Raw genomic sequence first — 136624 nt, forward strand, 5'->3', positions numbered from 1 at the left:
CCTAGAAAATCTTTCCACGTTATTGCTGTTTCCTTTACTCACCACATTTGCAGTCATCACTTGTGAATTCAAGTAAAGAATTCGTGAGGAGTCTGGATGGCATAATAATACAATCTTGTATTCTATCACAGCTACCACCCGGCAATCCCAGGATGCTTAACCAGCGCAAGTGGACTAATCCTTGCAGTGCTCTTCTGCTGCGTGGGGAGGCAGTGAAAGTCCCTTCAGGCAGAAGAGAAACCCTTCAGAGCACCATATTTTTGGGTCCCTGGGTCAGAAATGTACATTGCCTGTTTGGTACCAGCCCAACGCCTCCAGGAAGTGTCAGATCTGCTCTGCATGCACTGCGCAGACAGCCTGCACGTGTTCAGTAACTCTGCCCTGCTGGGATGTGCCTGGCTGCCAGCACACAGCACACACGCAGGGTATTTCATGCAGAAATGCGTAGTATGTTCACTGCTTCTACACAGTGGTCAGTTGCTCAGGACATGTGCATTAAGTCCACCCAGTACATCTAAAAGGCATTAGAACAGCTGATGTTGTGAGCAGTTTGTGCAAGATAGAGCAAGGACTGTCATCCTTTGCTGTATATGTTCACAGAGGAATAGAACCATACAAAATTAGCCCCAGAAATGTTCGACTCCTTTGCTCACATGTTATGCAGCAGATCTATGGATGTGTTTCAAAAGTGTCCAGGGGATTCAGATGTCTGGCATCTTGCTCAGATTCCTAAGCATTGAAAGAATCTGCAAAAACCTAGATGCATGCTAGCTGTAATCAGAGCACAGAGAAGCAAAAGCATAGCAGAAAATTGTTAACCTGTTCCCCATGAAACACTTCATAATACAGCTTTGTTATTATAAATCTGCACAACTTTACTGATAGCATATGAATCAACACAATAAAACTACTTTTTTTTTATGGAAGGACTAGCAAAATGCTTTGTCTTACTCTCAGGTAGCACTAAACCCAGGTTAGTAAGGATATCTACTATTCTAAGCACTTCAACAGCTCACTACCTCCAAGACAACCAGCCATATTTTTTAATATTTTGCTGCAGTTGAACATAGTTCACAAAGCAGAACCTGTTACAACCAGAAATATACTGTATTTCCTCCACATTCTGAATTGGGAAGTAACAGACTGATTTCTACCGTACCCTATTCCTCCACCATTGACACACCTAGATCTCTGCTGAAGTGTAAATGATCACCGAACTGCTGAAAAAGTTAATTGTTGAAAAGTGTTCATTTTAACAGGAGACACACAAATTCCTGCAAAAACAACAGATCAATCATAAGTGGGTAGATAAAGAAAGGTATTTTTGTTTCAGTGATCTGTGTGCCGTGATCTGGAGTGGACTCCAATTTTGAAAGGAATTAAATCGTGTTTTGCACCTGGTCGGGAAATGGAAACCCGTTTGCAGAATTTCTAAAAAATCACAGACATTGTTCCAGCATTACAGTGTGTGTGTGGGGGAATCAACAGATTCTTGAAACTAATCAGGATTAGTTAGAAAGAAGGTGGGTTTTGATAGTTCTCAAAGCTTTACCTGAAATATCAAACATGCACATCCAGCCATCATAAAAACCACAAATGTCATGAATCTGTTTACTACTGAGAAGGATTAGCTGAAACCTCTTACAGAGCCAGACAAAATGCACTAAATTCTTTCCACAAAGGAGCTGTGTATAGCTCCATCCTACAGTGCCCCCATGTTTGCTTAGAAAAGAAGAAATAGAAAATTTGCTTCTTTAGCCAAAATTCTGTTTAGGGAGTGAAGGTTTAGGGGAGATGGACAAAGAATTAACCGGTTCCATTCAGCCATCCATCTTTGCTGCTTCCAACTTAGCAGAAGCTGATCTATTCCGGTTCCACAGCAATATCCTCCTCTGTCAGCCCACAGGAATGTCACGGAGGGAGATAATGCTCACAGGGTCTTTATATTTTCGGTGTCAAACAAGAGCAGGAGCTGGTGGTTGGCTGGAGAACAGAAACAGGAGCCAGGGTGCCCAGAAGTGTGGGCAACCAAGGGAAACTAAAGCACTGTTTCTCTGCACAGACTTCCTGAGATCAGCAATTAAATGCACAGGATTAGGGAGAAGTTTATGTCTGTCACATTACACTATATGGGTTCCAACGCAGCTAGGTGTCGACTATGCTATGTCTCTGATGCTGGTAAAGCGAATAGTTAAAGTACACCCTTGGAATATTTTCTGTGATGCTGACCACTAGAAAGGATAGCCAGCCTGGAACACTGAGGTGAAAAGCAGCTTTTGCAATGGTGTTTATTGTCTTGAACATTGTCATGGATGTAATGCAATATTATACAGCTAACTGTACAGTTTTATTAAAGAAGCATTCATTGCTTTGATCCTTTCTGAAGAAGATCGATGCATTTGAAGACCAGAATATTCTGCCGATGAGGAATTTTTTTCTCTTGGCAGAAATCCAAGCATTAAAATGTAGGCTTTTGTAGCTGTGGTGAGTAATCTGTCAGCAGGGAAACCATGACAGCCTAGAGAAGAAAAGAAAAAATCCAATCGCATTGGAAACAGATACTCCATAAAAATAAATAAGGGGGAAATATTTTCCTTCTCTAAAGTCTTATGTTGAAAATTATTGTCCTGACAAAAACTGCCCACTTCGATTTATTTGCTAGAATTTCTGATGATGAATCAGGAAAGAGCTGAAAATCAGTTATGATGTTCTGTATTGCAGCTGATAGGTTTTCTTAGTGTGGACAAAATATACAGCCTAGGACAAATTCAGACAAAGCATTTAGATCAGACACTGAGGCCTTTTTTTGGTGTGCTATATGCCATCCCCTGCTACTGCTAGAAAACTCTGTAGGAGCCCAAAGAGCATGTGGGCTTGCCTGTGGATTTCAGCAGAACTTCCATTAGCATCCATGACAGCCATACTAGAACAAGGACTTTGAAATTTATCCCAGTTTAGCTATACTTTCTGAGTTATAACATGGAAAATCCTCACTGAGGTTAATAGTGTGTCATCTACCCCTCCTGCCCTCCTCTAGTACTACAACAAAAAGGTATGGCTGTGAAATGAGAATATTTGGAATGTCAGCTAAATAACACACAGTGTTGCAGCAGCTCTGCTGGCCTTCCCACACCTGTATACACAACAACCTCATGCTTGATTTTTGACAAGATATTACCAGGTTCACACTGCTGTGATTTCACAGTGATATCTGACTGCAGACTGTTATTTTGGTCCAGAACTTGATTTACAAAGGTTCAGGGGTTGTGGTCTTGTTGCCTTTCCCTTCAGCACTGCTCAGTGTGAGAGGAAGTCCCAGGCACACAGTGGGGACTGAATATCCAGCTGTGCAGCCTCTTGCTGCTACCCATGTCGTACCTCCACTCAGCCCTGTTTGGGACTACAGCTGAGCAAATAATTTGTGTCCCATTTTGATGCCTGAGCTGAAAGTGATAGAACATAACAGATACACAAAACCGAGGCATTCATTATTTTTACAGCTTGATAAAACACAAATATGACGTTTTTCTCACCCTAAAAAAAATGTGCGCTGGAAAAAATGTACAGTAAAGGGTTTATTTTCTTTTTGAAAAAATAATATTTAGGGCAATTAGAAACACTGAAAATTTAAAATAAAAAATGTTATCACTTTTTTTGAATTCTAAAACTATGAATTTAACACAAATTTCTTAATACATTGGACCGTGTAAAATCTGAGGGTTTAGTAAATACCATACTCAACTACTTATTCACTAAGAGCACACCTAGAGTTTATCTGAGAGTTATGACAATGCCATTTCTGGTGAGGTTTTTTTTCACCTCTGAAAGTTTTCACTAGCTTTTGTCAACATGGTTCTAAAGCCAACAACAAATAACAGGCTCCTGAGATCTGGCAGTAATTTGCTGAAATTCTAGGAATGCTGAGACGGGAGTTATGGTTTATGTTAAATGCCAATGTCCTCTCACGGTTCCCATGGATCACACAGTATTACCCACACCATAACTTTTCAAGGCCCTTTAAAGCTTTGTTCTTGCATCACTTTCTCAGGGAAAGTTCCCATTGGTGTCAGTAGCAGCTTTTCCTGAGAGAAAACTGCAGAAGCTTTAAGTGTTTGGGAAATTGGAGTTTCTAACACCAGTCCCTGGGGCCCCAGCATTTGACATGTATTAAAATTGAGCAGCTGAGTTAATCATTAGAGTAAACCCAGTGATTTAAATACCAAAAAATTAAAGTTTATATTGTAGATTTCACTTAGTGATAAAAAATAGGTCAAACAACAGCAGATTAAAATCAAAATACACCACATTTGTGTCTAGGAGTATTTCTGCTACATATATATCTTGCCTGTAGTCAAAACTGTGATGTACTATGGGGTGCATTTGAAGTATATGTATTAATATTCACTATTTATTGAGGAAATAAGCTGAATCAAGCCTGTAGTGTAAGGTAAAACAGAAGCTGACCCTAACTTCTAACTACTGTTATCCTTTTTCCTTACCATAATTGTCCATTTTCTGTTTTCAGCCTCCTGGAAAACCAATGACCGTGGAGAATAAAATACTTCATCATCAACTTCTTCAGGTTTTCTGGGTAAACAGTGTAAAAAAGTCCAGTTGGAAGCAGCAGATTTCGCAGTCTGTAGATCAAAAAGCATATAAAAATAAATACATAAATAAAAACATGTGAGGACATAAATAAAACCTTTAACTAGTAAAAAGGTTAAAAAATTCCTTATTAGCTCCCACTTGGGTTACTTCTCTGATGAACTCAGAAGGATTCCACTGACTGTAAAAGAATTCCTCATTTGTGAAAAAGATGGGAATATCCCCATGAAAGTCAGTACGAGGTCAGTGCTGACTTCACAGAAGTTAGATATTTACTCCTGTTCTTCTGGCTTTAGTAGGGGAGTAAAACTCCAGGGACCTAGTGGATCAATAAATTGCAGTCTTTATTTGAATGCCACACACTAATATAATCTATCAATAATTGTAACAAGAACATAATAAACCATGATTTAAAAGGCTATATTTTTTCTCTTTTTATATTGTCATTCATAATATATTGATCTAATACCAACAAACAATGAATTTAAGCATTTTAGGGCAGTTCAGAGACATCAATAACCATCAATAGTATTTTGTGAATTTGTGTTAAAATACAGTCAATAAAACCAGTAATTCTATCAGCAAGGAAGATGTCCTTTTTATCTTATGCAATTAATAGTTTATGATTCTGTGTATCCTCTAACTGATTTTGTGCTGATAAGCATTTCAACTGGACGATTTTAAAGAGATATATTTGATGATTTATTCATTGACAGACATACACAAAATTGCCCCAAATGCTGCCCAGGCATTAAAGAATTTATCTGTGAGCTGCTCATTCTAAATAAAACATAAAGGATCATTTCTGGTATCAAAGAGGAAATGCAAAGGTAGAAATAGCTTTTAGGTCATAAAGAAGTGAAGGATTAACACTCCTGCCCATGTTCTGGAGTTAGGCCTCATTGGGAAGCTCTGCAAGAGGCCAAGCCATGTGAAGTGTATAAGATAACTCAAACTTTGTTACTTTTGTGAGTTTTTCAAGCTGGATGGAGGCTTGAATGTGGTTGTTCCATAGCCCCAACTCAAAAAGATAACAAACCCATGCTTTGCTGATGTTGATTCTCATAAATGCAAACTGTAAAAACATCCAGAAAACTAAACCACAAAACTAAATCTCAATTTTTTACCTGCATTGTAATTTGATAACCTTGAAATGCCTTTAGTCTTTCTTTCTTTTCCTCTTCTTGCCCCATACTTATCCATGTATCTGTAACTAAGACATTGGCACCATCTGCAGCCTCCAAAGGGTCTGTTGTGAGGAGTAACTTGGTACCATACTAATGTGAATAAAGAAGACAAGAAACATCAACTTTGTTTATAACAAAAATAAACTCTATTCAATCTGTTCTACTAGCCTATTTCTTAGGTTCCTACCTCACTGGAGAACTGCTCAGTTATTTTAGTTATCTTGAGGTCTGGTTCAAAGCCCTGCCGAAAAAGGCAATAGGTTTACATACAAGATTTAATTGATTTTTTTTACATACAAGATTTAATTGATTATTAACACTGGTTAGAAAAATACTGATTGAACCATTTGCCATGGGAAAAAGAATGTCTTTCAGAGTGGTAAAACTAGTGGAAATTATGTTAATTTTGTTGAAAGTTTATTTTGGAAATAAAATGGTGAAAGATGTTCTGATAAGGTAAGAAAAAATAAGTTTGAACAGTTACAGAATGAAAAGACTATATATAGGAGGGTTTTTTTACCTAAACTTTTTGCTTTATTTTTTATATTGTACTACATTGCATCATCATCACTGTGAACCAACCAAGATGCAACAATTCCACAAATCTGAAACCATTTTTGTAGTGTTTTGTGGGGAGAGTGGATTGGATGACTTTATAACACTTTTACAAGTGGAACTATCATCTTCCATGATTTATACTGCAGTCACAAATTCCCCTCAACCCTTCTGAAGTTGGACTCAGTAGAATTACTTCTGCTTTGCATCAAGATAACTGAATCAGGATTCTGAACCTTGGTTCTGAAAGCTGGCATGCAAGATACATGCAAACAACACTAGCTGAGGCCCTTGGTAACTGTCCATGTGGCTGAGACAAGAATGGGCAGTTTGCCTTCTTTACTCCATGTGGATGGCTTTCCTACCATGGGAGTTGCAATACGCAGGTGAATTCCCAGCTTTGCAGCACTTGTCATGATGGAGTGAAGAACGTTGTTTCCATCCCCAATCCAGGTGATTGTAAGCCCATTCAGCCCACCATAGTGCTCCTGTCAAATGAATCAGATAGCCCTCGTTATGTTCCAGGAAGCTGATGCCCTAGGTAGGAGGGGTTAATCAGACAGGTCTGCTGCAAAGAAGGCTGGCTACTTCAAATGCTAGCTGCATGGAACCATACTTCTTAATTAAACTTAATGCAGCTACAAGATGGCCAGAGAGGAAAAATCCTCCCATGTCTTACATGAAGGGTCAAGTACTGCAGCTTTCTCACCTGAAGGACACATTGACATGTATGACATATTGGGAAGCTGAGGCTGAGACACAGTAATGTACAGCTGTGGGTTGGTGCTCATAAATATTAGTGAATGGTAGAAATTCTTTATTTAGAGGCAATGCTGTCACCTAGCATAGCACTCATTCCAGCTTTCCCCCAAATTGTGAAAATATCCCTATTGAGGATGGCCTTGGAGTGCATTTTAACTGTCACAGCTGTACAGGACAGCAAAAAAAGCAATACTTTGAAAGGAGCTGTGCAGCTCATGCGCTCATGGTTTGCTCTGCCTTGCTCAGCCTAAGAGTGATTCTTTTAGAGTGTGGATTGTATGAACTTGAAACAGCATTTCAGCATTGACTGTAGCTTTGCTCGCTGGCACTTACAGCCTGTACATGTACAGCTACTCTGGCCCTCAGCTCCCAGCAGATAAGGTCTAAGGAGGAACAACAGTAATATGATTTTTGTATTTCAAAAACAGGAAATATGGCCTTTTTAGCCATATTGTTTTGAATATGCATGGTTATAGGTACTTAAGTTGATACCAGAAAGTTTGTAAAGACATAACCAAATGCTTCTATATGCCTGATCTGTACAACTCCACCTCGTGACTCAAAAGGCTAAAGACATGATGGAGAGCCTTTTATTCTTAGTTCAAAACTGGGCCAGGCTACAATTGTATTGTAGTAGCTGGAAGCCAGACAGTGTTTCAACACTTTGTGTGACATGATTCAATGCTTGTCAGAGAGGATAAGCATCCACACTGCAGAGCTGTCCTAACTGGCAACTTTGCAGGCAAAGATGCCAAAAGACTGAATAGGGAAAGGGCTGGGATTACCCCCTTCTCTCCTGGCAGCAGTTTCTTCTAACAAATAGTTATGAAGTTGTTCCAGAACAAAGTTAATGGCATTTCTGCCAATGACCACAATTGAAGGTCAAAAATAGTAGCTTTTGAAATATTGAATGACATTAAAATACCATTGAAAACTAAAAATAATGGAGTCTGAGGCTGCCTACAGTTTAAGGGCTAAAACTAGGATACTGCAAAACTATCGCTTTTTCAGTTGATGTTTGCTAGCAGCAGGCTTATTGGCAGAGGTTTGATGCAAGGGTATTTACAGGAGAGCAAATCAGAACTTTGCTGGCATGGAAGTTATTTCAGTGAAACAGTTTTGCAGGTCTCTTAAGGATCTTTCAAAGTCCTTCCACATCTCCTAGCAGTGGTACTTCTAAGAGAAGCCCAGACTAAAGCATTTATTTAAGGGCTTGTTTCCAGCTAGTGCTTAGTGATAGCTGAGACATGAACCCACAGCCATGAGCAAATGAGACAGCCCTGAGATCTTTTGATCTTACGGTTTAAAAATAGGCATTGTAGCCTTAATGCTCAAAGCACTCACTAGTGAGTCACAAATATACGGCTGTGTTAAATAACTTCCACCTTATTACCAGCTGCTACTCTGCATTAAAAGAAGCACAGTGCCTACTAAATACTTTTCTCTGCTCCCAAGCTACTAGCTGACACAGATAAAATACAAAGTACTGGAGATGTCTGTATAATGACCCGCAATGTGCACTGCAAATTGCAAAGCTACATCTGCAGTGACTACTGTACAGAGTGGACATAGCTGAGCTAATCTTAGTAAAGACATTTAGCTAATGGAAAATGTTGTAGACAAGGCAGAATCAAGTGGTGTGTGTGCTAGTGGAGCCTATTTTGTATCCTGTGCTAAGCTTTATGTTGTCACTGGTACGCTGCGTATCTCAAACCCCTTCATCTAAAGCCAGCTTACCATGGCTGTGACTGCACTGCTTACACACATACATCCTGAGCTTCCAAGAAAGATGAGATGATTGTGTTGGTCGGAACCAGAAAGCTTTGAGGGAATACGAAAGCTACCACAAATGAGATTATTTATTGTTTGTTTGTTTTATAGTATGTGCCTATACAATTGCTCAGAGGAAATCCTGTTAAAGGTGTTTTGCCACAAATTAACACTTTAGGCTAAACCAGAACCTTTACAATACATGCTGATCACATGAGCTTCTGAAGCTACACATCCCTCCCCAATTTTTTCCAAACTCTATTATATTGATATAGACTTTTTACCTGCTTGGGTGTTCTTCAGTTTCTCTTTACACTTCAAAATACTTATTCCCCTAGTAAAGCCATACAAAAAATAACATATTTAGAAAGTCTAGAGCCCTTCTCCCTGATGAATGCCTCTTTGGCTGCTGTAGTGCCACAAAACTTGGCTTTGCTATTGTCATGAAAAATCCCTGCTAAATAATTAATGTCGCTTTTACAGTCAACTTTCTCACCCTCATGCTGTTTTTACAATGCTTCCTTCTGTTCTTAGCTGTGGTTGCAGTGTATCAGTGTATCAAACCCTGGGAAATAATAAACACGCTCAGTGATTTAGCACCGTTCTATGTTCAGAAAAGACTGGTTTAGCTAATTAGGGATATTCGTGTCTGCCTCTGCCTGGACTTGCTTCCAGCAAGACTGAAACTCTGACACCATTATAGATTACTTCTGAAATGTTTGACCACAACAGTCAGAACAGCCCTCAATTAAAATAAGCTTTTGAATACTGAATCAATAATCTGTCAAAATTTAAAATGGAAGCCCTTTGGGAGGCAGTGCAATCCAGTAAATCAGAAACTGGGCAAAATTGGATCTACTGACTCTCAAGCTGACCTAAAGGCAGATGCTGGTCCATTTATCTTTCTTACTCCCACACTGGGTTTTGTCTTGTTTATTGAAACAGTATATTCTAAAGGATCAGACCAGATCTTAGTTGGGATTTCAAATTGTTACAGTAATGATGGTGATGATGACGATGATAGTGGTGGTGGTGGCGGTGAATCTGAAGACTATAAAAATTTGAGCTCTTTGGGTGACAGACTGAAGAGAAGTTCAGGTGTATGGCAGCCCTCTTCAAGCTGGGCAACACTGTAATTAGTTACACTTCTTAAAAAGAAATCACTGATGTATTTCTTATGCCAACCACTTCTTTCTGAAAAAGGCATTCCCCATCAGACCAGTGACATAAAAAGCTAGTGGCATATGGACCCGCTCTAATTACCAGTCTGGCCATCCTGCAGTCAACTACAAGTTAGCTGATATGGCCAATGACATTACTATCAGTTGAATCAATGTCAGTTCCCTGCTTGTCCCTGAAATACAAATTGTGTGATGCTGCCCTCCAGCCAAGCTTCACAGAGCAGAAGCTGTGAGCCACAGCTTCTGCCTAGGAAACTGAGAGGTACCGGGTGAGCTCAGCAAGGGGCTGTTACATGCTTTCAGCACAGAGAAGTGGCTCTGCATGTGCACAGTACCAGCACTCGTGGTCTCTAAAGGCCAAATCCCCAAACCCTCAAAATCACGTTGCATAATGTTTACAACTGTTTCTAGTGGGTTATAGATCAAGAGCAAACTCAGATCAACACAACTTTTAAGAAAGAGGGTAGCACATATGCTACATCCCTCTTAGCATAACACAGGGCATTAAACCTGACCACAGTATTAAAGGGCAGAGTCAGCTTAGATGTCAAACATGTGGGGGGCTCCAAGTTGCTCAAGAAGAAGGCACTGGGCAAGAGGATGTTGAACCTGAAGAATCTCGCTCCAGTATTCATGACAAAGCACACTTTCTGATATGACAAGAACAGCCTGAACACAGAACGTGAACTGATAACCCTGAAAATAAACCAGCCACATTGTTTGGGGAATGCAAGAGACTATAATAAAATAACCACACTAAAAAGCACCTGTGAAAAGGGAATTAGAAGTCACAAGAAAGAATACATTTTAACAAAATAAACCAGAAAATTAGGCAGTTTCAGATCAAAGAGAAGATGCTTGAAGAGGATTCAAGAAGGCGTGTGATAAAATGAATAGGATTTAGAAAATGGAAGAATAAAAATGTGCTAAGCATGAAGAGGGCCAGAGTGCATGCAGTCCTCCACTGGCAATGCAGCAGGAGGGAAAAAAAGAGAGAGAAAAGAAAGTAAATTTTAGTTATGTACTGACAGGAGGAAGGAGCAAATACAGGCAGGAAAATATTTACAGAGATAAGGAAGAGACATTTTTAAAGATAAATAAGCTGTGCATAATCTGTAGTTACATTTATATATAAGGCTAGCAGTCTGTGCCACTATTGTATTTTGCATGTGTGTATGAGCCAAATATATTGCCTTTGCATAGCAGAAAGGCAGTGAAATGTCATATATGAACTTTCAATTAATTTAGAGAATCAGAGGTACTATTCAACATCCCCATATTAACCTTACTGCAGGTGGTTCTTGGGTAACATTTTTTTACCCTGCTGAAAATCTCATGAGAAGTTTGATCTTGGTAAGTAACAACTAGACCCTGTGGCTCACACTTCTTTAAGTGTTATTCCTACTTCTGTGACCTCTTAAAGTTTATTATAAGATTAAAATGCCATTTTATTACATGCTACTGGCTTAAGACCAGTCTTCTTCACTTCAGTGTACATACAGTGCACAGGGGAAAAAAGGCAGTGGGCAGGCAGGTCAGAAAAGGAAAGAACAGGCAGTGTCAACATCCACAGTGCTCTGAGGGTAACCGAGAGTTCCCCCCTGCCTGAACCTCTCTCCTGGGTGAGAAAGGAAGAATGGACAGTGGGTCAGAAACCGGTGGTGCAGCATGCCCTTGGTAAAGTGGCAGCCACCAGCTGCCCTCTAAAGACCTCCTGGCAAACTCTGGGCTGAGGAACATGCTGGAAAGCCTAGGAGAGAGTTGGACACAGATGGAGGAAACAGCTCTGCTTATTAGGCTGACTGGGAAAGTGCTGTAAATTTTAAAAAGCTTCCATGACTGTCCAAAAGCTGAGCCATTCCTTGAGGTCTCTGTAAGTGCTCACTTGGTAATGATACATATGCACATCAAACGTGTCTTTGTTTGAGCGCAAAGTGATGTGGTTGTGTTTCCTCATAACGTATCATAATGTAAAGTAAGCAGCGACACTCTTTCCAAAGATGTCCTCCCCAGTGCTTGATGAAACAAGGACAACCATCTGCTGTTGCCCAAGGTGTTCAACCCAAAGAAAAGTCCACCCTGTGGGCTCATGTTCACTTGGAGATGTCTGCCCTGTACAAGGACACAATGGAGGTGGAGCAGAGGGTGATCAACAGAGCATGCACTGATTCTGCTCATCTCCATAGGTTTCCCCGTAGTATCAATGGAGAAAGAGATGCATCTCTAGAGTGTGGTTTTGATGCTCAGTGGTCTCTCTTCATTGCCTGGAGATGGAGAACAGGGCAACAGCACCCTGAACCGTGGTGCTACGGTCAGCGACCTGGATAAAATCAAGTTTAGGGGCAGAGATACCAATAGTTGTGTAGGCTGAGTCACAGATTATTCCTGAAGCTTGTTATTCACAAGTGATAAAATGCTAATAAGCTGTTTGCAAGACAGAAGCCTCTATATAACACAACTACAAGATTCACCTGGTTTACACTTGCACACAGTGTTTAAATGAACTTCTGACATATAAAGATTGATGATGGTCTCATTACAGCATACTGTTTTATGTAATTTGAACAGTTCATTAAGGCTGGCACAATGTGATCTCCCAAACGAACCTTATCCTGGGGTATGTGGAGCATTTTAGTCTCAAATTCACCAGTTTTTGCTGGTGTCTTCAAGTATTGAAAATTTTACAAAAAAATACTAATCCAAGCAACGAAAAAGCAATTTTCACTAAACACATGAGTCTTCCAGTATTTAAAGTTTAAGGCATGAATAATTTATTATTACTCTCTAGATCTTTTTCACAGACTGAATGTCCCTTATCAAAGTCTTCAACAGCTGAGAAACACAGCTGAATAGATCAGGAAATTGTTCTGCCCTCTCTTTTTCAAGCACTGTGATTTTTATTCATTCAGAAAGTAAACAAGGTCAGAGAAGTTCATCATAGTTGTCAACCAGCATTGCAGTATAATAATCTTTTTTTTTATAAGCCAGTTCTTCAATTGATTGTAAAACAGCATAGTCCTTTTGTTCACAGATAAACATCTGGTATTCTATGTGTGAAACATTATCCTGCTGTCAAATCAACTACTGCATTAGATTAAACTACAAAATATGTTGTTTTTTTTTTTAACTATTACTTGAAGTGAGCAAAGTTTAAATAGGTTTAAGTGGCTGAACTTTAGGTGTTTGCACTGGTAGCATTAAGTGGCTTTTAGAAACAAATTTCTTTAACCAGTTTCCTAATACAGGATAGTGATTCCTTTTAAACTATTCATAGGTTAGGGAGGAATCAAGAGTGAACCACTGATTTTTTTTTTTTTTAAGTCAGTGGAAAATCTTCCACTGGCTTTGACTGAGCCAAAAAGTATTACATTACTTTTATGTAATATGCAAAGCTCCTTGCCCATTTTCTGAATTGCAGCCTAATTCCAATGAAGTACTTAATTTCATGTTTCATCTCAGTCCCTTCAGTCCCACTACAGCTGGTAGGACCAGGTAGTTGTTTTAAATAAAAAAGTTTCTTAATTATATTGCTGGATCAGTATCTCTTCAAATAACAAGTGCCATATAACTGCCACCTAAAAAAAAACCCTGAGAATAAATGCTTTTGAACCTGACTTCCCAAAATACTTACTAAGACTTGGAGAAAAAGAAAATTATTATTAAAGGGGGACTATATTGTTACCTGAAGAGTTAGGTAATCAGCTAAAATCTGGAGAGGATGGTGTAAATCGGACAATCCATTGATTATTGGGATAGTGGCTTGTTTCGTCATTAGGTGCAGATCGTTATGCTTATAAACTCGAGCCAAGATTGCATTTGTCATGCTGGAAAGCACCCTGGAGGATGGCAGAAAATACCCAAGTCAAATATAGTAAGTACAGCCCTGCTGCACTCTTCAGCGTGCAACACATCAATATTAATGAGAAGTGGCAATGAATCACTTTTTTTTTCAGCTATCTGAATAATTTATCATGTCTGCATAACAAACTTAAATGCAGACATTTAATAAACTTCTAATAGGTAAGCAGGTCTACTTATTAACAAACTATAGCAAGTAAATGAAAACTGCCACTGTATTTTATGTTTTCTTCTCTTTGGTGTTTGATTGTAGCTACAGACAGAACATCAATAAATATTAAGGTATCCAAACTAAGATAAGCGATTGTGTGACACTGTAACATTTGAAGAATTTGGTAGCTTCAGAAGAGACAAAGTATAAGATTTCTTGAGACTTTTAGCAAAGAGCAAATGTATCATTGACTGACTATTACAGTGTCCGTGTATGGTAGCCTGACCTTTGTGAGGATCAGAAACACAGATAAGTCTTAGATTACCTCAATTATTTACTGACCCTAATGAACATAGAAACAGGAGGCTAATAACACTGGCGTGTTCTTTCTCCTACTTAAAAACTTCTGTGTTGAAACACATGATATCAGTGTTAAAGTAATGCCCAAATTTGAAATTCGGTATATGGATAGGGGCACGCAGGAGTCACTGTGCCACTCTGGCTTTAACCTCATTTTGCCAAAGTGTGAAAGATTGAGAGATTAGCATAGTATATGCGGTGTGCTCTGAATTCTTTAAAGAAATTAAATATGGATTGGAGCTCTGCCTTTCTCTGCATTTCTGCATTTTAATCAGGCCCTGAAGCCTGACTTTGAAGTAGTATTTTGTGTGTTTTCATGTTATTTCTAATAGGACCTTAAAATAAAACAAGGAAGAGACTGAATAGAAGAGTATGCAAAATCCTTGTGGTATCTATCTATCTTCCTGATTAGCCATCAAGAATTCGGGCATCTTCTCTTGTGGAAATGCAGCTGTTAATGCTGTTGCCTTTACACAGACAAATCTCTTGATGAAGTCAGTAACAAATATTTTCTACTGACACTGGACATTCCTCACACAAGCAAAACTCTAATAAAATATTACAAGGTTCCCTCTTGGGAAGCTCTCTTGGAAGAAAAGACTGCCAATAGTAGCTATAAGTGAGAAGGAGGAATCGAACAAGGTATTTACTGATTGCAAGGTATTGAAACAGCTGCTGTTTGTGTCATTATTTCTTTTTAGCTCATCAGTTTCTTTTTCTCTGAATGTTTATTCTAGCTTGAAGCATGCAACTGTGGAAAATCTGTTCTGCTCTTAACTAGTCATCAGGAACGGCATGCATGGCTCCTTTTGTTAGCCATCTAACAGGTGCCCACTCTAAGCAATACATAGCCAGTCCTACCAGCAATCACAATGGAAAATAGCCCATTTTTCTTAGACTCCACTTTTTTATTTATTTTTTTTTTTTAGGATGGCAGTACAACTGATTCTAACCTGACATGAGTGAGAAGATGGTCCCTTTAGAGGATATGCCAGCAGAGGAAATTCAGTCCTAATCAATTACCAACTAGTGAAAACTGGTGAATTTTCTTTCTGTTGAAAAAAAATTTCTATCTGCTTTTGAAAGCAGATACTAGACTTTATTAGACACAGTGGCAAGACTCCAGGCAGTCCTTCTGCCAGCATTTCTACATATCATATCTTACAGTAGGAAACTCAGGAGGAAACCAGGTTTATTCTTTGTGAAATCAAAACCAAATTGAACTCAGGAAAAAAAAAAAAAAGAACCAACAACAACCAAACACCAAAACAAAGCAAAGCAAAACAAAACAAAACTTGTCTCAGGAGATGAAGAAGTCTGTAATCAACTCAAAGGAAACCATATGAGGCTGGAATTGCACCGGAAAACAGACCTGGCTGGATGAGAGTCTTTAGTAAAGACAAAGTTTTGGAAGGTGATGGGGAGTAAACACAGGTTCATCAGGTGACTTTTGGTTTAAGGTTCCTGTATTATCACCAACTACAAGGTCCTTCTCTCTTTTCATTCTGTTTGCAAAACTGTGATCCTATCAATTTCAAAATTCTAAAGCTTGGAAATATATAAGTGTATTAGAATGCTGCATGTCTATCGTTTCAAAATAACTTTTATTTCTACAGAGGAAAGCTGGAAATTTTTAATGAAGTGTATCCTCTGAGGAATCCAAAATTAAACACAAGTAAAAGTATTCTTTTTTGGTGTGGCTGATTTCTGAATTTGCAAATGGGACATTTGCATATATTTCAAGTAGAATATTGCTATCCAAGGTAGTTTTGGTTTTCTTGTGAAAGCACACAGGTTTTAATTTCTGACAAGACTACTTCATTGTCATTCGTAGTCTTACAGGAGCACATGGTGGATGTGTTCTCAGTAAGCAGTGAGAAGTAAACCCCATTCCCCATAGATGCAGAGATCCATCCCCTAATAATGCCAGTGGACTGGTAAAATCATCCTAAGAGTTCTTCGCTGCTGTCACTGAACGTTATGGCCCCTGAGCTATAGTGGTGCACAGTGGGTCTGCTCTATAGTGGAAAATATAGTACTTATATTTCATTTCATGTAATATATCAGACATGCTAAACAGCACTGAAAGGCTTAGAGCTCTTTTATGGGCGGTGACTTTTGCTACTGTGTCAGCATAAATGTAAATGTCTTGTGAAGCATGGAAGAACTGATTTATAAGCAGGTTATAAATCACTAAAGGTGTGTTCACAGCAGAAATTCTTTCAACCATTACCTGCAGCAATTATAATAAAAACTGTGACTTTTATAGATCTGTGCCCCTTTGCTTTAAGTTTCAATTTCAAATACTTCTAATGCCTTCAGAGCCCTAAACACATGGCTCTAAATATTTGAAATACCCTCTGGACCTACTACAGGCATTCTTTTTGTTTATTCTTCCATTAACTGAATGAATTAAGATGGGATCTTACCCTTCAATCACAAGAAATGCCAAGGAATTAACACTCAGGTTGTTCTTTTGATTGTGTAAAGTCAATAATAATTCTGCCAATGAGAGCAGAAGTGAAGCAGAACACGTGGGGCTCTGTAAGATCTTGGGGGAGCCCTCAATCCACAGAGGCGAGTGATATGACTCAGCAGAGCAAAATCCCCAGGTCAGGGTCATAGAAAGGGACTTGCCCTGGAAGAGCAAGCAGTGACAGAGAAAAGTGGGGCTGAAGGCTTGCATGGGAAGTGGGAATTGTGGGAGCTTCCTCCACAGAATGGAGACTTCTCTGGATGGAAGATTTTCTTACTTCTACTTCTTGCCTTATTTCTTGTAGCTTACTGTGTTTCTGATCCAGTGAGAATGGAAGCAAGACACTTGGTGAATAATACTTATTTACATCATTGGGGGGGATTTACCTTTGATAGGTTTCCCATTCACCTTCACTATGACATAGTAAGCTAAGTATGTTTGACTTGAAAAATCCTCCAGCTCTCAAGCCAGTAGAGCTGTAGCTGGAATGCATATGCTCTGAAGCATTTAAATAGCACACTTTGATGAAGCTATAGCTTCCCTGCTTAAACTGTGGGTATGTCCCATGATGTATGAAGAATGCTTTTGAGGGGATGTATTTGAATTCCATGGCAGTGTCTGAGCAATGCTGAACTGGACAGAGTGGCCACTGGACACAGTAGCCTAAAGTACCTCAGATTTGGCTGTTAAGTCTCAGATTAATCTGTTCCCTTTGTAGGTCCATGAGTCTATACATTGTTTGAATCTTTTAAACTTGTAGTTACTAAAGCAAAGCAGTGGGACACACTTTTCTTGAAACATCTGAGCCCTATCACTGCAGCTTATATTGATACTGGCAGAGTTATATATCCAGCAGGGAGTGGAAGCTAAGTACTTTCAAACCTCAAGAGACAGAAATTTTTACTTCCTACTGTCAACACCCATATGTATTCCACTTCAATAGTTAAAAGCAAGAAAGGAAACTTTAAAATGTTCAAACGTTTGGTCTTTTCTTTATGTTTTCCTTGGATTTCACCACAGGGAGAACAGCAACAGAGTTCTCAGACAACCTCTTCCACTGACTGTGAAAACTGTAGTATACAGCAAAGGCAATGGAACCTCATCTGGCTGATTAGATATTTTGAATTGTGCCTGACAAGCTTGACACTGTATGTCTTTCACAAGAATAAAAAGGACCTTTCTGAGACAACTAACCTTTCAGCAACAAGCCTGACTCAGGCTGCAAAAGGCTGCCTAGAAAGCCGCACAATAATGAGGATGGATGAGTCTTTAATACATGGGAGTGTTATGTTCTGCCTACTTTCTGCAACACCGGAGAGAATACACCAGATAAAAAAGCCTGAGCTCAGTTCTTCCCTGTTATGGCGATGAGGATAGTTTGCTAGCTACCCATCCTTACATGCATGTGGGAATGGGCATGAATAAGATCTTCTAAGGGTCCCTATAGAACAATGCCATAGCCCAGCCTCCAGTCCTGACAGTGGGTACAGCTGTGGAAGAGGGCACATGAAATCATAAATTGCCTGCAAAGTGTTGATGCTGCTGAAACAGGGGGATGAGAGTGGCCTTCAGTGCAGCCTGTCACAGCAGATAGGGTAAGACCCATCAGCAGCTGCCCTAACTAGGATAAATAAAGTCCTTGCTTCTTGATTTTGCTTTTTTATTTGCCAGTGAGCTGTACTTCTAGTTCCATGAGGAGCAACAGAACTAGAAGGTTCTAGTCTTGTTTGAATATATGTGCTGTCATCAGTGGAACTGTACTACTGAGGAACATAAAATGTTTCTGTTTGTGTGACTGTCACTCTCATTAGCACTCTATATGCCGAATTTGATAAAAATATTTCTCATTTTGGAGAGCTGAAGTGGCTGTAAGGGTACTGAGCTACACATTTTGTGAACTGATCTGTAAAAATTTAAGAAATGTGAAGTGCCTTCTGACATTATCCAGAATGAAAATACTAGCTTCCAAATTCTATAAGACAGGTTTCAGCCTGATAAACTACCAAATGCATCGTCATTAATCAAGTGATGTTTTACCAACCTTGCTGTATCTGTGAAACTCTCATTAGTGCCCAGATGTATGTCTTGTGTTGTAAGGAAGGCAGGATGTCCTCCAAGTAGAGCAAATCCTACAGTGAGGACAAATAAAAAAAGAAATTAAATACCAGAACATCTTATTTACATCCAAGATCCAAAAAATCTTTTTCATGTAAAAGACATTTACAGCAATAAAAGTAAAACTCAGCAGGGTATCCAGATGTTTCAAACACTTGAAGACTGACAACAAGACACAAATAAATGCATTTTGGAATAAAACCACACAAATGTGATGCTTTGCTGAAATCCTAAGGCATGAGTTCTGATCTGTGTTCACAGGAACAGTCATTCAAGCTGAAAGGCTACGTATTGCCAGAAGCATCACTGTGGGTCCCTGTTAAGAGCTAGGTAATCCATTCATCATGCTGAATTTCTACTTCAAGGGGCTTAGCATTCTAGAAGGGCCATCTGAGTCACTAGGTGTAATCCCACATCCTTGCAAGAAGCTTCAAGTACTGTCACTCAGATAGAAAATCTGAAGTTCCTTTATATACTGTAACAAACCTTTACAAGGTGAGCCAAGTAACTGGATGGATAAGGTCTGAAGAATTGTCCTGAACAGGAAGCCATGGAAAGACCTGCGCATCATTTAAGAATATAAAACACTTCTGGGGAAATTAAAAGGTGTCTGGACAGTATTTTGGATAAAGACAAATTACATGCTAAGGGCAGCTCTCAGGCTCTCTTCTTCCTCATTTCCATTGCACTACCATTAGAAAGCTACCACAAGCAACCAGCTGACAGAGACGGCTTTTCCTTCAGCAGCACTGGAGTCTCCCTGCTTTTCCTTGGGTTAAGTCTAAAGCCTCTGTCCACTGAATCTCAGTGTAAAGTCCATCATGGCTACTTAGAGGATGGTGCTTGAAGGGGGGGGCTGTTTTATGAACTGTATCATATGATTTAGCATAAACCTAGCACTGGACATGGGTCCTACAACTGGGGACATACAAAGTGTCGGGTTTGAACTGGGTTGTAGGCATCCCTGTGAGGCATTTTCTGCACACTGGGTAAGATGTTCTGCATAAGAACAACTCCCTTCTAGTAGAGAAATTGTCAGGGAGATCTTGCTGTGTCACTAACATCCATGGTGGAGGAAATTTCCAGAGAATCTCGGTATGGATAAACCAACCTTTTTGAGACAACGTGATGGGGGAGTATTTTATTGCGACAAAAATCCAGAAGGAAGCCCATCCTTTTTTCATTGCCAGGAAGAAAAAGGCTGCATATAGCACAGAAGAGCAAAGACACACACACCCTTCTATCAAAGTATGATCTCTTGGACGTGGTTGTAGCCATTAGATGGCACTGCAGACATCTCCAGTACTGCAGCTTTAAGATGAGGTTTGTGCAGGTCTGTCAAAGAGTAAAAAGTTGATCCTACAGCTACTCTTCAAATAAGGATTAAACCAGGAGTGAATACTGAAACCTTTCATGGATAAAACCAAGCAACTAGGTTCAGGTGGCAGGATGGGGCCCCACAACTGGGCCCCTGACAGAGGGCAGCCCTTATTAACTTCCATTCCATGTGGGCAGCAGGGTTGAAGTGGGGTTTTCCACTGGCATCAGTTCAGCAAGTCTCCAAAATGCAATAGGTAAAAATAATGCCGGCAAATCATTGGCTTTTTTTCTCCCTCCATTTCCTTAAAAGTCAGATTAAAATTGATGGTGTTCCAGCCCCGACCTGAAGGGCAAATCTCTGCTCTATCCAGCCAGTGTATACCCATTTTATTGAATGGGGATGATTTTACTTTCCCTTTGTCAAAATTAAGGATTGCTCCAAATCTTAACAAGATCAGAGTCAGACACAACAAACTTTTTAAGAATGAAGCATCATTTCTTCTATTTTTTTTTCTGTTAGAAAAAAACGTTTCCTGGTTGCTTTGCCCTCACTGATTATTCAGAACCTTTTTTGTAGTAAGGCAAAAAAAAGTTTAGGTTTCCTCAAATAGTTTCTCTGCCTCTCTGCAGCTCAGAAACAAGCACTGTATTTATAGGAATCCATGTGCAAACTGTCGCCTAGACATGACAGCCTATCTATGCTGTGCAAACTGTCGCCTAGACATGACAGCCTATCTATGCAGTGCAAGTTTTTAAGGAATCCTTTTAAGGATTTCCTCCTCAAGGATGAAATCTGGTTTGTCAGAACTTTTTCCATCCATCTTCTTGTGAGTTTTTTTGAAGCCATATACAATTATGTCAGTGATTTATCTCCCCAGGATACACACAATACAACAGCTCTGCATTTTAGGCTTCTAAATACATATATTTGGTAGATGTTTCACAGTACAGGCAGGCTCCCATGGACATGTTCTGTTTTCTATAAATGATGCTCAGGTAGAAGAGGAATCTGGTCATTTATTCAGAACTGCCAGACGTCAGGCAGCCCAGTCAGAGCCACCACCTGGAGCCTGTGTATATAGCACAGTCTTAATGTGTTGGGCTTTTTGCTTTTGAACTGGCCATCTGTGCAGGGCCTGGGATCGTATTTCCATCCAAAACTTTCCATATGGAAATACAGGAGCTCTGTGCTCTAGCTTTGTATATAGTTGCAGAGACAGAATCTTTGCTTCAGATTCTTTCATCTGACTATCGGTAGAAAGAAAAAAAAGTGATGACTTTTGAAGATATGCAGGCACCCATTCAGCAAATACACACATGCTGGAGCGCTGTGTTAAAGTGGAGGATCTAATCCTCCCTGTTGTCACAAGCTGGTCATATCCAAAGCCACATGCTAAGTGTTTATATGAATATTGATATCCTCAACAAACTCTATTAAATGTTCATACTGCAGAGCCAGAATAGTTTATTATCTCATGACCAGACTTCTCACGACTGTTAGTTTTCAAAAAAGGACAGTTTTATGTCTCAGGCTGTGGCACATTGTTGAGTCCACTCTTTCACACAGGATACAAGTGCTGTACAGACATAAGTTAAATCTTCATTCCAAGCCATCCCTGCTACACTGTGGGGCCAAAGTGAATCCTCCAGTGCACACACTGGATACACAGTAGAGGGGCTGCCGCACCTTCACCAGAAGACATTCACAGCCATCTTCTCAAACTCAAGGAAGGATCCTTTTTTATATTGCAAGGCATCTGAATTTGTTAGTTTCCTCACTGCCTGCCAGGACTTACAATTTCTCGTATGTTCCAGTGCACAGCAAAAGAAGGCATACAGAGCTTTTCTCCCTGTATTGCTTCCTCTCCATTTCTACTCTGTGACATATTGTCTTCATTCAGCACCTGTGAAATGTTTCGATTTGTTTATGATTTGTTCACTAAAACATAACTGCAACTGTATATTTTAAGAGTAACAGTGACAATCAGAACACTTTACACTAAAGTTATAACAAAACCAGGGCATTCAACTTTATGCCATGCCCAAGGATGTTTATTTTACAAGTAATATATGACCATGTGCAATACCTTTGTTTTAAAAAGTACACAAGATTTTATGCAGAATGGGTATGGGATTCTGACTGCAAACAGATGACATTTTCTACTACAATAGCAAAGATGTCACATTTTCCTATATAATAGCCAGTGATAGCAATAAATCTAGTAGGCTCCACAAAACCGGATTTACTTTGCCAAATACTCTACGGAAGTTACTTGTGTTCCTCATTAAACTCACAACACCTTTACACTTGGAAATAGTAAAACAATATGGTTTTCAGAAACATGTATTAGAACAAGATTGTATCTGTTCAAGAGAGTAAAGGGGTAATGAATTATACCACAAGAAGCTGCACGTTATTCAGTACAGTTGCAATGTCATCAGGATAAACATTTTGGAGCATAGTATGTTGGAAAAGCTGCAAACATCAACTATTCTCTTACAATGCATTCCAAATTCATGTTTTTATACTCTTTGATCAATCTTGGCTACTGGGAGAAGTGCTCAAAGACTGGAAAAAAGCAAATGTCACCCCTATCTTCAAGAAGGCAAGAAGGGGGACCCAGAGTATTACAGGTCAGTCAGCCTCACCTTGATTCCTGGAAAGACAATGAAGCAGCCAATCCTGAACACCACTTCCAGGCAGATTAGGGACAAGAAAATCATTGGGAGTAATCAGCATGTCTTCACCAAGGGGGAGTCATGCTTGACCTACCTGATAAACTTCTATGATGAAATGACTGGCCAGGTAGATTAGAGGAGAGCAGTGGGTATTATCTTCATGAACTTTGTTATGGCCCTTGACACTGCCTCCCATAACAATCTCTTGGACACTGCACAGAGCAGATTTTGTAATCAGTGCTTTCCAAGTCTCTAATCCTTCAAAATGAAACCCACTGATTTGCATGTAGTTGTTCCTGAGAGTTGCAAAGTTTGTTTAGATTAATCTCATCACCAGAACCTTGTCCCATAAGTGACCTCTTTCAAGATGCTGAAGGTGCAATGGGTGGGAAATGCTATTTGAGAAGACTCAGGTATCATAAATAAGCACTTCAATGTCCACTTTCACTGGATGTTAGAAAATTGGTATTAAATTAGCTTACTTTGCTAAAAGAAATACATGTGGTCCTATATTTGTTTTGAGGTAGAAATTCCAAGGGAGAAGTCATGTATGTTAAAAAGCAGCTGAAATGTATAGAGGTTCTATGGACAGAAAAAACTTGAGTCTGCCTTTGAAACAAAGTCTTAGGCTTAGGGGACTTACGACCAATTAACTGAAGGTGTGAAGTTCACGCACAGAATTTAAACTGCTCTAAACTCCCTTGTGAAAGCTCAGAAATAAATTTGGGTTATTTCACTGGAGCTTAATCCCTCTTGAATGAATTTATGTGCATTAACTCCCATCCTTAAGATAATTCATTTGAACCTTCCTGAGCTTCCCCATTGCGTAAGCCTTCGAAAGGCAAGGACTAAACTGTGCTTCCCTCTGAATACAGAAGCATGAGGGATAAACAGATTCAGAGAATTTGTCATTACTTGCCCATGTACCACTATGGTAGGCAACTAGAAACTGAACTAAATCCTCTGGAATCAAAAAGGGGGTGGTCTTCATAGACAGGGAATGAACAAGAAAAACCCATTCATAAATCCTGCTTATCTGGAAAAAACAGAAAGCAACGTAAAGAGCAGGATCAGCAGGTAAATGGCTGTGCCAAGGGATATAAAGGCAAATTCAGAAATGCTTGCAGTTAACAGATCTGCTTCTTCCTTCCATTATTTTTATCTTCTCACTCACACCTGGTAAAGAAATGTGAATATTCAACAAGTTCCCTGCCCCCTTGCTAGGGAGAAGTCAGCCTAAAGGATGCTGGGTCAATTAAGATGAGAGAAGGGCAAGCTTTTCCTTCCTTCTTCTGTCACCAGTTCATAGCTATTCCTTGCTAACATGTAAGCACATGAATGATTTCTTTCAGTGGTTCCATTGATTTCAGAGCAACTACCATGTAAATAAAGCTATGTATGTGTTTCAGTGTTCACAGGACTGTATGCTAAAAGAATAATGTTCCAGTGCCTGATCCTATTAGGGTAGTACCCCGGAGTCTCTATTTATTAGAGCCTGCAAAGAATTAAATTTGTGATGCTTACAAAAATAAATGTTAGGAAATGTACATCTTGCCACTACAACTAGGAGCTTATTCCAGAAATGCTTACTTCTGCCTGTTAAATTATTTCTCATCTATCATGTTTTGGAATGATTTGGTGAAATTTCAGTGACTTAAGCAATGCGCCTGTTACATTAATATGCAAGGTGAAACAAAATTAGCTACCATTCTTTTCCTATTTTTGTTTTCAAACTTTGGGTTTCTCCTGAGTGTAAACTGCTAAGTACAAAATTATGCAGTGTTTTCAGTACATACTCACAGTATACCATTTCATATAAAATCTGACTGTGCCAATACTCAGATATACCTGTTTCTGCAGATAATCTTGTTCTTGTACTTCTCTTCTCAAAAATCATGGCCAAAGATTTTCCTTGCATCAAAGGCAAATACTGAAACATGAAAATTGAATGCATTTCAATTTTATAGTTATATACAATTTACAGTGTGAAATACTTCTTTCTTTTTTTTTATTTCAGCATAGAAAAGTTACACAGAGGGTTTTTTCCAACCATAGCTATGTTTTCTTGCCCTTCAAGAAACTTATTATCAGTAGAAAGGTTAAAGGGAAAGAAGTAATTCTAGGGGCAAAAGCAATTGCATTTTGGCACTCAGTTTGAACCAGCATTAAGGAGAACTCTGATACTAATTTAATCCCTTGCAGCGAAGTGTCTTCCATTTCTTACGTTTAGTTCTGCATGTACACCATGTGCTGATGGACAGGGTTAGCCAATAACAGGGAGTTAGCTGTGCAAAGCTGTTTAACCTTTTCACTTGCCAAGTCCTCTGAATATTTAAAGAATATTTCTGAACACTTTACACGAAGGGTTTTTGATTTTTTTAATTGATTTACAGTTAATTAAAGCATTTTACCTCTCCTTTGCACTTTATCCTTTGCTTCAAATCTGCAGCCACCCACAGCAAATACTTCAGCTCATCTGCTGTGTAGTTCTGCAGAGTAAGGAGGTCACGACCTTTCAGATGAACATTCATTTGAGCTGGTGGCCCATACCTGTCTCAAAAGAGCAAAAAATGCACACTTTTTGTCATTCAATACAGACTTGCACTCATGCTAAAGCGAATGAGCAAGAAGATGAAATATCTCCCAGTCCCTTCATTTGAACACTTCATTTCTGAAGTGGAGGAGGTGGCTGGTCTCTTCTCACAAGTAACAAGTGATAGAACAAGAGGAAATGGCATCAAGCTGCACCAGGGGAGGTTTAGACTGGATATTAGGAAAAATTTCTTCACCAAAAGGGTGGTCAGGCATTGGAACAGGCTGCCCAGGGAAGTGGTAGAATCACTGTCCCTGGAAGTGCCCTCAGTGCCATGGTTTAGCGGTGGACTTGGCAGTCCTGGGGTAACGGTTGGACTTGATGACCTTAAAGATCTTTTCTGATCTAGTTGATTCTATGATTCTATGACCCAGCTGGATCAGCCTGATGGACTGTGTTAGTTTAAGTAACTTTTATTGTCAGACTGACACATGATGCCACTATGCACTATATTGATCAGCACCATAACGGAGTCTGAAATAGTATTATAAACTGTACATTAGATGTAGTTTCTTTTGCCTTCTGATATGCAGATGACTTGACTGCGTGCTGCCTGTCAAATAAACCCGAATGCACAAAGACATTCAAGGCATGGTGAAACAGCTTATGTATAGACTGCAAAGTTGCTCTTTGGGGTCACAGGATATGAGGCACAGATCTTGGTGCTCTTTCTCCCTCCTTCCTTAGTGCTTTGTAGATGAGCAGGCACTTGCTATGTTCCATCCTCACCAATACATTTCTATAAATGTGTATGAAATCTCTTCATTACACTGGGGAAGAAAGTAAAAAAAAAATCAACAAAATGGCCATGTGCTCTAGTCCTTACCACACAAGAGAAGTTCTGGCCATGTGCACTGTGTTTATTCAGTGTATTCTGGCTGCCAGCCAGATTTAGGACTTCAGAATCACATGGCATTTGATTTTGATAATCACCCATAGAAGTTACAAGATCAAATTTCCTCTAGCTTAGACATGATGTGTTAATGAAAGTCACATCCAAGCCCTGTCTGTTCAGTGGTCTTTGCTCTACTGAGAAGTGGACTGAGAAATATCCACTACTAATTTCTGCACTGGCAGATAGTGAAGCAGTAAAATTGGTTACCCAGAGAGGATTTGGAATTACAATCCGTGGAGATTTTCAAGACAGGAGTAAGAAAATATATATAGCAGAAAGCAGGACTAGAGGTCTGCTCCTGACCACTGAGTTCCCATGATGATTCTGTTTTATTGCTATGACCTTCAAGAAATGCATTCCCTTCCCTGTTACCCACATCCTCTGAAAGGGGGCAGAAGTCGACAAATTCCAGAGAAGGAGCATGAGACAACATACCAAAGTTAAAATGTAACAGGCAGAACTGAAAAGTCAAGCAGTTGGCTTACTCCTTTCTTAGCAGGGACAGCAATTACTTTGGACTATTAAAACAGGCTGATAGATCCTAGGTTATCCTGCAGTATCAGCCACAGTGTGCTGAACTTGTAATACTCATAGACAGTGGTGATAGCTTATGCCGACATTATGATACAATGCTAAAACCCCCTAAAAATAACAAACAACATTATGTGAGGAGCTTAACAAATCGGATGAGTTTATTGGAAAACCAGATTTACTGCAATTGTTTTACAAACTTGCTTTTCTATCACTTCTGCTTACCAGAGAAAGTTCCCATCGATTGCCAGCAGTGAAAATCCAAAATCCATTAAAAAATTATTACCCAGGTTTCAGGACCACTTTAAAACTGTTGCAAATAAATCACAGAACTCAGAAAACATTTGTTTTTCTTCTGATGCAATGTAGAAATGATAAATAAAAATGACTTACTGCATATTAGGATTCCTGTGATTATGAAATTCACACGTACTGTTTTCTAGCACTAATAATTTGTTACATAATGCTGTTAATGTTCTTACTGACACTGACATGAAAACACAGGGAGATGTGGAATTAAGTTTAACCTGATTCTGGAGATGTGACAAGCATGAGAAGCAGCTCACTGAAACACTGTGATACATTTGCTCTTCTTCAGGCACAGGGGATAGGCAGCTGAAGAAGGAACCAGAAGTCAGGTCACAGAGCCAGGTCTGCATGGTTAACTGTGAACCTCATCTCACGTCATGCTTTTCCTGCAGGTCTCCAGTGTATACAGAGACAAGAAAAAAAAAAAACAAAACCAAAGCAGAGATTCACCTTGCAGCTCCAAGGAGAGAGCTTCCCTCCCAGTACTGACCATGACAACTGTCTAAATGCATAAGAATATCCTGTATACTTTATTTGGATAGTTATTTATTGATTACAGTACCTGCAGAGTAGATAGAAATTAGCAGTATTTCACAAACAATAAAAGGGAAAATCCATCTCCTGAACATGTAGAGCTTGTTGCCTTGAGAAGCAAAAGGGCACTAAAAATGCAGAAAAAAAACATGGCTTTTTCTGAAAATCTCACTCCTTCATAAGATTCATCTGGTTTTGTCTCCAGGTTTCTGACTAAATATCACTGGACACCAGACAAAACTAAAGGATAAACTTACCAAAACTGTCGCAGCCACTGCCTGCTGGTCATTGTTAGTTTTGCAGCACTGAATAAGTTCTTCACACTGAACAGCATCTTCTGTTCGTGTTAGACTTCTCTCAGTCCCACAGATAAAGTTAAGAGAAGCAAAGGCGTTTGAAACAGAGAGCAAGCTGCACTGCTGTGCAGACAAGACAAAATCAAGAACCAAAGTCTTTGCTTTTCTTGACCCAGCCAGGGCTGGTGGGGGCTGACACTGAACCTTTTCCTTGGTCAAACTCTACAGATAAAGACTTCTCACAGACCCGCAGTCTGTGCTCTTTTCAGTGGGCCCATCATATCATACCTGTGTCAACACCATTTCAAGGCAATTTCATGTTTGCTAAATATTTGTACAGGAGCACGTGCTAGTGCAAAAAATGCAGCGTGCAGCACAAGCAGGGTGGCTCACTTGGGGATGGGACCATGACCATGGAGGCTCCCTGGCCCTAATATGGCTTGTGCAGGGACTGATGGACCTGCACTGAGCCAAAACTGGGGTCCTGGGCCCATGGGTGTGGGGCTGGGGAGGGCCATTAAGGCTTATTTGTGTCTGTAGGGCCCTGACAAAGTGGAGACAGGCTAAATTAAAACTGTGTGTTTTCCTGGGGTGTTTTTTGGACCAAGTTTTCAGTTGTGCTGTAGTAGCATTAAACAGCCTTCAGTAAGGTCCAGAAACTTAAATATGGCAACCTGCATACCTTTTTACTTTAAATTGCCTGCTATATAATCTGATGTTGGTCAAGTGCTAAATACTAAAGTGAGTTCATTTAAGTTTCTACCTTCAAATAGAATTGTCAGATGAGATTTTATGCCACCTGCACTGTAGATAGTTTGAAATATGGCCATTTCTTTCTCATAGTAATGAGGAAGTATAAGGACTTCTGTGTAAGGAAAGGCATACTTGTGTAAATCAAGGTGGTGGCACATCTGTCAGAGAAGGCGATATGTTGAAATTGCAATATGAAGATCATATAATTAAAACACGGAGTCTCTCTTCCCCAGAGAAACTGCTGTGAAAAAGTCATTCAGGGTGATAACTCTTGGTGGGATTTGTTCAGGACCCCTGACCGCTCATGCCAAACCAACTCTGAGATGCTTGAAAAAGGCAGCACTTGCCAGCCTTTCTCATTCAGACTCCACTGAGTGGTGTCCAATAAAGACTTCCATGAGCTCAGCATCTAGCCATTTGCAGACACTGCTGGTAACTCTGTCCTTTCCCATTCATTCCTTGTTCAAGGATCTCCTTACCAGGTCAGCCACCATACCAGCGGAGATCTGTCCCACTTTGTGAGGTGGCTCCCATCTCTCAGACAGATATTGATCCTCAAGAAGGATTCAACAGACAGAAACCCGAATCCTGCTGCAGACACCTTCCCATCAGTCTTCCTAATCGCTTTGTAACTCATTTATATTCTTGGCAACCACAGTGTCTGGTAGCTACAATCTCAGTCATCACTTCGTAGAACAATGTTGAGTTTTACTTTGAACAGCTTTTGCTGGATATCTTCTCACTCCAGACTTAGGAAAAACAGGTAAGAAAGCTTCAGAGGGGTATTGGGGTTCAAAGAGACTAAAGGACACCTCATCTTGTGCACCAATAACTGTATTGATTAAACTCTACATAAACAAGGCTTAAATCAGTTGTCCAGGGTGCCAGCTGCAGCCTCTGTTGCAGTACATCATCTTGAAAGCAAGACCTTCTTCTGTCAGCATATCTGAAACGCACAGAAATAGCAAGAAATTAAATCCATAACTAACCATGGAGATTTCGGGGGGGGGGGGGAACGACACACAACAGAAAACCTCAGTTGGCAGTTTGGGACTGCACATTAAATATAGACTCATAGAATGGTTTAGGTTGAAAGGAGCCTTAAAGCTCACTCAGTTCCAACCCCCTGCCACGGGGCAAGGACACCTCCCACTAGACCAGGGAGTTAAAAGGCTACAAAGCCCCTGGACCTGTGTCGGTGGGGTCTGCAGAACTGCCATTACCAAAGCGCCCCTGGATGGGTGGATGATTGAATGTCTTCTTGTGCACCCGATCAGAAGACTGACATCCCGGTGAGATACCATCAAACAGAGGGAACTTGTCTTTTAGGACAGAAGGCTCCCTGTGGTGACAAAATGAAGTTTCCAATCTACGTTCTGTTCACCCGGCTGAGGCAGGGCAGCCCCTCCACACCCAGCAGAGAAAGCAGAGGAATGGCTTGGCAGAGCTCCAGTGCGAGAAGGGTGTTCGAGAGTCAGAGGTAGGGACAGGCTACAGAGGAGGGACACGGGAACGATGCTCAGGTACGCAGGGAAGGTGCTCGGGAAGGAAAGCTGGAGGTACGACTCCAGGTAATTCCTCCCCCGTCAGCCGCCGTGAGCCCCGCCTGGCGTGCTGCGGCCGATTCCGTACGTGCAGGGAACAGGGGCAAGCTAGAGCCGCCCCTGTGGAACGTAAGATGTTGGGAGCATCAGGCTCCCGGCGACAGCCCCATCGCTGGCCGCTAGGGGGCAATCACGACAACCCCGGCCGGGCTGCCTCCCCATGGCAGCTCTCTATGGCCGTTGCCTGTGGCACGGCGTCTGTTTACTTCCGGCAGCCGCCGTGCATGGGGCGCCTGCCGCCTGCTGCTATGGCCGAGCTCGTTGAGGAGGACGAGCTGCCGGTGCCCGGTGAGTGCTGCCGGGGCCTCACAGGGACGGAGCTGCGGGCAGGGGTGTGGCGGTCCCCTCCTGCTTACTCCACCGCTGCGGCGATGGGCGCCATGAGCGGCCGCTTCTCTACCCCGGCGTGCGGCCCCGGCCCCTGGTCGCGGTGCTCTGTCCTTCGCAGCCGCTCCCCTCTCCCTCCGTTCTGCGAGCGCCGGTCCAGAGTGTTCCGTACTCTGTCGTGAGAGACTGGAAGGCAGCCTTGCTGGCGTCAGCGGCAGGGTGTAGCGGTGCGGTGTGAAGCAAACGGGGCTTTTCCAGTTAGTAAGTTATGGTCCGTGGCTGGACAACCAGTAATTGTTAAATGTTTGCTCGGTGCCGAGACTGCAAAACCCTCATTTACCATAGAGCCGCAGAATGGGCTGGGTTGGAAAGGACCTTAAGGTCATCCAGTTCCAGCCCCACTGCCCCGGGCAGGGGCACCTCACCCTAGACCAGGTTGCTCAAAGCCCCGTTCTGTGGGATTTATGAATTGGTAGGATTTAATTTCCCAACTGACTGCTTAAGCTTCAGTTATGAAATGAATGAGAGATGAAGTATGTTTGTGAGTTGTCTGCTCTTTGTATACACTAAACTAATAGTACATAAATATTTTCATGCTAGTTCTGCTGAAAGAAAAATAAATTGACCAGAGAGCTCTGCTTTGGCGTGAGTGCTCTGAAATCTAGTACATTTAGAGAGTACTAAACACAATTTTATACGTCTGCTGAACCTGATGCATAAAAGAACATCTTACTTGCAAATACGGGGAGCTTTTGCATTAAAGAATCATTTCAAAGTAAGCATCAAAATCACAGTTTCTCTCTCTTAAGAGAGGGCTTTCTTGGAGCTGGGACGCACACTATTGATGAGATTTGTATTGAAAGTAAATATGCAAAGATGTTTCAATGTTACTATGTGATTTCATATAAGCAGTCTAGTGTTACTGTGCATATTTGTGTTAACATAACTTCACGTTAACAAAAAGTATACAAGGAAAAGGTTTGGGTTTTTTGTTTTATTTTCCTAAAAACTATTCTATGCTTGAAGCACAAGGTTTGACATTTTAAAGTAGGAGGTCTAATTGGGCTTTGCCTCATTTTCTGCCTGGTTTTGGGAAAGTTATTTAACTTATAAATTCATTCATTATCGTCTAGAATTAGTATTTTCTGTGTTGAGCCACATGATTGACCAAAAGGTGAATGAATATTTAACATTCTGTGTTTTGAAACAACATCGCTGACGCTGAGAAAACTGGGCAGATTAGAAGGGCAAAAGAGGGCAAAAGAGCTGTATTTTGGGGTGGTTTTGTTTGGATGTTTTAGATCATGGTCTTATGATCAAAGGCAGTTATGCCAACCCATGTTTTGAAGGCAGAGAGTTTTGATTTTAGGGGGCCGTTTTTAGAGCAAATGTGTCTCTTCAGGTGGATGATGAAGAGTGGTCAGTTTGGAGCCTGTCACGTCTTTACAGTGTGTGTGTGTGTCTGTCTGTCTCTCTCCCTCTCTTTCCCCTCCAATTTGAAAAACCTGTGTGAATTCAAGTATAAATGTGAGACCTCTTTGCCTTGACCAGCTTTCAGGATGAGAGTTTTATTTTACTTTCTGAGGGCAGTTATCCTCTTTCCTCTTTCGTTTTTCTTTCTTTTACAAACCTGTAGTTTTTCTTAGAGGGTAGTGATAAAGTGCATGAGTGGATGTTAAATTATTGAACGCAATATACCAGCAACACTATCTATTCTATTAGGAAATTTATGAAGACTAAGAAGTATCAGAAGGAGTAAAAGGTGAGCCTGAAAATGAAGTAAAATGAAGTAGTCTTGATAAAATGGAATAGAATAAAACACTTCAGCAGGATTTTTTTTTTTTTGTCTCATGGTTTAAGTCCTGACAGTAACTCGGAACCACGCAGCTGCAGGCTCACTTCCCTCACTTTCTTCCTTCCCCCCTGATCCCGGAGGGATGGGGAGGAAAATCGAAAGAATGTAACTCCCACGGGTTGAGATAGGAGCAGTCCAGTAACTAAGGTATAACACAAACCCAGTACTGCTGCCACCAATAATAATAATGATAAGGGAAATAACAAGGGAAGAGAATACAACTGCTCACCACCCGCTGACCGATACCCAGCCACACCCAAGCTGTGCTTCTGGGTAACTGCCCCCAGTTTATATACTGGGCATGACATGCTGTGGTATGGAATACCTCTTTGGCTAATTTGGGTCAAGTGTCCTGTTTCTGCTTCCTCCTGGCTTCCCCTCCTCCCTGGCAGAGCAGGAGACTCACAAAGTCCTTGGTCAGACCAAACATTACTGAGCAGCAACTAAAAACATCAGTGTTATCAGCGCTGTTCCCAGGCTGAAAGTCAAAAACACAGCACTGCACCAGCTACCAAGAAGGAGAAAAATGACTGCTGCTGCTGAACCCAGGACAAAAGTACATTTTGTAAAAATAAAAAGATAGGAAACTAAAATTAATTGAATTAATAGGAAATTACCATTTCAAAATGTATGAGGCAAAATTTGTTTTCACTAAAACTGACATTATCTTTTTGTGGTTTAGAATCAGGTGCTGTTTTCACATTTGGAAAAAGCAAATTTGCAGAAGATATTCCCAGCAAGTTCTGGTTCAAAAATGACAAGCCTGTACTTATATCATGTGGAGATGAACATACCGCTATTGTTACAGGTCAGTATTGAAAATGGAGTGTATGATGAAAGGTTATATAGGTTATATATTTGTACAGCTGGGAAAGTTATGATTCTTCTTTGAATCATGAAGTAATACATCAAATGAGATTGTTGAGAGGAGAGATGACTTCTCTGTGGGAACTGTCGAATGCTTTTGAAGTTAGATTGAGATCACTGAAGGTTTTCAGAAGACATGCCCAAGACCTGTCATGAGGGAAGCTGTAGTAACTGAGTGTATCTCACAGCATTTAAAGGAAGCATGAATTTGTTCAGTTTGAATATTTCTTGTGAATCTGATAGTGTTTAGTAGGCAATCATAAATATAAGGGTTTGTGTTGTGGTAGTAAGCAGTGTTGAACACAGTCAACAAGTTCACTAGGAATCTGCCTGAAACAATAGATATTGTTGTATTTCTGAAATGAATATTATTAACTGTCAACTGAAAATAACCCTTGAAAGAGCAACTTAAAAAAAAAAGCAACTTAAGAAAATCCTACTAAAATCAGAAATAAACTGCAAAAGCATTCAGAGAAGCTCAGATGCAACACAGGGAGCAGTATTAATGTTTATTTTTATTTCTTTGAAATGTTAAAGTTTATTTTATGTGGATGAAAATACTCTTTTGTTGATGAAATGTGTGTCGATTGTACTGACAATCAACTGCTAACAGATAAGATTTCTTATGAAATGTGTATGCATATTTTCAGGACTATTTTAAAGAAATCTATTTATTCCTCATCAATGTCCAACTGGTCACTGCTTATTAAATAATTTCTTAAGGGTTTCTTGCTAAGTTCCCAAGCAAAGTTGAAGATGCTGGATTTTTAGAATGAACTCTTTCAGGTATGATTAAAAAAGAGTACAGATTTCAGTAACTGCAGAACATCTTGAGGTGAAATGATACAATTAATTTTTCAAGCCTAACTTCATAGAAGATGAATTATCCATGAATAGTTTATTTTGAACAAAACTACATTTTTCTTGGTTTGAACCAGTTCTAGTAAACTGCCTGTTGCATAAAATTAATCATAATGTAACCTGGAGCACTGTGAAATATTCCTTTTGATTTTTTTTTTATCCTTTTATCCTTTCATATGCCCACACCCAGTTTGAAATAACGCTGCTATAATTCTCAGTTTAGACTAGACAATCTAAACTGCCTCTTGAGTTTCCCCAGCATGTGCCTGTGCCAGCACTGTTACCCTGATCAGCCACAAGCCCCTGATTCCCATGTCATTGTAATTGTGGCCACTTACATAAAGCTTTTTAAGAAGTCAACTTGCATAGGTTTGCATTCAGCACCATTTCTCTGTCTTCCTTTGTCCCTGTTATTTTAATATATGCAGCATGTTTCCAAAATATCTCTAGCTGGCCTTTGCTGAGGTAGTGTGCACATGTCACCAGGGAAACTTCTAGATAATCAGATCTTTATTTTCTGAAAGCTTTTGAGGAGAAGGAACTGTAGAAGCACAAGTACAAAATTTCCTTGGTACTGAAAGATTTTCTGGGACATTGCAACGTAGAGGCAAAGTTGAGGGTAAAATACTGATCAACGATGAATGAAGGTGGAGAAACTGCAGAAGTCATACAAAAAAGTGAAGAAGGAAAATAGAAAATCTTTATCCCTCATTTGTTCTTCACACCTGTGCATGACCGTGTGCACCTCGCATTTCTGCTGTTAGATGGAGTTGGATGATACAGTGGAATTACAGTCCTTGGTGAATGACATTGGAATGCAGTTGCCTGGAATAAAAGCTTCAGAAGTGCATGCCAGTAATGAGTTTACTGAGAAGGGTACAGACCTTGTGGGAAACCAGGAGCTTCTTGAAATCCACCTGAACCTGACATGGAAGAGGTAAAAGACAAGCATTACTGAAGAAGAAAAATTATCTGAAGCAGGTGTGTGTTAATGCATGCTTCATTGTATTTTCAGTCTTTGTTTGCAGGTCACAAAATTCCCCCCTTCATTTTTTTTTTTTTTTCCCAGAGATAGTGGGATCTACATATGCAGAGAACCATGGAAATACAAGGTAGTTTCAAATCTAATAGAAAAATACCAGATTTGCACTAATGTCTCAATGATTGTAAGTAAAACAATCACTCAAACGGATACAAAATGTTATTAGAGCTGGTTTGGGGCAGGAGAAACAGATACATCTAGCACTGAATCTTGACTGAATTCAAATAAAGGTAATATATAGGAACTAATATTTAGCATTTAAACAAAATATTCATAGATTTTTAGATACTTCTTTCATTTTACCCAGCACCAGTATTCCCATATGACTTTTAGAAATAAAAGTGTAGAGTAAATATAAAACACTATAGCTTTCTAGGTCAAGACTTAAGAGTTCAAAATTCTATTTACATACTGTGGCTGTATGTTGGAATAGAGAAGACCATTGAGTTACTTGCTGACTTGGAGTTGGCTTGCTGAGTTAGTTGGAAAACCATTTCCTTCTCCAATTTTGGTGTTTAGGATTGAAATTTGTGTTTGCTTATTTATCTGCTCTCTACCATTAGCACAATCATCATTAAAATGTTCAAGCAGGATTTTTTTTTAAGCAGTTGCCTTCTTTATTTCTTTAACATAGTCATGAGCAGTATATCTTCCAACATCACCTGGAATTTGTAATAATGTTTCTTCCCCCATTTGTATGTTTTTTTGGCCCAAGAATACTGACAGTCCACTTCCTGCATCTTCTATAACTCAAAGCTTTGGAAAGCAATTCATTCTATTGAGAGTTGGTGTGAAATAAGTGATGTTGCACATATTTTTAAGAATCTACTCCCAGTACCTTTCTGTTAATTTTCTTTTCTTGATTAGAATATCCTAGGCAGCTTACCCACATTTGATGAGAGAGACTAATCCTACTCAAAAGGGGGAAAATGGCAACGACAGAAGACATTTTCTGGGCTCAGAGCTCTGGAGAGAATTGAAGCCCCAGCGCAAGAGGGTAGAAGGAAAGAAACAAGTATAAAGTTTTAAAGTAGGAATGAAAAGAGGTGCATATGTAACCACAACAAGATAGTATGCTTATAATTTCACATTTTGTAAGGCATTAAATATTCAGTAATTTACACCAAAGAGACATTGAAATCTTTCCAGGTCTTTGGACAGCAGATTCCTTCTATTCTTTCTGCTTACCAACCAGCCGTCAGAGCATCTTTTACATCAACTGTGAGGGGAGAATGAGAAAGATTAGTACACTTTTGTGTTCATCTTTGATATGTGTAGGAGCGAGCAACATGCTTCAGTGTTTTTGTTTGTGTGATTCTAGACGTCCTAGGTGTGACTTTTTATTGCTCAATAAAGCTTTTGAGAATATCACAACTTGCCTAACAAATCTGATGTCAGTCTTGTTTTCATGAGTTGTATTTGAATTGCATATGAATTTCAAATGAAATGTTAACATATTTTATTGCGAAAATAGCATAAATAAATAAATTATGGTTCCTGGCATTTGATACTCTGTCCAAAATATTACCTCTTACATTTTCTTTAGATACAGCTTTTCAATAGAATCTTGTACTAAGTGCTCAAAGTCTGTATATTGTCTCCCCTTTTATTTCACTTCAACTCTAATATAATTTAGAAAGCAGGGTGGGGGAATCTGTAGAATGTACCTTTAAACATGGGTAGTAGGAGTACTTGGCTGCCTGCTATTATCATACCCTACTGTGATACATGGAAACCCCATCTGTCATGCTCCCCTGGTTTATGAAGCACTACTAAAGGCATTCATTCAGTAGCTGGGAAATACCAGCTGAAATCCTCAGCATGCACTGCCTGGGAATTTAAAAACTGGTGGAAAAAACAGCAGGTTATAGGATGGAAGGCATGACTTGTTAGAATTTTGAATGGATAAAATAGAATATGCTTGAGTTACAGCAGCTTGGCACCATATTCCTACAGGAGTACTACTGTCCTATAAAGGCAGTTAAACGGTATAAACCAAGGATACAAGGAACCATACACTAGTATAGAATGCCATTTGCTAATAAAAATTCTTTCTGTTATGGTGTGTTTTGCTGTCAATGACAAACAGCTCTGCATGTGTTTTGATGTGATTGCATTATCGAAATAGTACAACCCTGTGAGCGTAGACTTGACCTCATACTTTCTTCCCTTCCAACCTTCTTGGAAAAACATAATATTGACATATAGTGCCATGTTCCAAAAATTGTCAAATCTAAAAATTTTGTTGGGACTTTAGATATAAGTGACTGTCAGTTGGTGGTGGTCTGTGTTTTTATTGGGTTTTTTGGTTTTGTCGGTTTGTTTGGTTGTTTTTTTTTTTAACTGTATGGATATAATTAAGAAAATAAAAGGATTTTTTTTTAAACAGAAGAAATATTTTTGTTATATTTTAAACATTTCAATATCATATTTCAAAGTTTCCATAACTCACATTTGCTGGGAATTTTCACTGGGAGCCTACACTACTGAAGCACTAACAGCCATAGTATTTTGACATTGTTATGTGGAGTTGCTGTTATGTCTTGTGATCATGTGGTAATTATTGCTAGGTTGACAAAGTTTATTTGTGTGTCAGCCTTGTAATGGAGTCTAGCTCACAAAGCTCTGCAGACCTTCATCAAAAGAAAACAAACTCCTTTTAGCACTGTTAAAAGTATCGCGGATTTCATTTGTTGGGTTTTGTTTGTTTGTTTGTCTTTTGACAAATCAGTTTCATTTTGCATAGATTTCTGTTGGAGCAAGGGTTTTATCTTTGGGTGTGAACTTCAGCTTTACAAAAGATAATAGTTTAAAAAATGAAATGAAAATAATTTTAAGGTATTGTCAGTAGTCAGTTTTGGCTATCTAATTTGCATGCCTGATGATAGAAGTTTCATCTATTCATATACCATCCTGTTAACCACTGGTTGTTTGGAATTATGACAGTTGATTGAAATAGGCTTCTAGCATTGATCCTGCTGAAGATTTGTAATCTAATGTTTGCATTTAGGTTTTCAAAATTCCCTGACTGCATGGTGGTTTTATGTATTCCTTCTTTATATGCAGAGTAACAAATTAATACAATTTGTGAGCACAGTTGAAAATTTATCAGAAACTGTGTTCTGTCGAGGTGCAAATTTGTAAATCATTTTGAGGGAAGTCATTTAATAGTAAAAGAAATAGCCCACAGTCAGCAAAATAAGCTGAATATTACAAATTTCTGTTTGTATTAATAATGTAGCTTTATTATTCATTCCTGCCTTTGGGAAAGAAGATGTGGGTGCTAAGTTAAATGTGCTGTTATTTTATAAGTAGGCCTATAGATACTGTGGTTTCTGATCTGCAGGGTGTGACCGAACGTACAGCATTTTATTTTCTGAAGAGCACTTTATCTGTATTGCAATTGAAGAAGAGAATGTTTGTTCTGCTTTTTGTCCCTTTTTCTGGCTGAGGATTTCTTGCTTAAACAATGCAATTACTGCTTTCATGCTGAAAAATCACAAGGACATTAACTACTGAATAGTAATCTTTAACCTTAATTTAAAAAAGAAGTAATATATAGCATAGTGTGTGGATGCCCATCTGGTCTTGAGTGAGGTATTCAGATATTAGTATGGATTCTGACTGCGCTTTTTTTCTTTTTTTTCAGGGAATGGTAAACTATACATGTTTGGTAGTAACAACTGGGGACAGTTAGGACTAGGATCAAAGAGCACTGTCAGCAAACCAACATGTGTTAAAGGTTTGTTTAATTTTTCAAATTTTTTTATTTTCTTTTTGCCTTTTTGAAAGAAGACCCTTGTGAAAAGGTACTTTGTAAGACGCAGTTCCAAAATAACTGATTCTGCCTTCTTTATTCATCACATGTAGCGTATTACTGCACAAGCTCATAAAGGGAGCTTTAAGGGATCCCAGACTGATTTTCCATTAGTTCCAGATTGTGGGACCTTTTTCATCTGAAGATTACTTCAGATAGATAGAATCCATTTATTTTTTGAGGGCTCTGATTTTATGTAATACCTGTCTTTTCTAACAAACCACATCTGTATTGTGACTGCGACATTAATCAACACTGATCTCTTCACTGTTGTCTATATGTTAGAAATGAGAGTTCCAACAGCGTTGTATAACCTTGGTATCACTTTTGTCTTATTACCATTATAAATGAAAAAAAAAATCTATAAGGAACTTTCTGGAAGTATTGCTGCATTTTTAGTAAGTATAAGAAGCACCCAAGTGGGCATAAAAGTTAATATATTTGTATGAAGCAGTAAAATAAGTGCCCATATTCTTTCATGTGGTGTAAAATATGTTCTCATTGTACTGTTATCTTATTCATATTTCCTAGCTAGTTTTATCTTATCAAACAAAACTAAGTCAGTACTTTTTCTCTATCCCCTTACTTATGTCAAATCATATCTATCCTATTAACACAGTTCTTTCACTGCTGTTTATCATCATCTTTTCTGACAGCAGATTGATCTGTCATCTCATTGTTGAAAACAAATTACCCTTCTTCTTCAAACTCTTTTCTTCCTGATTTAGTTTATTCTACTGTCCTTTATCTGCTTCTCTCTCTATTTTACTTCAGATGTAGAATGCAGTTACTCTCAGGTTCACATCTTCTGTCAGCCATGTGAGAGATTGGTTCTTACTTTGGCTTAAATGGATTGGGTGTCAACTTTTGTTTTTACTGTCAAATGGCAATGGAGAATAAAAGACAAAGAGAAGATGACAGCAATTCAAACCAGAACTGGCATCCATTGAAAAAAGCCATAAGGGGGGGTATTTTTCTTCTTGTGGCAGTAGGCAGCAGGAAAAAGACCTGAAGCTTTTCTTGCCAGCTTTCAGTCATCACCTTTGGCTTTGGGAATGCGGTTGCAAGGACACATTTCAGTTTCTGCCTGGGGCCAAATGGTTGTGCCTGCATGTTTTGGAGAAAGTATCTTTTGGGACTTGACTAGATATTAATGAAATTTGTTATGAAAAACTACAAGCAACATTATAAATATAGCATGGCTCATCAAATACAGTTGATTAGCCTAAGTGGGAAGAAGGTTAGGGAGCACAAGCTTCTCAAGAGCAGATTGGGATCATCTCTGAAGTTGGAGGCAGAGTTTTGGGATAGAAAGCAGAAAATTAAGATGGAAGTGCTATGGCTCCAGCCTGGTGGTAGTGGTAGGTATAGGTAGTGGTAGGTATAGGATGGGATAGACAGAAACCTGCATTTGGGCAATTTTTGTTTGGTCTGTGTGATAAACCAGAGACAGTTCATGCTTAAGTAGATAGATTTATTTGCTAGAAGAGACTTATAATCTAATGATCTAATGTTGTGGAGATGATGAAAGTTGTTTAGGAGGGCTGAAAAAGGGATGGGAAAGGGCTGATGGTTGTTGGCTTTGTCATGAACTCATATATTGGAAAAACAGATATATTATGTGAAAGTAATGCTGTTTTAAAAGCATTGTATAGGGCACATGAACATAGCTGAGAGAAGATAAACTGTTGGCAACAATCAGTAACTGGGGAGAGAATGGAAAAGTTGGTGAGATTTTTCTCTTCTGTTTCTGAGGGGCTCCTGGAGTACACTTGCCGTAGGAGAAAAGGCACCTTTGTATTCTTTCTTTTTTACCAAAATAGTTTTTGATTCTTCTCACATACATTCCCAGTCTTTCACACTGACCAGACTCCAAAGAAGCACATGCGGTGGGTGGGTGGTCACTGAGCTGAAATTGAGACAGTATGGTACATCCAAAAATTTTAGGCACTAACCCAGATAGGACTGTCTTTAGCAATTGAGTTTAGTGATCAATAGGAGGGCAGTGCAGAGCATAAATCTAGCAAAAAAAGGTAGCTGTCCATAACAAAGGGATGGTAAGACAAAAGAATGGTATGATTTTAAAGATTTCAGGTAGTGGGAAAAGTGTAAGAGGAAGTTAAGTATAGTACTGTTAATGGAAACTGAAGACAGCTTTGATGATGCATTTTGTCCTGCAACTTGATGAGTTCTTTGAGGCGTATCCCACAAATGGTAAATTCTGGGGAATGTGTCCCTGGGATGAAGTAGCCATCACGAAGTTTAACCTGAGTGTCTGCTAGAAGTTTTTAAAGTCTGTATCTGTTTTCTTGTCTTGGGGAAGCCTGATGTAGTAAGTCATGTGCTACATTCAGATGGGCAATGAATCTTGTAATCATTCTGTTGGTAAAAATATGAAAAAAATCAGACCTCCTTCTAGAGCGTAGAAATTCTGTGTTGAACCAACTGTCATCTTGTTTATAACTTCTCTCTCCCTTTTTGACTTTAATTCATAGCATTAAAACCAGAAAAAACAAAACTTGCCGTTTGTGGAAGAAACCACACTTTAGTTTACACAGGTATGTAACCTATATTATATACATATTAAAGGTAGATTTAAGATAGATTTTTTCCTTTGCTTTCATGCAAAATTATATTAGGAACTCCACGATTGTTGGGGAAGAAAAAGAAATTAAAATGGGACTGTTAAAACTTGGTGTTTTGGTATCCAGTTCTTTGAATGTTTGATTTAGTCTGAGATTATAAAATGATATTGTATAGGAGTTTGCTAGCAATAGACAGGTGAAAAAAATGCCTTGCTGGCATTTGAGGTGTGGTTAGCAATTACCAATATTTAATTTAAGCCTTGTAAAAGTATATTAACACTTTTTATGGGTCTGTACTCAAATTTATCTTTGACAAGTAATTTATTTTTATTAGTGTGATATACTTAAGTAAATATAGTAGAACTGAATGTTTTCAACTCTTCATATCTTGTTGCATTTTGATTAGATAAGGTAGTTTGCTATTTCAATGACATGTTGATTTATTAATCTACAAATAAATAGACTAAATTTAAACTAAAAGGTAATTTTTTAGAGAGTATGCAGAGAACGGATGCAAATTCTTGTCATGCTTCTAAAATTTATGTAATGGAATAGCCAGCTTTGTGGTTGTGATCATTTAGCTTGCAATAATGTTACGAAGAGGATTGTTTGATTATTGGGAGGTTTGTATATGTGGAGACCTTGAGCACTGTAAATAAGATTATTATAATAAAACAGAACATTTTAATAACAGTTGAGTGTGCAAGACTGCAGAGGGTAAATATTAGTCACTTTTAGTGTACATGCTGGCTAGATAATTTGTGGCCATTTATATAGCAAGGACCATTTATACAATGTATGTCAGTTGCTTATCACATTTGTGTTTGGATTTGGGTTATTGATGGGCCTTATCTTTTTCATCATAGATGAGCACTTTAGATGTGAAACATACTAAAAGTATAAATCTTAAAGTAATGTTAAGTTAAAGATATTAATCATCACCTTTAACTTAAATTTTAAGATTCTAAAACAAAAGGAAGACCTAGTTAATTAAAAACAATTTCAATATTAAAATGAGTAATATATTGCTAATAAAAACCTAAGCAATAATATTCTTCATTCACAGTACTTAAAGGTATCAAGTTATGCATCTGTTTAATTTATGTACTGGTATGACTTCAGTTATCTTGCCTGTGACATCACTCACAATTTTCCTCCTGCTGTGTCTTAAAATATGCATTATTTGGGGATGGAGCTTCTGGCTGCCAGGCCTAGTAAGCATTTTTTCAGAGCTCTTGCAGAGCTTCAGATTATATTTACTTTTTAGATCAGTCTCCAGAATGGAGAGAGATGCATGTATATGGCTGTTAGAAAGTTCTGATCCAAGCATGTTCAGGAAAGCCTCTTTGCTAGCTAGAACAGAAATTGCTAATGTCAGCTTGGGAATGTTTCAGGGCACTAGACCCCAACTATTCTGTAATATTTTTTTAAATGAGTTACTCCAGTTTCTCTGTCTTTTTACCACTGATGGGAATGTCTTCATTCTGTGTATTACATGTGCTTTTCTGTATGCAGAAAAAGGAAATGTGTATGCTGCTGGAGGTAACAGTGAAGGTCAGTTGGGATTAGGTGACACAGAAGAAAGGACCACATTTCATTTAATTAGATTTTTTACCAACCAGCACAAGATCAAACAGCTAGCAGCTGGATCATACACCTCAGCAGCAGTAACTGGTAAGAGCAACCACTAATAACATCTATTTATGTGTGTCCGGCCTGGTGTTCCAGGATAATATTCATTCAGCATTCTTTCTGCATATGTGGTTGTATTTTCTATGCCTCCTTGACTTCTTTCCCTATTAACAATAGTCATTTTTTGATAGCAAATGGCTTATTTCAACACAGTCAGGTAAGGGATGGCAGTCCCATTAACTTCCTACAGTTTTTGTGAAAGTACACCTTTTCCATGAGCAGCGGCCTGCAATGGAAGCTCAACCCGTGCTACTTTAGTGCTCAAAATGACAAAAATCTTTAGTTAATTTCCAGGGAAGCCAGCTACAAACATGAATCTTATGAAAGCTAAGCGTCTCTAATTCCAGTTCTTAAAGCAACTATTTTGATCTACCGGTACAGGCTACACAGCTGTGTCTTTACTAATTCCAAGAGGCTTAACCTGTGACCTATTTCACTGGTGGCAAAATTATACAATTGTGAAGTTGAAGTCTGCACAGAATACTTTTAACCATCGGATGTGTAGTCCTTTGTTACCTTACAATATAATTTCTCAAGTTTTAGTATAAAGCAGCTCTTCTGCACATATTTAGGATGAGTTACTGAGGCTGTTATTTCAGAATGTGACAGCATAAGAATGTATGAGAGACACACTAGCCTGCTTGTTTGTTAGTTTTGTGACAATTGCTAACATTCTCCAGAGATTTGTAAGTCAACTTTGAATGATTTTAGTTCCCAACAGCATCTCAGTAGCACTGTAGATGGTACATTTTTTAATTCACAATTTCCCACCAATAATAACTGCTGCCGTAAGTCTTTGTGTCAAAAGCTGATCTTAATAAACCTGGAACAATGAGAAAGTGGTGACTTGCTACTAGAAATAAGATAATCTCTTAAATCCACCATAGTATTTTCATACTGACCCCTGGCAACTTAGTTGTTTTATACATTCAATCTTCCTCTTTTTGAAAGGATGTTTTTGCATAGTACTTTTCCTGTTTGTGATCTAACATCCATGATGACTCTGTGTTCTGTGTCAATTTTGAAAGGCTTAAGGGATACCCTCTTACTTCAGACTGTTTTGTTGCATTGCGCTAAACACCATTTATGTCCCTTAGGACATAACATTTAGTATGATCATGCTAATACCACGTTTATGAAATGCTCTTAAATAGGTATATTAACTTTTTACTAATTTTGATTTAAAATCTGTTAACTCTTCATTTTAGAGGATGGGCAGCTTTTTGTGTGGGGTGACAATTCAGAAGGTCAGATTGGCTTGGCTGATGAAGCCTGTGTCAGCATCCCATGTCAAGTGGATGTTGGAAAACCTGTTTCTTCTGTATCCTGTGGATATTATCACTCTGCCTTGATAACAGGTAAGAGAATGGGAATAGTGGTTAGTGGAGAGAAGTCAGTGGTTCTTAAATTGTTGTCTTTGTAAAGGTAGCTAATTAGGCATTCTGTACTTTTGAAACTATATGCGCCATAGTTGTTGAACACTGCAATGTGGCAGAAAGTCATTTATATAGTTTTGTATCACATTGGGAGTTTTTACCAGACAGGTTCTCTAAAATGTGGTCCTCATTGATTTATTTAGGAACTTGTATGTAATATATTATGTATTTATTTATTATTTTTTATTCTATATTTGTTTATTATTATGGTGGTTGGAATTAGATGATACTAAGGTTCTTTCGAACCCGATTTTCTGATTCTATAATTATTTTTGAATTAACAATACTGTGAGAAAGAAAATGCAGTTAATTTTCTGCATTTGCACATCATTGTGTGAAAGTATATGAAAAAGAATAGCCATCTTACCACAATTTATTTTCATGAAAGTTATGACAAATATGGTTTAATGCTGTGGTTTCAATAGTCGGTCTTTTTTTGAGGTTATTCTTTCTTCTGTCATGATCAAATAATCATTTTCATTTTCTCTAGAAATGTAAATATTGAATACACTTACTGTGCTTTGAGCAAAAAATGATCTTATTTGCTAGCAGTGCAAGATTATTGTCAAAGCTTGATTTATGTCTTAAAATTTAAGTTTTTAAGTCAGTTAAACAGGCAGCATACAATCTGAGGAGAGGCATATGTGACAGTAAACTGATATGTCCAAACCAACACATCTCTTATTTGCTTTCCGCCTCTCTCTTCCCATCTCTCTTGGTTTCCAAAGTGATGATGCCACCAATTTTTTAATAATGTATGGGTGAATTTATTAGCCACTATTGGTGGTATTACATATAAGCATCCATGAATTCTATAGATTTATATTATTGAGCTTTACCATTTAGTCCCCTCAGAGTAATTAAAGATTTTAAAGGATCAGTAGTTTTGATTGTAAAGCTTTTAATGGTTACCCAGGAACTGTTCCATCAGGTACTTTTCTCAGGTTACTTGAGAGATGTTATTTTTCCGCATGATAGCTATATAGCTCTTTGAGAACATGCTGTTACATGAACTTCCTATGGTGGACAAATATTGTTATGCTAGTTTTGTGCAACTTTTATTGCAGATGTTTTATTATAGTAAATGAATGAGGTGCCTTTGTTTGATCAGGAGCTATTATGAAATCTACAACTTCCTGAACTTGAAATAAACATGCGGCAAAAGTGGGGGGGATATCGTTACTTCAGTGTTATAGTAAGAAGGTGTGTAATTCTGCTCTGGATCCAAAAGCCAAAGCTCTGATGGGACTGCAGTAGGATGTGACAAAAGCTGTCCTTAGAAGAAAGGTTGAGGACAAATGACTAAGAGCTAGGAGAGAATGGTGTGCGCCAAATCTTTAAGGAAGTAGAAACCTTTAATGGAAAGGGATGAGAAAAAAGGATTAGAGTAGCAGCTGTGAAAGAAAAGTGGAGCCTCTTTAAGATATTAATAGGAAGATGAAATGGTTATCACCTGTGAAAATGGTGACTTGTTGAACTGTTACTGTTTAAACAGTCCTAGGTGTGGGATGGAAAACCTTAATTTTCAGCTTTAGTATCTGCAAATCCTGCACAAAATTGGCTTCAGTCTATCTTGCTGACACTACTGACACACAGATGGCCTCTTTTGGGGGGAAAGGATATTTTTTTTATTTATTATTTTCCTTTGGGCCCTTGCTGACAGTTTTATTTGACTGATACCATAGAAACTACCATAGAAACATACTACATAGAACTGCCATAGAAATTTAGTGCTGGACATCCAGGTACTTTTACTGAATTGATCTTCCGTTCCCTGGCAGTGTTCAAGGCCAGGTTGGATGAGGCCTTGGGTGATATGATTTAGCATAAGGTGTCCCTGCCCATGGCAGGGGGATTGGAACTCGATGATCTTAAGGTCCTTTCCAACCCTAACGATTCTATGATTCTATGATTCTGTTGCACTAGTGGCTATGTATATCCAGACAGTGTTTAAAAACAAATCTTGTGCATTTAATATACATGTACTGTAGTTAAACATTATTTTAGCTGTGAAGTTAACCATTAAATTATGAATTTTGAAGTTCTGCAGTGTGTTTAAGAACAAATGTAGTTACCTTACTGTTCTTACAGCCTAGTTAGGGAGGAAGTCAAGGCACTATGCTGTTAGAAGATTTTGATTTAAAAAAGGTGATTCTCTTAGAATTATTAGGATTCCTTTTTCACTTACGGAAAACACTTGCCTGTAGGACTTGCTAGACTGGCTCAGAATAATGCTTCACATCCTTAGTATTCTGTCTCTGCTTGTTGTGGTGGTAGAACATAGCAAACTAGATAACTATGAAGTTATCAGAATATTCATATTACGTGGATAGGGTTTTTTCCTCTGAATTGCCATAAGTTACTGAATTATTCCTTGAAGTATGTTTAAAGTTTGCCTGTCACTAGTAGTTTTCCATGTATTATTATGGTATGGTTTTGTTTTGCTAGATATAGCAAGATGTAAGATATAGCAAATACTAGTTACAGTAAAATACTATAGAGTGATTAGCATTATTTTTAGTAGAAATTTTGGAGGAAATATCTGGAAAATAAAGTGATTCTGTATTTCTGTATGGTTTGGTTTGGAGAGGACCTTAAAATTCATCTAGTTCCAGCCTCACTGCCACAGGGAGGAACACCTTCCACTAGACCAGGTTGCTCAAAGCCCCATCCAACCTTGTCCATGAACACTGCCAGGGATGGGGTGGCCACAGCTTCTCTGGGTAATCTGTGCCAGTGCTTCACCACCCTCATAGTAGAGAATTTCTTCCTAATCTAAATCTACCCTTTTTCAGTTTAAAGCCATTCCCCTTTGTCCTCGTAAAAAGTCCCTCTTCAGCTTTCTTGGAGGCCCCCTTTAGGTACTGCAAGGCTGCCCTAAGGTCTCCCTGGGGTTTTCTCTTCTCTGAGATAAGCAAGCTCAACTCTCACTATCTTTAAGAATAAAACATAGTGGCAGGATGTAGGACTTGATACATGTTGTCAGGCTGGGCTGATTATCGTGGCACCATATGGTTCCCTTTCTTAATATATTTGTGTTTGACAGAAGCTGTATACTGGCTAAGCAAACTGTTATGATTACAGACATTTCTGGGTTAAAACTGAAAGGTAGCTAATGAGGGTCCTAGAATACATAGTGTGGTCACAGAGTGCCCTCTCTAGGGCAGCGTGTTCATTAATAAGAAACTATTGAGAAAAAAAAGTGTTAAAGTATGGATTCCAGCTTTTTTTTTTTTTTTCTTAAAAAAGCTTTTTTAGTAGGCATGTTTAACTACTATAAAGCCAAGTGCAGTGTCTCTTATCTGGTAGTTCCAAAAGGATGACTTGTTACTTTTTTTACTTCTGCTTTTTAGAATGCCTTCTTTGCAGACAGTAATCAGTCACCTGTATTCTACCATGTACATATGAACCCCACTGATGCCAAAAGCAGTGGTAGAAGATCAGAATATATCCTGAATTATTTTTAATAAAAAACACTTCTGAAATTAAACTAGGCACAAGCAAAGGCAATGGCTTGTCATTTCCATATGCAAAATAGGAAGCTGGTAGGGTTACTCACTTCATGTTCGAAAGGTGAAAGCTCCTTTTCTTCTCACTTAGCATTCTTCCACTGAATTCTTTTCTTCCACTTAGCATTTCAGTTCCACTGAAATGAAGTTTTTAGTTTACTGTTTTCAGCCCTCTTTAGGATTTTTCCCAGCATCTGTTTACTTTCCTTTCTTTTTGCAGGCGGGGGACGTTAGGTCTCTACGTCAGAGGTGTGTCTTCTTCCTGGATTCAGCTGTAACAGTTCATTTTGTCCTTCTTAGTAGCTAGTGCAGTGCAACAGAGAAAGAAAGAGCTGAAAGAATGTAGCAAGGATTTTGAATCCATGTGCAGAGCTGTACTTGGCTAGTCTGGCCACACTCACTCCAGAGTTTTTCAGAAATCATTAAGCTTAGCAAGCTATATAGCTCATTTGTCCACTGGAGGAGATGGAGAGCAGGAGAAGCCAATGTACCTAACCACTACCCTGACGTCTACAGCAGAATTAGATTCATGGAGCCAGAAAGGAGTTGAATATATTAGACCTATTCTGGTGCTTCCCCTGCCTGAACTGTTACTGTAAGCAAGGACAAAGTCAAGATAGATTCTCACTGAGAAGATGTCTTTTCATAAAGAGCTTTGAATTCCCTTTTTTAATGTATTTTGTCATTATTTTTAAGGGCCATTTTTAAAAATCATCCATTCACAAACACTTTCATGCTCAGAATTTCAGTGTTTGAGATGGTGTCAACCAATTTGGTCTTGAACCAACACTTTATTTTTTATTTTTTTATTTATTTTAATCTCTTCATTTATTCAAGGGATCATAGAATGCTGCCCTTATCTGCCACTAGTCAGGTCTCATATCTTGTATCATGTGCAGTCTGCACATCTGCCTTTGAGGGGCAAGATAGTTTCCCATTCTCTTGCCCATTTTGTTGATGTGCTCTTGTGTCCTAAAGTTTAGTGATACAGAAAATGTGCCACACTAGGAAAGTTCATCACATGAGACCCATATGACCCATATGGAGGAGAAAATGAAATAACCAGGTTCCATGGTGAACAGAACATCCTTAAAATGCAATATACTGCACACAGTACATCAAGTCTTTAAAATATAGATGTGCTGCACACATGCTGTACTCAAAATTTACCTGGGTTTGATTGGATTCTTCTTATGCTTGATAGCCAGTTTTTTGTAGGTTTTAGACTACTGTTTGCTTTAAAGAGATGCATAATGTATTAAAACATTGCTTTAATAAATACATTTATCTTCTATTAAGTTGAAAAAATGTGATAAACTTGATTAGTTTGGGAAGTCAATGGAAGCTTGGCCATTTGGATTTCTAATCCTATTAATTAGATTGTGATTAGATGAATATTTGCAGTGCAGTATTATTTAAAAAGAAGTGCTGGTCTCTCCAAAGAGAACTGCAAAGAGAACTGCACAAGTAGTTAACTCCCAAGTGCTTTGGGGGGGTTATCAGCTTGTTTCTAGAAATATGTGGCAGATCCAAGGTATTAAACCAATATTTACCTTACAAAAAAACTGGGTTCTTTTGTTTTGTTTTTATATTTTTTTTCTTTCTCTTCACTTAGAATCCCAAATAAAATACCCTTTTGTCAATAGACTATTTTGGCTACAGTAAACCTCACATAGACTTGATTTTTTTGTTGTTGTTGTTCATTGGGTTACAGTTTTAGAACAGAAAATTGCCGCTACTGCAAATAACTGCATAGTATCAGCCTGTTCAGAGTATTTCTGTACGTAGGTATAAGAATAAAGATCAGAACTGAAACAGAAAATCAAACTGAACAGAGAAACCTAAGCACAGTCTGTAGGTTAGAAATGAAATGAAATTTTCTGCAGCTGAGGTGATTTGCCATTTCTTAAAAAATATAGACGGGTTGAAATGACTGCAAGCACCTCTTAGAAGTGTAGAAGAATACAAAAATGGTATTTCTGCACAGATACATGCAGGTAAATGAAGTGTTCTTATTGGGATAGTTTTTGTGTGCAGGAAAGAGAATGTCAAAATGATAGAAAAGAATAAAGAGGTAGCAGGATGAGGTTACATCTCTGATGATGATAGTTGGGAGATACTGCTGCTATCCTGTTTCATTGTGTTGCTGAAGAGAAGGTAGTTCTGTGAATAGATTGTGAGTGGCTACTTTTAATAGCCTGAGCCCTGTGAAACCCTGCAGGAAGCTTGACATTCAGTAAGACTGTATTACTGTCGTTTCCTAATAGCCTTTCTGTGCAGTTAGGGTACTCAGTAGAAAAAATAAGTTCAGTTGCTAACCTGGGTGGGCAAGAGCATGGTACTTGAAGACTGTACCATTGTGAGAGGCAGAAGTGAACTTGGAAAATACAGAAACCATGTAAAATTATCTGGGGCAGCAGATAAATGTCTTAAGTCTTATAAGCTTGTCAAATAAATATTGTGCCATTGAAGGTAGGTTCTCAGTCTTTGATTCTCTCAGATACTTGTTCATCATGTGGTAGTAGTGCCTCTAAATGCTGTAAAAGTAAATACGTGAGCACTTAAAGTATCCTTCTGAAAGAAAACGTACAGTTTGTACTGAAGTACAAATCTGCATGTTTCCAAAAATAATAATGGAGTGTACGCCTGGGGTTTGTTACTACATTGATTATGTAATGGTAGCTATCTTTTAGGATTTGCTTTAGCAGGCAGCTCCTACACTAGTTTAAACCTTTCTTTATCTTGGACTAGCTCCGTGTGAGAGTTTTGTTTGTCCTTGTGCTTTCTTATATCCAACTGGGATTAAACCCCAAATTTTTTCTTACATAGTAGTGTATGATGATTATTTTGGTAATTAATTGCAACTTCAAATTGTGGGCCGCAATTTGCTATGCGGACACTACCCCACAGATAATCTTTTTCAGGAGTGGAAAACACTTGGCTATTAACTTGATGCTTTCCTGGGAATAAGGAAATGTTTTTTATGTAACCCTCATTCTGACCTATTAGAATAGCTGGGAACCCTTAGGACAGAAAATCAGAAATTTAGATAAATGTGTAACATATAGATAAAGTACATAAATTGTAAATATAGCAATGATATGACATGCTGAAACTCCGAGATCAAGAGCAACCATTTTGAGAGCCAATAAATCAGCATTGTGACAAGTGACTATTAATCCAAAACAATAAATGCTTATCACAAATACACTTAGACACACTCCAGTCAGATCTATCATTATGTCAACCCTTCATGCCCCACGTTGGGTGCCAAAAAGAACTGTCATGGTTTAAGCCCAGCCGGCAACACAGAACCACACAGCTGCTTGCTCACCCCCCCCCGCCTTCCTCCCCCCACTCCTGAAATGTAACTCCCATGGGTTGAGATAAGAACAGTCCAGTAACTAAGGTATAACACAAATCACTACTGCTTCCACCAATAATAATAATGATAAGGGAAATAACAAGGGAAGAGAATATAACCACTCACCACCTGCCAACTGCTACCCAGCCTGACCGAGCAGTGATCTAACCCTTCTGGGTAACTGTGCCCAGTTTATATAGTGGGCATGACGTGCTGTGGTATGGAATACCTCTTTGGCTAGTTTGGGTCAGGTGTCCTGTCTCTGCTTCCTCCCAGCTTCCCCTCCTCCCTGGCAGAGCATGAGATTCAGAAAGTCCTTGGTCAGAGTAAACATTACTGAGCAGCAACTAAAAACATCAGTGTTATCAGCGCTGTTCCCAGGCTGAAAGTCAAAAACACAGCACTGCACCAGCTACCAAGAAGGAGAAAAATGACTGCTGCTGCTGAACCCAGGACAAAAGTACATTTTCCAGTTTTAAGTATGGTAGAAGGATATATACAATGCTGTCCTGAATAGTAATTCAGACTTACATAGCAGACTAGATTGCTTGCAGGTAGATATTGCGGTTCTCATCTTGGATGGGGATAAAATTTAGCCCCTTGTCCCATCAAAGCAGACTGCTTTGCACAGCTGTTTGGAAATTATACAAGTAATGCTCAATTATCCCTTAATGTTCATACACTTCTCTATCGTACTGATGTGTATCTGCAGCGGTCTTTTGCATCCTTGCTTCTGAGTCCATGCTGGAAACCCTGCTCTGTTTTGTATTTTCACAGGAGATGGTGAGCTGTATACTTTTGGAGAACCTGAGAATGGGAAACTGGGATTAATGCCTGAACAACTGAAGAACAATAGAGTCCCACAGCCTGTAATGGGAATTGTGGAAAAGGTTAATAAGGTTGCTTGTGGTGGAGAACATACTGTGGTGCTTACAGGTATGCAATTTAGCTGTCTTTTTTTACAGCACTATAACTTAAGCAGTAAACTCAATTCACTTAAAAGAATTTAAATCCCACTGAAATGTAAGATGTGATCTTAAATGTTAAGTGATCCTAACTGGAAGACCACTGTACATCAAAGAGGTAGAAATCCATGTAACAGTTAACCTAAGTGCAGGCCTATACTGTGCTGCACATGTAGTTTGATGTTCATGCCTGTGTTGCGCATATCCTTTGTCTGCTAGATAAACTTAGCCAGCTAATTGTAGGAGGAGCTTACTCCACCAAGCAGTACAGTACCAAGTAGGTAGCAGCAACGACTACTTGTGTGTCCTTGCCTTTATCTAAAATTTCAGCAGCAAGTTCCCGTGTGAATGTCCTTTTTATTTGACAGTATAAGTGATGAGTAGAGTTAGTTTGCTTGTAAGAAAATCCTGTAAGAGCTCAAATGACCAAAATGGGGTAACCTTCCATGGATGGGATCTGTGCCTGGCAGGAGGCCTGTTCAGTTGCACACAGCTCAGGATTCCGGGCATCTGAATGGATATAAGATTATTGATAACATTTTCTTTTTCTTTATATTTTTAGCTCCAATAAATTGCATTTTAAGAGATACTTTACAGAGTCTGAGTTACTGGAATTGTAACAAGCCAGCATCTCCTAGTGCATCAAGGATGATTGATGTTCCTTTCCTCTAAGGAGTTTTGAAAGTGGTATCGGTGTGAAGAGGAAAATTTTAGAAGAAAGCTTACATTCTCTAGTAAATTTTAATGACCCTGACTATTTAGGAAGTCACTTGTCAAATAGTTAATAGTGTTGGAGATGCACAATCAGTTAGATTCCTAAATGGATTAAGTTATCTCATGATACAGAATTTACCCATGACTTTGAGCAGAATCTTTAGCATGCATGCAAACTAGGACAGATATAGACATTGGTGATTTTTATAACTTGTATATATACATTTAAATACAACTGTTGCATATTAGTTCACAGTGTAGTATGTATAATACTTGGAAGAGGTTGTATATTATTGTACTATTAAATGGTTGTGTGTCAATGGAAAAATAACTTTTCAAAGAGATATGTGGAGTATTGATAGCTATTTATTTCCACAAATTCTGTCCTGAACTACAGTAGTATAGAAGCAGGAAAGGGAAGTTTGACTTTGGCTTGTAATGAATTCCACGGCTGTATGATATGTCTGTAATTAATCTCCTACAAAATGCAAAAGCTATATAAACAAGGAGAATGTATAGATACCAGTCCTCAAATCTATATTTTGAAAATGCTAAATAGTCATCTTTTGGCAATCTGGTGGTGTGACTTCAAGGTAATGTAACCAGTATTTCTAAAATATAAACTGAAAATCCAAATGAGGGAGATTGTAAGTAATATTATGTGGTATTGTACTGTAAGCCACTGGAAAGAGTAAAGGTGGAAGTGATGTGCTGGGAAAGTGTATGTGTAACAGTGACTCAAGTTGCAAGACTCTGTGTAGGTTAAAACTCCTTTGAGAAAACTACAGTAGCCAATCCAGCAAATAATGAAAACATTTGTCTACATTTCAATGCCTTTGTCTCTCTTCCACCTATATACAGTCTTACCCTGGCAGTATTCTATGTCATAAAATGAATTTCTTTACATAAAATCACATTATCATTATTAGGAAAAAAAAAACATAAATTTGGGGCCAGAAAATGTATAAAGCATAGCATTATTTCATGGGTTATAAAGTGAAATTCTGCAGAAATAATTTGATTATAATTATTGATTATTTTATTAACCATAAATCTGCAGCCAACTACGAGATGTTTTGTTTTAATATGTTTTCTTGAGATAAAATTTCATTATAACAAATGACTGTTGCAGAGATTTATTATGAAGATGTAGACCTGGATGACATCATTATTATAGTGAAACATGTACAAGAGCTAAACCAAAAAGGCAAAATATTAATGTCAAGAAACAAATACAGTGAAGAACGAAACATAGTGTCTTGGGTTTAAACCGTGACAGTAAGTCAGTGTCTTAGTATGCAAGGTTTACTTGCCTATGGAAATAGATTTGTAATAGAAGACAAGTCCAGTGCTGGCTTAGCTGGTAGTTGGTGATCAAAGCATTGAGTGCCAGAAGATCCAGTTGAGTCCAGAGGAGAGGAAAACAATATCCTCCAACAACATACATTTTCCTAATGATTAATAGTTGTTGTGATAAAAGGTCAGATAAACGTGTTTTTTTAGTGTGATTCAGCTATTATTAAATAGGCTACAGCTGTGAACTTCTACCTAAGACACTTTGAACAGAAAATGGAAATACTGCCTCAAGTAAAAGATACTTCGTAAGAAATGTTGCCGTACAGAAAATTTTCTGACTCAAAATTTTGGGGAAAATATTTGGAAAAAATATGCATTTGGACACTGCAATAACTGAAAAAGTGAGTGTAGCATATGTGCATTACAGGCTTTGCACCAGAAACTTAACTTGAAATCAGTACTGAAGTGTATATTGCATCTTGAGATTAAATGATGTGACCACAAATTCAGAATTCTGATGAGGGAATATAGCTTTAAAGAGGAGCAGAAATATTTATGCCTCTTTGAAGCTCATTTTCCTAAATTAGGAAAGTACTGCAATTTTGAAAAAATTCTGAACTTTGTGTATCATCTTCCATGAAAATGGGTGCTGTTTGGCTTTAGTAACATGGTATATACAGATGCGGCTTTCATTTTTTTCAGGGACTTTCAATTTTTTCAGGATGTGTCATTTTTATTTTAAAAAATTAGAAGTGAGTGTCTGACTACTGTATGTTCCCCTGTTTTATCTATCTCATTTAACACTGGAAAAGGTTAGGAGAAAATGTCATATGGAGAAACTGTTGCGCATCTTGGCTCATTTCTTGTCATCAGTTCTACTTCGGGTTTATCGAATTAGAAGAAAGCATAATGCAGTTATCTTACTGAGTATGAGGCAAGTTTCTTCCTGACTCTCATACGTAATTAGTCTATTCCAAAGCACTTCATTTGACTTCTCTTTTATGGCTGTCTTATCTATTCTGTTGGCAATTTTGTATGGTCAGAACCACTGACCATTTGGGTTATTAAATCAAGCTACTGTTTGGAATCTCTCCAGCAAGTAACAGAATAAATGGTAGAAAGTATGTATTAATTTATTTATTTTATTTTTTTTTTTCCTGAGATTCCAAAATGGGAAACTCAATCTTTTTTCAGAGAGAACAAAAAAATTAAACTGTTGAGAGTAAAGATTTGGAAAAAACCTTTCTAAAGATACAAGGTTTTAAAAATGTTGAATATGGTATTGGAAACCATCTTCTTTACAAGTCTTATTTGTCCTTCTGCCTTTAGTATTTGCAGTTTTTTTCTAGAGAATAAGCAGAATTACAGTTAAAAATCCTATTGTGTAAAAGCTTTCTCTCCCTGTAGCTGCACAAACATTCATTTCAGAGCAGTCTATCAGTTCAAGAAGATCATATCTTCATCCCAGGTGACTTCTCTCAGAGACTGAAAAGAAAATGCATCCACCTCCCGCAACATTTGTAAATGCTTCCTACTGAAAATGGAAGCTGTTGGCATTGTCACTTTCAAAAAAAAAAATATGACAGAGCAGCAATCTCAGTTTGCAAACTTTTTCAGTAAAGCTTTTTAGAAGGTACAATAATAATAATTTGTGAATCTAGAAATTTGAGAAGCAGCAGCAGATGATTGGGAGTGGGCTTAGTATCTTCCAGGTTTTTTCAGATGATGGCAGATCCTCTGGGAATAAGCCTGTCTATAAAAGGATATATTACGTCCTTTTATCCTTTGAAAGGAGGGAAAGCAGAGATATCTCTTCAAACGAAAAAGAGAAGCAGTCCTTCAAGAATAGATCATTTGACATACCGATACAGCACATTTGTGTGTTAGTATGTAAAATGTTGGATTTTTCATCTTCTTTCTCCATGTCTTTTAAAAAGTCAAGATACCCTTTTGAAAGAGGATGAAAAGGATGAAAAAGCTCCTCCTTTTCATGATAGAACTGTTCAAACCATATAGGATTATCTAGATTTTTCAAACCATTCTTAAGTCTATATACTGTTTATACCGAAATCCCCAAATCCAGTTACTAACTCTGGTAAAACAGAGTATTGTGTTGACAATGGATTTTTACAGTAACTTTTTTCAGCTGTTTAAAAATAAAACTATTGTAAGAGTGAATAGCCCATTGGCAGAATAAAAAAAAATTCATGGAGATTAGAAAACTGTTAAGTACTTCAGAAGATACCTGCAAAGGTGGAAGATATACAGTTAGAGGGAAATATCCCTGTTCTTCCAAAAGAGAAAATGTAGGAAGTAAAGGAGAAGCAGTCGTAGCACTCAAGTGCTGGAGGTCACTTGGAACTATGAAGCCACTGGCTTCTGTACAAGCTCTGAACCATTTTTCTGTTCTTCAAGGGTCCTTCTCATGCTGTGGAGACAGCAGTTCCTGCCTGGAGGCTAAGATGGGACTTCTGCTTTTTCTTCTGGATGCTGCTAATACAGCTGAGCCTTCCTTGTGATGCATTGGAGGCAGTGCTGCTTCCCGTGTGCTGATGTGGCCAGAAGTCTTTCCTCTCCCCTTGTACCACTGTGGCACTGCCTCCTTGACCATTCCATAGTTTCCTATGGCAAACTCCCCCCAAACCTGGCTTGCTGAGCTGGCTTACCGCAAAGCCAAGTGGACAGCAGAGGCAGGGCAAGGGGAGACTGAGGAGAGGCATTTTATCACCTAGTTTGTAAGACTGCTTTGCCATAGACTTCTCTTCTTAGGCATTTATAAAGACAAGTTGGAGGAAATGTGTAATTTCTGCTAAATGAGATGATTACTGAAGTTTGGCCTCACTTCTTCACAGAGAGGTGAATCATTTAAGAAATGTGCAAAGTTTTTGTCTTCTTGTGCCGTGAGGACTGATCAATAAGCAAATTAAAGAGGAGCAAAATTTAGGTGCCTCTAACCTGGTTTTGGGTTGGCCCATTCTCATTGTCAGTAGAAACAGAGGAGAGAAAATAGTTTCCTGTACTTTTCAAGTTAGCATTTGAGAGCAGCTCACTCTAACACAAGTTCAGAAGGCATTGTTTCAAGGTAGGACTACAGATAATGTGGGAAAAGAACCCCACTTTTTATTTTCCCTGAAAATAATTATGTTAATCAGGTAAAGCCATACAGTTTGAAAATGGCCAGTTTCCGTAGAAATCTTAAGGCAAACACAGTACTCCAAAAAGAATTTAAGGGATCAGCCATCCTGAGAAAGTAATTTACTAAAATGAATATGAGACTTTGGTTTGCTTAAAGAAAGCTCCTGTCTTTCAGGTGTAGTTTCTTGATTCTTATGCAGAAGTCTAAATGTTACATAAAATTTCTTCTTGTTTTACTAAGATCCTGAGGAGTTGCTTTCTTGCACTGAAAGCACTGAAACTGCCAGCAGAGGGAGCTTTACTGTTGTATTTAGTTAGAAAAAGTCATCCGCAATCACTTTTGTGTGAAACCGTTGTTTTGTTTTTTTTTATGGTGTGAATTCATGGCATGTTAATGTGGAACAACTTAAAGGGGGCAGAAAAGGCAAACTCTTTCCTAGAAGGAATATTTCCATATCTACTGTTACAATATTTCGTCATGGTTCCTTTGAAAGTTTAGTAAGTGTGTAATGGGATATGGAATCTGGTCTGTTCTCTGCTTTCCCTTTCCCTGACAGTGCTGAAGGATTAGTTTGAAGGAATGGTAACATAATTTGTTTTTAATTTTTCTCCACTCTGTGGCTGCTCTGAGAATTTGGTCACACGGTATAAATTACTTTTGTGGCACTGAAACTTACTTTGCTATTCCAGTGGCTTTGTTTCCTTGATATAAAGAAGTTCTTAAAAAGCAGATTCTCTGCCAGTTGTTGTTCCGCACATTCCACTGTGAATGGCCATTCCTCGCTTTTGTACATGGTGAGATTTTTGACCTGGTGGTGTCTGTGCAGCAGGAGCAGGCATGCTCTGCACTATGTTCATAACAATGATGTAATGACACATTGTTCCCAGGTCTCAGTTCTTTTTGCTTGAAGTAGAATATTTTTTGTTCTTCCCAGTTTTCTCAGGTTTTAATAATAATTTTTCAAGTACCTTAAGTAGTACTTCTCCAGCTTTTCTTGCTGCCTACCTGCAGAAAAGAAGGGGGCAGGAAATACAGTTCTAGGAGAAACTTTTCCTTTTCCCAAAAAATCTTGGTGTCTGAATTTATCTTTTCAAGCGTGACCTCATCAAGACTTCCAAGCTTTACAGTCTCCCCTGTTGTGATGCAGTGCCAGAAATGGACACAGCAGGAATCTTTATTGCTTTGAAGAAGTTCTTTTTCTTTCCTGGCACAAAGAGTCCATTAAACAGACAAAATATGGAAAGGTGATTATTCTGTCACAAGATAAGACAATTATAGTGTTCTCTGTATTTAATGCAGGGCTGATTTGGTAGCTGATCAGAACACTTAAATAATTGTTATTGTTCCAATCTATATGCACAAGTTAATATCAGTTTAAAGAGGCCTAACCTATTAAATTTAGGGTCAGACAGTGTAGATGTTTGTAACCAGAAATTAGGATGAGATTACTGTACTTGAAAGTGCTGACGTGTATAAACACTATGGTCTTGAATTAATTGCATTACATAGACTCCCATAAAATTTTTTATTAGCTAATATTTTGTGTACATGTGATAAGTGGATTATTTTGCAGGTATGTTAGAAAATATATTGCATATTGAACAATTCAAGATTCTTTTGTGTATTTATTTTAATACTTAATTTCCTGGTTTTTATTTTGTTGCATTTTATTATTAATTGATAAATGTATTGATTAGTTGGTACATTTAATTCATAAAACATTGCTTTTTTGATGGTGATGTAATTTGACTTCCATTTGGGTAATAGAAAGCAGGTTATAATATATATGTCAGCATATTTATTGTTAACTTTTGCTGTATATTTTCAGAGACAAATGTATATACTTTTGGACTTGGACAACATGGGCAGCTGGGACATGGTACTTTTATTTTTGAAACTTCAGTACCGAAGTCTGTGAAACACTTGAGGAGGTATAAAATATGTAACATTACATGTGGGGAAAATCATACTGCTGTAATAGCAGGTATGTAAATGAAAAAATCTGAAATGCACTTCCAGTGACTCCCTCTTACACTGTAAAGGCTTTATTTATAAAATGAGCAGTAGAAGAAGACATATACAAACTTACTAGCTCAAAAAGTCAAGTGAACAGGTGAGAAAACCAGATCCACAGCCATGCCATGCATAACTCTGTATACAATATCTCCTGGGGATTTATAATCTCATTATCATACCTTGCTAACAAGGATTTGTTTTACAAATTATCCAGACTAACTCTCATCTCAGGCAGTACTTTGCCTGAAAATATGTATATTTTTTTATCGTATTCATCTCTTGAAAATCTAAAAAAAAATTGTTCAGTGTTTGCTTTTGGAAGAAAAACATTCCTTATTTCCATGGGCTGTTACTTCGTTTGTGATGCTTTCGTCCTAATTGTATTTTAAATCTTTGTTATTGATAAGACCCCCTTTTTTTTCCCACATACAGAGAATGGCCTCATGTTTACTTTTGGAGATGGGCGACACGGCAAGTTAGGCCTTGGAGAAGAGAATTTTACAAATCAGTTTGACCCCACTCTGTGTTATAATTTCTTGAAGTTCACAGTCCTTTTGGTAAAACTCCTGTTCATGCTTCTCAGACATCAAAACGTTTATCTTTTTATGAAATATTATTAATGACAGTTGAAATCTCATTATAGAATATTTATTTCCATGGCATTTAATTAGTAGACAACACAAGTTTAAGTAAAAAGGAAATCATATTTTCTCACCACATTCTTCATTTAGTTTAGAATCTATTTGGCTTGGACTACACATCTAGACTGCTTTTCAGGGGTTTATTTGGTAGTGTTCTGGTCTGTAGAGCTGTGCCAGCCTATAAAATTAAATATTTTATTTATATACCTATTGCTCTGGGATTGTTGGCAGTAGGGGGAAACTCGTATCTGTTCTGAAAACACCAGTGTGTCAACTTCTTAATTTTAAAGATGATTTGTACAATGGGATATTTTTAAACCTTAGAAAAATTGGAGGAGTTGCTTTTCTTAATCCAAATGGGATGAGAAAGCAGAAATACTCTTTTCTCTTTATGGCATTATTTTAATCTATTTCTTGAGGTATTTTAAGAAATAAATGTCACAGAATTGCCAGCATCAGAAATGCAAGCATGACTCAGGATTGAGCAAAATTTGGAGCAAAATTCTGTTGCTCGCTTTTGTTTGTTTATTGGACTTAAAGGACATTTTATCAGAAGTGGTGAGGGTTTTAAACTTTTTAAATTGAAACCTCTGATCTTTATGTAATAATACTTTGTCTGTTGGAGGGTGTAGGACTTGATTTACTTTTTATGGATTTTAGGATAAAATACCTAGGTTTGTATCACTGAAGCTATCAGTGTTGCCCACATTTAACTTGCATAAAAATAGTTATCACAAATCCCTTCAAAACAGTTGAAATATCTTTGCTTTCTTCTCTATTAATTGACCTATCTTGAGTTCTGTTCAATACAAATATATTGTATTTTAGCAAGAAGTGAACACAGATCTCTAGTGATTAATAAGCATAATTAAGTACTTTTATCTTGCTAACATCATTTGGAGCTAGATTTGAAGCTATTTAATGTCTCTTATTTTCACTATGTTTTTCTTACACTCTAAACCCCTAGAGATGATTGTAAGAAAATGGGGTTCCTGTACTGATTCTTGCTAATGAAATAATCAGATAATTCTTTTGGTGCTGTAGGTTGCATGTGGTGGTTGTCACATGCTAGTTTTTGCTGCTCCAAGACCTAAAGGATTTGAAGAAGTGCTTTTAGAAGATTTACATGAAAGCTCTTTGACTGCTACAATCTCTAAAATAAGTGGAGATTTACTACTAACAAACACCTTACAACTAACATCAGCACGAATGCGACGTCGAGAGAGGGTAAATTCAGAGCTGTTTAGACTTGCCATAGTTCTATTAGGAAATAAAGTCACTTTTAAAGTCACAATGTATACCCAGCAGATAAATGTATTCTTGATGTATGTAAATGTAAATATACACACAAATGTAAAATTATGTGTATAATTTTAATGTATAAAAAGAAGAATGAATATCTATTCTGGTCTCAAAATTGAGTGCAGATAGAAGATAGGCATTGGTCAGATTTTGCTTGTTTATTTCTATGAAAAAGAATCAAATTGATTTTGTATTTAAATTCTAGCATGTTAGAAATATTTTTAAAAGGAGCAAGAAACTCTTTTTGTTGTTCCCTTTGAGTCCTTGAATGTATTAAAAAAGCCCACAGTTTTATAAGATATCAAAGGAGAAAGTTTCCAATCAGCTTAAAATGATCCTAAGACCCTGTAGTTGCTTCTCCTTTCTCTCAGCTACACATTCCATGCGATTTCATTGAACGGCATGAGTTGGATGATTTCACTTACCTGTCTCTACCACAGAGCCACATTTATGTGGCTACCACAAAACTACCACAAAGCCACATTTATTTTGTAAAACTGTATTGATGTTGTGGAATAAATACTTCAACATTACTTGAGATGCTAGTATTTTAAGTAAAAATCAAAGTTCTTTTTCTCCTTTGTCTGTATTTTAAGGCTGCTTGAGGTTATTGTGCGGAGACCTAAAATATCCCCCCACTATATACCTATTATGCTTCCTCCTGGCTATTGTGCTCCTCCTCACTGACAGATCATGAGAAACTGAAAAGTCCTTACCCTGATCAGGGTAAGCGCTAGTTATCAACAACTGAAACATAGGTATGTTATCAGCATTGTTCTAGAACTAAAGCCAAACCACAGCACTGCACCAGCTACTAGGGAGAAAATTAACTGTATCCCAGCCAAAGCCTGGACAATACTTCTCCACTTTTTAGGACTGTAAATAATTTAAATATCAAAGACATTTGGTTTATGTTTCCCATACAAAGTTACAACACTGTATCATCAACTAAAACGAAATACTGAAAGGTTGCTTACATTTTATTCTTCTGCTCTTATTCTCAATGTAAGTTTTTTTTAATCTTCTGCAGGAAAAGTCACCAGAGCAGTTTAGTCGAATGGCACAAACTCTGCCTCCACTAGGAGAAAGCTTCTTAAAATCTTCACTACCTGTGACAAGCAAGACTAGTCCATTCTGGTTTTCTGCAACAGATCTTCCTAAAGCTGAACTTAGGAAGCACAGGCGCCATAAAAAAGGTGAAGTGTCCCCATATCTTGCAGCTGTTTTCGGATGATTATGTGGTTTGGCTCTCATCATTCATAAACAAATGCTCAGTTTGAACCTGAAAGAAGGTTTAAATTCAGTCTTGCCTCAGTAGGATCTGTCAGAATACAGACATGAAAGTTGAGAAATGCATACAAGACATTGCCTCACTCTGTTCATGTTTGGAAAATGTACTCAAAGTTTTAGATGAGGGCTGAGTGAAAGAGAAACAACTTCTAAATTGTACCTGTGGTTTCTTCTGTAGAAATAGAACTTCACAAAACCACTGTGAGATTAGTAACCGCTTCCTCCATTTTCACAAAAAAAAAAAAAAATTACAGAAAAAAATTGATTAGGAACAATCTTGAAAACCCAGAAGGGCCTACAAGAGACCTTGGGTCTACTAATTCTTATGGCATCTTTCTTCATCACTTGGAAGTGAAGAAGTGCAAAAGTGTTCTTCGCTCTCTGTTATCTAAGATAATAATGACTTGCAATACCCTGGCTAATGCAAAGTCTACATAACAATGATACTGATACAGCACTGGACTTAACAAACAGATTCTCTAGAGCAGTTCTGACTTTATCTGGATTCTTGGGCATGTGTGATTTCCCAGGAAGAGCGATGCTAGAGTGCAGAATGCACTGCTCTGTGTAAAAGTTAGCTCAGACTTATTGGACAGTCAAATCCAATATGAAAGTAATTAATTCAGTTAGAATTAAGATTATTATTTATAAAGCTGCCACCATGTCCATTAGCATTTCTGGTTCTAAGAAAGCAATGCGGTGAAATTTAAATTGCCCTTAGAATCTTCTGAGGCCTATGTGCCATATGAAATTGGTCATCTACCTGATGAACTTGAGGTGAACCTGAAAGTGATATAGGTACATTTTTATGATGCAGCCTTGGATTTAAATTCACTGTCTCTCCATCCATTATGCAGACAATGTTTAATGTAGATGACTGCAGCTAATTTAGTCTAGGTGGTACACTATTATTAAAAAGATTATCCAAAAGAAACTTTGTCCCATGTAATATTTGTGCTTTGAAAGCCTGCAAAAATGGTCAGAGATCTACAGTGTACTGAAGCCACATTGCTGAGCTACCTTTGATGTTAATACTGATGAAAACTGGAAGTGTTTCTGCGATATCTTAAGCTGGAGGAATCAGGAATCTCAGGACTTCAGTCCTGTGTCAGTAAAATAGAGATAATCTATTTTACAAGAATGGGGTGTTCTGCTGATTACATATTGCTTGTTCCTATGGTATTTGTTTACTTCCCCCTATTTTACCTTGAAGTAAAGAAAAAGAATCATCAGAAGGATAAACCCGGTGAACGCTCTGCAGAAGAAGATTCAGATAATGAAAATAATGACAGAAACCTTGGAGATACAACTGACATCCTAAATATGGTAATATATTCCACTAAAGAATTTGTGATTCAGTCATTTTTATGCAGAGAAAGAATAAAGCAGCTAAATTATGTTTCAAATTCTAGTGCAGAACTCATGGCTAGCCCAGAACATCCTATGTGACACCAAGAGGTACTGACACACTGTTAAATGAGCATGCGTTTCATACAGTCATTATTCAATGCTAAAGTTTGATTTTATTTTCCAAGTAAAGTTGTAATAAGGGAATGTTGTAATAAGAGATTGAAGCAGCCCCAGGTAGTGCAGCCCCTCCCTCCTCTTTACCTTGGAAAGAAAACAATGACACTGGATACCACATGGTGATCTCTATCTCTGACCTTCATTTTCTTGAGGATTTCCAAGACAGAATTGCAGGAAATTAAGCAGAAATCTGTCCTTTCCTCTTTCAAGAAGAGCTTATTTAGTACAGGTGGATCATATTAAAGGGAAGACCCAAATGCAGACATTTTGGTTATTTTGTGATTCCCAAGCATGTTCCTACATATTTCTTTTATTTAAAAAATATGTTCACCTTATCAGTTGTGCACCTCTCCAAAACATTTTGTTCTCTTGGCAGATAGGGCATGTCCTGGTCTTAATGCACTGCACTGAAAAGATGTTGTGTTTGTTGTTTGGTTTTGGGTTTTTTTTTAACTTCAATGGAATGAAAACAAATGAGGAACCCACTGTGGTGCTGGCTCAGAGTATGTTGTCAGTTACGCTAAAAGGATTGCACTTATCACAGGAATTGTTACTTGTTTGTACTTAACATAAGTATTTGTTTGTACTTAGTAATTTAACAATCAGTGCATACCATTTAAGTTATAAAACTTTCTTTTACAAGAAAAAAATTAGTTTTAGATATAATGTACAACGTGGCCTTTATTAGTTTAGCGAGACATTTATTTGTAATTTATTGCACACCTTATGTGCTAGACTTTTTTGGTTTTAAGTGCATTGTGAATCAATTTTAAAACATTAATCAGAATGAAAGAATAAATTTTTAAAAAGTCAGGCAAACTTCTCAAAACACAAAATAAAAGAACTGCTCTTCTTGAATCTGAATGAAATAATCTGCTGCAGTGTAGTTTCATTTTTTCTAAACTGTGGCAACATACATCTTATTGATGTGACGAGGAGGAAAAACCTTTAATAGCATATTGACCACACAAATTCTTGGGAGTCAAAACCTAAACTGTCTATCCTCACTGTGTTGAAAAAGAGTATTGTTATTAAACCATAAACAGTTAACAAACAGCATCAGAGAACATTTCCTTGTTGTTTCGAGTATATGGGAAGGGATGACCAAAATCTCACTCTACTTGCCCACCTAGTAGTATTCTACATTGCCTTGCCTTTTCGTTTTTTGCCTTATGTAGAAGAGTAAGATTGGATTCCAGTGAAAATTTATTCTATGTAATGTTTCTTTAACAATGTTCTATCAAGGCTGTAGTATCAAACTGGATGTTATATTGCAGGTTGTGATGATGAGGGAGTAAGGCATTATATTTTTAGCCGCAATTAAGGGTGAGTACACAGTGCATCTAAAATGCACTTATGGGCTATAAGAGAGGTAGATTTTAACCTCTAGAGACAGTTTAGATGTTGACATCTAAGCTGGTTATGCAGTAAGTGAGGGAGTGAAAGTGAAATAGTTATGTGATTTTACAGATTTGTCTGAAGCCCTGTTTAGTAGAATTGGGCTTTCATGCTGCTTTCCCTATTAGTCATATTTATTTCTTTTAATATCGATCTTATTTTTTGCAGACACATGTAATGAAATTGAATCCCAGTGACCAGTCCTTGAAATTATCACCACTCCAGAAACAAAAGGTACCGTAACTAATCATATATATATATATCTGTATACTTATACCGATGTATAAAAGATCTGTAATTCTTGTATTATCCTTGTACTTTATTGTTTTGCTTTGAGTTTTAAAAAAGCTGAGCAAATTTTGTAGGCCTCCTCTTGCTGATTTTTTGAATATCCACAAGGTAAAATCCTAAGAAGCTGACTGAAGCCAGAGAGAATTTGTGCAGGCACATAAGAGTATTCAGCATAGTCTAAGATGGGAGTATATAATACTTCATCAGTTAAGGAGCGAAAATCGATCTTACACACTTCGTAAATTAAGCTGATTACATACATATCTCTGGTTTTGTTGATATTAAAATATTTTCATTGACTTCTGAGACACAATGTAAAGATTTTATTTACAGATATTCACCATAGGATATATATAAAGGAACAATAATACTGATTTTAATTATGAAATTAAAATGCTTTTGTATTACCTTTCTATTTGACTCCTAAAATGATCACAGCATTTTATCATTTTGTATATTTCATTGTAATTTTGTATTTGAAAAATATTTTGCAGAATTTGTTAAATAAGTATAAAATTTAAAGTAGAAAGACAGCAAATTTTCTAATTTATTGGAGCATAAAAGTGAGCATATCAAAAGATTTCCCAAGGGGAAAGGTGGAGGAAGGTACAAGGGAGCTGCAGTTTTCCCTTTTGTTCACACAACTTCATGCATTGCATGCTCTTTAGCTTATAGGACATGATATTGTCTGAACAGTTCTTATTGCATTCACTTTGAGTACTTGGATAGTGAAAAAGGTGTAGCAGTACATTTACCATCAAGAGAATGTTACATTCTTCTAGTACGGGCAGTTGTAAATTCGTTTCATGTGAAATACTGTACGTTCTATGCCATCTTTTAGTTTGCTCACACAAATTTTCTTCTCTTGTTCAGATGTTTTTGTAACCTTTTTCTTTTGCTGTCATTTGTCTTTAATGCTTTCCTTCTTTCTTTTTAATTTTCTGCTTCTCATGTGGAATAGAAGAACAATAAAAATGTGAAACTGAAAAGAGATGGTAAGGGTGGGCTGAAAAACAAAGATTCTGATTTAGTGAAGGAAGGGTCAAAATTAGACTCTGGCTCTTTACAAAAGCAGTCTTCACTTTCAGAGTTACCAGGGCAAGACTTGGAAAAAAGTAGTGCCTTTGTGGGGAAGCCAGTGGCCAAAAAAAATACAATGGAAGGTAAATCTGGGAATGCACAAACTGTTGGTACTTTGAAAAGTGGTGTTCAACAAATCAGTAGGGACAAATGCAGATTGGTGAAAAGGGAAAAAGCATATGCGGAAAATCATGAACTTGTCAGAGAGGATCTTCCCACTGAAAAGCAAATTCTGACTGAAGGAACAAATTCTTCCTATAACAAGTCAAAAGCTATTAAATCTAAGCAATTCCTAAAAATCAGTGTACTTCCTCCTGCATCCAGAGATCAGCCCCAGACTGATTCAGTAGTTGCACAAAAATACTGCTCTGTTAAAAAGCAAGGAAGTCAAGAAGCAATAGAAAGTGAAAACAGAATAAAGGATGTTGTTGGAAAATCTGATAAATGTGAAAGAATATGTGTCAGAGGAGAAGGAAACAGTGAAAAGCAGAGAGGGTTTAAAAAGAATGTTCATTTTTTGAAACAAATATCTGTGTCATCATCTTCAACTGAGGAAAATAGTAATGATCTTGCAAAATTTGTACTTAAAAGGAGGGAAAAAGATGAGAAATACTATGAAGGCAGGAAGGTCCAGAAGGCCATTAAAACAATAAAAGATGTGAAAGATTTGAACTTAGAAGATAATGAGATTGAGGAGATGCAAGCTGCAAACAGTGAGAAAGAATATGTAGAAGAGACTTATATAAAAAGCTTGAATGAGGAAGAAACAAACTCTGAAGGTAAATCTGATGAAGGCAGACAGTTAGAAATCAAGAATGAGAAGGAATCTAATCAAGAGCAGGAGAGTGAAAGCAGTGAAAAGGATGAAAGTGAAAAAGAAAAACTAGATGAAACAATTGAGAGTGAAGAAGAAGAGAGTGAGGTTAAAAAAGATGGAGATGAAGTTTCAGTAGAAGGAGATGAAGAGGAAAAACATAATGAGGAAGAAAATGAAAGAGAGGAATCACAGGCTGAAAAAGACAGTGAGAACGAGGTTGCAGAAGAAATGGAACAGATTAATCAGGAAGGTGGCAAAGAGCAAGGAGATGAGGAATGGAGGTTGATAGAGGAAGAAATGCTGAGAGAGGGGGAAAAGGAGGATATGGAAGAGGAGTACACTAAAGTGGAAGACACCAAAAAAGAAAAGGAAGAACAGGTTAGAAGTGTGGGAAGAGATGAGAGTGAGGAAGGAGATGAAGACAGAGAGGCAGGGGAAGAAAAAGAGGTAGAGGCAGAAGAGGAAGAAGATGAAAAGGAAAATGAAGATGAAAACAAAGAAAGTGAGAATGAAAAAGACAAAGAGGGTGAAAGGGAGGAATTAGAAGAATCATTGGCAGGGAGGGAAGAAGTATCTGAAGAACAGGAAGAGAAAGATGCAAATAAGAGGACTAAGGAGGTAGGGGAGGATGAAGTGGAAGACAAAACAGGAGATAAGGAAGAGGAAGGAGCAGAGACAGAAACAGAAGGGGAGGATAGAGAAGAAGATGAAAATGAGGAGTGGGAAAATGAAGAAGTGGAAGAAGAAGATGAGGAAGCGGAAGGGGAGGAAGAAAATGAGGAAGTGGAAGGGGAGGAAGAAGAAGAGGGAGAAGGGGGAGTTGAAGAAGAGGGAGAAGGGGGAGTTGAAGAAGATGAGGGAGAAGGAAGCATGGAAGAAGAAGAGGAAGAAGGGGGAGTTGAAGAAGATGAGGGAGAAGGAAGCATGGAAGAAGAAGAGGAAGAAGGGGGGGTGGAAGAAGAAGAGGGAGACGAGGGGGTGGAAGAAGAAGAGGGAGAAGAGGGAATGGGAAAAGAAGAAGGAGAAGAGAGGGTGGAAGAAGAGGGAATGGAAGAAGAAGAAGAAGAGGGGGTGGAAGAAGAAGAGGGAGAAGAGGGGATGGAAGAAGAGGGAGAAGAGGAAGAGGGAGAAGAGGGAGTGGAAGAAGAGGGAGTGGAAGAAGAGGGAGAAGAGGGAGTGGAAGAAGAGGGAGTGGAAGAAGAGGGAGAAGAGGGAGTGGAAGAAGAGGAAGAAGAGGAAAAAGAGGAAGAGGAAGAAGAAGGGGAAGGAGAAGAAAAAGGAGAAGAGGAAGAGGAGGAACAAGAAGAAGAGGAAGGGGATGTGGGAGAGGAGGATGAGGGAGAAGAGGAAGAAGAGGAAGAGGAGGATGAGGGAGAAGAGGAAGAAGAAGAGGAAGAGGAAAAGGCAAAAGCTAAAAGAATAAATTATAGTAATAAGCTTCCACAAAAGAAAAACAAAACCAGGACGCCAGAGAAGACAGAAAATAGTGCTTTACCAAATAGCTCTAAACAAAAAATGAAGTCCAAACAGCATGTAGCAAATGGTTTACATAATTCAGAACAATTTTGGAACAATGTACTACCTCATTATTTAACACTGAAGTAGCATAAACTACTGGAGATGCATTTTAAGCCTATTCAGAAAACTTTGGAAATATGGCAGATTGATTTTTATTACTTAAAAAAAAATAATGTAGTCAAAATACATTATTATACATCTACTTTAAGTGCCAATTTATCGAAAAAAAGACTGAAGAAAATGTTTAGATTTGGGAAGCTTTTGTGAGAGAAATCATAAATGGTTGATACAGTTACACAATCTTTAACACATATGATTTAAAAAAATAATTGCTGAGGAGGCAAAGTGTGTTTGCCTCTTAAATCATAATGTCATGCTGGCAACATGAATTATACATTGTAACAGTGACATTGGAACATTCAATTGCCTTTGGATCAGATTTCTTAAGGTGATGTATCGGTTTTAGTTGCAGAATAGTCTACATGTTAATGTCTTTTATAAAAGGAGTGTCATTTAAAGATGCATTTTTTAAAATTTTGGTATCACTTCATATTCATTACCCCTACTTTTCTTCTGTTCATAGAAATGCTAAAATGTTTGAGTACTTAGCATAAATTAAAGAAAGGATGAGTTGGCAAGTTTACATGGGTCAAGAGAGAGGTAAATGGAAATGGAAGCCTGGGTAAATGATGACCTCGGTTTTTTCAAAGGCCTTAAGGTTGACTTCTTATTTTGGTGTCAGCACGCAGTTATGTGCAAAAAGACAAAGCCAAGTCTCAGGATCTGGCCTAGATTACGTTAGAGTCAGAATGCATCTGTTTAGGGCTAATTTTTGACTATCACTTTTAGTGATTAGATATAATTAAGAATTTGAAAATACACACTTGTGAACTACTGTTTACTTGTTTACAGTGTGCAATGCACAAAAGATTCTATATCTGCCTACAACAGACTACATTACATTAGTCATCTGACTCTAAGTTTCTCAAGGATGGGACTGTGTTTTGTGGCTGTGTGAAGTGTATATATGTTTTCAGGATCACAGCCTAAACTTCTCCTCATTGGAGCATATTTGTGTTTTTCCTTCCTAAAGATCACATCTGTGATAACCAAAAAGAGGACAATGTAATAAACTGAGAAGCCAGATGGAACAGAATAGTAGTGTGATAGTCAGTATTCTTTTGGGAAAAGAGAAAGTATGTTAATACTTCTGGAGTTTCCTTAAAATACATAAACAAATCTTAAAAATTATTTTTGTAAGATATTGCATTACTGTTTCAACTGGTAGTGGTTAAACTGGCAAAAGAAGGGATAGGGACTCATCATACACCGTTATTACTTAAATACTATGGTAATGGGTGGTCTGAGACGTTTTTGTAAACAGATCTCAGTATTGACATTTTCTAGAAAAATAGTTATTTAAGTCCTATTTGAAAATGAGGACAGGAGAATAAAAGAATCAAAATGAGCAAATGTCATTCAATAAAGATGTTAATGGAATCAGTACCTATGTTGGGATTGTTTTTAATGTTGTTTTGTAAGACACTGGCATTAAACTATCTTTGACACAATGTCTCCAGAATTTATTTTCTAAAAAGGCTGTAGCAGATTAATAGTTCGCCAGTCAGTTGTAGTCCAGGTTGATCCTTCCTACCTCAGTCACCCCGTCCATAATACTACATTTGAAGGTAAGATCACTTTCACACACATGCTGGGCCTAACAGAAAGTTAATCCAGTGACTGTATCTTGTCCCTGTGGAATTTGTTTCAAGCTTTGGGATTTTCTGGAATACATTATCTTGGCATCAGCATATGTAAGTCTTTGGAAAAGGGTAAGTGTCCTCATATTCTGATAGAATGGAATATTTTAACAGTTAAATGCAGTGCCCAAGAAAATGGTGCTCTCTAATGAGAGAGTCCTCAGTTATTTTGCAGGAGTGCTGAGTTATCACCGAACTGCTGTGAAAATACTTGCTTTTAAAACTAAGTGGAGCTAAACTGTGTTATTTTATCTTTCTTGGGAAAGATTAAGATGTTACTGTGATAAAGCTTAGAGTAATATTGAAAAGTATTTTTATAGGCCTGAAACTGTGTTTCTTGGATATGACATCTGCTTATTTGTGTTTCTAAAATTCAGCCCTGGAAGAAAACTGTGCTGTGAAAAAAAGCAACCAAACCAACCTGTTATTTCTTGTGAAAAATATTTTCTGGGGGGCAGGGGGAAAAAGTGAGAGCACTTTGAAACAAGTGATTTCCAAATTCACGTAGGAATGGCTCTTCATTTGCTGACTGTAGCTTCTAATCTAAACCCTTAGGCAAATGGGGGCCATTTGTTGTTCTTCTCTTGATAATGCACTGATGGCATAAAGCCTCCAGGAGAGTAAAGGAAGCCAAGTTACAGGCATCTTCTTTGTTTTGTCTGGATGAAAATTAATTGAATCGAGAACTGATTTTATATTGTTTTGTGGATCATTCCTGTGGTAGCGGAAAAGCAGAGAATTACTCCAGCACTTCTAAGGGGTTTCCACAGAATTGTTACATAAAGCGTACCCTGTGCCAATGTTTCTGGGCTTTGGGGGACTTTGGAACTCCATTAGTGTAACGGGTGGAATTTTATTTGGTTTGACTCATGCTGGTTTATAAAGCTTGGTGCTTGTGGTTTTGTGGAAATCCAGTATGTCCTTGGTATTTATTATGGGATATAAAAAGATTTATGTGCAGTATTAAGCAACATGGGAGAAGTACTCCTGAACTAGTTTTCAGTAGAGAAAGAATATCCTTCAATAGAGAGACAACTGCTCAGACCAAAGGTCTGTCTAGTGCAATGTCTTTTTTTCACAGTGACCACTGGTGAATGCCTGGCAAAAAAAAAAAGTGTGATCATTCAGTATACCAAATATATTCAGTATATTCAATAATTTGTGTTTCAGCAGGTGTACCTATTATATTTGATGCCCGTTTTTCTTCCATAAATTTCATTCAATCAATTTTTAACCCATTTAACATCCAGTACATGTTTTGGCAAACACTTTTTAGGTTGCTTTATGCATTGTTTGAAAAACTACCTTTATTTTTCTGGTATCTGTCTTTTGGTTACTTCGTTCATTGTCTATATGTATTCCTGTACTAGAAAAAGCATATTTATTACTTCTTCATGATTTATTCGCTCATGATTGTCACATGGAAAAACTGTTCAGCCAGGTGGTTTCAATCAAATTAAGTTCACAGTGGTTTTTTGCCTTATTAATAACAGTTAACCAGCAATCAACCAACTACACGTTTAAGATCAAGAGTGGTGATACAGCGGGTAACAACACTAGACATCCATACAATGTTAATGAGCACATGCAGATTTCTAAGCACTCTTCCAAAGTTAATCTCAGAAGTTTTAATCTGCCTGCACACACTTGCATACATGTTGACAGAATTACATATGCACATGCTGTCTTTTCTAGCAAGCGTGAATTGCAAGCACAGATCCCGTTTTTGGTGAGCAGCGTGCAAGTCTGCTTTTGCCACACAGCTCTGTTAGAGATGAGGGTGATCAGATTACTTTTGAATATGCTGTAGTACATGTTTTCTCTTATGCCTGAAAAATTTCAGCAAGTAAATTTTCCCATTATTTATTAAGATAATAGTTCTCTGCAAAATTGATGCTGAAAAACAAAAATGTCATTCTCCAAACTGCAGAAAATGTCTGGTTTTCATCCACTACTTCTTGTCTTATCTGGATAGGTGGGTTCATGGTCATTCTTTAGAATGGGGCCTTTGGGAATCATGCAGAAAAGGACATTTAGTTTTTGTTTTCATTGCTTTTATTTTGCCGGCCCCCCTTCCCAGCTTTTCTGTCCTTCAAGATACATTTTAGCTTACTTTCTCCAAAGATGACACTACCTTCTGTATCTCATATTTTTATCAATTGAATTTGTGGTGTGAATCCAGTCAAAGTATTAACAACAGTGTTGTTAAATACTCTGAAACAAAGGAGAGTGATTAAAGGCAGAGCATCTCTTTTTAAATGCAGTCTTTTTCTTAGTCCATATAGGCTGGATTTATGAACTGTGAACTCACCTGCACTTCTGTGTATTTTCCTTAATTTTATAGTGAGTATTACAGAATCACAGAATGGTTTGGGTTGGAAAGGACTTTAAGATCATCTAGTTCCAACACCCCTGCCATGGGGGGGGACGCCTCACACTAGGCCACATTGCCCGAGACACTGTCCAGCCTGGCCTTGAACACTGCCAGAGGTGGAACATTCAAAACTTCCTTGGGCAACCTGTTCCAGTGCCTCACCACCCTTATCGTAAAGGGCTTCTTCCTTATACCTAATCTAAACTTCCCCTGTTTAAGTTTTAACCCGTTACCCCTTGTCCTATCACTACAGTCCCTAATGAAGAGTCCCTCCCCAGCATCCCTATAGGCCCCCTTCAGATACTGGAAGGCTGCTAGGAGGTCTCCACGCAGCCTTCTCATCTCCAGGCTGAACAGCCCCAACTTTCTCAGCCTGACTTCATACGGGAGGTGCTCCAGTCCCCTGATCATCTTCATGGCCCTCCTCTGGCCTTGTTCCAACAGTTCCATGTCCTTCTTATATTGAGGACACCAGAACTGCACACAATACTCCAAGTGAGATCTCACAAGAGCAGAGTAGATGGGCAGGATCACCTCCTTCAACCTGCTGCTCATGCTCCTTTTGATGCAGTCCCATATATATATATATATGTATATATTATGGGAAGCAGAATCAAGCTCAGAAATAACAGGGTCTGCAAACAAAAGAATGTTGTCAGATCTGTAAAAAGAAAAAAAAAACCCAAACAAACAAAACAAAACCCAAACAGAAAGAAAACAAACACACACAAAAAAAAAAACAACAAAAAACCTACTCCAAAACCCAAATAAAACCCCAAAGGGCAAATTCTCAACTCATTTTTAAATGTGCAAATCAAATTAATGGTAATGCTTAGTACTGTGGCACTGTATGGGCAAATATTTCGCTTGCACAAATAGCAAATCTGTAGTTTCATCCTCAATTAAGTTCTGAGCGTGTTTGTGATCTGAAGTCACTGAGTTGTGATTTTTTATACATTTTTTCATATATTTTAGTGGAGAGAGAAGAGGTTAGCTTTTGCATATTGAAAGGATTTTGAGGAGATAGTTTTGTCATCAGAAAATTGCACTGCTGAGAGCTACAGAGGCTTTGTTTTTCTATTGCCAAAGAAAAAGCAAGTACACTTAATCGCTGTCCTTTTTAAGGATTTATGATACTATTGCTTCTTTGCTTGGCATCCTCATGCTATGATAGTTTAAACAAACAATAATACCATTGTCTCAAAACCCCATACTTACTTATGAAAATATTTATTATCAACAGTAATGACCAATCTAATATGAGTGTGAGCCACCACATGTGAGCCACCACAACTTAATGTGAGCCACCCTGGTATAGGCTGGTTTTCTTACAGGAAGTTTAAAATACTTTCATTCTACCCAGCATCTAGTCAAGGCACAAAATTCTCATAAACACAGCAGCAGAACTGCTGCAGAATTTAATCTCTTGGCACTTCATTGTCATTTCTGAGGAGAACAGCAAAGCAAACCTGAATGTGTCCTGTATCAAAAGTATAGAAAGAAGTTAAGCCTTGCTTTAAAGCCAGCCTTCTGATAGCTGGGATAGAACTTTCACAAGGGCCAGTATGACGTGGAGAACAATTGCATGGGGAGGCTAATGGGACTTGCGTTACTAAGTTGGGTGTGCCATGAGAAATCTACCCATACAAGATGAGAACAGGTTTAAAGAGTTTAAAGATTATTGATGGTTGTACAGAAATTGCCACTTTTACATCACAGTATTTTGAAATGGGGGATCTCCCCCAAGAGACCCCATCTTGCAGGCTGTAGACATTTTAGCAGTGACTTGTGGGGCATCCCTTTCAGGAATATATGGAGAACAGAGAATCTGAACAGAGACTCATGAAAAGGAAGAACCTTCCTGCGTGCTGTGGTATTATTGCTGAAAATTTGCCTTTGCCCATATTTTTGTCTAAGCACTGAATAATAATCAGCATGGTTAAGGCAGGATTTCAATGAAAAGCACAGAATTTTGGAGAGACATGCAGTTCTCTAAGCTACATAGCACAATAAAAGCAAAAAGCAGTGACTGTCCTCATACACTTGAAAATACGTGAGAGCTGCAAGATAAACTCCAGACACTAAAACTTTTTTCTATAAGAATTCGGAAAAAATGCACAAACTGCATCCAAGTGTAGGCTAACATTCCCCAGTTAGTTTCTCTTTGTGTCTGTTAGGATTAAGAATTCATTTCATGAAGCATAATATCTCCCAGAGACACACTAAGGTTTTTAGATAACATCAACATATTCTGATTTGGAGTTGCTCGTTATATTTCATCTCTTTTACTTAAGTACTCAGGAGTTATTTTGGCATGCTACTTCCAAGTGACTGAATATTAAATAATATTTATGTTATCATGTAAAATAGCTTGTAAGAAATTACAATTGATGCAAATAGTCTCCAACTTATTTTATGATTCTTAAACACCTTAAAAATTCTTTCTAGTTCTATAGAGGATTTGTTTTTCCCCTTTCATCCTGGAAATTGATATTATTTATTTGTTCTCCAAAGAAAGCAAACTTTTAATAGAAGATAATAGTTTTGTATATGAAAGCTGTAGTACATCTGAGCTATTTCAAATGTTGATTTATCTTGGGGAATAAATAATAAAAATCTGTTGTGAATTGCTAGAGAAAGAAAATCCTTAAGACAACTCTATATTGGTTTTGTAGTAAATAGTCAAAACCTAAAGGAAATCTGAAAGTACAAATACTGTCTTCTTTAGGAGGTAGTTTTACATTAAAATTTTATACATTTTTAAGTTGTTATTTTCACTCAAACTAGAATACAGACATCTATCTTTCTCCAAGTGCACCTACAGCAGCAAGCTGGCCAGCCACAGAATAATTAACACCAAAGCCAACTGAAATAATCTTTAATGCCATCAAAACCAGGACTCTCTGCTACTGTGTAATAAATGTCAGTGTATTATCTCAGAATGACACCTAAAGTTTTGATTAATAGATATAATTAGAATAATTCTCCTGATGGAGAGTATGTGCACTGCCAGCCTGTGCCAAAAGCGTACAGATCTGTGGGAACTTGTAGGTGCCTGTGTTTGGCTTTTAGTAAATAAAATATATTGCATGGCAAAGTACTGGCAGAAAAAGGAAGAAAACCAATGAAAAATTAGCTGCTCAATCAGTTTCCAGTGATGTTATTTAAAGCTATGTATTCACTACTTCATTCCATTTTTGTCAGAGTGACACCAGTGCACTAGTATTTTGGAGTACCAGATGATAGCTAGTGAAGGATTGATTGCTCTACCCGTTCCCCTTCTGCCCTGCATAAAAAAAAAAAAAAATATGGTTCTGTAGAAATGTACTTTGTCATTGCCTTTACGAGTGCCCATTGTTCAGTCCCATATGACAGCATTATTCCCACTGACTGAGCTCCTTAGACCTGTTACCCACCTACTGAGAATCTTCTACTTCATAGTGAAACTCCTACTAGGTATGTATTCCATTCAGTTGTTTTATAGGTGTGTACAAGAGCCCTGACATGCTTTTGGGGCATCCAAAGGTAATGGGCTGGACAGGTATGGGGAGAAATCTGTTCATTATATGAGTAAAACCTCTGCTAAGCAGTTGCTGGTTTATGGCTGCTTGGCAGAACACCAAGAAAGAAGCATGTAGCAAACTACCTCGTTCTCAGCTCTCTTAATAATCTTCTGTGTGGGTTTTCAACAGTTTCTAGGGCAACTAGAAACAGAAATGTCTTTTCTGTAAACCAGAACTTCCCAGAACTCTCAGTTTCTGAGAGGTACACATAATAATCACAGATTTCTCTTCATCATTGAGTTTTTGCCAGATTTTTAACAGATTTGCAACTAAATTTGTCTCATCAGTGGTTTTGAAATTTTCTTCCCTAGAACCATAAAATGGTGGTGGCAAACAAAATATTTTGACTTCTTGAGGAGGCTTGGAAAGATACCATAAGCCTTCTCTTCTGAAATGCTAATTATGAACAGCCTGTCTGCCAGAGCTCAGTTTCCATGAAGTATGTAAGAGGCATCCACACTGAAATAGTTATGGCAATAGAGAAACCTAGTTCACAGCTGTCATTTGAGCAAGGTCTGCCATGAGACATGAATCTCCAGTCTTCAGTGAGACTGTCTTTCAGCCAGAGCATGACACCAGGTGAGACAACAGTATAGAACAGAGTAAAATTTGTTTCCTTCTCCTATAGACATAAGACCACATTTTTATAGAGCATTTGGGAAAGAAATGTCTTTATTCTGTATTAATCTGTCCAAAGAAAAGCCAGCTGCAGAAGACAGACACACTTGAGTTAAACCCACTGAGGCAATGCTGTTGCCAGAATTGTAAGAAAGTAAGGTCATTTGTCCCCTAAAGCATGGCTACAGCAAATTTTTCCTTAAGAATGTCTTGTTATGAAGGTCTGGGTTTACATGAAAACCAGTGTAAATGCATGCAAAAAAATAAGCAAGCAAAACAGTTCTACATAATCTATATAGTCTGTGAAGTCTGCAAGGTCATGTTTTCAAGACTGATGTTCTGCTGTACTGATTTATTATACCAGAGGCATGAAATATTTAAGATTGTTTCATACTATTGACAACTTTTTTGTCCTTGAAGAAACTGGAACCTCAGGCTTAAATGCAAACCATTTCAAATATTTCATTTGTATGTTCTTTACTATTTTTGACTTTCTGTGTGTGACCTTGGCCAAGCCAGCTTCTCTGTGTCTCAACTTTAGAGGGAAAACTATTGAAGTTATTCTTATAGCGTTATCTTTCTGTGAATAGAGAATTTAAAGTGGAATAAAATATAAAACTCCTAGAGCATTATGAAAGAGAATAATGCAGAGATTATACATATATATCTACATATACCATAACATAGTATATAACACCTATATACATATGCATGCACATATACATACACATATTTGCTTTAATTCGTAGTCTTATATTCTTCGAAGTTTATTTTTAATGGCTAGATGATTCATCTTTTAAAGTAAAAGAGTATCTCTAGTATGACATTCTCAACTCTCTTTCTCTACCATTGGTAAAAACCCTCCAGAACATGCTTATAAATGGTCAAGTGGAAATGACAGTAATAATGCTGTGCTATTAGAGTTATTATTCAAAATGGGTTATTTTCGAAATTGAACAGATAAGGTGACAGCCAGACACACCTGTGTCAATTTGCAAATACAGTAAATGGAAAGATGGCCAATCTGGGAAGCTGTTAAGTTTAACACGGTACGCGTCTTTGGGGTGAAATGAGTGTCTCTCAGCTGTACCAATGGTTTTGAAAAGCATGACTCAGTTGCCTAAACAAACACATCTAGTGTGATCTTAGGTGTTGTGCAGTATCCTGCATGGCTGTGAGTTGGCATCTGGAGTGATGCAGGTCCACATAAGCCCATGTAAGAATGTTTCAGATTTGTAGAATCTGAGTGGGTGCTTATCAAAAGAATTCCGCCGAAGACCTCTGATAACTACAATGGTAGCTTAGATTCTATCTCTTTTGTAAACTCCTGCATTTAGATAGCTTCATGTAGGGTAATAGGAAACATTGTCTTTATGATAGGATCCAAACCTGATGCCTAAGTTTGCCGTAAGCAGAACCTTTGGAGCAGTACAGTAGAAGCTGTATGCAGCTGTAAAGGAGCTCTAAAGGAGCAGTAATTTTTGTAGGCACAGGAGTTGTAAAATAAGTCTTATAAGTTCTATAAAGCTACTGTAGGATATTGGTGTATGGTTTCTGAAATGCTATAACTATGTTATAACTGTTATAAGAAATATTATAAACAGCAAGTTCTGGTCTTCTTGGTTACTTTCAGTAGATAGAGCTGCCAGGTTAATGAGAATTTGAGTGCAATTCCTCATTAGAGACCTAATTAACTGTGCAGGAGGAATGGTTTTGAAAGAAAATAAACTTTGCATTTCTTGAATTATGCTCTCAATATTTAGAAGAGGAGGAAAAGTTATCAGTGGATAGAAAGCTGGAGATGAAGTGTGCCTAGAAATGAGGCTAGGTATAGGTCATTTCTGAGACTGGATTATATAATTGAAAAGGTGAGGGTTGGAAGAAGAGCTTTTTTCCTATCAGTTTGACTTTGGGACTACTTCATGTGAATATGTCATGATTCTTTACTAAATTATAATTAGGAAAAGTTCCTCCCTCAGAACTCAAATCCCACACTACATGGAACGTCGGTATTTTTGTTGTTAACTGCTTGGCCATTATCTCCATATAAGCAGAGCTAGAGAAACTTAACATGTGCTTATGAAGTGGTTAAACATTTTCAGTAGCTCAGTGGTGGACTAAACTCTTCTTTTACATTTAGCTGTCTTTACATATTTTGCAGTGTTTTGTAGATGCATTTTATAGAGTGCATACATGACCTACTAATCTTAAATTTCCTCCAGTGTGAAATGGCTAGGTTAAATGCCTTCCATAGGCCATAACTATGCTAAACATCTGCAAAGACCTGCTTAATTTTGAAAGAACCAAAAATAGAAAATTCTGGCTTTCTTACAGATGTCTAAATAACTCCAGGTCAGTCTGGTACTCCTCTGGAAGACTGTCAGTATTTTAGCCAGTGACTGTTTTTTACATTTTTTTACAAAGGCAAAATCCTGTCTTATCTCTAAGCACTCTGTTTTAAATATTGCAATGTACCATGGTGTTACTATTCAAGTCTACAAATAAACTATGCCAGTGATAAGTAACACCATTTCCAAAGGAGTTTAGATGAAAATATTTTCAGGCTTTATGGTTCATTTTTCATCAGGTATCATGATATGTAAGAATGCCAATTGTTTTGATAACCATTGTGTTACGCTACAAAAGAGACTTTCTACCAATGGCACTTGGCAATTTCTCCTTTCATTTCATTCCTGACATTTCTGGAGCTGGAATATGTAGCTGGCAACATAGCGTACCTTCAGGGTACCTTCAGTTTCCCAGGTTCTCTCTGTAGCATCAGCTTCTGGTTCATGTGTAGCCTGAACTCCATGCTGGATTCCTCTTTGCTGCTAGCCCGTTTTGCAGCAGGTGTGAGAATATGTGCGCTGCGCAGATGCTAGACACTGCAGAGAGCTCTCGCTAACTCTGCTGCACATGCTGGTATGCACAGTGAGGTTTTTTATCCCAAATTTAAAAATTTGGTCTTTGAAGCTGTGAAGGGCACTAGACAGGCCTTTGGACTACGGGGCAAAAGAGAGCAATGAAAGTAGTACAAGCTGAATGTTGATGGTATTATTCTGATTCTTAATTATAGGTATACAGTTGTGCTTAAAGTAGCAAAAAGCTTCTAATTAGGGTACAAAAGTACTTTGCTACTTAGTTAATTTACCCAGAAGAATACAGGGCAGGAAACAAACATATTAAGCTTTTGCACACCTACTAACATTTTTGGCTAAGCAGCCTTGTGCACCAACCTCCAGAAACTTTAACTAATATTTGCCTCCTGACTAGCAACTTCCCTTCTGATGACCATGAAAACAATCACTGTGAAAAAAATCAAGCAAAAATTCAAAACTGTAAAAAGGAAGGAAGGAAAACATTGACAAAAGAAAGGAGGCAGCATTTGGACCCGAGTGTTCAGAGATGTTCAAGATAAGACACATTTCTACCACGCTTTTGAAAGAGTATGCAGATTGTTTCTATCATGACATGGGCTGCAGTGGAACAGAAGTGTTTTGTTTGTCAGGTTTCTTTAACGTAAAACATTGGTTCAATACCTATATTTCGATCGATCATAGAAGAAAAGCATCAGAATGCAAAGACGTCACAGTACATATTTCCATACAATTATGTACACTCTGATACAGTTATAAGGGTTCACTTGATTTGACATCGGAAGTCCATCTTGGAATTGGTTTAGGCCTTTATATTGTTGCAATGGGAGGGAGAATATTTCTGTTGAAAATATTGTATTTCATGCTGTTATAAATACATACATGCCATTTGTAATGGTAGTCTGATTGGAGTAAGAAGGATATAATCAGTTCTTTTTTCTACACATTTTTACAAAACAACATTTGCACTTTTAAAAATGTATTTTATAATACCACTGGCTATTCTTTTTTACTACATTGAAGTCTTATCCTAGGCTGAAACTAACTAAAATTTAAATTACATTGGATCAGATGAATCACAAGATTATAGGTGGTATTGTTTCATTAATTTTCTTGGGAAATAAATTTTAATGATTTTTTTCAGTGTTATAATTACTACTGATTGTGTTAATTATGCATACTTCAAACATTTAAAATAATTATTTAATTATTTTGTTTAAAAAAAAAGTTTGGTTTTATTGCTTTTCCATTAAGGAGACACATGCCAGCAAAACATAAAAGCCACTGCACTCCTAATATTCACTGGAGGTCTACTTTTTAAAATCCATTACACTTAGCAAAGCTTGAATGAGGTCTCCTGTATTTTTTCTTACTTATATACTACTTGAAACATTTTCTTTTGAGTTTTCTGGTTCTTAGTCAAATTATAATGTGTGAAGAACTGGTGTAGGATGAGGACCATGATATCATTGTGCAGCACAACTTTCAAAACTATGTTTTGGGCATTTTGTCAAAGGAGCAAAACTTGTCTGGAGAGGAAGTGACAGATGATGATGATGACAGTGAGGAAGAGGATAAGGAGGATGACGATGAAAATGAGGAGGAGGAAGAAGAGGAAGAAGAAACAGAGGAAGGAGAAGAAGAAGCAGAAGTACAAGGAGGACGGACAGGAATGGAGAAAGAAAAAGAAGTAGAGGGAAAATGCGAAAAAGAGAAACATAGTAAAACACCTGAGGGAGAGAACAGCAAGAATAGCACAGTGGAAACCGAAAAGGTAAAAGCATTTACTCCTATTAAGTTACTCGTGTCTGAAAGAATTTCTTTCTATAACTAACATTAGTTTGAATGTATGTGTAGCTATCTTGTAAATGCAAGGCGGTTTTTTGGGGTGGTTCTGGTAGAGGGAGGAATACGTAGGAGTTAATAATGAAAACATTTCATTTTTAGCAAGTTTGAAAGTACAGATTTCATTGTTTTGTCTCTCTATAGACAGAAGAGACTACTCAGAAAGAGACCATCGTTCAGCAGGGTAAGAATGCAGTTTTTAAGAATAGAATCACTGTGGACATTCTAAAAAGATAAAACTTTTCTAAACACCTCTATTATAAAAATACTGAACAATGCAGTTATTGTCAGTAGTTGGTAAAACAGTTCTTGAAATTTGAAAGGCAAAACCCCATTACTAATTCTTAATGATTTGAAAGAAAAATATACTTTTCCTAGTTATGTATTTGAGGAAGTCCACAAGAAGGACTTTCTCTTAGCAGGACTATATTTTACTGAGAGCAGCTGGAGTTGCGTGGTTGCAAAGTTATGGTAATTGTATTATCTCTCAAGCAACTTCTTTATGTGCCATGTTTCTTCATTTCAGCAGAGAAGCTTGTGAAAAGCCTTTCTCTTCTCTACTGCCATTTCCTCATTAAATTCACAAACAGATTGTTAGATGAAATGTAATTACTGAACACTGTTCAGAGACGGTGAAGATTTAAGTCTACGTGTTGCTTGTAGTTTTGATGATAGTTTGAGTGAACTATATATACCTTCAGAAAAGCTGGGGAGCATGAAGCTGAGTGTCCTATATGCAAAAAAAACCCAACTTCTTTTATTTTGAAAATGCTGGAAAATCTATAACTGTTCCTTTGATACAAAATAACAAATGTGGTATAAAAAAGACCAATGTCCTAGTAATGAAGAAGCCATGCCACTTATTTTTAATATTATAGTGGAAATAGCTTGCCCAGAATGGATGCTTAAATATTTTTCCATAACTGAGTGATCTGGAAGTTTTGATATGAAGTTCTACATTTATATCATTCATACAGGGACTATAGGAAAATTTAAACATAGGAACATAACTCAGATGGAAAGTTTTTCCTTTCCCAGATTTGTTTCTATGGAATAAAATTCATGCTGAACTATAACTCCTGCCCTAAAAGTCAGATTTTCCAAATTGGAATATACTTTCAAAATCAGTGTGCAAGATACTGTTTTTTGTCAGCAAGGGGAAACTACGAGTTTCAAGTCAAAACATTTTACATAATGTCACTGCTGTAAGTGTTCTGTTCTTGAAAATAAAGTACTTGTCAGGATGGGCATCAAATTGAACTGAATATTCTGATTGCTGCTTTTTTTTTTTTTTTAGATCCATGTTTTATTTAGTGACTTTTACTTCAAAAATTATTTGAAGAACAGTTTTTTCTGCTCATCATTTGCAAGAATCAGAAGTTAATATAAGCATTTATATTGTTGTAGAGAAAGAAAGCACTGATAATCACGCTGTGAATAATTCTTCAGAGAATGCTGATGACCAAGTAACTGGAGGATTTGTTGGGAGAACAAAGGTATGTGGCCTGATTTTTCTTTCTAGCTACTAGTGACCAAGAAGGCAGTGGGCAGTTACCAAGCTGAAGCAATACCTCAGTTTACCTGATTTGCATAAACAATTAAGTTGCTGAGCAGCCCATTCCTTCTGTTTATGATTTGATTTTATTTTGTGATAAAATAACTTAAAAATGTCCAAATAATTGCTCTATTAAAATAAATCATAGTGCTTCTGTCAGTATCAATGAGATAAAGCCCATTATCACCTGTTAATGTATAGCATGCACATAGAAGACAGGTTGTTAATCACATCAGATATTCATGAGGCAAAAATTTAGGACTTGATTCCTATGGGATGTTATCTAAACATATTTGCCACCATATTTCTCTCTGGAGGCAGCAGCTGAGCTAGTTTACCTTGTATGTATTTCCAACATGCACAGATTTAAAGAATGTGATTTTATATATATATATATATATGTATGTATGTATGTATGTATGTATGTATATTCATGTTGAGGAGTACCTTACATGGAATTTCTTACAGGTTTAGGATCCAAAGGCTGCTGCAGAGACTGGCTGCTGTGTTTCCTGTTAAGCAAAGGCCTTAAGCACCAGTTAACTTCGAGCACCTGTGTAGTCTCATTGACGTAAAAACATTGTCATTAACTTTAATGGGACTACACACATGTTTATAATGAAGCATATTAAGCATTTACTGCTCTGGGGCTTTGCAGATCTGAGCCTATAGTTTTTGACCTTGCCTCAGACTCTTGTTTGAAAGAAACACAAATAATTGCACCATTTGCAGTATTTTGTACAAAATGTACAGTGCGCAATTTGACAAAATTCAATCATTTTGACTCCTCTGGTTCCTATGTGCGATTTTCACACATTTCAAATATTGCAGCAGAATGTTTTTAGTTAACAATTTTTAAGTATTCATTTTGTTTGGGGAAAAAAAAAAAAAATACCAAGGATAAATTTGTGACCTCAGCTGACCTTGGTATATACAAAATGCTTTGTGGGTTGTTTTTTTTTAACTTTGAATTTCATAGTTGTTTTGGACGTATTATTTACCTGCTTTTTGCTTCAGTTTTCCCTGTTTAAGCGAAAGGCACTGAAAGGCCAGAAGAATGTAAGTAGCAAAAAGGAAGATGAATCTGGAAAGCCATTACAGAGTGAAGAAGAAGAAAAGGACAACATAGGTGGTGAAGACAGTAAAGATGAAAACCAGAATAATACATTGCAGAATTCCAGGGAAACTGTGACTAACCAGGATGGAAGGATGAAATCTTCTACCTGTATATTACTCTAACACTGTTATAGTATGTAAAAATTTGACAGTCTTAAAGCACATAGTGCAGTTTTTACTTGAAAACAGTTATGACTCACAAGAGATGTTGATGGTTGCTTTTTTGATTGATTTGATTGCTGTGATTTTAAACATGCAGGCAATTTTCTTTATATTTATTGATAATTTCGGTCGTTGCAATTGATATGCTTATCAGCACCTTGCTGGAGTTCTGTGGCCTTAACTGTTAGTGTTGCAAAGTAAAATATATTTTTTGTATGAAAAGTTGAATACAGGCATTTCATGGTTTTTGCTAAATAATTTTATTCCTCTTCAGTCTACAGAGTACCACTTTCAATATGATACTCTTGCAAAATTGTAATGTCTTATTGAAGATATTACTTGGTTTAACAACCTAGGTGGGAACATTGAAGTTCACATTTTAAAGAGGGTATTCAGTTACTTAGACATACATATGCGTCTTTCTGTTTTGACTTAGAAAAAATAGCAATAAAACGTTCAGGTTAACTGATAGGCCATTACTGAGGAATTTATTTACATATGTGCCTAATTTCATATATGGGAGCAGTTCCATTGGAGGCGGTACCCAAGAGTAGTGTGAGTATGTAAGTATCCTGCCAAACTGGGACTTGAAGAAACCTTTCATTTCTGAGAGGTGCTCAATACCTTTCCTCCTGCTGGAATTGGCATAAGCTGATGGGATTCTCTTCACAGAATCAGGCCACATAAAATGTGGACATCTTCACTGTTGTTTCAGTTGGATCCAACCTTCATATCTTAATGAGTCTCTAGTGAAGCTTTTCTTACAGGAAAATAATGTAACCAGAGTTACTATGGAATACATTGGTACTACAAACAGATCATTATAAGCTAAATATTCATGTTTTTCTTAGGCAACCTGGCTTTTTTTCAGATGGAGCCTGAGCAGCAGGAGTAATGAATCCCATTGTTGGTGGGGATGAGCAGAATGTTTGAAGGTTTTAATTAAGCCAAGAAGCAGAAGTGACAAACCACCTATTCTAATTACTAGCATTCCCTCTAAATGAAATGTGATTTCTGAAAACTCATTCCATCTGAGTAAGAAATGTAACTTTTACCATGATGAATCTGATCCAGGGCCTGTATTTGCCCCTTACTAAGATATGTTTACTTTTTTAAGAATATATACAAGCTCTAGCATAAATATAAAATAATTATTTCTAAACAGAGTACTTTTCAGAATACCTTAAAAGGGACAGATGATCTTTGCAGAATACCTAGGAAAATGGTACTTAAATTCACTGATACATGAACATATTTTAACATGCCTTTGGCCATATTTCACCTTTGGATTATCAGTTTTTCCTAGTTTCAAAGCTGCTTATATTGTATGTGATATAGTCAGAACTGTCTGGAACTGGTTTTGACCTAGAAGTTGTTTCAGCTGAAAGCTTTATCCCTACAAGTATGGCAGGTGCCTAGATTCTTTCACAGGCATCCTCTGTGCTACAGTAAGCATTATACTAAAAACCTGGATGCTTGGGTCATCCTTAGCCAGAGTTAGTTAAGATCCTTTGGTTTCTGTTATTCAGGCTACTCTTGAGTTCCGCAGTGAACTTACATGAGCTGTTTTTTTTCTGCCAATGTGCATTATATTTACATATTTTTTGTGTTTTCCTGAATGCACATGTGGTTTCTGTTCTGCTTGGATACTGTTGGGAATAGTAAAGAAGTGGAAAAAGAGAGATAAAGTAAATAATGTCCTTATTCATTTAGCCAAGCTTTAATTATTTTTTAAGGGGAGATCAGTCGCAGAAATCGTTACCATAAGCACAATTTCTTTTTTCTTTTCTTTTTAAATGTGAACTTAATTAGTGAAAAATATGACTTTAAAGTGGGAATTACCCTAAATTCTAATGCTGCAGAGGTTAATGTAATGGATTCTAAACAGCTATACTTCAAAGCAGTTTCAGGGACTTGTACATTTATCTTGTCTATACACTTAGCTTAAGAAAGAGCAGGAAAAAATTCATCTTTTTTTTATATTTCTTCCTTGATAATAAAAAAATATTAAACAAGTGAAGCAAGTTATATGTACATGTGCATTAATTTAAAGGTTTCTTTTTTTTTAACAAGTTCACAATCCTTACGATAAAAATGTAAGGAGGTTTTATTATTGTAAGGCTTTCTTGAACTAGTGAGTATCAAAATATTGTAGAAAGATTTACAGTGAATTTTTCTCTTTTTTTTTTTTTTTTTGTTTGTTTTGTTTTTTTACTTTCCTGAAGATAACTGTCTCAACTAACCTTTATGTCTGGATTTCACTGCCCTGTCATACAACTGAGATCCTGCTTTAGAGTTGCTGGTTTTCTGAAATCATCAAACCTACCACAAGGTGGAGTTTGTGTTCTTCGAAAATTCTGGAGCCAGAACATTTCCTCCTCTGGCCCCTAAAAAGCAGTAACAGATCATCACTCTGTATCCAATTTTCTGATTCAAAAATTCTCTGAACACTGTATGTTTTCTGGCATATTGCTTTGGGAGCTACATCACTTTGGTACCTTGACATGTTTATGTAGTGTATTTTTAAAGTTTTAGACTATATGTATTTGTAAAAAAAGAAAAATACAATTCCTCATTTATCTCTCAGTGTGTACATAGATGATCACTTTTGATACATGTCAATCAAGGTATACCTGGTTGATTTAAAAAGAAGTTCTATTAGTGCATCTTGCATACAGATATGTATACATACACACTGACACGTATATATTTATATAGGAAGATACATATATATAGACGTATGTATGGGTATATGATCACGTGTACCTGACCTCCTAAAATTTCCATTTCATCCATATATTTATATATTCATGTTTATTGATTCCTGGAAGCACAGGATTCATTTATGCAACTGCTGTTCCTATGCAAGTTTGAGGTGACTGAAGGAGAGAACATGCTGTTTGGACAGTATTTTGTATATCCAAAGACGATGATGATAATATATCAAATGAACTTTTCAACTTTTTCCTTTTTCTTCCAGGAAATAGTTATATAAAATGCAAACTACATCCAGTCTTTGTCCCTGGGGAATATTTTAAGTCATGCTGTTGACATAAGGGTAGTTGAAGTAAATTGAATTAATTCTATAATGATAAACCACTGTAAATCCTGATAATCTTATATGCACAAGCTAATCTTTCGTGACTATTGATAAACTAAGTAAGGATTCACTTAAAATGTATTCATGAATAAGGCATGAACTTATCCAGCTTCTGACAACTGACTTCTGACATAAAGTGTTTTTGACATTTACTGAGTATATCAGAAATGCTTTCTGGCACATGAAGACCATTTTATACTCGACTGTTGAAATTGCTGGCCAGGCTCCTTGGCAACCCAGAAAGAAGTGGTTCTTGAAGCAGCATAGTTAGACTACCACTACCAATACTACTGTCATTACTCTCTGTACCTAATACCCCCAGGGTGATGAAGAAACACTTTACTCAGATTTATGACATGTACCCAGCATCATGGATGCTTAACAAAATAGAAAAATAAATGTTAAAAACATGCCCCAAATATTGAAATTAGAAGTAGATAGGAAATCTGTTTGAGTTAGGTATTAAAATCCAATATTGAGCACATTTTAAAATGCCCAAATATTGTATACAGGAAAATTATAACCATTACTGCATCCTTGGACTATTTTCTCTCTTTAAAATATAAATAAACTATTTCTAAAATCCCTTGGACTGTTTTTAAGAGCTATATTATTTATACTATTCACTACTCAGGGGGGTGTCCTGGGTTCAGCAGTAGCAGTCATTTTCCTCCTCCTTGGTAGCTGGTGCAGTGCAGTGTTTTGACTTTCGGCTTGGGAACAGAGCTGATAACAATGATGTTTTGGTTTGGACAAGGACTTTGTGTGCCTCATGCTCTGCCAGGGAGGATGTGAAGCGGAGAGGAACCAGAGACAGGACACCTGACCCAAACTGACCAAAGAGGTATTCCATACCACAGGACGTCATGCCCAGGATGTAACTGGGAGTGAGCCAGAAGGGCTGGGAGACTGCAGGGTTGGAGGAGGTATCGGTTGGTGCTTGGTCGGGCTGCGGGGGCCAAGTTATCGGTCACAGTATCACAGTATCACAGTATATTAGAGATTGGAAGGGACCTCGAAAGATCATCTAGTCCAATCCCCCTGCCGGAGCAGGAACACCTAGATAATGTTACACAGGAATGCGTCCAGGCGGGTTTTGAATGTCTCCAGGGAAGGAGACTCCACAACCTCCCTGGGCAGCCTGTTCCAGTGTTCCGTCACCCTCACTGAGAAGAAGTTTCTTCTCAAGTTTAAGTGGAACCTCTTGTGTTCCAGTTTGTACCCATTACCCCTTGTCCTATCATTGTTTGCCACTGAGTAGAGCCTGGCTCCATCCTCGTGACACTCCCCCTTTATATATTTATAGACACTTATAAGGTCACCCCTCAGTCTCCTCCAAACTATAGAGACCCAGCTCCCTCAGTCTTTCCTCATAAGGGAGATGTTCCACTCCCCTAATCATCTTCGTTGCCCTGCGCTGGACTCTCTCCAGCAGCTCCCTGTCCTTCTTGAACTGAGGGGCCCAGAACTGGACACAATACTCCAGATGCGGTCTCACCAGGGCAGAGTAGAGGGGAAGGAGGACCTCTCTCGACCTACTAACCACCGCCCTTCTAATACACCCCAGGATGCCATTGGCCTTCTTAGCCACAAGGGCACAGTGTTGGCTCATGGTCATCCTGTTGTCCACTAGGACCCCCAGGTCCCTCTCCCCTACACTGCTCTCTAACAGGTTGTTCCCCAACCTATACTGGAACCTGGGGTTGTTCCTGCCCAGATGCAGGACTCTACACTTTCCCTTGTTATATTTCATCAAGTTACTCCCTGCCCAACTCTCCAGCCTGTCCATTTCTCGCTGGATGGCAGCACAGCCTTCTGGCATGTCAGCCACTCCTCCCAGCTTAGTGTCATCAGCAAACTTGCTGATAGTACACTCAATTCCCTCATCTAAATCATTGATGAATATATTAAATAATACCGGTCCCAGTACTGACCCTTGAGGCACTCCACTAGTTACAGGCCTCCAACTAGACTCAGCCCCATAGACTACAACTCTCTGGCTTCTCTCCTTCAGCCAGTTCGCAGTCCACCTCACTACCTGATCATCCAGTCCACACTTCCTCATTTTAGCTGTGAGGATGCTGTGGGAGACTGTGTCAAATGCTTTGCTGAGGTCAAGGTAGACCACATCCACCGCTCTGCCATCATCCATCCACCGTGTTATTTCCTCATAAAAGGCTAAGAGATTGGTCAAACATCATTTCCCCCTGGTGAAGCCATGTTGACTGCCCCTCATAACCTTCTTATCCTTGATATGCCTTAAGATGGTACCAAGGATAAGGTGTTCCATCACTTTCCCAGGGATGGAGGTGAGGCTGACCGGTCTATAGTTACCCGGGTCCTCCTTCTTGCCCTTTTTGAAGACTGGAGTGACATTCGCTTTCCTCCAGTCCTCAGGCACCTCTCCCGTTTCCCAAGACTTGGTAAAGATGATGGAGAGTGGTCTAGCAATGACTTCCGCCAGTTCCCTCAGCACCCGCGGGTGCATCCCATCTGGACCCATGGATTTATGGATGTCCAGATTGCTCAACTGGTCTCTAACCCATTCCTCATCGACTAAGGCAAACTGCTCCGTTGACCTGACTTCATCTAAGGTCTCAGGGGTACAGGGCTCTTCAGGACTGCCCGCAGCAGAGTAGACAGAGACAAAGAAGGCATTCAGTAACTCTGCCATCTCTTTATCTTCTGTCACCAGGGCACCCATCTCGTTCATCAGTGGGCCTACATTGCCTCCGGTGTTAGTTTTGTCTGCCATGTATTTGAAAAAGCTCTTTTTGCTGTCCTTGACCCTTCTTGCCAGGTTTAATTCTAAGGATGCCTTAGTCCTCCTAGCTGCCTTCCTACATCCTCTAGCAGCAGCTTTATATTCCTCCCAAGTGGCCAGCCCCTCCTTCCATGACCTGTAAACTCTCCTCTTCCACTTGAGCATACCCAGCAATTCCCTATTTAGCCACGCAGGTCTCTTGGCCCTCTTCCTTGACTTCCTACCTGTCGGGATGCTCCGATCTTGAGCACGGAAAAAGCAGTCCTTGAATGTCAACCAACTATCTTGGGCCCCTTTACCTTCAAGCAGCCCTGCCCATGGGATTTCCCCTAGCAATTGCTTGAAAAGGCCAAAGTTTGCCCTGCTAAAGTCCAGGGTTGCAATTCTACTTGGTATTCTACTAGTCCTGCCACACAAGATCCTGAACTCCACCAGGCTGGTGGTGAGGTGATGTATTCTCTTCCCTTGGTTTTTCCTTTATCATTGTTATTGTTGGTGGTAGCAGCAGTGATTTGTGTTATACCTTAGTTACTGAACTGTTTTTATCTCAACCCGTGGGAGTTGCATTCTTTTTGATTCTCCTCTCCGTCCCTCCGGGAGTAGGGGGAGGGAAAGAAGGTGGGGAGAGTGAGTGAACGAGTTACCTGACTGGGTTTAAACCACGACAGGGGGTTACAACATTTTCACACCCTGCTATGTCTAAATTCTTGTAAGAATATAAGTAGTGTCCATTTTAACTGTGATGAAACTGCTGTCGGTGAGAATTGGAGATATTCATGCTTTGGTAGTAGGTCTGCCTTGCTCAGTATCTCATAATGATGAGGTCTCAAACATAACACCTCTTTGCCTTCCAAGGCTTGTGTTTGAATTTAGTTTTTAACCATGCTATATAATAACCAGTCTCTTTTTCAGGACCAGATAGTAATGGCTCAACAAAAGCATTGCAAAATCTAAATCTGGCTAAACTGTTCTATTTGTACATGAAGAAATCTTTAATTTTTAAGACTATTCTCATTTGAAGTGGAGACAGTTTAGACACAGCTGTTTCCAATCACTCATCAAAAGCTGATGAGATAGTAACAATTTTAAGAGATGGTAACAGCTTCAAAATAAAAATACAGAGGTATGTTCTTCACTTACTGTTCTTCATCTACAAAACATTGAACTGTGTATCTGTGGATATAGCACATACGTATGCATCAGTCTATATCTAATTATGAATGCAATATTGTCTTCCCCCAAAAAAAAATTCTGGTTGGCTGGCTGCCTATAAGACACTCTGTGAGCATGGCACGTGCTACCCCCATGGCCAAATAGAAAGCAGGAAAGACAGCTAGTGCTCTTGAAGACTTGCTACATACGTATACTATGTATATGCCCTGTATATGTGCCTGACCCACGCTTCCATGGTGAAATTTTCCAAAGCAACGGTTTTGGTTGTGGAAAAATTGAGTGAAAGTTGGTTGATCATTATCTCTGCTATTTAAGCTCATAGAACAAGAATTTCAATTGGTCTGCATCCTTCTGGCGTTTTTACCCAGTGATACCTTCTTGTAGGTGAGCCTCTGTTTCTTTCTTGGCTGTCCACTTAGGAAAACCAGCTTTTTCTATTAGAAAAAATGAACATATCACTTAAAAATGCAAAATGAGCAAAGTCTTTTTGACAGGCATGCTACCTGCAGTGGGGCTGCCTTTTGAAAGTCATTCTGAGTGAACCATCTACTCTCTGTGCGCTGAAGCACATGTGGTGGCAGTGGGGTTTCCTAGGCATGTACTGACAGTGCAAGCATGGTAAGGCTGAGGAATTTGGTCTATCATTCCCCACACAGTGCTCTATGTGACACACATCCACCTACCTCTTTCTGACCCTGTTTTCCTCTGACACCTTTTTTGCCTGCTTTCCTCTCAGCACCTCCGGTTCCTCACCACAGCAGTGCTACACCAGAGCTTCTCCTCTTGCCCTCCAGAGGTCGATCCCAATCTTTGCTTCCATTTCACTCTTCCTCTCCTGGACTCTGTCAGAGCTGCAGAAACACCCCGACACTGGCATGCACCCCACCAGCCTGCAAGCACCCAGAAAGCCCCCAGAGTGGGATGCTCACAGGGACCAGCATCCTAGCAAAGTTCATACACAACAGGCTGACATTCAGAGGGAAAATACTGGCCCTAGGAGCTGGAAGAGATGAGCAGTTGGAAGGAGGGCCTAACAACAGCAAACATTGAGCAACAAGTATTTGTAACTGTTGCTGTCACTAAGCTTCATAAGAAAGTAATCCATAAATGTAAAGAATTGTAAGAATTGTACAGGAGAATTGCATATTATTATTAATATTCTTATTTTCTCAGTGAGAATATTCACTGAGCTAAAAACACTGTGTAGTTTGAATGGGGCTACCAGTTTCTCATCTACTCATCCTGACTAATCAGAACTTAGTTGGGGCTTCCAAAACTTAATTACACACAGCTGGGTTGTTGGGGTATTTTGTTTCCTTATTATTCTTTTACTATGTTGAGAAAAACTATTATGTTGGTACACATTATTAAAAATTGTACTTTAATGAATTTCTCCTCTCCATCAAAAGATGTGGTTTTATTATCACTGAAAGTGTAGTTAAGTTACAGCTATTCTTGTACAGAGTAATAAACTTACACTTCTGAATGCTATTAAAAAAAGCAAGACAAAATTTAAGCAAGAGAAATTGCATGCTTAAATTAACTTCTTGGCATAATAAGAATATATCTTTAAGTCTCCAAGAGCACTTAACTGTGCTTTGGGTCTTACTCTTTATTCAACTAAGACATTCTCACACACTTTCCTCCTGTACTGTTGCTTCATTTCAGTTTTGAAAGTTACCATTTACCTCCAGTTAGAACAGTTAGAACCCAAATCTTCCCTGAAGAGCATGCTGGTTATTTCTTGTGTAATGCCAGTAGTGCCTGGAACTCCAAATAACCACAAGCTTAAATATTTGGATTTTTTTTCTATGAAAATTGAAAGCTGAAATGTGAGGAAAAAATGACCAGGACTATGCTTTCAAATTCAATAAATGTGATATTTGTTTAATATATTCCTAGTTCCAAATGCTTTCTTCTCTGGAAAGGTCCCTTAAAAAAACTACTTTACAAAAATCTAATCTGTATTGCAAATTCAAAAAGGCTTTTTGAAGATACCCTGAGGTTGTCTTTCAAGCATCAGTCTTCTGGGTGATTTCACACAGTCATTCCAACAAAAATGTAGAATAAGGGTTACATTGCCCAGAAAAACTCCAGGGCTAGCTTGCCTCTGAATGAATGCACAACTCAGTACTGGCATGTTTGCAAGGCTAATTTCAATCAGCCCATGAAGGACACATTCACACTGCTAGTTATGCTAGCACTTGCATCGAAATCTGAGCTGTAACTTGTAGACTGTGTTAACTCTTCAATCTCTTGCCTTTCTCAGGGCAGCTAGAACACTCCAAGAGTTGGATGCTGGAGGACAGCCAGCATCCCAGATGGGCTCCCATACAAGGCACATAGTAAGCTTTGCAGAAACCCATGCAGTCCACAGCCAAGACATAGTAAAAAAAAGCCTGGAAACACCCATGGTTAAGCTCTTTGAATGAATGAAATTGTGCCTGCGCAATCAGAAGCAAGAAAAAAACAGTTAAAAATCTTGAATCAAATGGGATGCACGCCTGTACTGATTTGAACACCACAGAAGCAGTTACCTGATTGCAGCTGCTACTGACAACTGCTTTTCACACCAAGAGGCTAACCAGATGAGGAGGATTTGTCACCACCATCAGGTTTCTGTACTGTGGCAGTGCAATTTTAAATGGCTAGAAAAGGCTCCCCAGGAGGGAGGCTGTGACCCCTTACAGTTTGGATGATATCGGGACAGCGGATGAAGAAGCTGCAGCTGCAATAAGAATTCTGGTGGCACTGGCTTCTTTTACAGTGCTATCATACTAGTACAGACCTTACATTCTTAGGAAGACTATCTAAATGAAGGCCAGCATTTTGGAAATGGGCAGCTAAAAGGATGTACACAAAGAGAAAATAAGAGATACCTGACCCATTGAGGTCTGCTTCAAGTACCTCTATTGTTCAATCACATTTGAGTACTGAACTTTTGCCAAAGCCTTGCAGCACAGATAATCTACAGAGATCATCACTGTTTATTACAGACTTGTAAATTTCTACTTTAATCTTTTCTATGATATCTGTGCCAATAATAATAGCCTAAGGCACTCTTTTTTCCCTTATTTTCTACTTTCAAACAGAGCAATGTCAGTCATCTTTTCTCCCATGGAAATCTGACCTTTCCTTATGCTGTAAGCTGCAGCTATCTTTTTTTGTTAATTTTTATTGTGGTGGTTGAAAAAAAGATAATCAAAATGAGTATTGAAGCTGAATTTGCACTGGGCAGAGTATGATCAACATGGAGAAGAGCTGGTGCTGAGGACCCAGAACCCACCCATACCCATCGGGTATTTTACCCGAGAGGAGCTCATTGCCTGGCCCCTGGGTCCAAGCGGTGCACTCACCCCTCTGTGGGTTTCAGTCTCTGACACAGAACATAGTGGATTTGAGTGGGGAGGTAGACTTCAGCTACACTCTCCACCAAACAATAACTGATGAGAAGAAAATGTTTTAGAGAAAGCTCCCAAACACAGCATCCACACAGCTTTTTATTCTAATTACCGACAAGTTCTCATTTCTCTCTCAGGCCACTTTGGCACAGTCAGCATCAAAGGCTGGCAAACTTGGCACCTCTTCTGTTTCCAGACTAGTATTTCCACATGAGATGACTATCCTCCCTCTGAAAATTGGTGAAAATGTTTAAAGAAATATTCCTTTACTCACTTGACACTATCTTCCTATTTGTCTGTGCTTTGCTGCAAACAGCACAGCACACATGTGGGACCCTAGGAACTCCCATGAGATCTCTCCCCCTTACTGCCCCAGTATGCAAACCCTTTACATGAAGCACACTAGGGCCACTGCTTTCCTGCACTTTCATCAATTTATAGTGTCCCTAGATGTCACCTCTAATGGTGGAAAGGAAAAAACCCCAACCAACCATACCCAAGGGGCAATGGGTTCAAACTTAAAGAGGGGAAGTTTAGACTGGATATAAGGAAAAGTTCTTTACTGTAAGGGTGGTGAGGCACTGGAATGGGTTGCCCAGGGAAGTTGTGAATGCTCCATCCCTGGTGGTGTTCAAGGCCAGGTTGGACAGAGCCTTGGATGACATGGTTTAGTGTGAGGTGTCCCTGCCCATGGCAGGGGTTTGGAACTTGATGATCTTAAGGTCCTTTCCAACCCAAACCATTCTACAGTTCTATGACTCTAGCTGCAGTCAAGCTGCAGGGTTGACAGCTCTCAAATCAAAAGCATTGGAACATGTGATGTGCTGCCTCAAACCCTTGCTTCTGCAGGGTGGGAGTGACTGGGGAATTTGCTTTCATCTGGAAAGCAGAAAAAAGAGGCCTCCAGTCTTTGTGGTTATGGCAGAAAGCCGGAAAATGTGACCCCGCAACACCCTAGCAGCTCAAAAACTTAATGCGAAATGTTAATTGGAGCTTTTTTTTTTTTCTCAGTCTCATGACTTGAGGATCTTAAATATGATTTCTGAGTATTTAAGGCCGGCCATCCGCAAACTGCTGAGGGTCCGGGCTTCCCGCAGAACCCTCCAGGCCTGTGCAGGCAGCCACTGCCGCCCGGGGGTCCCATATGCTGCCGGAGGCGGCAGCGGGGAGACCACGGCCTTATCCCACCATCGCGGCCCCGCTCCTGAGGAACTTCAGCGTCAGTAAGGGCGAGAGGGGGCAGCCGAAACTGCCTCCTTCCCTCCAAACCTCAGAGGCTCCCAAACGCCCAAGCCCCTTCCCAGGCCCGGCCGGCCGGGATTAGAGGCGGGGCGAGACGTCAGAAGGAGCAGGGCGCGGCGTTAGAAGGAGCTCGGGAGCTCGCTGGAAGCATGTCTGCGTAGCGGTACCATTCCGCGTGCCCTTTTGCTGCGCAGCCCCCAGCCGGGAAGGGCCGCCGCCGCGCAGCATGGGGAGCTGCTGGCTGCGCCTGGCCGCGCTGCTTGCCCTGGGTGTCCGTCCCAGCCAGGAGTACCAGGGTAGGAAGTGGAAGGAGGGAAGGGGGCTGCGGGACAGCGGCCGGGAGGCGAGGAGAACGCGGAGCGTTTCCTCACGGTGGGCAGGGGAGCTCTGCCCGCCTGCGGCTCGGCCCGCGGGACGTGTGGCAGCGGCCCAGTGACCCAGCAGCCCGGACGGGCGGCCGGCAGAGGAACCGCGGGGCTAGGGTGTCCTCGCTGCTCACTCGCTCCCTGCCCGGAGCGCATTGTGTCTTCCCTCCTCCGCCTTGTCCTTCCCCGGGCTTGTCCCGGGACGGCTGCCGGTTCAGGTGAAGCCTTATCCTCGATTTAGAGTCGCGATTAAAGCTTGTATTGTCTGTTTTGGGTTTAAACATGCGGGATGCAGGTTGGTGCAGCCCGTCGCGTTGTCACTCGAGGCATCCCATTGGCATCTCCGTGCATTTACCCTGGCAAGCCTATACAGCCAAGGGAGCAGGTGCCCTCTCGAGATTGCTTAAGGAGGATAGAGACTGTGTGGCCCTTATTCATAAAGGGGTAGCAAGCATATGTCTGATCTACCAGCCAGAGCTCTGGCACTTTGCCGTGGGTTCCACTCTAACAGTTATTTTTCCCAGCACTGCACCAGCTACTAAGAAGGAGAAAAGTAACTGTTACAGCTTAACCCAGGACACACTTAGAAGGTTTTGCTCAGTTTTTCCTGCCCGTGGTGACTAATCTCAATTTTCAGAGTGAAAACTGAAAAGCGAACCTGGCTGGGTTCTTATGCTTCTAGTAATTAAAAAAAAAGAAGTGTATGCTGTTTCACTTCTAATTATTTGCAGTTGCTCTAGTGAAATCTGAAATAAGCTCAAATTTAGGTCCATTTCTATGCAAAAGGAGATCCACATGTAGGGTCTGCCTTTTTAAAGCAGCTGTCTTGTCAGATCAAGAGCTGCTGACTTGGCAAGCATTGAAGCAAAGCCAGTGTAAACTGGCATGCTGCGGTGATTTTACAGGTGTAGGCAATGAAAGCCTGTGGTCAGAGCAGAGCCTTCAGGGTGAGTGGGTATTACTTCACACTGAGGTGCATTACTGTGGGTCAACAGTGAAAAGAGGCAACAAACAGGTGAGAAAAGCGGCTAATAACAGTTCAGGGCAGTGCATGCAGAGAGCTGCTGTTGATAGGTGATACCTGTTCTTTGTATCCAGGAGCTATCCTTGCTTAATACATAGCTCTGCCCATGAAGGGGCATAAAATGGCATAATGATGGCATTTGCGAGTTGAAGTTAGCTTGCCATAGTTTTGTTGGCATGATTCAAATGCCTTCTCTCCAACACAGAGGATGCTGGAACACAAGCTTATGCTGTTTCTTTACAGAAAATGAAGGTACTGGACGCATCAATTGCTAAATCAACAAAGACAACAGAGGTTTCTGTCCTGGCATTTCTCTGAGGACTATTGCACTGCCAAACTATCTTTATTTTCTTAGGAAGATTACTGAATGCTTTACTTTGTGATTCATGTGAATGTTAGTCTTCAGTCACTCTGCAGAGGATGCTAATATCCGGTCCTTCCCTTTGTTCCTAAAAGGCCAAATGTAACTTCTCCAATCTCAAAATAACTAATTTTTGCATGTAACCTTCAAGTTGGCTGACTCGTTTGAAAGTCCGATTTTTCCTCTTATGCTCAGAGGCTTCAAAGAGCTTAAATCATTAGCAGCTGTACTGGTAAACCCTAATACGAAGTTAAGGTTTATGTTAAATTTCTTTACTTGTTTTTTTAATAAGAGAAAATGGGGTATTTTTTTTAAATCCTTGCTCGCAATCTGAAGTCTTGTGAGACTGTAAATAGATATTTGCTTTAATGGTACTGTGTTGGTGTGTAACTGTGCACATGAAGTACAGAATGCCATTAAGTAAACTAAAAAAACTTAAAAAAAATCTCTATAGGATGCATGTGTATGTGTCCCTCTTGAATACAGGTCATACATGCACATACATCAGTGAGCTCTTACCAGGAAGTTTACGCTTTATAAGAGCCCTGCTGACCATCCAGTACTACTGGGTGAAGGTACAGCTGTACATACATACGTATATGTAGAAATCACTTGTTTGGTGTTTTGAGTACATGCAGATGTAATCAAGTGGCAGTGCACACTGCAAGACTGTTGTAGTCATGTCTTTGCACTCTTGGTAGACAGATGAAAGAAAAAGTTAATCTATGATAAGATTAATGGAAGGTGGTTATACTGCATTAGAACCACGCACTGGAACGGTATATTGGTGTGAAGGGACCATGAACCTAGAGAAAGATGCTATTAAAATCACTTGAAGTCCATGTAATATTATAGAATTATTTTCAAAAGCTGTATGAGATTTAATTCAATGAAAACCATGTATATGTGTGGCATGTTTTTGACATATGTATGTGGATACAGGAATGTGCTGTAAAGACGCAAATGATGAATCATGTATGAAAATATACAGATATGTAAAAATACTTTATTTTTTTAGGTAGCAATGCAACAGTCTTAACTCTTGAGCCCTGTACTGTCCTGCCATATGTAAGGCTAGGTGGTAGGAGGGTCCTACGAGCATCTCTGCTGGGAGAAACTAATTCCAAGGGATGGGTCCCCAACCCACTAGTGTGATTGTTTGGAGTGGAGAGCAATGAAGAGACAAATACCAACACTCCCAGCCCTCCCTGCCTCCACTCCCATCATGCTACTAATGTTTTGTCCAGAAAGTGTATCAGTAATCTAACACTTCATGAAACTGTAAGGTATATTATATTGTAATACAGACTGTAATTTAATATTGTCAAGCTTTGCATATTTCATGGTACTTCTCTCAGACTTCTGCAAGTACAAATGTGTTTTTTTTTCCTTAACTGGAGATAACAAATCACGTGTTCCTTGAAATACTTGGCTAATAGGCATTCACTTAAATTTTTTTTGTGCAGTAAATGAACAGCTCGGCATACAGGACATGGGTGTCTGGCCAGCACTTCTCTGCCACTGTTTCTAACTATTGATTATATTTAAAGGCCATTGTTAAGGTTATTCAAACTGAAAATTTATGCTGCAGTACCTTGAAGGAGGCTCCAAATTATAGGTTTTTCTGGAACTATTCTGATCTTTCCTGTAACTTGAAATAGCCATGTAAGAGCTCTGCCAGAATTTGAAGCCACTTCAACTTGTCATTTGGCGTATCTTTAGATGAAGAGAGAAAAGATTTTTATATGTCTTGAGAGACCAGTGGAAATAAATTAGATTTCCCCAAGTTAATACATATGAGAAGCTCTGCTTTGCCAGTATTTTCCTTTGGTTTGCCTGAACAATCTTGACAAGATTTCGTTGTGCTTGGGGAAATAAAATGGTGCCTTGCCATGCAGAAAGAGTAGTTACATGGAGAGTAAAGCTGTCAAGTGCAACAACAGGATGATAAGAAACCATCATCTGATCACCCACCGTTATCTTAACTGGTGTTGCTTTACCAGTTTAAGCTCAGCCAGTAATTTAGAATGATGCAGCCACTTGCTCACTTTCCCCCATCTTTTTCTCTCTGCGCCCCCCCCCCTCCCCTTGAAGAAATGGGAAGGAGAATTGAAAGAAACACAAGTGATGCACAATACAATTGCTTGCCGACTGATACCCAGTCTGAGAAGTGATCTCTGTCTTCTGGGTAACTCCCCTCAGTATTTATACTGGGCATGACATGCTGTGGTATGGAATACCCCTTTGGCTAGTTTGGGTCAGGTGTCCTGTCTCTGCTTCCTCCTGGCTTCTTGTGCCCTCCCTCACTGGCAGAGCATGAGACTGAAAAGTCCTTGATCAGAGTAAGCAAGGCGTAGCAACAACTAAAAACATCAGCACTGTTCTCAGACCGAAGGTGAAAACACAGTACTGCACCAGCTACTAAGGAGAAAAATAAGTGTTAGAGCTGAACCCAGGACAGGCAGCTGCAGGGATTTCCTGTGAAAGAAATATCTGAAGTTAAATCCCCCTCTTCAGCTCTGTGAAGGCAAGGGGGAATGTGTTAGCATGGCAGCACATTCAGAGCCGCTACCAGCATGCCGAAGTGACTGTGTTTAAACACCTTGGCGCTGGACTCCTGTTAAAATGAAATTTTTCTGCTAAAAGGCTTATCTGAGAATAAAGTGTGGCTCAAGGGTTTTTGCTTGTTTCCCAAACAGAAGTTACCAGACTGTCTGTGCTGCAGGTCCTCGGTGTGGCTGGCTGGCCTTCATCACCAACTTCTGATTTTCATTTTTAGCACTATTTTTGTGCTTTCTTCTCTAGCACTTAGCAGATGCTGCTTCACATTCCTTCATATCCTTCTCAACAGCATCTTTTTGTGTTGTTTTTGGGAGTCGCACCTTTCCCTTTAGACAACTGTTGCCTGGTTTTGTCGATCAGGGTGGATTCTTTGTTCTCTCCTTGTCTGTCTTGGGCTTCCTCCTACCCATCCCTGCTGCCTGACTCCTGGCGTGCAAGACCTTGGGCAGGATCCCTCACCTGGGTCCCCGTTTGTGCAGGTGCTAACAGGCCAAATCAGAATGTGGCTCACATAAATGTACCTAGGATGTCTTCCTTTCTCCTCTTGCGCTATTTGGTATGAAAAAAGCACTGAGGATGGGACACATTTTATTGCTATGGATATTTTGCTGCTGCTGGCCTTCTGTGGGTCTTCACTGCTCTAGATCTGGCTGTCCAGTGTTAGGTCAGTAGCTTGGAGGGCTGCTGTTTCCTCCCAGCAGTGTGCAAGGCAAATTACAGGCTGGGAGAGGGAAACACCCCCAGCCATGCAGGAATGCAGATCCTCTGCCAGCCTGTGCAGCTCCAGCTGGGTGCAGTTGGGTGTTCTTGGCAAAGGGTTTTGCAGTTTGAGCAGATACAGTTTATGTAACTTCGCACTTTTTGCTTGCTGAAGGAAAATGTGTCTTCATCTGAGGACAGAGGGCATCAGTGGGGTTTAGGTTAGCTGTTCTGAGAGACCAAGTTTTGTCTGATGCATAGACCTCAGAAACAAAGGAGAGTGCTTGAAATGAAAAGGATAAGGGGTAATGGGTTCAAACTTAAACAGGGGAGATTTAAGTTGGATACAAGGAAGAAATTCTTTGTTGTGAGTGTGGTGAGGCACTGGAACAAGTTTCCCAGAGAAGCTGTGGCTGCCCTATCCCTGGCAGTGTTCAAGGCCAGGTTGGACTGGACTTGGAGGAAGCCGGCCAGTGGGAGGTGTCCCTGCCCATAGTGGGGGTTTGGAACTACGTGATCTTAAGGTCCTTTCCAGCCCCTAACCATTCTATGATTTGTGTTCTGGGTTGTTCTTGTGAGGCCCTAAGCAGGTCACTGTGAGCTATCTTTAAGGTAGGAGGAACCCACCCAAAACATGCAGGATGCAGATCATAAAGAATCTTGATGACATTAATTGATTTGAAACCAATGAGCAAATATCTACAGATGTATATATATGTCCTTGATTTGTTTAGTCTTTGAATTGTGATGTGCAGCTGTCATTCACTGACTCATAGAAGAAACTTCTGCAGCTTTGCAGGAAGGTGTGTACCATCAAATTTTATGTTGCTGCTATCATTTGCTCCGGATCTTCCAGTGGATATATGTCTATGAGAATACTCCGCATATGCAGTTTTGATGATTTAGAAGCTTGTGTTTTAAGGAAAGTTTGTTTTGAAGATTGAGATTACTGTGCTGGTGTTACAGAATGAAACTCCTTTTTTCCAGTCATGTAAATTTTAAAGTTTGCCGCAACCGAGCAGATAGGTTTTCTTACAGTTTGAGCAGTGTGAATGAAGATGTCTGATTTTGTTCCTCCCTACTTCTTGCCCTCTTCTTGTTCATTTCAGGAAATGCTGTAGCCATTTAGAGTCCTGGATTTAGACATGTTGTACATATATCCACTAAGAATAGCACTGCAGTTTGAAAGCAGTCATGTATTCAGGCTTCTCCAGCAGTGCCTTGTCATGCTGCATGGTTTACCCAACGCCTACACTTAACCACTGTGGGCTGGCAACACGAGTCACTTTGCAAAGCCTGTCTCTTTTTAGGTTGTACCATGAGAGTTTTAACTTGCTAGGGTCTGTGATCCATCCTGGTGTCCCTTAGAGGTGTTGCATTAGGTTTGCTGACACTGACTGGCCAGAGAGGGAGAGATACTGCTTCTAACTCCTGCCTCAGGGTTATAAGCCTATGCCAATTGAGCTTTTATTTAGATTTGTCAACTTTAGGGCAATGAACTTAATTACTTGATTCAAACCTGCCTGTCTTGAGCCCATCCATTGTGGCTCTTTAGTCATAATGTGTCAGTCATAAGTAAAACAGGCTGAAATTAATGTGCCTCTATCCAGCTGTTCTTGAAGATTAAAACCATGTTGGCTCACCGACATTCACTGTTCTTAAATTGCCCACAGGCGGATACCAGAAACAATACGCCTGGCACTGAGTTGCAGTGGCAGTGAAATGTTAAAATAAAAACCCCAACTCAACAAATAGTAAAAAGGTCTTTCCCATACTTTACTTGCCTGGAGACTGAAAACATTCATATAAGGACTATTATTTCTATTGTATGTGCAATGCATCATATGGAGTAAAATTGCATGGGTGTGCTTAGTTTAGCCACAGGTTGCTCTTGGGTCTCTTTAACGCTGAAAAGGGGTGACCTGTGCTGGTGGTCATACCTGCATGCTCTTCTGGCTAGTCTTGCCATTGCCTTTATTGCTGCTTCAGTTACAGCTTCTGGCTGTGTTTCCATTTTGGTAGGTATCAGGAACCACATTTTATGTTTCTCATTGGTGCTTGACGTTTGTTGTAATACGATAGGAAATACGTGTCTGGAAGAAAAGAGAGATGACTGCAACTGTAAATTTGCTTTGAGTTTAAGGAAATTTCCAGTCAAATGCATCACATCCTGAGTGATTCTATAATAAGGGAAGGCAACAAATCAGTACAAAGGAATTAAAAAGAAGTCCTCCATCAGAGTTACAAAAGATTTCCCTCTTTATAAACCATTCACAAGGAGAATGGGGTTTGGTTTATTTGCAGTTCATGAATGTTGTCTCTAAAGCACAACCCTGGTCTCTCTTTACTCTTCTGCCTTTAACAAACCTATTCTTTCTTGCACAAAGACAATAAGGCAGGGAAGAGAAAAAAATCATTTTGTAGTACTTGACACATGAGAATAAGTTCATGTATTATTATCGGTCTTTGTGGTGTAGAGTCTGATGGGTTTCAGGGTTCCAGTTCACAGGAAGCCTTCTTCAAAATGTTCTCTTTTTCTTGGATGAGATCACCATGCTAAATGGGACTGCCAAATAGCAACAGAAGTGCTTAAAGGCAACACATGACTAAGACTTTGCATAGATTAGTTGTTGTGCAATTTAAGTAAACATCAACTGAAAAGTCCTTGACACCAATATTGTTCATGAAATTACAGGCTCTTTTCCTTATTGCTCTGCTCCTAAGCCCTTGTGAGAGCTGATGCAGCAATTAATATTTAGGATTATATTTCCTCAAACAGCTCTTTTAAAACAGTCCTGTTTAATTCCTAGTTACTTTTAGTTTCCATTGTGGAAGGAGCAGTGAGAAGTCTCTGCCATCGCAGTGAGATACTATGTGTGTGTGAGCAGGGGAGGAGGAAGGCTTGGTAGGCTCCATAGTATACAGCAGCTTACAAGTTCATAGACAGTTGCATCTCTCTTGGGCTTTTAGTTGTCAGCCACCTGTGATGAGAGTGCTCAAACCCTATAACAAGTTCCTGAAAGTTTCTGAAGGCTGGAGCAAGCTTCACATCAGGGAGATGGCTGATAGACTGGTGCTGCTAACAGCTTCTTGCCAAGGCTTGTGAAGGGATGGTTGAAACAACCTGTAATAAAACTGCTTTTTCCCAGAAAACCATTTCTGTTCTTGGAGCAAGCTGGGTGAGGGAGTTGGAACCAGGGAGCTTACTGTCAGGTCTTGCTGGAGATTGCCCTTGGCCTGATTTCTTCCTGGCAAATGTTGACTTGTCTTGGGCTGCTATTGAACTGGTGCCTTTGCAAATAAGAGATGCTGAAGAGCCTGTCTGCTGCGGAGGGGCAGAGTTGTATGACTGTAGCTGCCATGTACAGTTTCTGTAGCCCTTTGCCTTCTACTAGGAGTTTGTGCTCAATGTAACATCCCATTTTCTTTGATGTAAGAAGGCTGGTACTAGACTCTCTCTATATATATATAAACACAGGGGGAGTTACATTGATTATCTTTTGCACACAAGACACACCATACTGTTGAACTGACTGCGCTGTGTGTTTCTAATTTTGCATATTAGTAAAATTTCATAAGAAAGAAGGGAAACTTTAAATCATGAAGAGAAATTGGCAAAACTCAAGCAGGTTTTTAGATAGGCAATTGTGTGGATCCTTTGGTTACTATTTGGCCTATCTGCAGTGGAAATTCATGTCAAATCTTTCACTGTTTTCAATGACATGGGACCATATTTGGAAATGGAAGTTGAGAGCACTGAATCAAGGAACCTGAGCATTTGATTTTATGTTTGTGTCTGGGTCATCCAAATCATTAAGTTTGGCTTGCTTTTTCTGAGAACCTCTAGTTGCCATCCTCAGGACGTTTATGAAACTTGAGCAATCTTTCAATACTAAACTGCCTTTGTGGACAACTAAAACTCACACAACTGGCTATTAAAGGATTATATCCTAATTATGTTAAGTCAGTAACTTGAAGCTGTCTACCAGCTTGCTTGCTGGAGCTGGTCATTCCTGCCAGACGTTGTTCATCAGTGCTAGGCATCAGCCTCCTTTTAAAGAAGGAAACTCGGGTAACAGCTGCACCAAATACTTCATGACTTCCTATTTCCCTACTTAGCCCTGCTGCTTCCCCCAGCACACACTGTCCTGATGTCAGGAGGCTGGGGCTTGAACTGCTGCTGCATTTCCAGGAGCTGAAGGAGACAAGGCATCGTCCTTCCTGCTGAGGACCATAGTGCTGGCCCCAGGCTCTCAGTATCTCTGCTCCTGGCCTCACAGAATGGGAGGGGTAGGAAGGAAAAAAAGGGGTGATGTTGGATATGTGGTAATGATTTGGGGCAGGTCGGAGGAGGATAGGATAGGGGTGTCTGGTCACCATATTTGTTGCCCTGCACTAGCTGGGGGTGCAATTCTGGTTTCTGCTTCCTTGGGTCGCTTGCTACCTGGCTGAGCAGTGGGGTGGAGCTGGCACTGGGCTATCAAAGGAGAGGGAGAAGCCCACAGTATTTACAGCAAGGACTAGGAAAATTGTTTCCATACTGTCTTCAACCTTGTAGCTTCTGAAAAAGCTACAGGTTGGCCATGTATGTGATCCTCTTATTTGCAAAAAGATTTCTTTTAAGGTCCTATTTTAGGTGCTCCATTCACCTCTGCAGTTTCTGGTAATGGCAGTGGATTATCAGCACCCTTTTCCCTCTCCTGAAGGAGCAGGGTGAAATTGTAGAAATGTGGCTTCAGTGTGTTTGAGTATTAATTTTGTTTAAGTTATTACATTGGTATTGACAGGTTTCTGTTTGCCTTAAACCAGCAGTTAGGATTCCAGAGACAGGGAGTTTTGTGTTCATTTCTTTCTACTTACTTAGTAGTTTGGGGTATTTGAAGTTTCTGCGCATTGTCTTTGGCAGTATGGTGTTAAATACCTTTTTAATATAAAGGTAATTCTCACAAATCATGTAATTTCAGCAGATATAATTTAAAAGAATCATTAAAAGATCAAAGTCTATCGTATCAAAAGCCATCAATACAGGATAATTTTTGTAATACTTTTGTGAACTTTGTGATGCACATGTACCATCAGTGAAACTGAAGCATCTAAGCCAATATCCCTACAAATGTCCCTGGTAGCCACTCTTTCAGAAGTTTACCCTCTTGTTTTTGATGGAAGTAAGAACTTCGAGAATATCCTTCTGACTGGGAGTTGCCACTGACATTTAATGAAAAATGAGCAAGGGTTTGGAGGTAGTGTCTCAAGTGTTCCTTTAAAATCTAATTAGCATTATTTTATGCTGGCTGTATCAAAAGACATTTTGAATCTACGGTAGGATATGATTAACATGTATTATTCTAAACAAAATGAGCAAGACAATTCTCATCATTTGGTTTATGCAACTTCTGTGCTTTGGGCTGCATATATAAAATTATGTTTGTTTTGAGGCTGTTTACATACTATTTTCAGAAATAAATTCCTATCTCTTGAGCCTTGACAGCAGATGTTTACTTTTTCCTCTAATTGATTAGTTTGCTATTAAATTTCAAGTTCCTCTGCACCTCTTTGTCTTGTCTCGTCTGTTTTTTTTCTGTTCTGTTCAAGTTCCACCTGTTTTCCTGTTATCTTTGCTTTTGACCTGCTGACTGCCCTACGTGGCCCTGAGTTGTTGCTTCAGCTCTTCCTCCCTAGTGTAATGCCTGCTTTTTCTCCTTTATGCTACCCTTGCAGAGCACTGATAAAGCATGTGTAGTCCTGGGGTCTTTAGAAGTCTCTAGCTGACTTCGAGGAATGGCCTCCAGTATTAATACCAACAGCCCTTAATGCCCTCATCCTTTTGCAGGTGTCATGGATAAAATAACAGATTTTGTAGAGCTGGGGCTTTTCAAACTAGTGTTTATGCTTCTGGTTTCTCTAAAAGGAAGCTGCTCACATAGAAGTGAGATGTGAAATATGCTGTGACGGGCTTCTGGATGGCAGCTGTACTTATTCATGAGAAAATAGCTAGTGAGAAAATTCCAGCTGACAAGATGAAGCTGACCTGGGGAGAAGTCCTGCTGGAGCCACTTGGGGATAAGGAGCCACAAAGAAGAGTTTGATCTTTTTAATTGGTGAATTAAGCAGAGAAGTCAAGAAGAGTTGCGCAGGGGAGAAGTCCTCAGTGGAGCTCACTGCCAGTATAAGGTTTGCAGTAGATGGGTGTTGCTTCTGACACTGTGTGACTCCACTTACTAGAAAGGGAGAGGAAATCGCAGTCAGTAGCTTCACATTTTCCCACTCCCCTTCTGTTTTCTAGCAATTTGTTGGAGAGTTTCCTATAGATTATGGGGAGTTCCTGATGCTGTTTTCAAGTGTTGGTTGTCTGATACATAAAGCAGGGATTATTTTTTTTTTTCTTTCCTGAGGACTCTTTCTTTCAGTCTTTTCATAAAAACTGAACAATATTTTTTTAAGTGGATGAGCTTCAGAAATACTGTGTGAGTCAAGGATAAAGAGGGGAAAGCAGCGCATCTGGTGCTGTAGTATTAAAAGTGAGATACTAAAATGTGCCAGTTTCCAGTGTCAGCATCTAAAAAAAAAAAAAAAAAAATTAGAAAAATTCTTCCATCTGTCACCAGTTCAGCACAGATCAGGATTAGTTTTCAGTCTCTTCCTTTGGAAAGCTATCCCACTGAAACTTGCCATTAAGGAGACTTCCAACTTAAATGTTCTTAATTAACCAGTTACAGTCGTTCTGCCTCTTTATAGTTACCAGTGGTGATACCTCTTTTCAGTCCCATATTGGCCTTCTGTTTTGCTGCCTTTTCAATCTGTTCCTAAAATATAGGCCTATATTAAAGACCCTAAAATATCTTGGGGGGGGGGGGGGAGCATATTGAAGCATGTTCACAGGAATTCTCTGGATCTTAAAAGATAACAGTCTTACCTATAAGCGGTAGCATTTGTTTCCTCTTCAGAGTCCCAGTTTGCTTTTCCATCCTGTGGCCTTCTAATGCATCTAATGGTGCTCCTGCCCATAATGTACCCTGTCCTCTCATACTTTTCCCATTGAAGAAGCTTCTGAACCATCTCATTTCTGGAGAGCTTTACATGTGATTCAGGCTTGATTTGTTATAAAAAGCTTCATAAATTTCATGAGAAAAATCTGAAGAAACCCAGCTGTTTCTGCTTAGTGTAGAAAGTAGCAATGGCCTGCGAGAGCCCTTGGTGCTAGAAGAGTTTGTGCCACAGGTGGGGGCTTGTCCTCAGGACCTGCTGGCCTGATGGAGGTGTGCCCTGCCATCAGGGATGGAAACCACTATGGCATCAAATGTGTTTATCTCAGCAGGGTTTCATCCCAGTGCCTGAGGTAGTCTTCCACTCTTTCAGGTGGCCTGGAGGCAGACTACTTAGTGCGGCTGTTGCATGAGGGTGGCTGTACGGTCTTATCTGTTTTCCTAGAGGGCTCCAGCCATCCCAGCTGTTAAGAAACTCTGATGAGACTAGCTATGCACAGCATAATGATGCTGTCAACAGACCTGTGTTGCTTTCTTTTGGCGAGGTGAAAGCTGTCAAGGTCCCTGCCAGCCCATCATTTCTTCATGACTCCAAATTCCCGTATCAGTTTGACTTTTAGGATGTGTAAGTATGATCCATCAGCAAAGCAGCTTTGGAAATATAGTGCCTCTAGGCACTGGTCATACTTATCTCCAGGGGGTCACAGAGTCTTCAAAGTCCTGACAGAAAAGGAGGGGTTGCTAGCAGGATGCAGATGGGCAATCCTTAGCTCAGGCTGCTAAACTACTGTGGAGAAAAGGGCCAAACACGTGAGCAATAGAAGCGCTGTGAGATGCTAGTCCAGAAAACAGAGGGTGGGTGGAGATGTGCTGTGAGGTTATAAAATAGCTGGAATTTCTTTAGCTGCCTGGATAGGCTGAGAAAGTCGGGGCTGTTCAGCCTGGAGAAGAGAAGGCTGTGTGGAGACCTCATAGCAGCCTTCCAGTATCTGAAGGGGGCCTATAAGGATGCTGGGAAGGGACTCTTCATTAGGGACTGTAGTGATAGGACAAGGGGCAAGAGGCTCAAACTTAAACAGGGGAAGTTCAGGTTAGATATATGAAACAAGTTCTTTACTGTGAAGATGGTGAGGCACTGGAATGGGTTGCCTATGGAAGTGGTGAATGCTCCATCCCTGGCAATGTACAAGGCCAGGCTGGACAGTCTTGGGTGACATGGTTTAGGGTGAGGTGTCCCTGCCCATGGCAGGGGGGTTGGAACTAAATGATCTTAAGGTCCTTTCCAACCCTAACTATTGTATGATTTTTATGATTAGGTAGATTAGGCTACTGTAGTCCTTTTGACTGGTGACAAGGCCGTGACTAATTGAGATGAGCTGGTGTCTGACAGGATGGGAAGCATCAGGTTTAGTTTAGGGCAGGTATGGCTGGTGGACGATGTTTTGTGAGAGCAGCGAAGAAACCAGTAACGCTTACAGATGTTCAGACTGTGGGCAGTGTGTGGACAGCCTTTGCAGAGCCTTTTGTGATTTGTCAGGCATAGAGCACAAATTCTTCTGTATCAAGAACTGTCAACATTTTCAGTGCACAGCTGCTGTAAATAATGAAGGCTCTGCTTGCCTGATACGCTTAACCTCTGGCTTAGCCAATGTGTATGCTCAGAATAGCAAATATATTATGCAGTATGCAGCTATAATAGCTGTGCTTTAGGTAGACATAATGTGGTGTGTTTATCCTCCTTAAATCTGTTGGTAGCTATGCACATTTTAGTGTTCATGACACTCTTCATCCTTCCTTTGGTAACAGTCTGTGATACTGTGATTGTTTCTGATCACAGAGATGCTGCCATTAGGGGTTTTTAGTATTATTTATTGACGAGTTCCTTAAGCACAAATCAAACTTTTTGCTCCTCATGGCTTGAACAAAGGAAGCATTTTTCTCCAACCTCCTCCCTGTTTGTCTTCTGCTGGCATAACTAGCTGCATTCCGAATACTCTGGGACTTCCTTTGTTCATCTGTCTTTTTGGGGTTTTAATTTTGTTTTGCTGGATTTGTTTACTGCAAGATCCTTACCACGTGGAGCCCTTTAAAAGGGAGGGCTGATGATCTTGGACCTTTTCCTGCCAGCTTAAGAAAAATCACAGAAGTTAACTTCTTTCTCTTTCTCTGCACGTAGTTATTTGAATGTTAAATCTGGCAGTGACACACCCCTCCACCCCCCCGCCCACCCCCCCAAAAAACCCCACACTGAAATGGGGGGTCATGCTGAAAATCAGCATTTCCTGAGAGCACTGTTCAGATTTTCCCTTTGAGCCAACCTCTCAGCTTGACCTCGATAGCCCATCTACTTGATGAATCATCATGGTACCTTGTGGGTTGTTCAGCAATCAAGGGAATGTGGCCTGTGTGGGAAATAAGGAACAACAGAGGCCCTGACTGACATTTCTTTTGGAGATGTACCTATGTCAGCTCCTAAGTATATCTTCATTAGCTTGTTGAGTTGTGGGGTTTTTTTCCCCACAGAAATCAGCACTTTATTTCAATAACAGAGGCATTTTGTCCATATGTTTCCCTTTTTTCTTATCTTTTAAGTGAGTTTTCTGTTGAAAACCAGCCACATATATATATTTTGCAACTCTGAAATTGCATTTTAAGCAAAGTTTGATTAAATCCTTACTTCCCATTGAATCCCTCAAAATGTCGCATCACAAGAGCAATCTAGAGCAAACTAGAATTTCCAGAGTTAGGATTTTGTAAATGCCTCATTTTCATTGAATAGAAGGACACAATTTTCATGAAGGATACTATCTTTCGCAGCTTCAAATGACTTGTATTTAAAAACATTTACCCAAAGCCTGTGGTCATTTTATGTGTGTATGGTGCAAACAGTATTTGAACACACTGCTCATCTTTACACTAAACACACAGGTATAGGAAAAGTGTTTGCAATAGAGAGAGGTATCTGGGAGCATCCTACTGCTGCACTGAGGTTCCTGGACTGTACTTGTGTGTTGGCAAAGGCGGTTTATAGTCTCTCGTTAAGTCTGCCAGCTTTTCCCTTGACTGCTGCTGTGTTACAGGACTTCTGCCTGGGTTGAGTCAGAGCCACTTGAACAACTTCCACTTTTATTGCTGGTCTGGAGAAGGGAAAAATAAACCAAAATCCATGGCAGAAAGTGTTTTGCTTTGAATTTTCTGTATCTAAGATATCTATATGTGTACATAAAAAGAAGCAGATTTGAATTGTACTTTACTGAGATTTCCAGGACTAAACAATAATTTACGTGTCCATGCAGTTTCCATCGCACCATTGATTTTTGGCAGCCACGCTCATGCAGTTTACTCTGACTACTTCTGGATATGCAATGTCATTGAAGTGAAAAGGATGCTTTATTCTAGGAGTAGTGCTTTCTTTGTCACACAGTATTTGCTAGCACATGAAGGGAGTTTTGATTTATTAGCTGACTTCTGTGTAAAGTAGTAGTTTTCCCAACATAGGTGATTAACCTGTTCCAGAACACCTTCATGGCTTGGTGGCACAGATGGCAAGAGAGAAGGGAAGAGATTATCTTTTGGAAAAAGAGCCTGGGCCCACATTTTCCTAATCAGATTCTTGATTTCTGTGTAATTGGATGTAATTGGACAGTTTTACTTCACAAAGCATAAGCTACTGCTGACATGCAAACTTCAGTCACCTCTGACCTCTCTTGAACTTTCTGATTCTGAAGCTTTCTGTTCTGAATTTCAGTGGTGCTTTGATTATGACAACTTTGAAAGAATTATTCTTTGATGGAATCTTGTATGAGGCAGCTCTCTTAAAGCAAGTTAAAACTTGTGCTTTAAAACAAGGGGTATGGATCTTAATCAATACTGAGTCACAGTGAATTAATCTGTATATAGCCCTGAGGGGATCTACTTGGTACGGGATTACTTTCTGTGCCTGAAGGACCTTACACCTGCAAGGATTAGAAGCACAACACTGGTGTGGAGCTTGTGGACGTGTATGGAAGATCAAATCTGTGCTGTTCATGTGTGTATTTCTATGAATACTGTGAGTAAATTTCCTGTAATGCCCTGGCACAGGTTTAAGCTCATTTAACTCCCATTGTTTCCCTGTGCACAACATACGGTGTTATTACAACTTGGGTTTGTATATTTCTTTTTTTGCCCCACTTTGTTTTCCTTCCTTTTGGTTAATCTGTGGTATTTGCTGTGCAGCTGAAATAAAAAATTATAACTGTATTCTTAAGGTTTTTTGTTGTTTCCCATTTCCCAGGAATGTTCAAAAAGTCAGAAATGCAGTGATCTTTTCTGAAACACACATTCAAGTAAATTATAGAATCATAGAGCTGTTTAGGTTAGAAAAGACCCTTGAGATCATCAAGTCAAACCATTAACCTAGCACTGCCAAGTCAATCGCTAAACCATGTCCCTAAGTGCCACATCTTTTAAATACCTCCAGGGATGGTGGCTGCACCACTTCCCTGGGCAGCCTGTTCCAGCACTTAACAACCCTTTCAATTAAGAATTTTTTCTTAACATCCAATCTAAACTTCACCTGGCACAACTTGAGGCCATTTCCTCTTGTGCTATCACTTGTTACTTGGGAGTAGACGGCAACACCCACCTCACTTCATCCTTCTTTCAGGTAGTTATAGAGAGTGATAAGGTCTCCCCTGAGCCTCCTTTTCTGATTTTTAAATGTTAAAGTCACTGCACACTAAAATGTGGACAATTAAGAGCGATAACACTGAGGAAGCAATATAACTCTCAAACTAATTAGCTAAGAGTGTCCCAGTTTCTGACAGAATAATTGATGCTTAGAGAGGTGTTCATTTGCATATCAAGGTCTTCACAAATCCATTGGGGATTACAGCTTGTTCTTTCTTTTATAATCAGAGTCCAAGTGCAATACAGTTCAATGTTCTTATGTTGAGAAATTTCTCAGATCTGTGTTTAGGCATCAAAAATTCAACCACAACAATAAATACAAAGACCCCAGAGAAATGGCTCTTAAGTAATAGGAAGCCTGTGCTGTATGTGAAGCCCTCAGTTTCAGGGGAGAAGCTGTTTTGAAAGTTCACTTCATCAGATCCCAGCTCAAATCCTTCTGAAAACTGGTCTAAGGATTCCCAGTCATGGAAGAAAGCTTTGATTTGGGCCCGAGGTGGATTGTGGGGTTTTGCAGCTTTGGTACATGTGAACACAACTTTCTCCATTTGCTTTTTTTTTCTTTCGGATGCAGGAGCCTGAAGGGTTCACATAGCTGCAGTATTGGTGAAAGAATTTGGTATGATGTAGAGTCCATGCATGTGCTGCTTCCCTGCAGTTCCCAGAGGAGCTGCTGAGGGCTGCAGGACAGTCACGGGTCCTGGGCACTGGTGCCCAATGAGCAGCTAAGGCAGCAAGAAGGGTTGTGGGCGATGCAAAGTGTCTCCAAGTGGTCTGAACCCTCACAAGCAGTTCTGCAACTGATGCTATGGAGAGCATTGCTCTTCTATAGACAAACCTTAAGCACTAAAGTCACTTGGGTGGAACAGTCCATGGGCTGGGTTTCTCTCCAGGGTTTTCCTGAGGCTGGTAGAATAACATGTAAAGTTTCACTGGTTTCTGAGCAGTTTATTTTGGGTTTTGTAAATGGAATCTGTTGATGGATGCTGACAGTAAATTCTGAGGATACAAAGGCTGTTTTGGTAGCTCTTTTATCTTTATGCTAAATCATCCAGCTATTAAGAGCTCTAAGGTTTAATTTCTGCAGAAAATGTATGTTTTGCACATCAAATTATAATTACTAGCTTATTGAGGAGCATGCGTTATTTAATTTAGCCTAACTTTAAGCAGTAGCTTGTATAGGCCATGGTCTCAGACATCAACAAATGGTGATGAACTATCCCTGTATTTGTAACTTGAGATGCTGTAAGTGAAAATCTCCTGTAGCACAGTGCTGAGCCTTCTCAGTACCTGCCTATTGCATGCAAGGCTTTTGGAAAGATTTATCAGAGTATAAATACTCACATCTTCTATGAGTCTTTCTTCTTGGAGAAGACATGTAGAAGTTAGAATGGACTTCACACTCTGAAGCTGCTGATTTTAAATAAGTGTTGCTTAAGGATATTTTCAAGACTTTCTTGCCGACTGCTGTATTTTACTGATGAATTACTTCAGTGGTGGTGCTCCAAATTATTTCTGTTTCTTACAAAGTAGTTTCTACCTTTATTTGAAGCATTTAACTGTTGCACAGGATTTTAAAAGTACAGAACTATACTATCTCTTTGTTTTGAACAACCCAGAAAACCACTTGATACCAACCTGTGTTTTTTTTATTTGAGTGTAACTTGTGTTTGCAGGTAATGTACCTCAGTGTTTTGTTCTTAGTATGAAGATCATACAGGTTATAAAAGAGGGTTCTTGACTTACACACATTTTACTTCTGCTGTTTGGCCTGATGGCTGTTGACAGTCACTGACACTATGGAACCACTTTATAGTGAAATCTTTGATGTGCTCCTTCACCTGCACCTCTGTCTCTCTGCTTGATAGATCAACTTTATGGTAGATGGTGTTTCCTAACAGGGGAGCTGTGATTTGAGATGCGCAATGTGGCATTGCACAATATTGCTCCAGGAACAGTGAGAGAGATTTACTATTTCACTTGATTATCAAATCAATTTGCTCCTTCCAAATTCACTATAAATTGGTTCTGCTATGAATCTGAGCTTCAGAGAAGCCCGTGCTGATGGCATTGCATAGATTATTGCATCCTAATCTTGCATGCCTTTTTGCAAAGCTTTCTTTAATTCTTAATTTATATTTCCTTTCTTGCTGCATTTTTTTTTCTCTATTTTGTATTTTAGGATCGGGATATTCACCCCTTGAAGATGATGAAGATGTGTATGCACGCAATAGATATAAAGGTGAATGCTTTGCTTATGTGCTAAAGAGGATTAGTTGATTGCTGAGAGAAAGCTTCATTCTTTTTCTTTTCATGGATTATAAAATCCTGATCCAGCTCCATGATTTATTTTTTATTTTATTTTATTTTTTTAACAATGGAAATTAGATCAAGTACTGATCACCACTCTCATGTACCTGAGTAAGTAACTTTTGCACTGCCTTTGCTCTTTGGAGATCAGGTTGTTAAATCATGAAAATCTGGGAAGAGTTTCTCTTTCTTCTTCGTACATCCTAACAAAGCCATCAATGATAAGCTAACTTAAAACCTGCGCTTACTGATGGTAATGTGTAGAAGTACAAGAGAACTTGATTTTCATGACTTCTTATTTTTGCCCATAAAGTTGTTTGCATTTCAGGTTAGCCTGCTACCTGAAATGCTAAGAGAAATGTGTTTAATGAATGAAAGCGTACCTTCCAAAACCAAATTATGTAGCTGGATGAATAAGTGAGTGGACTGGTGCGTTTATAAAGCAAATTCAGGTTTTATTCCCTAATCTGTAAGATTTTGCAGTTCAGCACAATTGAAAAGTTGGTTTGTTTTGTTGTTTGGTTGGGTGGGGTTTTTGCCACTACCAGTAAATCTTCCATCTACTATGTCTGCTTTCTTAAAACATCTGCTTTTGTCTTAATCTTCTCTTTTATTTTCATTATTATGTACTTTTCTCTGCCACAGTCCCTCAGGAGCCTGGACAATAAAGAAATTTAGCATTTAATTTGTCACTTTAAATGGTAACTGTGTTTCTTTTTAGTAAACTAGTCTGTGGACATGCTAAAATTGCAGTGTAATCATTTTGAGTAATTGAAAATACTGGGCATTGGTGTCTTGTATGTTGTTCACTCTCTGAAAAGAACTGATGGGCCTTACAAGAGGTAAGTCATAAAGTAATTCAGACATTTATGAACAACAAAGAGGAAAGCACAGCTGTTATGGCTAAGTTGCTGTTTTCATTAAGTGCCTTATTTTCCTTCCAGTAAAATACTTCAGTGTAAAATTTTGCTTTCAAACACCTGCAGAAATATTTGTCTAAAGCTTTATTTAGGTGAGCTCATTTCTTGTTGCCTTTTAATATCTAACCCTCTGCAGACACATACAAAAAGAATTCCAGAGATAGTGAAGGTAAATCAATGCCAATTCATGCCAGGGCAGGCAAATAGTTAAAATGCAGATTCTGTATAAATTCCCTTTATATGGTGATACAAACTGGATTATACTCATGTCAGCCGAAGTGTCACCAGGGTTAAGTGAAACATAATGACTCATTCAAGCAGATATTAAAAACTGCCCTGAGTTTGGAAGCTCTACTGCCAAATGTTGATGATCAGACAATGTGAATCTATGAGTATAAAGCATTGAAGCAGAAAAGGCTCTCTTTTCATTAGCATACTTATTTAAGCTGGTATTGGGGGGAAGGAGGCAGAAAGAGACAAAGCAAGGAAAAAGTAGCTATGTTCAGAGCTTCTCCTTATATGAGCATTCCAGCATTTTGGATATGGCCCATTGCTTAGCAAATAAAACTTCCCAGTAAGAAATTACTACATGTTTTTTAACTGATGTAAGCAGCATTGGTTTTTCTTTGCACGCATAGTCACTAAACCGTGCAAGTGAGAACACAAATTCATCCTCTTTGGCATCTGCAAACAAAACATTGCAGTTTATGGGGGTGGAGGAATCGACCTCCTACCAAACCCTTTTGTCTTCATGTGGGTGTTTTTCAACTTGCTTTGCTTTCCAGAGAAACATTGCTGAGACTTTCTGTGCCCACGGCACTTTTTAGGTTTTTTCCTTCCTTGCTGGTGAGCCCTCAGCTCTGTTGGCTGGTGTACAAGCAAGCAACAGTATAGCCAGGCACTTGCCATGCTACATTAAGGAACTGCTCAGCAGAGGCTGTTGTTTAAACAGAGCAGATGGGCTGGGGGAGATGATGCTCTAGAAAATGCTTTCTTTCCACCTACTTGGCATGGCTGTATCAGACCACATTCGATGAGGAAGTGCTTCACTTACAACAACCTTCCAGTACCTAAAAGGGGCATACAAGAAATATGGAGAAACTTTTTTAAGAGCAAGTAGTGATAGGACAAGGGGGAATGGTTTTAAACTGAAAAAGGGCAGATTTACGTTAGATATTAGGAAGAAATTCTTTACTATGAATGTGGTGAGGCACTGGAACTGGCTTCCTAGGGAAGCTGTGGCTGCCCCACCTTGGGAAGCATTGAAGGCCAGGCTGGATGGGGCTCTGAGAAACCTGGATGGGGTCCCTGGCTGTTGGGAGGTTGGACATATGTGGTCTTTAAGGCCCCTTCCAACCCAAACAATTCTGTGATTCTACGAAACACAGCAGTTCCTGCGTTCATGGCTGTTCTGGTGCCGCTGCTGTGATGATCCTCATTCCTAATACAGTTTTCTCAAATACTGTAATGACCAAAGGGTAGCTTTACCTATAAAGGCAACACTGTTGCTTCAACCATTTCTGCTTGCTCCCTGTTTTCCAGTGGTTTCAAACACAGGATTGAGTCAGGCTATTGTATAGCTGAGGAACAGTGCAAACTTTCAATAAAAACCAACTGCATAGGTCCTGATACCTAAAAACTCAAATTTCAGTTAAGTGAACAGAGCCAAACAGACGGTGAAGCCCCAGAAGCAGTGCCTGGGAAACCTGTAGCTTTACTTATTCCCAGTGCCTTCAGGAATACAGGTGATCTTGTCTTGAGGCAGGGAATGGTTTGTGTGACCTCTCAGATTCCCACCCAGCTCTAATATTCCATAAATTCTCCATGTATCTCCTTAGCCTTTGAAAACCAGTATGTGCCTTCACTTCAGAATAAAAAAGCATCGATCTAAAACTTTGTTGTATTGTTTGATGTGCTTTCAGGCACGTAAGCTTTTCAAGTTGCTTGGGTTTGGCTTTGTTTTTTGGTGTTTTTTTCAGTGATATCACTTGCTCTAAATCCAGATACTTGCCCCTTTATAAACCCTGCCTCACCCACTCTCTTTTAATCACATTCAGCTCTAGAGGAAGCACAATAATGTTTTAGGTCAAACAGGTGTTCTTCCTAAACTCTTTAACTTATCTCCATCCAAAAGAATGTCTGGTTTTGCTTTTTCTTTCTTATAGTATCATTTGGTCCAGTAAAAGATGTTTTACCCCTCTCTAGGAGCCTTGCTTTGTTTCTCACTATAGACCACCATAGCTGCAACAATACTACAGGAAGGGCCATGTGATTGTCCTGCATCTGGGGGCAACTAGAACCCACTTGCACATCACTCTAAAGGGTTTTCATGTATTGGTGAAATACAGTAAGCATGTTGCAGTACAATAAGGCTGCTTCCGAAAGGGATTAGTCTAGAGTATCTAGTCAAAAGCTTGACATTTTGTCTCTGATTTTAGTCTTCAGATGTTATTTGTGTTAATTCAAGACCAGCACAGAAAAATGAAGGTGCAAAATGTAGTTCTCGTTGGGAAAGTGTGAATATGTCCTAGAGTTCACTGAGTATAAATCACCCATGTATGAGAAATAAAATAGGCTGCATTGATTTTTTGTGTATTTATGTGTGGAGCTGATCCAAATTGTGTAGAAAAATGTATGTAACTACAGGAATTAAGAGCTAGAAGTGATCATCTTCCAACAATCCAGAAATTAAGTTTAAATCTCTGCTGTGACTTTGTAAGATGCAAGATATTTGTTTGCTGGGGTTTTTTTTTTTCCATTTTTCTTACAGACTTGGAAACTTTTGTCATGTACCTGCTGCATATCACATGTAGTCACACAGGATTCCAGGACCTGTCAACTTGCTCTTTTTATTCTGCAATCCCTCCCCCTCTCCCTGTCAATATGCCCTTTTCGAATCTTGGAGTTGATAAGGGGCAGGCTTTGTTGCTCCTTGTGTAGGAAACTCCTACTTAGAAGCTGCAGAAGAAGCAGAGCTTTCGGGATGCACCCTGTGGTCAAAGCTCAAGAAATATTTTTGAAGCTTCGGCTGGGAAGTCTCTGTGTGATACTGCACCTGTCAGTACCACAGTACGGTGTTAAATCCTCACAAGATGGTACCTGTGTCCTGAGTGCTTTAAAGTGTAGCATTGACAACCAGTTAAAGTTTCAGTTTTATGTACGTGTTTCCCTTTTTCCCCCACGAGTTTGGTAGGAACATTAGCTGTGTAATCGCAGCCAAATTCCAGCTTTTCTCTGACTTGGCAGATTCATCCATGTAACTGTCCTGCATCCAGGGGCAACTGGAAGATGGTTCTTGTACTTCAGGCTCAATTTCCATGACATTAGGGAAAGCTAATCCTCCACCCATCTTTTGAGGTAGAAAGTTCAACGCACGAAGTCCAGACTATTGAGGACATTAGAGCTGAATTTAAGATTCTGGAGCTTGGCAAAGCTCATATTCCTGAGCTTTTCTGAATATATGCAAAGTATATAGTGTGCTTTTAAATGAACATAAACACTTTATGAAGGTTTTTGCAGTAGGAAGAGCAAGGGTTTGTGCTGTCAAATATATGCATCGTGCCAGCATGGGTGTTGCCCTTGGAGGCTACAAATTGCTATCAAAGGGAGAGGGATAAGGTCAGATCTTTCTCGGAGGCTCCTCACTTACTCTATTGGACACTTCCCTACAGATTTAGTCATGGCAATGGTATTGTGCCCATTTGGTGATAGAAGGCTGTTTTGTTGGTGTTATAAAGAATACCTGAATGTTTCAGTGTGGAATCTCAGAACTGCTGAGAAGTGAGGGAGCTGCTGTTAGTGCACAATTCCAAGTTACAGTTCAGGCTTAATCCTGCGTGCTAATTTGGAAAGTATCTTTTCAAAACTGAAGCTGTACTTAAATCCTGAATGGTTGTTCTTACACACAGAGGGCATGTATAGACATGTCATTTGGTAATATGCAAGCCACTTGTAACTGTGGGAGAGCTTGAAATAACACATTCAGCAAAAGCAGTATCCTTTACTGCACACGTTATTATGGAAGACTTTCTTTTTTTAAATGAGCAGTAAGAGAGCTAGATGTTGTAAAAATTACAACCACAGCTAGACCAAAGGTGTTCCTAATGCAAACTTTGGTTACCAAGTAGAAATTAGATGTATCCATTTAAAAGCAAAGGGAAAAAGGTCTAGTTGACATGAAACTGTCCACATGGTGGCACACTTACTCCATAGCATCATCGAATCTCAGCTTAGGGGTGGAAAGGACCTTAAGATCATAAAGTTCCAACCCCCTTGCTATGGGCAGGGACACCTCACACTAAACCATATCACCCAAGGCTCTGTCCAACCCGGCCTTGAACACCGCCAGGGATGGAGCATTCACAGCTTCAATGGGCAACCTATTCCAGTGCCTCACCACCCTCACAGTAAAGAACTTCTTCCTTATATCCATAGCTTCCCCTGTTTAAGGTTTAACCTGTTACTCCTTGTCCTATCACTACAGTCCTAGTGAAGAGAGTCCCTCTCTAGTATCCTTGTAGTCCCCCTTCAGATACTGGAAGGCTGCTATGAGGTCTCCATGCAGCCTTCTCTTCTCCAGGCTGAACAGCCCCAACTTCCCTCAGCCTGTCTTCATTCAGGAGGTGCTCCAGTCCCCTGATCATCCTCATGGCCCTCCTCTGGACTTGCTGCAACAGCTCCATGTACTTATGTTGAGGACACCAGAACTGCACACAGTATTCCAATAAGGTCTCACGAGAGCAGAGTAGAGGGGCAGGATCACCTCCTTCGACCTGCTGATGACACTCCTCTTGATGCAGCCCAGGATACGGTTGGCTTTCTGGGCTGTAAGCGCGCACTGAAGCCAGCTTGTGTTCAGTTTCTCATTGACCAACACTCCCAAGTCCTTCTCCATAGGGCTGCTCTGAATCTCTTCTCCATGGACAAAACAAGATAGGTCACCACACCCCACCACTATTAATGGCTACAGTCTTTAATGTTTGTAATATTTAGAGCTGCCAGACGTTGAAGGGCTGACCTGGTGCATAAGGCTTAGCGCACCTTGCTGCTGTGTTACTTCTCCACACTAAGGATTGGTGGCTTTTTAAATAAGACTTCTTTTTTTTTTCCCATTTCTTTCTTCTTGAGTAAAGAAAGTGATTTTGTGTTCATGTCTGACCTTTCACATTTTGCAAAATACTATGTGTGGTTTTTCTTCTCTGTGCCAGAAACACCATGGTGCTCCCCCATTAAAGTGAAACATGGTTATGCAAACTGCAGGACACCTCAAGGGGAATATTATAAGAATGTACTGGGGACAAGATGTGATATTCGCTGTCAAAAAGGCTATGAACTGCATGGCCCTCAGCAGCTAATTTGTCAATCAAGCAAACGCTGGTCTGGGAAAGTGCTGTGCAAACGTAAGTAGCTATGAAATCTGCATGTGGTGCTTGCGGTGCAGGCAAAGGAAAATAAACTCTATTTGCCTTTGAAATGGTGATCTTCAGATTGTTACTGGTATTTTAAACATTGACAGTATAATTGGTTATGCATACTGGTTTGCTGTTGAGGATCTTACTGTGGTACATTGCATGGCATCATGAGTGGTACAAATACTCTTAGCAGGGAGGGAATGTTTTATGAGTGTGGGATTTTGATTTGTGTGTTTTATGACAGAGCCATAAAGCTGCTTTAAAATATTGCTCATTTTGGATTTTGTAAATTGACATTATTCGTATTGGCTGTCTAAATGGGCTCTCAAAACATTTTCAGAGAAGAATAGGTACTTGTCATCTTTTTCTTGTATAAATATAGTATTAGGCCCCTAATGTGTACATAAAGTTAAATATGAAATGCAGCTAATAAGAACAGTCTGAAAAACCTCATGTGGCAAATTACATTCTCCCACATGACATTTACTAGCCGTGTCTGTATTTCGATGTAATATCCCACATTCACATTACTCTAAAGGGGAGATAACAGGTTTCTAGAAGTCCTTGTTTTCTGTTCCAGAAAAGCGCTGCCCCACACTGTCCATGCCCACCAATGGGGGCTTCAAGTGCTTAGATGGTGCCTACTTTGACTCGAGGTGTGAGTACTACTGTTCACCAGGATACCAGCTGAAAGGCGACCGTATAGTAACGTGCATGGACAACAAAGTTTGGAGTGGCCGGCCAGCATCCTGTGTTGGTAAGTAGAATGATGGGATTTCATCCCAGAAAGTCAGCATCTTGAGGGTCCTGCTGGTGCCGAAGTCCTCCAAATAAATTCCAAAATGCTTTTTTTATCAGGCTCCTGGGGAGAAAAAGAAACTCTTGCTTTTGAGGAAGCAGAGGAAAGTTTCCAAGGGATACAGCATACTGTCTGCTACTTAATACTTTTAGTCCCAAGTGGCAGACTGACTTCCTTATACACAAGCTATCAGTCTAAGCATTATCACTTCAACGAAGATGAGGCTGGTGTAAACGGTCAGTGCCTTACAATGCTTGTAACAGCTTTCACTGACTTTCACTGATCTCCTGGGTGACTCCTGGGTTGGGAATCCATAATTGCTGTGCTGCTGTTCTAGTATGTTCTCTGTTCTGGAGCCTGTCATGCTTTGTGTAGCTTAATGATAAAACAGGTTTGAAGCTAAACCCTTTGTCTGACGTGTTGCTTTTCTTTCTTGGGATCATGGTCCCCAAATATATCCAGGGAATACAAATGGATTGTAGCTACCAGCATGATTACAGTGAGCTAAACTACATTTCAGCCTAGTTCACATTAGTTACATTGCATAGTAAGCTGTCTCCTGGGAACCTTGGCTGGAATAGTTTTTATATACATAAATGAAAAGCAAGATAAACAAATACTGAGATTTAACTGTCCTTACTACTAATGAGATTTCAACAGATAGATAGTGAAGTCTCAGCTTCTGCTCTTGTTTCTAGGAAGTCTCTGATAAAAGCTTCAGCAGCCACCCACAAAGGAAAGTATTTTTTGGCTATCTGAATTGGCTTCCAGTAATTTAAGCTTGTGGGTGGTTGAGTATTTGTGCTCAGTGTTTTCGGTGTATGATAACTTGGTTTTCCTAAGAATTCCTGTGGCTCAGTCTACATTAGCAAATGGCTTTGGACTCTCTCCACTGTGGCCTGATGTTCATAGAATTTTTTCAGGTTCCCAGTTATTTGGTGTTGTACAAATGTAGAAATGAGCCTGCTGCTTAGGTCTAGACTGTTTGTGTGGGCTCTTGTTTCTTATTTACAAAAACAAACCTTGTCCTTCTCAGTGGTGTGGGCAGAGGAAGAAAAACAAACCCTTTTAAATTTGGGAATGATAAAATGTTGTCCTCTGTATTTCCTGGCACTTCCAGAATCTCATCTGTTTGCAGCAACAGGGTGCTTATTACAGAGGATGCTTTCTTGCAGAGTAGAGTAAGCAAGTATGTCTTAAGCAAAAAAAAAATAATAAAAGAAGTTAAGTTAGTGCTACAACATTTTTTTGATTCCAAAAATGTTGGATAGCTGTTGCACAGGGTATGATTGCAAGTCCCAAGTAACCCAGTAAAAGTAATACTATTATTTAAGTTCTGGTAATACCACATAGGATGGAGAAGACACCTTATAACCTTGGATGCACACAGTATCTTTATGCAAATAGTGAGTTACGCAGTTAGCAAACTGTTTAATAAGGTTATCAATGCAGTTTCCAATTGAATACATGTCCCTTACTGTATGTAATTTGTAGTTATAGAAAACTCATCAGTGAACTGCAGCCTACGAAAGCTTACTAGTGGCCAGGGGACAACTGGCTGAACAGCTCACTTCCAGCTGACAAGTAAAATTAAGGTGAAATACAAAGTATTTCTTACTTTAGCATATAAGCAATTAGTTGCACAGTAGGGATGTTAGGTGTAATCACAGGCACGGGCTCATAAAGTTCATGACATAGGTAAGGAAGTAGCCTGAGGACAGCACAGCTATTGGCATCAAGTATGGAAAAATTACTGTAGACCTGAATTCATAACCCTCTTATAAACAAGGTGCTTTCCTCTACCTTTTTGTACTACAGTTGCACTGCTTAGTATTTTTCACAAAACTGTGGGGTTCACAGTGCAATGGTGAAGATCCGTATACGAAAGGCATAAGGCAAACATCATTGCTGGGCGAGGTATTCATTAAAAGGGGGTAAACAGATTTAATTTTTCTTTTTTTAATGAAAGAAAATTAGGTATGTTTTAGCAGTCACTTTATGGAAGCTCTTACAGACGGTGAGTGTTCTGTCCTAACAAAGCAGACCGTATGTTCCCTGTCCCCCTCCTATAAGAAGAATGATATCCTTCATGTTGCTGAAATAACTTTGTTTAATAAAGATCAATGTACAGCTGCTTTTTATCAGTAAGCTAAAAATGCCAATACTCATTTGAATAATATTTCCATTATAACCTTAATGCACTGTAACATAGAAATGGATATTTTTGTCTAGAGGATTGAAAAATGTCACGCTCTTCTATGAAGGTTTCATAGTCCTGCTGATTGTATGATACAGATTGTGGTAAATAGTTGTCACCATGCTAAGTCATCCTTTTGTCACATCCTAAGACTGTATTGATAGGTCGTTAACAAACAGCTTCCAACTATGAATGTCTGAAACAAGCTTTGCACTCTGAGTCATTAATTATACAGGCCCTGATAATGGATGTTTCGAAATACAGAGCAATGCCTTGTGGAGGGTGGTGGGGAGAGCAGGAAAATCTTTTTCATTCTGCCTTTTATGATTTCCAGTCTCTTCATCTCTTTATGCTTTTTACATAGACTAATGTTTTGAATTAACTCCCAGCCATTGTTTAATGTCATCAGCAATAAGTAATAACAGCACGTTTATGCAGCAGCAAACCATTTACCTATCCCATAAGACTTCTGAATAAGCAAGCAGGGGGCATTCAGTACATCTCTGTTTCTTTCTTCTTGTCTTCCCAAATTCACAAACCATGAGAAAGGCAGTTAACAAGCTCTTTAAATTTTATGGAAATGGTAAATGTGGCCAGTCCCAGAAGTATGATTTAAAAAAAAATATAAATCTAAAACCCATTTGAAAACTTAGCTTTTTTCTCCACATGGTTCAAAAGGCTGCTTTAAAATTTAGTATTCCAGTGCTGGCCTCCTGATGCCATGTCTGCAATGACACCTTCCTATGAGGAGCCAGAGCACCATTTGCTGTTGCTGAGTAGCCAAGAAAAGTGACAGTCTACAAGAATGTGGCTGAACAGCACCACATTGTTTATGAAAACTCAGTTTTCCTGCCCATGAATTAAACCTTGCAGGCGGGATTTCACCTGTGTAATACATAGCCCTGCTAAACAGCTTAAGTAAATCCGCCTGGCTTTTCATTGGTCTTTCAGCAGTGACACTGTAGTAAGACTAGCTGTATGGGGTCAGATACCTTGCAGCATGTCCTGGCTCCAACTTTGGCCAGAAATAGTTATTAAGTGGGAAAGTCCGACAGTCTGTCACTTACAGGATGATTTGTTCATCCTGATAAAGCCTCCCCAGCAGTCAGCAGTCTTGTGGGTTCTTCTGCTAGGGTTTGTTTTGTTTAGGTTTCTAGCCTGCAGGTAGGTACTTTGCTCACATCATACGTTTTATTGAAGGGTTTGGGGGGGGGGGGGGGGGGGTGTGTGTTTAAATTTCATCACTTGTGTATTTGCTTGGATGTTCTGTGGTTGCCTTCTCTGCATTTATATGGGTTGGTTTTTGTTAAGACCTGTCTTCTTCTGCCAAGCTGTGGCCACAGGGGTTAATGTACCATAGATCAGCTGCACTTTTGTACAAGGCACAAGCAAAAAGACTCGAGTGCTGTTTGGTTTAACACATCCCAGTGGCCACTGCAGATAAAGAGCCTTTTTGGTAGACAGCTGCTTCCTCTTGGTCCATTTCAAAGCAGAGTTATTCTGGTGGGGTTCATTTAGTGCCTGTTGAATGCGAAGAGGCAGTTGAAATGACCAGAGAGAATATCCTTTCCTGGAATTTTTAAGTCCAGCTCAAAAGGCTGCCTGGCTGCTGGGTGCTTGGTGAGTAGGTTCCCACAGTAACTGTATTGTTTGTCTCTGTGATGTGCAAGTCCAAGCTGGTTTATACCAACCGGCTTTTGCTGCACTAAATAGTGTAATGAGCTTTCTGGTTAATCGTTTAAAACACTGGGCCCTTAAATGCTGTTCTGTCTTTTATTCCAGCATTAAGTTTACTTAATGTATACTGTCCATAGCCCAGTAGTGAGCTGTTGCCACAGTAAACTAACCAGAGCCAGAAGCAGCCTTTGAGTTATTTCTTATCCTAATTCAGCTACACTGAGGAGGTATTGATACCAGTGGTAGTCTTGTAGAGTAGGGCAGGGCACATGCTGACTCTAGTGTGAGGAGGTTTTCACATGTAGTGGGAAGGTACCCTAAATGTAACGGAGTGAATAAGACACATGAGGGAAGGAGACAAAGTGCTACCTACAGCTGAAGTGGATGCTTTAAAATCCTGTCCATCCGCATACATAGCAGATAAAGGAAGGAGTGAATAAACTGAGTGATATAGAATACATAAGGAAGAACTAAGTGCCTTATGTATCTTTAGTGAAGGATGTAAAGTACAGGAAGCTTTAAATGCTGCTTAGAGGATTCTGCTGGGTTTTTTTTATTGCTTCACTCCCTGCAGTAAGAACCCTCTCTTGCTAGCTTCACCTTCCAGGAGGATCTACAAAGAAATCAGTAATCCTCCCAGTACTACAGGAAGAGAGATGTATTTTTTCATTGCTTATACACCAAAAGAAATCCCACAGAAATTAGCATGTGTGTAAGAGTTTTCTATTGCTTTCTATTTGCAAGTAAAGAGCAGTCCTGTCTCTTTGCTCATTTTTAAAGCTGGTATGTGACTCCATGGGAGTTATACCTAAAAGGTCTACCACACAGATGAACAAAGAGAGGAAAAGCAGAACATCCAGGTTCCTTGAGTACAATGCTGGGCATCCTTCCTTAGTTCAAAGCTGGGGACTGTGTAAAGAAATTTACAATAACTACTTTTAGTTTTCTACATTGCAAGGCATTGCTTATTGTAATTTCTTACTCTTATGAAGTGAGAAGTACAGGCTCCATATGCCTTGGCTGGGACAGCTCCAGTGTTGAGGAGGCCAGATGAAGGTGGTACTGGTTTACTCTGACAGCAGGTCAAGAGCTGTGAAGAAAATGCATAGTTGTGACAGATTCACAAGTACCCATTTCTGTGCCTTGTATTTCAACAGATACTGAACCTCCAAGAATCCAGTGCCCAAGTGTGAAGGAAAAAACTGCAGAGCCCAACAAGTTGACAGCCAGAGTGTTCTGGGACACCCCTGAGGGACGGGACACTGCTGATGGGATTCTGACAGAGTAGGTGCAACTCTGTAGATGTTTGTATTTTTCCCTTTTTATCCCTGGGGTCCTGGTTAGCAATTCAGCTGATGAAGGTGGCCAGGTTTCCTTTCCACTGATTCACCCAAGATGCTTTCTTATAGCTGTCACATGTCAGTGGCCTGTAAAGAACTGCATGTTTAACTGGAAAAGAAAAAGTTGACAGCTTGGAGGTGAATCATTATGGGCTTCTATGTGAAGGGTAGAAGATTATTGTGGTTGCTTTAGAGCTGATGAAATAATCAACAATAGCATTTTGACTGCACCTGTGAAATTTTCCAGAGCTGCTTTGTGGGTCTTATAAACAAAAAAGTTTTCTTACAGCAAGTTACCTTTTTATACATAAGAATGAAGAGAGACAGCAGCAGAAGCCATTTTGACTGTCTTATAAAACAAACTAAGGTGAATTGTGTCACAAAATAGTATCTGCGATATTCTTTAGGCTTCTTCATGAGGTAGTGCTGGTTACTGCTGTCCCAGCAAACTGCAGTCACCTTTAAAGTAATGCTTCTTGTTTGAAACTCCAGTAGCTTCAAGCATTGGATTTAAACTTAACACTTTCTTCAGAATTTCCTTGACAATGTTTCTGGTTTCACAATCCCCTTTTCCAGAAAAGCAAGGTGTACTTGTGAAGGTTCACCGTCTAATTTTCCTGTCATTATCATGCAGGATTTATGTCAGTTTATTTAGATTATTGGAATGGTAAGCGTATAGAAAGTCTACTTTATTCAGTAAGCAAGTTACATCTTTTAACAGTACAGTAGTGGACCAGTTAAGCTTAAAAGCTCTAAGTTTTAAGCTTAAAGATGTTTACAGTTTTATGTGAGTGTAATAAAGCTGTTGAAAGACACAGTGACATTGCCTTTTTATTGCTATAATTAAATAATATCAGAAAGAAGAATTCATTGCACAGTTAAAAACAAGATTGCTGTTAAGGTTTGATGTTATAATTCTATGGCATTTAAAAGTATTAAAAAAAAAGCCTGATAAAATAAAAACTTTGAAAAGTGTCAGCATAAAGAAATTTTAAAGTCTTTTTGATGTAATGTCTGGCAGGCAGAAAAAAACAAAAGGTGGTTATTATTCCACATAGGTTTTTGTCATATGAGTAACTGTTCCCAGCCCAAAAGAGGCCAGCTATTGATCCGTGGAAGCTTTTCCACAAATCACATCCCTATTTTTTATAAAAATTTGCTGAACTGTGATGTTTACCGATTATGCAGTGCTTCCCTTAAATCACTGGGTCTTGCAGTCCTGTGAGTACATAACCTTTTCCATTACACGGAACACTGCTCAACCTCATGCTTCAATAGTGAGGATACATTTAATGTGTTTGAATTCTCCTGCTGTGTTTGCAGGATAAGAACAAGGTCCAGGTGAAAATGCTGCTGTGGATCCCCATGCCCTTCTGCTGTGACAGTAAATCTCACTTTGTATTCCATTTGTGTACATATGAGGAGTCACAAGGAGCAGCCAGATAGGGCATATCCCTATTCTAAGAGGCTGGAAATTTACTTACATTCTGCCAGCTCTGAGTTACACTGAAGCCCTGACAGTGGGTTTTTTCATGATATGAAACGTGGGAGGACCAACCTTTTCGTATTTAAGGAAAAGGAAACTTGAGTTCCTTTGGGCATGGTGAGATGTTTGGCTACCTTATGAATTGCTTTACAGGAAGTGAGCCCACTCTGCAGGGTGGGACTTTGGCATGTGACTTCAGGGTGGGCTCTTGGTAACAAAACTAAAGGTTTGTCCTTTGCTTACTGTCAGTCTTCAGTCATGCAGCACAGCCAGCCAATCTTTACACCATTGTCAGTAAGAAAATACCAACTATTTTATAAATATTTGTCCTGTTTTATCTCCTGTTTTAGTGTTATATTGAAAGGCTTGCCACCAGGGTCCCATTTTCCAGAAGGCGACCACAAAATCCAATATACTGTGTTTGACAGAGCTGAAAATAAAGGCACTTGCAAATTTCTTGTTAAAGTCAGAGGTAAGAATGATGTTTTACCCTATAAACACAGTCACTGAGTTGCATCTGGCTTAGTAGGCAATTTAAGAAATGTCCTTATTTCTCTATTTGTCTGCAAATGTATGCGTATATAAACTATGTTGATGCTGAAAGGGCGAATTCCATCTTGCTCAAGACCCTGGGGGCCAGGCCTGCGGCAGGGTGGACAGCCTGCACTCCACACATCGGAGAAGAGCTTCATTGATCTGTCCTGCCTCCAGCTCTGCACCCCTTCCCTCCTGATATTTAGCTTGTGAGCTGCTGAAACAAGTATGCAAAGGAGTTTTTTCAGCTGTGACTCACATTCATCAAGCAGGGCTGCCCTTCCACAAGTCCAGATCTTCAAACCTGAAGGTGAATATTCAGAGATGAAACCTGTAGGTTTCAGCTTCAGCTCTCTTTTGTGCTCCATGACCTTTTGTCATCATGATACCACAGTTACCTATACATCTGTATCATTTTAGTTTACATGTAAATTAAGATGGGGTTGGTTGGTTGTTTGGAGTTTTTAAGTACATGACTAATAACATAGAAAGCACACAGAAAAATATCTCCTATATTGGTATTCCACTGGCCATGCTACCCTAGTAACAAACGGGGTGATTCATGCCTTGTCCCCTTGTGTTTTCTTTGCCCTCTTGCTTGAAGTCAGGCGCTGTGTGAAATTAAATGCCCCAGACAATGGCTACATCAAGTGTTCAGGTGATGGAAATAACTATGGTGCTACATGTGAGTTCTCCTGCACCGGTGGCTATGAGCTGCAAGGAAGCCCAGCTAGAGTATGCCAGTACAATTTGGGGTGGTCAGGAGTGGAGCCAAGCTGTGCACGTGAGTATTCTACTATTTAACCAGAGCAATGGTTCTTTCTGGCAGTGAGAATTTGTGAAGGGGGTGTGGGGTGCAATGCAGCTGCAAACTTTATTGCCTTGGAGGTAAGAAACTTAAAGATCTTTATCTCCTCGGCCAATTTGCACTTACAGCTGAAACCTTTGCCGCCATTGGCTGCTCCTCCCTAGGATGATGATGATAACTCAGAACTGATAGTGTGTTTTAGATCAAAGCTCTCTTCAAAACTTCACATTCTGAAGTCAATCCATCTTGCAAACCAGAACAGTTTAAGATAAAATTACTGGCTTTAATGAGGCCAGTATTTCACTCATCTCGTCTTTATTATTATTTCCTGTTCTTGTGCTTCTGCTATATAAATGTGCTTTTAGAAGCAGACCTGTTTTCAGTATGCTGTGTAACTTTTAATTTTCATTCTAGCCATGAATCTTAATGTGAATGTGAGGACAGCAGCAGCACTTCTCGATCAATTTTATGAGAAGCGAAGACTGCTAATTATTTCAACTCCTACTGCAGCCAACTTCTTCTACAGGTTGCAGTTGGGAATGCTGCAGGTAAAACAGATTTCAGGGCTGGGATTGAAAGTATTTTTATTTTCTAAAGAAAGACAACAAGATAAGCTCTGCTGTTTAATATAAGCCCACAAAAGTCAGCTATGATATTGTAGCCACTACAGGATCTGGCTGAAGCAGTAATTAATCCAGAACCACGTTTCATGGGTTTGAGTTGAACCAACTCTCCAGCCTCTAATTCAGCTCTCTACTAGATTGTGCTACCTCTGACCAGTTGCTGAATCGCAGGCAGTTCTGGCCCTCATCCATCCTCCCCAAATTAATTTAATATTAATTTATGCTTAGTAATCATACCCTAACTCGAGTCCTAAAGAAGTTGAAAAGAACCCAAACCCTCCAGCACTTCAGTGGTTGCAGTTCATGCAAACTTTGTAACTACAATGCAAGGAAGTGTGAATAGCTTCAGAAATAAGCAGTGCACCAGCAAACAAAGGAGCGGAGACTTAGAACAGAAATAATTCACACTGCTGGGTTAACTTAGCAAGAAAATTCAATATATTGATCAAAATGAAACAGTTTAAGATAGTAAATTTAATGACTATAGTACTTTGCCCACTGCTTGACAGGGGTCAAACAAGTTGGCCAGAAAGAAAACTTTCACAGTCAACTTCAATTTCACATACCTTGCTTTGATTGCCAGATTACTGACTGGCTCAATGCTTAATACCCTGGCATCTTGTCATGTGATTACAAAGACAAATTTATACTTCTAAGAGTAGTGAAGAATCTGTTATTTAACATTGCCTGGAGTCACGAGGCTCTACTTCTTTACAGTGTGAATCAGAGACTTTTCAAACTCAGGCTCAAAAGAGCCCCGTTCTCTCACTGATAACTGACAACTCTTTCTTCTTTTAACCCTTCCAGCCGGCACAGTGTGGGTTAGACCTCCGACATGTTACTGTAGTTGAATTGGTTGGTATCTTCCCAGCACAGATAGGAAGAATAGGTGTAAAGCTGCTGCCCCCATCACTTGCCCTGCAACTCAGGTAAAGTAAGCTCTCACTACCATTGTGTTTGCACCTTAGCATGTGAGATGTATTGCTTTTGATTCTCTGCATCTTGCTTTCTAAATATATATATTCTCCTCTAATATACATAGCTAGACACTGGAAGGTAGATGTTGATGAGTAAGTTTTAGGATTAATTTGCTCTCTATGTAATAGCTACTGCAAACTCATGGGCATTTGGTATTTATGAAATTAAGAGTATAGATGTCAGCTTGTTTCACATTTAAATGGGTCACAGCCATTTAAACGTGAAACAAGCTGATGTCTATGCCACTCTTTCAAATGCCATGTCCTCCTTGCCTGTTTGCTCAGAGTGGATTTCTGAATTATGTTAACCTTCTGTGAACCCTTGTGATCATGTTAGAGGTTTATGATTTTTGGGTGCTGCCACTGAAGAAAGTTCAACCGTGTCTGCATTTGTGCTGGAGTTGGTCTGATGCAGTCCTGACTGGCTACAGCCACTATGCAAGGACAGCCTTGGCACAGCTGCCAGTGCAGCCCCAAATGGCAGTGACAGCCCATCATCTCTGCAGTGCTGCTGGGGGTTGTGGCCAGGCCAGAAGGGAAAGCAGTGGTTGCTCTTTGAAGTCCCACAAGTAGAAATTATATAGGAAATATTTCAAAGGGGAAATTATCTCAGCCTTCTCAGCCTGACTACAACATCAGCAGTTTTACTGATGTGCCTAAACTGTTTTGACTTGGTTTTAGACTGGCAGGGGATTGATTTTCACTTGAAAGGGAAGGATTCAAGTGCCAGCCAGCATTTCCTAGAGCCAGGAGAATGACCAGAGCCAAAAGTGAAAGCCTCATAGGCATGGAAAAAGGTAGTTGTTTAGGAAAAAAAGGCCGGGGGTATTTTAGGCAACATCTGTTGTGATATGCCTGAAGAAATGTCTGCATTTTTCACTGTCCCCAATTAAAACCCATTCCAAATCAGGCTATTTCTTGGATTGCAAAAAAAAAAAAAATTTTTCTCTATAAAAGGTAAAAGAGAGCACAAAGAGCTTTTTTATTCAAGAAAGTTATAATGCTTTAACCCCAGCCAGCACCTAAGTACCCCACAGCAGTTATTTGTTCACTCCCTCCCCACACCCCAAGTGTGATGGGAAGGGGAATCAGAGAAAGGTAAAACCCATGGGGTTGAAATAAGAACAGGTTAATAATTGACATAAGGTAAAATATAATAATGATAACAGAGGAATAAAACCCAAGAAATTCAGTTTGTTTACTACCCGCTGACTGATGCTGAGCCCATCCTCAGACAGTGATTGGTGGCTCTCAGACAACACCCCCCAGTTTCTAAACTGAGCATGGTGTTCTATGGTATGGAATATCCCTCTGGCTAGTTCAGGTCAGCTGTCCTGGCTGTGCTCCCTCCTCACTGGCAGAGCATGAGAGACTGAAAAGTCTTTGATTAAAGTAAGCACTACCTAGCAACAACAAAAAACCCTGGTGTGTTATCAACCCTGTTCTCGCACTAAATCAAAAAAAAACAGCACTGTACCAGCTCCTAGGAAGAAAATTAACTCTATCCCATCTGTCATAAAAGGCTTTTCAGCACAGGAAAGATGGTGTTGGATTGCAGGTCTCTACAGGTGGGGAGTAGTCTTTGTTTCTCCACAGCTGAGACGAGGGAGAAGGAGAGACTTGTCTTTATATTCCCAGAGCTGGCAAGCTGCTTCATCCACTAACTAAAGTTGAAATGGCTTTCTTGTGCCTCTGTAGAAAATGATAAGCTCTGGTAATACCTCATTCCTTGCCTCCCACAACCTTTAATGGAGCTACATTTCAGAAACCGGTATAGAATGACCTGCCCTGCACTCAGTGAAAGTTAGATCTCCATTTGATTTTTTTTTCCTCTGTTACTGCAATGTGTGAATTGCAGCATTCCAGTTCTGGAAGGCACTTAAATCAAAATGAAACACATGCTTAAACATCTTGAATAAAGATACTGTCCAGAATTTGCATTCAGTAAACTAATGAACACAGGTACCCTAGTTAAAACTTGGTACCTTGGAACATTAGCATTAAGATTTATAAAGGGTAATATTTTTAAGTGGGATGAGGCACAAGAGGAATGTAGTTTCCTGTCATCATAGCTTAGGTTCAAATTTCATTTTAGTTTGAATTTAATAGCCAAGTTTCCTAATTGCAAAAACATGTCACATAGAGCACTCAAACATGTTAGAAGGCAAAGGAAGGTCAGTTTTGATACTTTGCACCTCTTTTCCCTGTCCTGAAACCATTCTTTCACAGCTGGCTGAATTTATTTTACCCACAGCAGTGCCATTGACTGACCACATGTCTAAGGCTCTCCTAGTGCAGGAACCCACCCTAGCTGATTCCTTGTTCTTACAGCTGAACAAAGCAGAGCCTGTATAGTCCCTGTTGACCAACCCTGCCACCTTCTGCTGAGTTCCAACAGGCTTGTTCTGCCACTTTCTAGTTTGAAGCGCCTAGGCAGTAGATGATGGGCTTTAACAAGTTCCTTATTTTGCAGGCTGCTGTTAAGGATCCCCCATTACAGTTTCAGCATTGTAGTGATGGACAAGCATGGAATGGACAAGGAACGCTATCCTTTCCCAGCAACCCCAGCTGAGCTATTTGCACTTATTGACAATTTTCCTCTGAGAAAAGAAGAGATGAAGCTGCAAGCAGAAATTGGCCAGTCGTGTCCCTAATTCAGGGTTATAGGGCTTGCAGTTTTCAGTGAATTTTTTTTTAAGTCAACATAATTCTCTTTTTGGTGCTACACAAAGCATGGCTTTTTTAATCACTGACGTAATGGTTTTTTGTGTGTGTTAAGTCGGTCTGGCTGTGTAGCTACTCTGCACAGAAGTATACATGGTGCTTTCATGGTGCTTTTTTTGTACTTTCAGCCATCTTGAGATAAATGTGTACGTAGGATTGCTATCATTGGAATTTCTCGTACAGAGAGTGAAGAACTGAGGCATGTTCTGGGAGTTTATTTTGGATTTTTCATCCAGTGTAAAATTAGGGTTTCTTTCTTACTGTTTGTAAGTCTTTTTATTAATAAAATATTGTTTTGCAAACACATAGTTTTCTAAAATTCCTCTTGCTGACTAAAGCTGATTAATAATTCTGTGATTAAATTCCTCTGCGCAAACCATTACAACAGAGACATTAGCCTCAGACTGAATATGTAAAAGCAACCCAGCAGTGTCTTTCAGTCCTGCTAATAATATGGACGATCACAGACACAGAGCAGCAGCTGAAGCCAACACCAAGTACCTGTTTTCAGGAGCAGAGAGGAGAAGACAGCTGGTAGCAGCAGTATGGAAGCCATTACCAAGAGGAGTATGATAAAGGAACAGTAAGCAGGTAGAAGATGGACAGTAATTAAGAAAGGCCACGTACTATAATGCTTGATAGAAAAATACCCTCTTAGCTGGTATGCTTCTAGCTTTTCATGTCCAGTGGACTTGGAGTAGCAGATTTCATTCCCTCTTCATCT

The 136624-nt window shown here is 39.2% G+C and overlaps 3 protein-coding genes across 6 annotated transcripts; 2 read left to right on the top strand and 1 right to left on the bottom strand.

The window, feature by feature from the left end:
- Positions 1-2263: 2263 nt before the first annotated feature.
- On the bottom strand, positions 2264-28412 carry OTC (ornithine transcarbamylase). The gene is given in 11 exon segments (XM_057411823.1): positions 2264-2518; positions 4500-4637; positions 5733-5882; positions 5980-6033; positions 6713-6835; positions 13743-13896; positions 18947-19034; positions 24868-24949; positions 25431-25573; positions 27212-27296; positions 28138-28412. Coding segments are annotated over 11 exon segments (1155 nt in total). The 5' UTR covers positions 28216-28412; the 3' UTR covers positions 2264-2458.
- A 2252-nt stretch (positions 28413-30664) lies between these two features.
- Positions 30665-70377, top strand: RPGR (retinitis pigmentosa GTPase regulator). Of its 3 annotated transcripts, XM_057411820.1 has the most exons (14): positions 30665-30822; positions 33399-33524; positions 39136-39228; positions 41799-41861; positions 43404-43562; positions 44789-44938; positions 52667-52825; positions 59829-59984; positions 60449-60573; positions 61702-61884; positions 62990-63155; positions 64463-64575; positions 66343-66408; positions 67427-70377. In XM_057411820.1, the coding sequence occupies exons 1-14, from the start codon at positions 30708-30710 to the stop codon at positions 69965-69967; spliced, it is 4215 nt and encodes a 1404-aa protein (XP_057267803.1). In that variant the 5' UTR covers positions 30665-30707; the 3' UTR covers positions 69968-70377. The 3 variants fall into 3 exon arrangements, with proteins under 3 accessions (XP_057267803.1, XP_057267804.1, XP_057267805.1); XM_057411821.1 differs by lacking the exon at positions 41799-41861; XM_057411822.1 differs by lacking the exons at positions 41799-41861; positions 43404-43562.
- Positions 70378-97521: 27144 nt separating this feature from the next.
- Positions 97522-136206, top strand: SRPX (sushi repeat containing protein X-linked). 2 transcript variants are annotated; one of them, XM_057411833.1, is made up of 10 exons: positions 97522-97725; positions 116277-116336; positions 122532-122723; positions 123316-123492; positions 128566-128692; positions 130585-130706; positions 131373-131552; positions 131991-132124; positions 133007-133128; positions 135650-136206. In XM_057411833.1, the coding sequence occupies exons 1-10, from the start codon at positions 97656-97658 to the stop codon at positions 135828-135830; spliced, it is 1365 nt and encodes a 454-aa protein (XP_057267816.1). In that variant the 5' UTR covers positions 97522-97655; the 3' UTR covers positions 135831-136206. The 2 variants fall into 2 exon arrangements, with proteins under 2 accessions (XP_057267816.1, XP_057267817.1); XM_057411834.1 differs by lacking the exon at positions 116277-116336.
- Positions 136207-136624: the final 418 nt, after the last annotated feature.

This window comes from Pezoporus wallicus, unplaced genomic scaffold (genome assembly GCF_028554395.1).
Source record: "Pezoporus wallicus isolate ANWC-B61680 ecotype Strahan unplaced genomic scaffold, APGP_CSIRO_Pwel_v1 contig_1438, whole genome shotgun sequence".
NCBI lineage: Eukaryota > Metazoa > Chordata > Aves > Psittaciformes > Psittacidae > Pezoporus > Pezoporus wallicus.

Coding starts and splice junctions, on each gene's coding strand:
- RPGR (XM_057411820.1), top strand. CDS start 30,708: ATGGCCGTTGCCTGTGGCACGGCGTCTGTTTACTTCCGGCAGCCGCCG. Junction 61,885..62,989: donor GAATGCGACGTCGAGAGAGG/GTAAATTCAGAG, acceptor AATCTTCTGCAG/GAAAAGTCACCAGAGCAGTT. Junction 64,576..66,342: donor CAACTGACATCCTAAATATG/GTAATATATTCC, acceptor TATTTTTTGCAG/ACACATGTAATGAAATTGAA.
- SRPX (XM_057411833.1), top strand. CDS start 97,656: ATGGGGAGCTGCTGGCTGCGCCTGGCCGCGCTGCTTGCCCTGGGTGTC. Junction 128,693..130,584: donor GCTGATGGGATTCTGACAGA/GTAGGTGCAACT, acceptor CTCCTGTTTTAG/TGTTATATTGAAAGGCTTGC. Junction 130,707..131,372: donor ATTTCTTGTTAAAGTCAGAG/GTAAGAATGATG, acceptor TCTTGCTTGAAG/TCAGGCGCTGTGTGAAATTA.